The sequence below is a fragment of the Manis pentadactyla genome, unplaced genomic scaffold, assembly GCF_030020395.1.
Source record: "Manis pentadactyla isolate mManPen7 unplaced genomic scaffold, mManPen7.hap1 scaffold_333, whole genome shotgun sequence".
Lineage (NCBI taxonomy): Eukaryota > Metazoa > Chordata > Mammalia > Pholidota > Manidae > Manis > Manis pentadactyla.
Genome location: NW_026644719.1, coordinates 6,004 through 150,182, shown reverse-complemented (window position 1 = coordinate 150,182; position 144,179 = coordinate 6,004). Strand labels below are relative to the sequence as shown.

General features: G+C 50.9%; 1 long non-coding RNA gene across 1 annotated transcript; it reads right to left on the bottom strand.

Annotated features, from left to right (window-relative positions):
* Nucleotides 1-45,757: 45,757 nt before the first annotated feature.
* LOC130682366 (uncharacterized) lies at nucleotides 45,758-139,586 on the bottom strand. The gene is made up of 11 exons (XR_008995588.1): nucleotides 139,511-139,586; nucleotides 138,377-138,495; nucleotides 120,754-120,828; nucleotides 119,620-119,738; nucleotides 102,010-102,084; nucleotides 100,876-100,994; nucleotides 83,251-83,325; nucleotides 82,129-82,247; nucleotides 64,515-64,589; nucleotides 63,381-63,499; nucleotides 45,758-45,825 (listed from the first exon to the last, which is right to left on the bottom strand). It is a non-coding gene; the product is annotated as an uncharacterized LOC130682366 (long non-coding RNA).
* Between the last annotated feature and the right edge of the window lie 4,593 nt (nucleotides 139,587-144,179).

The following is a 144,179-nucleotide window of genomic DNA, read 5'->3' as shown; positions in this document are numbered from 1 at the left end:
GGATGTGGAAGTAGCCGCGTTTTATGACTGTGCGTGCTCACCGCGAGGTCTGCGTGCTGAGCGTTTAATGGATGACAACCCAGGGGGAGGCAAGTCCAGAGGAAGGAGACCGGGCTGGCTTATGTGGCCCCTTCCCTCTCCTCTCCCACTGCTCTGAGCTCACTGGGGGCTAGGGAATCCCTGCTGTGACACAGGCAACCTCTCTCATCATTTTGGTTTTTAAACATGTTTAATTCTGTATGTGTGTGCCTTGTGTAACTTAAGACTTTGGCCGATCATCCTCACACACTCCCACTTCCCCACGAGAGAACGGATTTGGCATCCAGGTCCTCGAGGCTGGAGGAACGACAGAAGGAAGTGCTTCTGCCTGCTGTGTGATTATTGAAAATGTAAGCTTACTTAGAATTTACCAAGTAGCTTAGTAATATCAGAAAAGGTCCTCTTTAATGACCGCCTGGCCTGACTCTAACCTAAACTGCTAACATGTCAAGCCACGTTGAGTTACAACTGTGCCCACTTCTCGCTGACCCTAGAGTCTGCAGGGTCTCCACCAGACTCAATACACGCAGAATTCCTAACCTGTGGAGACCACGTTCTAGTTGGAGGGGAGGAAAGAGACAATGAACATCTGTAAGTTTTCCGGTAGCTTAGCCGGTAACAAACACTATGAAGAACGAAAAGCAGGATATGGAGGACTGAGATTGTAGGCAGAGAGAAGCAGGGCTTTCAAAATAAACAGTGGACAGGGTAAGCCTCACCAGGGAGGTGGGACTTGAACAGTCTAGAAGGAGGTGACAGAACCAGGTATCTGAGGGAAAAGCATTCCATACAATGGGATAAATTACTGAAAAAGCCAAGAGGAGGGATGCTTGTGGTCTTCAGGGAGCAGTCAGTCAACAAATGCGGCTAGAATACCGTCAGCAAGGAGGGCAAAGAGGACCGGGGACAGAGATATGGGTTGAAGTCCCCGCACCACCATCGACTAGTTTTGTAGTCACACGCTGTTGACTCGATGTGCAAATGTCTCGGTGAACCCAGTGCTGTCTGTCTCTAGGGCCTAGTTACCTTGCAGGCTTTTGGAAACATAAGTAGGGAAGTGACATATAAGCCATCTTGTGAACTGTTCTGTACATAAAGACAGATGGGTAGACAAAAACATGATGATAGATAGATAGGACAGATAGACAGATAGATAGATGATAGATTAGATAGGATAGATGACAGGTATAGATAGATTGAATATATGATTGATAGATAGATAGACAGACAGACAGACAGACAGACAGACAGACAGACAGATAGATAGATAGATAGACAGCCATGTTAGATAGCCGTGTTGTTAACTGTTTGTAAGGCTGGGGGCACTGATGGGAGGAGCGAGCACGTCGGACACTGATGATGTGCCAATGTCTCCGGCTGCTGCCCCCTCCCACGTGGGACACTGATGATGGGCCGAAGTTCTTGGCTGTTGCCCCCTCCCAACCTGAAAAATATGCCTTGGGCTAGCCAATCCTCGTGCTGCTGTAAATCTAAGCTCTGCCTCCCCCTACCTTCTTGAAAATCTCGCTGCCTGCCTGTCTACTTAAGTGTGAATTCCCCAGCCTCCATTTCTATAGACCGGGGAAATCTCGCCCGGGTATTTGCGTTCAAATAAACTACCGGGCCCTTTGTTGCCTCCCTTCACCTGCTTATTTCAGCTAGAATTTATCTTACACTGTTCTGTACATAAGGATAGATGGGTAGACAAAAAGATGACAACAGGTAGGTGACAGATAGGTGACAGATGATAGATTAGAAATAGATACATTAGATAGATGATAGATATTCATAGGTTAGACGAATAGATTGACAGAGATGACAGATAGATAAGACATATATAGATGACGGATGATAGACTAGATAGGATAGATGATATAGGTAGGTTACGTTAGAAAGACAGATGATAAGATATTGATAGATTAGATAGAGAATAGATAGATGATAGATAGATACAGAGTTATGAACTGAATTTTTGGGCCCTCACCTCACCATCTTCTGCTCCTCCTAACCCCCCGCCGCCGCCACCACACACACACACACACACACACACACACACACACACACACAAGTTCATATTTGAATTGAGTCAGGGTTGAAGCCCTAACCCCCACTGTCATGGTATTGGGAGGTGGGGCCTTTGGAGGTAATTTGGTTCGGAAGCTATCATGAGGGTGTGGGTGGAGCTGCCATTATGCAATCAGTGCTATTAAGAGGAACAGAGGACAGAGCTTTCTCCCTCGACCCTGTGAGGACACAGCAGGGATGCGGCCGTATGCAAGCCAGAAGAAGGGACCTCACCAGGAACTGAACCTGCCTTGGTCTTGGACTTCTGCTTCCAGAATGGTGAGAAATCAGTGTCTATGGATGAAGCCCCCACTCAATGACACTCTGGTTATCAGCTTGAGTAGACTAACATAGATATGTAGGTAAACAGAGACGCACTTAAGACGATGGATGGAGAGAGCCTACGCATAGATATCTGTGCTTAGGTGTCTGCATAGGTATCTGTGTCCAACCACCTCTGCACTTTGAAGTCCGCTCCCTATGGGGGGCACGCCAGGAGCACAACTTATGCGCGTTTCTTTTTTAAAGTGCGGGCTGCAGTTTCCTATAACTGGGGTCTCCGTTAACTCTCAGCCGCGTGTGTGTGTGTGTGTGTGTGTGTGTGTGTGTGTGTGTGTGTCTGTGTGCGTGCGTGTGCGCGCGCCTGTGCGTGCGTGTGTGCGTGTGCGTGTGCGCGTGCGTGTGTGTGTGTGTACGCCACTGCCCCATCGGTCTACAATCACAGGAGATGCAAAAGTAACAAAGGAACGCAGGATAGGGCAAACATCTTGCAAACTATGACCAGAAAGAGTAAAGTTCTCCACTAGCCTCTGGGGATATCTTTGCCAAGTGATTCTATGCAATTTTAGAAAGATCTTGCCGGAAATGTTGCTGGGACCACTCTGAACCATCGAGTTAGTTAAGGTAATAAGCCAGGACAGGAGGGCAGCAAAGAGCACCCACGGTGTGTCTCCTATGTATCAGGCCAAGGTGTACAGGCTTTAATTCTACTACACCACTTCATCTCACCATGGCTGACGTGGGATGACCTTATGCACCACCTTCATCCGTGAGTAAAAAGTTACTTCAGAATCACCTCCCTTAACAGAAAATAAATAAGTGCGGGGACATAAACATTCCTAGAATTCCTGCCACCATCACCCAACTCTTTATGCTCAGCACCCTTTTCATACGAACGGAAACATAGCTCTCAACGCTACTATTCCATTTCAGAGAGACCTCACTCACATCTAAATGCCTAAATGCACTGAAACTCCACCTCCACCTTGACAGCAGAGGGGAGCAGTTTCCCCACAAGCTAGCTGGCCTGCCACCTCAGCAAGCCCACGGGCCACCGGCCCACAAGAGCCCTGCGTGTCACCAAAAGGCAGTTCCCTTAACCAGTGACTACACGCATGCTCTCTGGAGATGGGCCAGCAAGCAGGGCCGCCGAGGTGACATCGGTGCACAGGCAAAAAGACCTACTACTGGGCATGCACCTGCCTCGGACCCCGCAGGCCAGCCAGGGTGCTCCCTGCGTGGGGCCTCGGATATGCCCCGCAGCTCACGCAGCCGCCACAGCGGGAACGGCCCAGGGGCAGAGCAGCCGGAGGGCCCTGGCCCGCACAGGTTCAAGAGCCCAGCCCGCCAACCACACCGTCCACACCCAGCAGACTCGTGCCACCTACGCAGGAGAAGTTCCCACCCAAGGCCACTCCTCTCAAGACCCAAACACACAGCTAACTCACATAAACAGACACAAGGAATTGAGACTTCTCTGAGAAGGACACAGAGGAATCAAACTGCACCTAGTGACAGAACGTTGACAAAAGTGAGACAACAGATACATAGACAGACAGATGATTGATACATAGATTGGGTTGATATACATACATATAGGTGATAGATTAATTAGATAGATACACAGATGAGAGTAGATAGATGATAGATCATAGATAGATAGATAGGTAGATAGATAAAGGGATAGGTAGGTAGGTAGATAGGAGAGCATCATACTAAACAAAGCTATCTCTCGCTCAAGACCATCTACGTGCTCCCTTACAGGAGACTCACTTGAGATCCAAGGACACAGACAGACTAGAAGCCGAAGGGGCGGGGACAGGTACCCTACACAGGTGAAACTGAGAAACAAACAAACAAACAAACAAACAAACAAACAAACAAACAAACAAACGGATTCTGTCTGAGTCCCCAGAGACAGTCACTAGAAAATAGCCCTATCTGGCCACCGTGAATTCTTTTTGTTTGGTTTCAGCAGGGCCCAGCCATAGATTTAGTGGTGCAGCAACGCCCTTCTCATCTTCTCTCACCTCAACAACTGAATTGCGGTAATAATATGCGTCTGGGCCTTTGAAATCAGTGGCTTTTATGATGTTCACGAATGTAAAGAGGCAATAACCAGATACCGAGGGAAGTTTGGATGCTTAACCGAACACGTCACTCCACAGCACACTCTTTGCTCCCAACTGCTCCTGTCTAGAAACTGGTGTTCCTTTTTATTTGTCCCTCCCTCCTATCAGCGGCGATCACGCCGATGTCCCTCAAACATGGTGGTGAGCAAAGCACCAAGTTTACTTTTCTGTCGACAACAGGCCCAGAGGAAGGATACTTGTGGTCTTCAGGGAGCACTTAGTCAGTGAATGTGGCTAAATACAGTCAGCAAGCGAGAAGGAGGTAAAAGAGGACAGAGGACAGAGATACGGGTTCAAGTCCCTGCACCACCATTTCCTGGTTTTGTAGGTGCACACGGCTGACTCGACCTGCAAGTGTCTCGGTGAAAACCCAGTGCTCTCCCTACGGCCTAGTTACCTTGCAAGATTTTTGGAGGCATAATGTAGGGAAGTGACATAGCCTATGTTGTTGACTGTTCTTGTACATAAGGACAGAAGGGCAGACAAAAAGATGATTGATTCATAGATAGATAGATAGATAGATAGATAGATAGATAGACAGACAGATAGATAGAGAGATAGATAGAGAGACAGAGAGATAGAGAGAGAGATATAGGTACATATCAATTAATAAAAGCTATTGCTCATAAACCAGGAGAGTAATGGTGAAAGCACATAGCGAAACTACAAACAAAAAAGAAGAATGAAAAATCCAGTTTAAAAAGTGCAGCAAGCAGCCATAAGAAGAAAACAAATCCTCCCATTTGCAATGATGTGGACGGAGCTAGACGGTATTATGCTCAGTGAAATAAGCCAGGCGGAGAAAGACAAGTACCAAATGATTTCACTCGTGTGTGGAGTATCACAACAAAGAAAAACTGAAGGAGAAAAACAGCAGCAGACTCACAGAACCCGAGAGTGGACTAACAGTTACCAAAGGGAAAGGGACTGGGGAGGGAGGGATAGGGGCGGGGAGAAAGAAAGGGGGCATCAGGATTAGCATGTAGAACGTGTGGGGCGGGGGGAGCATGGGGAGGGCTGTACAACCCAGAGAAGACAAGTAGTGATTCTACAGCATCTTACTACACGCTGATGGACAGCGACTGTAACGGGGTGTGTCGGGGGGACATGGTGAAGGGGTCTACAGCATCCAAACTACACTGATGGACAGTGACTGTAAGAGGTTTTCGCGGGGGACTTGGTGAAGGGGGGAGCCTGGTAAACGTAATGTTCTTCACGTGACTGTAGATGAATGATGACAAAAAGAATTTAAGAAGTGCAATAAGGGCACAGCTCTGAATCATCAGAATAAAAGGACAGGCTTTGAGTGCTCCAAACAAAAGACACAGGGTTAAAAGAAGGGATGAAAGCTCAAGACCACCTACGTGCTCCCTTACAGGGTGGGGACAGGTACCCTACACAAGTGAAACTGAAAAAAACAAACAATCAAACAAATGGATTCTGTCTGAGTCCCCAGAGACAGCCACTAGAAAATAGCCCTATCTGGCCACCGTGAATTCTTTTTGTTTGGTTTCAGCAGTGCCCAGCCATAGATTTAGTGGTGCAGCAACGTCCTTCTCATCTTCTCTCACCTCAGTATGCGTCTGGGCCTTTGAAATCAGTGGCTTTTATGATGTTCACGAATGTAAAGAAGTAATAGCCACATAAAGAGGGAAGTTTGGACACTCAAATAAACACGTCAGTCCACAACACACTCTTTGCTCCCAGCTGCTCCTGTCTAGAAATTGGGTGTTCCTTTCTGTTTGTCCCTCCCTCCGATCAGCGGCGATCACGCCGTCTTTATACTCGTGTGTGGAGTATCACAACAAAGAAAAACTGAAGGAAAAAAACAGCAGCAGACTCACAGAACCCGAGAGTGGACTCACAGTTACCAAAGGGAAAGGGGCTGGGCAGGGTGGGTGGGAAGGGAGGGATAAGGGCGGGGAGAAAGAAAGGGGGCATCAGGATTCGCATGTAGAACGTGTGGGGCGGGGGGAGCATGGGGAGGGCTGTACAACCCAGAGAAGACAAGTAGTGATTCTACAGCATCTTACTACACGCTGATGGTCAGCGACTGTAACGGGGTTTCTGGGGGGGACTTGGTGATCATCATGTTCTTCACGTGACTGTAGATGAATGATAACAAAAAAAATTTTTTAAGTGCAATAAGGACACAGCTCTCAATTGTCAGAATAAAAGGACAGGCTCTGAGGGCTCCAATCAAAAGACACAGGGTTAAAAGAAGGGATGAAAACTCAAGACCACCTACGTGCTCCCTTACAGGAGACTCACTTGAGATCCAAGGACGAAGACAAACCAGAAGTTGAGGGGGTGGGGACAGGTACCCTAGACAAGTGAAACTGAAAAGAAAAAAAAAAAAGAAGAAGAAGAAAAAAGATGTGCTGCTGGGATTAAAGACGGCGGCTCACGTGAGAGGGGAGGCGGAAACCTCCTCCCAAAACCAAAACCACATACATACGTACTATATGGAAATAGAACAACTACACCAAATCCTGGAAGAGCAGCAGGGAAGAACGCTGCTGCGGCAGGCTGTCACCTCGAGGAGAAGTGTGACGTACAGCCCCGGAGATGTGCTCTGGGAGCACGAACCTACCGTACACGTGCTGCGCTCTGGAGGATCGGTGGGCTTGGAAAGCAGAGACAGGCGGAAGACTTCGAGAGACTTGAGATTCCAGCCACTTGTGGGACAACACAGGGATCCACATCCGGCCGCTGTGGGACAAAAGAAAGGCGGACAGTCTGAGAGACTTCCTGACAGCGAGAGAACTGCTAAAGGGGCAAGGCTTCCGCAGGGCTTGCCGCTCAGGAGAAAGGACAGGTGCGCCAAACTGCCCGGGTGCACTCTGCCCGGCAGGCGGGGGAGCTTTCAGGAGCTCCGGGCGCTCCATCCCCCTGGCTGGCCTCGCAGCTCCGAGGCCCCTTACCGTGCTGTGACTGGCACACGGCCTGCCTCCCCGCCGGCACCGGCCTGCAAAACGGCCGCCCCCACCTACGGCAGCTTCTCCCTGCGTGCTCCGCAAACTGGCCCCGGCAGTGGAGACGGGCACTGCGGTCGGGAAGCAGGAAAGACCTCTTTCCTCCCGGCGGGGGTGGGCACCGGCACCTCTCCCCTGGGACCCCTGCCACCCCACCCCCCACCCACCCCAAGGGCTGAGCATCTCCAGAGAGTAAAGCTTCTGGGAGCTAGAGGGCGCCACCTACAAATATGAACCTTCAAAGGAACCTGGTAACTGGACTCAAATCAATCTTCCTGAGAAAGAGATCTCAAAATAAACACCAGGAGCATGCTCAGGGAGCTACAGAAAATATAACTGCCCCTGTCTCTCGAGCGCAATTCTCTCTCTCTCTGTCTCTCTCTGTCTCTGTCTCTGTCTCTGTCTCTCTCTCTCTCTCCCGGGAGCGCTGCTGAGGCCCTGTTCCGAGAGGGGTGCTGCGACAGCCCAGCAGGAACGGCATAGCTCTCGGGTCCACCCCGGCCGGTGCCAGGACAGTCCCACACGGGCTCTGACTGAACTGCAAACGGGGGACGCCGCTCGTCTTAACTCCGCAGGAAAGACAACAGTGCCGCATGCTAGCCTCCCCGTCAATGGCTAGAGGCTACGTGGCTCCACCGATACCAGGTGACGTCAACACCCCGGGCTTCATCTCCTTGGCGATCTTTTTTCCCTATGACCCTTGAAAGCAGCACATGGAAAGATACAACCTACCAGTCTCCACACCGCCTCACCTCTCAGTTTTACGCCAGATGTTCCCGCATCACAGCTTCTCCTCTTCGTTCCCGTTTTCTCGGCTGGTTGGTGTTCTGGGGGAAAAAAAAAAAAAAAAAAAATTAGTCAGATTTGGAATGAAGTGGTAGGGGGTTTCGTAAGATTCTGTTTGACCACCATCAGTAGAACCAAAAGACATCCTTCAGTATGGGAGAATATACTCACTGATGACATATCTGATAAGGCGTTGCCATCCAAAACATGTATCAAGAGCTCACGAACCTCAACACACAAAAAGCAAATGAATCCAGTTACAAAATGGGCAGAGGCTCTCAACAGACACTTCTCCACAGAAGCAATTTCAGGTGGCCGGCAGGCACATGGAAAAGACGCTCCACATCGCTAACCATCAGAGAAATGCACACTAAAACCACAACGGGGTATCACCTCACACCAGTTAGGATGGCCACCACCCAAAAGACAGACAACAACAGATGTCGGCAAGGGTGTGGAGAAAGGGGAACCCTCCTACACTGCCGGTGGGAATGTCAGTCAGCTCAACCATTGTGGAAAGCGGTATGGAGGTTCCCCCAAAAACCAAAGAACAGAAATGCCATTTGACCCAGGAATTCCTCTCCTAGGAATTTACCCTAAGAGTGCAGGAGCCCAGTTTGAAAGAGACAGATGCACCCCTATGTTGATCACAGCACTACTTACAATACCCAAGAAAGGGAAGCAACCTAAGTGTCCATCGGGAGATGAAGGGATAAAGAAGAGGTGGTACATACACACTACGGAATATCACTCAGCCATAGGAAGAAAACAAATCCTACCACCATTTGCAACAACACGGACGGAGCTAGAGGGTGTTATGCTCAGTGAAATAAGCCAGGTGGAGAAAGACAAGTATCCGAGGATTTCACTCCTCTGGTGAGGTATGAGAACAAAGCAAAAACGGGAAGGAACAGAACAGCAGCAGACTCACAGAACCCAAGAATGGACTAACAGTTACCAAAGGGAAAGGGACCTGGGAGGACGGGTGGGGAGGGAGCGATAAGGGGGTAAAGGGGGCATTACGATCCGCACACATAATGTAGGGGGTGGGGGGCCACAGGGATTGCAGTGTAACACACAGAAGACAGGTAGTGATTCCATAGCATCTTACTACATTGATGGACAGCGACTGTAATGGGGTGCGGGGAGCGGACTTGATAATGGGGGGGAGTCTAGTAACCACAATGTTGCTCATGTAATTGTACTCTAATGGTAACAACAAAAAAATCACAATGAGCTATCACCTCACAGCATTCAGAATGGCTAGTTCCCCAAAAAACAAGAAATAACAAGTTATTTATGAGGATGTGGACAAAAGGGAACCGTCATGCACTGTTTGTGACCATGTAAATTGGTGCAGCTACTATGGAAAACAGTGTGGTGGTTCCTACCTATATTAATAGCGGTTTCATATGACCCAGCGTTCTTTTTCATACACAGCAGTGTAACTCCTTTCAGGATACTGGACCTGTTTCCAATGCATACACCACCAAGCAATTCTTGAACACCAGCAGGGTGTCTGAGAACTCAATGCTGAGGCTATCTGCCCAGAGACAACACCAGATTCTACAGGGTAAGGTTTCTATCCTCAAGACTGCCCTCCTCCCCAGCTCCAGAGCCTGGTTGCAAGCCCCACGCAATTAGCTTGTGCTTCCCACCTGCAGGCTAAGATTGCGGGTTCCAACAACTTCCCCTTTAGGTCTGCCCAAGTTGCTAAGGTGCCTCAGAATCTCAGAAGAACACTCACGTTTAACAAAGAGTACCATAAAGGACACAACAGCCGGATGAACACACACATATGGCAAGGTCCCAAATAAAAGAGCTTCTATCCTCCTGGGGTGCTTGGGGCCTGGCCTGGTGGCATGTGCAGGCCACCTGGTTCCCCAGGCATGGAAGCTCTGACAGAGAAACAGGAGATGAGAGAGATGTGCTCTTCTCTTAGGGTTTTGTGAGGGCTTCACTGCAGAGTCATGACTGACTAAATCACTGGCCATTGCTGATTCAGCCTCCAGCCCTCATCCCTTTCCTCTTCCCTGGGGGCTGAGGGCTAATAATTTCAATCCTCTAATCACAAGCTTGGTGCCCCTGGCAACCAGCCTCTAACCTAGGATAGGGCCCCAAAGCCTCTGCATTAACCTAACAAGACACCCATTGGACAGTTATGGCTCAGAAGGATCTTCAGGAATTGTGCACGAGGAGCAAAAATACCTAGGAAATGTATTTTGGTCATCTCAATTACCAAATATTTACTTATCATCAGTCATATCACAACAGGTGTCCCCACATACCCATAATGCCTGCAGGGACCTCCCTCTCCCCAAGACGAGGCACAGAGCTTCCCACTTCCACCATAATTTCCTTCACAGTCATGACATTGATCTGCACCAAGGACGATCCCTTTCAGGAGGATAAAGTGAAGGCTTCCGGCATAATGCCAAGGCCAAGGAGGCCCTCCTCCCCAGGGACATGGGGCAGAGAGATGGGAGAAATGGCTTCAGGAGTCTGTTTTCCTGTCAGCCGCTCTCCACTCCCCCAGCCTCAGCTGTCACCTCACCACCCAGCCTGACACACAGGGGCTTGCGAAGAAAAAAATCCTGGAGTCAGAGCAGCTGAACAGCTGCCGTGTGTGCTCAGCTTTGCAATGCGAGGGGTTCCACTCCTCTCGGGGTTCAGACTGGAAAAACCCGACAGGGAAGATGAGGTGGTCCAGCGACTCCCTGTTGCCACGTCGAATGGGGCAGTGCAAGCTCCACTTCCGCTGGAGATGCTTCCTGGCTGTCTCTGAGCACTTGCAAGGCAGCACGATAGGGTGTAGTTAGGGGGAAAATTCCCAAATCTAGAATTTTAATTTCCTGAGTATGATGACTAGACTTTCTGCTGCTCTGACTACACTGGAGAACAAAGAATGTCTAAGCAGCAGGTTCCACTTCTGAGAGACAGCACCCACGTTACCCGTTCGCTGCTGCCTCTGGTGACCAAGATGAGGACTAGCTGGATGTTACTAGGAAGTTTTGACTGTCAAAACAAAAGTGCAAATTTTGGAGACACCTTCTCAATCCACTCTCTGCATTTGCAGTGAGACAAAGCACAGAAATGGGATGAGGGTCATGACACTGTGAAATATACTCAGCCTAGAAAAAGCCCACTTTATACTTTAACTTCATCTACATGCTGTTCTGCTTCTTCCAGCCCCTCTATCAATTAAGGAACCTTGTAACCAGGATGGGAGGTAGACCTCCAAAGTGTAAGTGAACCTAGGGGGATAAAAAATGCTGAGATCTGCACTCCCCAACTTCAAGCTCTACTATAAAGCCATAGTAATCAAGACAGTTTGGTACTGGCACAAGAGCAGAGCCACAGACCAATGGAACAGACTAGAGAATCCAGACATTAACCCAGACATATATGGTCAATTAATATTTGATAAAGGAGCCATGGACATACAGTGGCAAAATGACAGTCTCTTCAACAGGTGGTGCTGGCAAAACTGGACAGCTACATGTAGGAGAATGAAACTGGACCATTGTCTAACCCCACATACAAAAGTAAACTCAAAATGGATCAAAGACCTGAATGTAAGTCACGAAACCATTAAACTCTTGGAAGAAAACATAGGCAAAAACCTCTTAAGACATAAACATGAGTGACCTCTTCTTGAACATATCTCCCCGGGCAAGGAAAACAACAGCAAAAATGAGTAAGTGGGACTATATTAAGCTGAAAAGCTTCTGTACAGCAAAAGACACCATCAATAGAACAGAAAGGAACCCTACAGTATGGGAGAATATATTTGAAAATGACAGATCCGATAAAGGCTTGACATCCAGAATATATAAAGAGCTCACACGCCTCAACAAACAAAAAACAAATAACCCAATTTAAAAAATGGGCGGAGGAACTGAACAGACAGTTCTCCAAAAAAGAAATACAGATGGCCAACAGACACATGAAAAGATGCTCCACATCGCTAATTATCAGAGAAATGCAAATTAAAACTACAATGAGGTATCACCTCACACCAGTAAGGATGGCTGCCATCCAAAAGACAAACAACAACAAATGTTGGCGAGGCTGTGGAGAAAGGGGAACCCTCCTACACTGCTGCTGGGAATGTAAGTTAGTTCAACCATTGTGGAAAGCAGTATGGAGGTACATCAAAATGCTCAAAACAGACTTACCATTTGACCCAGGAATTTCACTCCTAGGAATTTACCCTAAGAATGCAGCAATCAAGTATGAGAAAGATCAGTGCACCCCTATGTTTATCACAGCACTATTTACAGTAGCCAAGAATTGGAAGCAACCTGAATGTCCATCGATAGATGAGTGGATAAAGAAGATGTGGTACATATACACAATGGAATACTACTCAGCCATAAGAAAAGGGAAAATCCAACCATTTGCAGCAACATGGATGGAGCTGGAGGGTATTATGCTCAGTGAAACAAGCCAAGTGGAGAAAGAGAAATACCAAATGATTTCACTTATCTGTGGAATATAAGAACAAAGGAAAAACTGAAGGAACAAAACAGCAGCAGAATCACAGAACTCAAGAATGGACTAACAGGTACCAAAGGGAAAGGGACTGGGGAGGAGGGGTGGGTAGGGAGGGATAAGGGGGGGGTGGGGGGAGTAGGGGGGTATTAAGATTAGCATGCATGGGGGGGGGTAGGAGAAAAGGGAGGGCTGTACAGCACAGAGAAGGCAAGTAGTGATTCTACAACATTTTGCTCTGCTGATGGACAGTGACTGTAAAGGGGTTTATAGGGGAGACCTGGTATAGGGGAGAGCCTAGTAAACATAATATTCGTCATGTAAGTGTAGATTAGTGATACCAAAAACAAAACAAAAAAACAAAAAAAAAAGGGCAGTTCCTGTGTGGTAACCGCCAATGAGTTCTACACAAGGGTATAAAGGGCATATAAAAGTGTAGGCAAAGGGTCTGTTTGTGTTTATACAGAGGATCAAAGCCTAATTGGGCTACCCCGAAAATGAACTAAGATACGATATGAAAAAGAACTTCCAACATCAGCACTCTCTGGAAGACTCATGCCAAAAGATGATCATCAAAAAACCCCAACAAAGATCCACGCACTGCTACAGCTGTAGATGCACTCATCCCACCAGTTCCTGGACTTGCCATGGGAATGAAGGAGACATCTAAGCTGGCCTGTGCATACGGTAAAACAACAAATTTGACTGGATCTATACTGTTGGAACTCAACCAAGAATTAGGAGAAGTGCAAATTGTAGCGCTCCAAAATCTTACAACTACAGACTATTTACTGTTAAAAGAACATAAGGGATGTGAACATTCCCCAGGAATGGATTGTTTTAATTTGTCTGATTTCTCTCAGACTGTTCAAGTTCAGTTGGACAATATCCACCACATCATAGATAAGTTTTCACAAATGCCTAAGGTGCCTAACTGGTTTTCTCGGTTTCACTGGAGATGGCTGGTAATTACAGGTATGCTTTGGTTATGTAACTATACTCCTATTATGTTAACGTGTGTGCGCAATTTAAGTAGTAGCTTAAAACCTATACATGCTGAAGTTACTCTACAAGAAGATATGTCAAAGAAATAATCAATCTTCCCATGTTTTCTTCCGCCTGCTACTTCTATAGCTTTTCTTCTTCCTTCCTAATTACAACCCTTAAATAGAATTCGTGCCTCATATCAAATTTACCGAGTATCATAATTCTTCCAAGTGGTAAAGATACCTCAAGACAGATGCTGGGCATAGAGGCTACAGGGCATAACCATGCAAAGAAGTAGAAAGCTAACCATTTCAAACAATAAGGCTTCTCTCTCACTTACCAACTCTACATTTCCCTGTATGGCCCCGGAAGATGACTGGTTAGCCAGAGACGGGTAAGATTCCTCAAGGGAGGAACAACCTAAGACAGGCACAGTCGCAGGGGGGTCATCAGGTGAGAAATTGGGGATCAACAGAGGTGAGGCTTAGAACCTCACCCCACCGTTCTGAGAGAAATCTTCTGCATACGTGGATGTTTTATTGCCCTGGTCTAGCTTGGATTAACACATAGTCTACAGGCACACACCTGATCATCTACATTTGCCCTCTTACAACACTAAACTATGTTTTCTACCTTTATTTTGTATCTACCTTCCACTTCAGCATTTTACTAAAAATAATAATAATAAAGAGAGAAATGTGGTATCCACATATAAATCAAGTATAAAAACCAAATGAGTATTCATATTTGAACTGACTGTTTATAGTTCATAATGCATGAGCAAAACCGAAAGTTTCTGTGATGACTGCCCTTGTACTGTTCACTATGTAACTTATTCACTATGTAAGAATTTGTTCTCCATGTAAGAACTTGTTTGTTATGCCTCAGAAGATTGGAGACTGACGAAAATTAGGCTTGGGGTGGATTAATGATTGTGCATTGAGCATTGACTCCCCTATACAGAATTTTATTGTCCTTAACAACCATTTGATCAATAAATATGAGAGATGCCCTCACAGAAAAAAAAAAAAAAAAAAAAAAAAGGACAAGACTTCCAATGGTAAAATAAATAAGTAACCGGGATGTAATGGATAGCGTAAGGAATATAGTCAAGATATTGTAACAGCTTGGTAGGGCGATAGCTGGAACCTAGAATTATGTATATAAATGTTTTATCACTGTGTTGTACACTTGAAACTAACGTAATGTAATACTGTGCGTCAACTACCCTTCAATAAAAAATAATAAACTAAAAAAATAAATAAAATAAAAATAAAAATAAAAAGTAGAGTTTAAAAAAAAAAAAAAAAAAACAAAACGTAAAGGATGAACAGTCGGGATCGGGAATGGACAGGCTGACTGCTGAGAGGAGGCGAGGTCGCCCCGCAAGCTTCCAGCTTGGCTGACGGGCAGGAACGGCGACGCCATCGAGACCGAGAGTCTAAAGGAGAAGCATTTTAAAAATAAAAAGTGTTTCCCAGTGTATACTCTGCTGTGTTATTCACGTACGAGACACAGGCCCCCAAAACTAGATCAGAGAGAAAATCTGGGCAGCCAGGCCCAGTCAGAATGCGGGATGTGGCTATGCTGAGACCCGGTGGTCCCCGACCTACGCTTTCTGTGAGAAGCAAAGAAAGAACCTGCCCGCTAGCTAGGACGGCAAGTCATGGGGTCTGCGCCCTCCTCAGAAGTCAGCCGCCTGGCTGGCCATGGCCGAGAAGGCATGCCTGGCTCCCGGTGTCCCAGAGAAGCTGGGAACGCCCGGGAAAGGGCGGGCCGTGCCCCGGGCAGCCTCTGGGTGGCTCCGCGCCGGGCCGTGAGCAGGCCCTGGCCTCCGGGAGCGCGGGCGGGGGGGTGGGGGTGGGGGGCAAGGCACTTGCCGCCCAGCCGCACCCCGGGTGCCGAGAACATGCAGAGCCGGCACCCGGGCGGGCTGAGCTCCGACAGACGCGGGCACTGCAGCCCTCGACGGTCCGCACGGTGGCCTCGTCGGCCCGAACACCCGCACGGCCCTCAGCGGGCAGTCCCGGGGGCTAGGGATTCTACTGGGGTTGGCCTTGGGGCCGCGCCGTGGCCTTGGCCCAGGGTCTCCTCTGGGCGGGGCCGGTGTGCTTAAGGCAGTGGGGGGGGGGGGGGGGCTTGGTGATGCGGCCCCTGGGTGACGTCACAGCGGCCCAGGCCGCTTTGTGATGCGTCCCCTGGCTGACATACATACCAGGCTCGCCCTAGCTGGGCAGCTCAGTGCGTGCTTGGCCTGAGAAGGAGTTAGTGGCAAAGGAGACCCTCTCCCTAGCTTCAGACCCTTTCCTCGGATCGTTTGGCGCACACCACAACCCATTTTCCCGTGTGGACAGTTTCCTCCTTCCTAAGGTTCGTGCCCCACCCCGCCCGCCGCCTCCCCAGCCCCACCTTCTTCGCCCGCCGGTCCTTCCCGTCCCCGGGACGCTGGCCCCTACCCCTCCTGCCAGGGAGCACCCTGCACCTGCCCGCTGCCCTGGTCACAGGCTGTTCCACCGGGATCCTGTGCCTTTAGCGGCTGGCTTTTCCCACTTTTCCCAACAGAGTTCCCACTTCCACGGGGAGCAGTCCTGGGCCTCTGGACCATCCTAGGCTCCCAGCAGACGGCTGGAGAGAGACCACCCAGACGAGCTCCTCCTCTGCAGGGCACACGGGCACCACTACCAGCCCGCCTCGAGGTGTCCTGCCTCTGTGAAACCGCCATCCAGAGTCAGCCAACAGACAAGGCCATGGGCAGCGCCACCGCCGGCCTCCTGCGCGCCTCAGACAACCACCGCGCGGGCGGTCGTCGTCTGGTCTCCCCTGGCCCCATACGATGCCGTGGGAGGCACAGACGACGGCCTCGGCCCTACCCGCAAGGCGGACGACGACCCGATGGGCACGCCACCGCCTTCGGGAAAGGCACCCACAACTGCCCCCTGGCCACGGACAAGTCCGTGGGCTGCACAGGCGCCAGCCTGAAGGCTGATGCTCAGGACGACGAGCCCATGGACACGACACCACCCTCCATGGCCGTCATCTTCCGGGCGCCCCCGGCCGCACACGGGGCCGTGGGCAGCTCCACCTTCGGCCCGAGGGGCGGCGATGACGACCGGGACGAGCCCATGGACACGACGCCACCCTCCATGGCCGTCATCTTCCGGTCGCCCCCGGCCGCACACGGGGCCGTGGGCAGCTCCACCTTCGGCCCGAAGGGCGGCGATGACGACCGGGACGAGCCCATGGACACGACGCCACCCTCCATGGCCGTCATCTTCCGGTCGCCCCCGGCCCCGCACGGGGCCGTGGGCAGCACCACCTTCGGCCCGAGGGCCGGCGATGACGCCCGGGACGAGCCCATGGACACGACGCCACCCTCCATGGCCGTCATCTTCCGGTCGCCCCCGGCCGCACACGGGGCCGTGGGCAGCTCCACCTTCGGCCCGAGGGCCGGCGATGACGCCGGGGACGAGCCCATGGACACGACGCCACCCTCCATGGCCGTCATCTTCCGGTCGCCCCCGGCCCCGCACGGGGCCGTGGGCAGCACCACCGCCGGCCTCCTGTGTGCCTCCGACAACCACCGCGCGGGCGGTCGTCGTCTGGTCTCCCCTGGCCCCATACGATGCCGTGGGAGGCACAGACGGCGGCCTCGGCCCTACCCGTAAGTCAGCCTCGGACCCGACGGGCACGCCGCCGCCCTCGGGAAAGGCACCTACAACTGCCCCCCCGGCCCCAGGCAAGGCCCAGGGCAGCACAAGCGCCCGCCCGAAGGCTGACGCTGACGCTCAAGACGAGCCGATGGGACACGACACCCCCCTCGATGGCCGTCATCTTCCGGCCCCCCCCCCCCCCCCAGCCCCACACGAGGCCGTGGGCAGCGGCACCGCCGGCCTCCCCTGGCCCCACACGATGCCGTGGGAGGCACAGACGACGGCCTCGGACCGGTACCCGCAAGTCGGACTAGGACCCGATGGGCACGCCACCGCCATCGGGAAAGGCACCTACTCGTCCCCCCGGGCCCCAGACGACGCAGTGGGCAGCACAGGCGCCGGCCCGAAGGCTCACTCTGACTCTCAAGGCGAGCCAATGGACACGACGCCACCGTCGCTCGCCGTCATCTTCCGGTCCCCACCGGGCCCCACACCAGGCCGTGGGCATCACCACCGCCGGCCTCCTGCGCACCTCAGACACCCACCGCGCGGGCGGTCATCGTCCGGTCTCCCCTGGACCCACACGATGCCGTGGGAGGCACAGACGACGGCCTCGGCCCTACCCCCAAGTCGGACGATGACCCGATGGGCCCGCCACCACCCTCGGGAAAGGCACCTACAACTGATCCCCGGCCCCAGACAAGGCCATGGGCAGGACAAGCGCCGGCCTTAAGGCCGACGCTGACGCTCAAGACGAACCAGTGGACACGACGCCACCCTGGCTGGCCGTGATCTTGCGGTCTCCCCCGGCGCCACACGAGGCCGTGGGCAGCACCACCGCCGGCCCGAAGGCCGACGATGACGCTCGGGTCGAGCCGATGGACACGACGCCACCCTCGGTGGCCGTCATCTTCCGGTCCCCACCGGCCTCGCACGAGGCCGTGGGCGGCGCCACCGCCGGCCTCCTGCGCACCTCAGACACCCACCGCGCGGGCGGTCATCCTCCGGTCAGCCCTGGACCCACACGATGCCGCGGGAGGCACAGCCGACGGCCTCGGCCCTACCCCTAACTCGGCCTCCGACCCGGTGGACACGCCACAGCCCTTGCCAACGGCACCTACAGGCCTCCCCCGGCTCCAGACAAGGCCTATGTCCTCCTATCCATTTAACAAAATCTTTCCCACAGTATGTGCGTATATTATATATTCACACTAAACCCTGCTCTTGCTAGTATGCCTCTGCTCTGTTTACTCTTTGACTCGGCGACAGAGGAAGAACACACATACATGAGTGATAGTGTTCTGAGCCACACTTAACTACGCAACGTGTTCCGTGCCCCAGCGACTGGGATGTGGAAGTAGCCGCGTTTTATGACTGTGCGTGCTCACCGCGAGGTCTGCGTGCTGAGCGTTTAATGGATGACAACCCAGGGGGAGGCAAGTCCAGAGGAAGGAGACCGGGCTGGCTTATGTGGCCCCTTCCCTCTCCTCTCCCACTGCTCTGAGCTCACTGGGGGCTAGGGAATCCCTGCTGTGACACAGGCAACCTCTCTCATCATTTTGGTTTTTAAACATGTTTAATTCTGTATGTGTGTGCCTTGTGTAACTTAAGACTTTGGCCGATCATCCTCACACACTCCCACTTCCCCACGAGAGAACGGATTTGGCATCCAGGTCCTCGAGGCTGGAGGAACGACAGAAGGAAGTGCTTCTGCCTGCTGTGTGATTATTGAAAATGTAAGCTTACTTAGAATTTACCAAGTAGCTTAGTAATATCAGAAAAGGTCCTCTTTAATGACCGCCTGGCCTGACTCTAACCTAAACTGCTAACATGTCAAGCCACGTTGAGTTACAACTGTGCCCACTTCTCGCTGACCCTAGAGTCTGCAGGGTCTCCACCAGACTCAATACACGCAGAATTCCTAACCTGTGGAGACCACGTTCTAGTTGGAGGGGAGGAAAGAGACAATGAACATCTGTAAGTTTTCCGGTAGCTTAGCCGGTAACAAACACTATGAAGAATGAAAAGCAGGATATGGAGGACTGAGATTGTAGGCAGAGAGAAGCAGGGCTTTCAAAATAAACAGTGGACAGGGTAAGCCTCACCAGGGAGGTGGGACTTGAACAGTCTAGAAGGAGGTGACAGAACCAGGTATCTGAGGGAAAAGCATTCCATACAATGGGATAAATTACTGAAAAAGCCAAGAGGAGGGATGCTTGTGGTCTTCAGGGAGCAGTCAGTCAACAAATGCGGCTAGAATACCGTCAGCAAGGAGGGCAAAGAGGACCGGGGACAGAGATATGGGTTGAAGTCCCCGCACCACCATCGACTAGTTTTGTAGTCACACGCTGTTGACTCGATGTGCAAATGTCTCGGTGAACCCAGTGCTGTCTGTCTCTAGGGCCTAGTTACCTTGCAGGCTTTTGGAAACATAAGTAGGGAAGTGACATATAAGCCATCTTGTGAACTGTTCTGTACATAAAGACAGATGGGTAGACAAAAACATGATGATAGATAGATAGGACAGATAGACAGATAGATAGATGATAGATTAGATAGGATAGATGACAGGTATAGATAGATTGAATATATGATTGATAGATAGATCGACAGATAGACAGACAGACAGACAGACAGACAGACAGACAGACAGACAGACAGACAGATAGATAGATAGACAGCCATGTTAGATAGCCGTGTTGTTAACTGTTTGTAAGGCTGGGGGCACTGATGGGAGGAGCGAGCACGTCGGACACTGATGATGTGCCAATGTCTCCGGCTGCTGCCCCCTCCCACGTGGGACACTGATGATGGGCCGAAGTTCTTGGCTGTTGCCCCCTCCCAACCTGAAAAATATGCCTTGGGCTAGCCAATCCTCGTGCTGCTGTAAATCTAAGCTCTGCCTCCCCCTACCTTCTTGAAAATCTCGCTGCCTGCCTGTCTACTTAAGTGTGAATTCCCCAGCCTCCATTTCTATAGACCGGGGAAATCTCGCCCGGGTATTTGCGTTCAAATAAACTACCGGGCCCTTTGTTGCCTCCCTTCACCTGCTTATTTCAGCTAGAATTTATCTTACACTGTTCTGTACATAAGGATAGATGGGTAGACAAAAAGATGACAACAGGTAGGTGACAGATAGGTGACAGATGATAGATTAGAAATAGATACATTAGATAGATGATAGATATTCATAGGTTAGACGAATAGATTGACAGAGATGACAGATAGATAAGACATATATAGATGACGGATGATAGACTAGATAGGATAGATGATATAGGTAGGTTACGTTAGAAAGACAGATGATAAGATATTGATAGATTAGATAGAGAATAGATAGATGATAGATAGATACAGAGTTATGAACTGAATTTTTGGGCCCTCACCTCACCATCTTCTGCTCCTCCTAACCCCCCGCCGCCGCCACCACACACACACACACACACACACACACACACACACACACACAAGTTCATATTTGAATTGAGTCAGGGTTGAAGCCCTAACCCCCACTGTCATGGTATTGGGAGGTGGGGCCTTTGGAGGTAATTTGGTTCGGAAGCTATCATGAGGGTGTGGGTGGAGCTGCCATTATGCAATCAGTGCTATTAAGAGGAACAGAGGACAGAGCTTTCTCCCTCGACCCTGTGAGGACACAGCAGGGATGCGGCCGTATGCAAGCCAGAAGAAGGGACCTCACCAGGAACTGAACCTGCCTTGGTCTTGGACTTCTGCTTCCAGAATGGTGAGAAATCAGTGTCTATGGATGAAGCCCCCACTCAATGACACTCTGGTTATCAGCTTGAGTAGACTAACATAGATATGTAGGTAAACAGAGACGCACTTAAGACGATGGATGGAGAGAGCCTACGCATAGATATCTGTGCTTAGGTGTCTGCATAGGTATCTGTGTCCAACCACCTCTGCACTTTGAAGTCCGCTCCCTATGGGGGGCACGCCAGGAGCACAACTTATGCGCGTTTCTTTTTTAAAGTGCGGGCTGCAGTTTCCTATAACTGGGGTCTCCGTTAACTCTCAGCCGTGTGTGTGTGTGTGTGTGTGTGTGTCTGTGTGCGTGCGTGTGCGCGCGCCTGTGCGTGCGTGTGTGCGCGCGCGTGTGCGCGTGCGTGTGTGTGTGTGTACGCCACTGCCCCATCGGTCTACAATCACAGGAGATGCAAAAGTAACAAAGGAACGCAGGATAGGGCAAACATCTTGCAAACTATGACCAGAAAGAGTAAAGTTCTCCACTAGCCTCTGGGGATATCTTTGCCAAGTGATTCTATGCAATTTTAGAAAGATCTTGCCGGAAATGTTGCTGGGACCACTCTGAACCATCGAGTTAGTTAAGGTAATAAGCCAGGACAGGAGGGCAGCAAAGAGCACCCACGGTGTGTCTCCTATGTATCAGGCCAAGGTGTACAGGCTTTAATTCTACTACACCACTTCATCTCACCATGGCTGACGTGGGATGACCTTATGCACCACCTTCATCCGTGAGTAAAAAGTTACTTCAGAATCACCTCCCTTAACAGAAAATAAATAAGTGCGGGGACATAAACATTCCTAGAATTCCTGCCACCATCACCCAACTCTTTATGCTCAGCACCCTTTTCATACGAACGGAAACATAGCTCTCAACGCTACTATTCCATTTCAGAGAGACCTCACTCACATCTAAATGCCTAAATGCACTGAAACTCCACCTCCACCTTGACAGCAGAGGGGAGCAGTTTCCCCACAAGCTAGCTGGCCTGCCACCTCAGCAAGCCCACGGGCCACCGGCCCACAAGAGCCCTGCGTGTCACCAAAAGGCAGTTCCCTTAACCAGTGACTACACGCATGCTCTCTGGAGATGGGCCAGCAAGCAGGGCCGCCGAGGTGACATCGGTGCACAGGCAAAAAGACCTACTACTGGGCATGCACCTGCCTCGGACCCCGCAGGCCAGCCAGGGTGCTCCCTGCGTGGGGCCTCGGATATGCCCCGCAGCTCACGCAGCCGCCACAGCGGGAACGGCCCAGGGGCAGAGCAGCCGGAGGGCCCTGGCCCGCACAGGTTCAAGAGCCCAGCCCGCCAACCACACCGTCCACACCCAGCAGACTCGTGCCACCTACGCAGGAGAAGTTCCCACCCAAGGCCACTCCTCTCAAGACCCAAACACACAGCTAACTCACATAAACAGACACAAGGAATTGAGACTTCTCTGAGAAGGACACAGAGGAATCAAACTGCACCTAGTGACAGAACGTTGACAAAAGTGAGACAACAGATACATAGACAGACAGATGATTGATACATAGATTGGGTTGATATACATACATATAGGTGATAGATTAATTAGATAGATACACAGATGAGAGTAGATAGATGATAGATCATAGATAGATAGATAGGTAGATAGATAAAGGGATAGGTAGGTAGGTAGATAGGAGAGCATCATACTAAACAAAGCTATCTCTCGCTCAAGACCATCTACGTGCTCCCTTACAGGAGACTCACTTGAGATCCAAGGACACAGACAGACTAGAAGCCGAAGGGGCGGGGACAGGTACCCTACACAGGTGAAACTGAGAAACAAACAAACAAACAAACAAACAAACAAACAAACAAACAAACAAACGGATTCTGTCTGAGTCCCCAGAGACAGTCACTAGAAAATAGCCCTATCTGGCCACCGTGAATTCTTTTTGTTTGGTTTCAGCAGGGCCCAGCCATAGATTTAGTGGTGCAGCAACGCCCTTCTCATCTTCTCTCACCTCAACAACTGAATTGCGGTAATAATATGCGTCTGGGCCTTTGAAATCAGTGGCTTTTATGATGTTCACGAATGTAAAGAGGCAATAACCAGATACCGAGGGAAGTTTGGATGCTTAACCGAACACGTCACTCCACAGCACACTCTTTGCTCCCAACTGCTCCTGTCTAGAAACTGGTGTTCCTTTTTATTTGTCCCTCCCTCCTATCAGCGGCGATCACGCCGATGTCCCTCAAACATGGTGGTGAGCAAAGCACCAAGTTTACTTTTCTGTCGACAACAGGCCCAGAGGAAGGATACTTGTGGTCTTCAGGGAGCACTTAGTCAGTGAATGTGGCTAAATACAGTCAGCAAGCGAGAAGGAGGTAAAAGAGGACAGAGGACAGAGATACGGGTTCAAGTCCCTGCACCACCATTTCCTGGTTTTGTAGGTGCACGCGGCTGACTCGACCTGCAAGTGTCTCGGTGAAAACCCAGTGCTCTCCCTACGGCCTAGTTACCTTGCAAGATTTTTGGAGGCATAATGTAGGGAAGTGACATAGCCTATGTTGTTGACTGTTCTTGTACATAAGGACAGAAGGGCAGACAAAAAGATGATTGATTCATAGATAGATAGATAGATAGATAGATAGATAGATAGACAGACAGATAGATAGAGAGATAGATAGAGAGACAGAGAGATAGAGAGAGAGATATAGGTACATATCAATTAATAAAAGCTATTGCTCATAAACCAGGAGAGTAATGGTGAAAGCACATAGCGAAACTACAAACAAAAAAGAAGAATGAAAAATCCAGTTTAAAAAGTGCAGCAAGCAGCCATAAGAAGAAAACAAATCCTCCCATTTGCAATGATGTGGACGGAGCTAGACGGTATTATGCTCAGTGAAATAAGCCAGGCGGAGAAAGACAAGTACCAAATGATTTCACTCGTGTGTGGAGTATCACAACAAAGAAAAACTGAAGGAGAAAAACAGCAGCAGACTCACAGAACCCGAGAGTGGACTAACAGTTACCAAAGGGAAAGGGACTGGGGAGGGAGGGATAGGGGCGGGGAGAAAGAAAGGGGGCATCAGGATTAGCATGTAGAACGTGTGGGGCGGGGGGAGCATGGGGAGGGCTGTACAACCCAGAGAAGACAAGTAGTGATTCTACAGCATCTTACTACACGCTGATGGACAGCGACTGTAACGGGGTGTGTCGGGGGGACATGGTGAAGGGGTCTACAGCATCCAAACTACACTGATGGACAGTGACTGTAAGAGGTTTTCGCGGGGGACTTGGTGAAGGGGGGAGCCTGGTAAACGTAATGTTCTTCACGTGACTGTAGATGAATGATGACAAAAAGAATTTAAGAAGTGCAATAAGGGCACAGCTCTGAATCATCAGAATAAAAGGACAGGCTTTGAGTGCTCCAAACAAAAGACACAGGGTTAAAAGAAGGGATGAAAGCTCAAGACCACCTACGTGCTCCCTTACAGGGTGGGGACAGGTACCCTACACAAGTGAAACTGAAAAAAACAAACAATCAAACAAATGGATTCTGTCTGAGTCCCCAGAGACAGCCACTAGAAAATAGCCCTATCTGGCCACCGTGAATTCTTTTTGTTTGGTTTCAGCAGTGCCCAGCCATAGATTTAGTGGTGCAGCAACGTCCTTCTCATCTTCTCTCACCTCAGTATGCGTCTGGGCCTTTGAAATCAGTGGCTTTTATGATGTTCACGAATGTAAAGAAGTAATAGCCACATAAAGAGGGAAGTTTGGACACTCAAATAAACACGTCAGTCCACAACACACTCTTTGCTCCCAGCTGCTCCTGTCTAGAAATTGGGTGTTCCTTTCTGTTTGTCCCTCCCTCCGATCAGCGGCGATCACGCCGTCTTTATACTCGTGTGTGGAGTATCACAACAAAGAAAAACTGAAGGAAAAAAACAGCAGCAGACTCACAGAACCCGAGAGTGGACTCACAGTTACCAAAGGGAAAGGGGCTGGGCAGGGTGGGTGGGAAGGGAGGGATAAGGGCGGGGAGAAAGAAAGGGGGCATCAGGATTCGCATGTAGAACGTGTGGGGCGGGGGGAGCATGGGGAGGGCTGTACAACCCAGAGAAGACAAGTAGTGATTCTACAGCATCTTACTACACGCTGATGGTCAGCGACTGTAACGGGGTTTCTGGGGGGGACTTGGTGATCATCATGTTCTTCACGTGACTGTAGATGAATGATAACAAAAAAAATTTTTTAAGTGCAATAAGGACACAGCTCTCAATTGTCAGAATAAAAGGACAGGCTCTGAGGGCTCCAATCAAAAGACACAGGGTTAAAAGAAGGGATGAAAACTCAAGACCACCTACGTGCTCCCTTACAGGAGACTCACTTGAGATCCAAGGACGAAGACAAACCAGAAGTTGAGGGGGTGGGGACAGGTACCCTAGACAAGTGAAACTGAAAAGAAAAAAAAAAAAGAAGAAGAAGAAAAAAGATGTGCTGCTGGGATTAAAGACGGCGGCTCACGTGAGAGGGGAGGCGGAAACCTCCTCCCAAAACCAAAACCACATACATACGTACTATATGGAAATAGAACAACTACACCAAATCCTGGAAGAGCAGCAGGGAAGAACGCTGCTGCGGCAGGCTGTCACCTCGAGGAGAAGTGTGACGTACAGCCCCGGAGATGTGCTCTGGGAGCACGAACCTACCGTACACGTGCTGCGCTCTGGAGGATCGGTGGGCTTGGAAAGCAGAGACAGGCGGAAGACTTCGAGAGACTTGAGATTCCAGCCACTTGTGGGACAACACAGGGATCCACATCCGGCCGCTGTGGGACAAAAGAAAGGCGGACAGTCTGAGAGACTTCCTGACAGCGAGAGAACTGCTAAAGGGGCAAGGCTTCCGCAGGGCTTGCCGCTCAGGAGAAAGGACAGGTGCGCCAAACTGCCCGGGTGCACTCTGCCCGGCAGGCGGGGGAGCTTTCAGGAGCTCCGGGCGCTCCATCCCCCTGGCTGGCCTCGCAGCTCCGAGGCCCCTTACCGTGCTGTGACTGGCACACGGCCTGCCTCCCCGCCGGCACCGGCCTGCAAAACGGCCGCCCCCACCTACGGCAGCTTCTCCCTGCGTGCTCCGCAAACTGGCCCCGGCAGTGGAGACGGGCACTGCGGTCGGGAAGCAGGAAAGACCTCTTTCCTCCCGGCGGGGGTGGGCACCGGCACCTCTCCCCTGGGACCCCTGCCACCCCACCCCCCACCCACCCCAAGGGCTGAGCATCTCCAGAGAGTAAAGCTTCTGGGAGCTAGAGGGCGCCACCTACAAATATGAACCTTCAAAGGAACCTGGTAACTGGACTCAAATCAATCTTCCTGAGAAAGAGATCTCAAAATAAACACCAGGAGCATGCTCAGGGAGCTACAGAAAATATAACTGCCCCTGTCTCTCGAGCGCAATTCTCTCTCTCTCTGTCTCTCTCTGTCTCTGTCTCTGTCTCTGTCTCTCTCTCTCTCTCCCGGGAGCGCTGCTGAGGCCCTGTTCCGAGAGGGGTGCTGCGACAGCCCAGCAGGAACGGCACAGCTCTCGGGTCCACCCCGGCCGGTGCCAGGACAGTCCCACACGGGCTCTGACTGAACTGCAAACGGGGGACGCCGCTCGTCTTAACTCCGCAGGAAAGACAACAGTGCCGCATGCTAGCCTCCCCGTCAATGGCTAGAGGCTACGTGGCTCCACCGATACCAGGTGACGTCAACACCCCGGGCTTCATCTCCTTGGCGATCTTTTTTCCCTATGACCCTTGAAAGCAGCACATGGAAAGATACAACCTACCAGTCTCCACACCGCCTCACCTCTCAGTTTTACGCCAGATGTTCCCGCATCACAGCTTCTCCTCTTCGTTCCCGTTTTCTCGGCTGGTTGGTGTTCTGGGGGAAAAAAAAAAAAAAAAAAATTAGTCAGATTTGGAATGAAGTGGTAGGGGGTTTCGTAAGATTCTGTTTGACCACCATCAGTAGAACCAAAAGACATCCTTCAGTATGGGAGAATATACTCACTGATGACATATCTGATAAGGCGTTGCCATCCAAAACATGTATCAAGAGCTCACGAACCTCAACACACAAAAAGCAAATGAATCCAGTTACAAAATGGGCAGAGGCTCTCAACAGACACTTCTCCACAGAAGCAATTTCAGGTGGCCGGCAGGCACATGGAAAAGACGCTCCACATCGCTAACCATCAGAGAAATGCACACTAAAACCACAACGGGGTATCACCTCACACCAGTTAGGATGGCCACCACCCAAAAGACAGACAACAACAGATGTCGGCAAGGGTGTGGAGAAAGGGGAACCCTCCTACACTGCCGGTGGGAATGTCAGTCAGCTCAACCATTGTGGAAAGCGGTATGGAGGTTCCCCCAAAAACCAAAGAACAGAAATGCCATTTGACCCAGGAATTCCTCTCCTAGGAATTTACCCTAAGAGTGCAGGAGCCCAGTTTGAAAGAGACAGATGCACCCCTATGTTGATCACAGCACTACTTACAATACCCAAGAAAGGGAAGCAACCTAAGTGTCCATCGGGAGATGAAGGGATAAAGAAGAGGTGGTACATACACACTACGGAATATCACTCAGCCATAGGAAGAAAACAAATCCTACCACCATTTGCAACAACACGGACGGAGCTAGAGGGTGTTATGCTCAGTGAAATAAGCCAGGTGGAGAAAGACAAGTATCCGAGGATTTCACTCCTCTGGTGAGGTATGAGAACAAAGCAAAAACGGGAAGGAACAGAACAGCAGCAGACTCACAGAACCCAAGAATGGACTAACAGTTACCAAAGGGAAAGGGACCTGGGAGGACGGGTGGGGAGGGAGCGATAAGGGGGTAAAGGGGGCATTACGATCCGCACACATAATGTAGGGGGTGGGGGGCCACAGGGATTGCAGTGTAACACACAGAAGACAGGTAGTGATTCCATAGCATCTTACTACATTGATGGACAGCGACTGTAATGGGGTGCGGGGAGCGGACTTGATAATGGGGGGGAGTCTAGTAACCACAATGTTGCTCATGTAATTGTACTCTAATGGTAACAACAAAAAAATCACAATGAGCTATCACCTCACAGCATTCAGAATGGCTAGTTCCCCAAAAAACAAGAAATAACAAGTTATTTATGAGGATGTGGACAAAAGGGAACCGTCATGCACTGTTTGTGACCATGTAAATTGGTGCAGCTACTATGGAAAACAGTGTGGTGGTTCCTACCTATATTAATAGCGGTTTCATATGACCCAGCGTTCTTTTTCATACACAGCAGTGTAACTCCTTTCAGGATACTGGACCTGTTTCCAATGCATACACCACCAAGCAATTCTTGAACACCAGCAGGGTGTCTGAGAACTCAATGCTGAGGCTATCTGCCCAGAGACAACACCAGATTCTACAGGGTAAGGTTTCTATCCTCAAGACTGCCCTCCTCCCCAGCTCCAGAGCCTGGTTGCAAGCCCCACGCAATTAGCTTGTGCTTCCCACCTGCAGGCTAAGATTGCGGGTTCCAACAACTTCCCCTTTAGGTCTGCCCAAGTTGCTAAGGTGCCTCAGAATCTCAGAAGAACACTCACGTTTAACAAAGAGTACCATAAAGGACACAACAGCCGGATGAACACACACATATGGCAAGGTCCCAAATAAAAGAGCTTCTATCCTCCTGGGGTGCTTGGGGCCTGGCCTGGTGGCATGTGCAGGCCACCTGGTTCCCCAGGCATGGAAGCTCTGACAGAGAAACAGGAGATGAGAGAGATGTGCTCTTCTCTTAGGGTTTTGTGAGGGCTTCACTGCAGAGTCATGACTGACTAAATCACTGGCCATTGCTGATTCAGCCTCCAGCCCTCATCCCTTTCCTCTTCCCTGGGGGCTGAGGGCTAATAATTTCAATCCTCTAATCACAAGCTTGGTGCCCCTGGCAACCAGCCTCTAACCTAGGATAGGGCCCCAAAGCCTCTGCATTAACCTAACAAGACACCCATTGGACAGTTATGGCTCAGAAGGATCTTCAGGAATTGTGCACGAGGAGCAAAAATACCTAGGAAATGTATTTTGGTCATCTCAATTACCAAATATTTACTTATCATCAGTCATATCACAACAGGTGTCCCCACATACCCATAATGCCTGCAGGGACCTCCCTCTCCCCAAGACGAGGCACAGAGCTTCCCACTTCCACCATAATTTCCTTCACAGTCATGACATTGATCTGCACCAAGGACGATCCCTTTCAGGAGGATAAAGTGAAGGCTTCCGGCATAATGCCAAGGCCAAGGAGGCCCTCCTCCCCAGGGACATGGGGCAGAGAGATGGGAGAAATGGCTTCAGGAGTCTGTTTTCCTGTCAGCCGCTCTCCACTCCCCCAGCCTCAGCTGTCACCTCACCACCCAGCCTGACACACAGGGGCTTGCGAAGAAAAAAATCCTGGAGTCAGAGCAGCTGAACAGCTGCCGTGTGTGCTCAGCTTTGCAATGCGAGGGGTTCCACTCCTCTCGGGGTTCAGACTGGAAAAACCCGACAGGGAAGATGAGGTGGTCCAGCGACTCCCTGTTGCCACGTCGAATGGGGCAGTGCAAGCTCCACTTCCGCTGGAGATGCTTCCTGGCTGTCTCTGAGCACTTGCAAGGCAGCACGATAGGGTGTAGTTAGGGGGAAAATTCCCAAATCTAGAATTTTAATTTCCTGAGTATGATGACTAGACTTTCTGCTGCTCTGACTACACTGGAGAACAAAGAATGTCTAAGCAGCAGGTTCCACTTCTGAGAGACAGCACCCACGTTACCCGTTCGCTGCTGCCTCTGGTGACCAAGATGAGGACTAGCTGGATGTTACTAGGAAGTTTTGACTGTCAAAACAAAAGTGCAAATTTTGGAGACACCTTCTCAATCCACTCTCTGCATTTGCAGTGAGACAAAGCACAGAAATGGGATGAGGGTCATGACACTGTGAAATATACTCAGCCTAGAAAAAGCCCACTTTATACTTTAACTTCATCTACATGCTGTTCTGCTTCTTCCAGCCCCTCTATCAATTAAGGAACCTTGTAACCAGGATGGGAGGTAGACCTCCAAAGTGTAAGTGAACCTAGGGGGATAAAAAATGCTGAGATCTGCACTCCCCAACTTCAAGCTCTACTATAAAGCCATAGTAATCAAGACAGTTTGGTACTGGCACAAGAGCAGAGCCACAGACCAATGGAACAGACTAGAGAATCCAGACATTAACCCAGACATATATGGTCAATTAATATTTGATAAAGGAGCCATGGACATACAGTGGCAAAATGACAGTCTCTTCAACAGGTGGTGCTGGCAAAACTGGACAGCTACATGTAGGAGAATGAAACTGGACCATTGTCTAACCCCACATACAAAAGTAAACTCAAAATGGATCAAAGACCTGAATGTAAGTCACGAAACCATTAAACTCTTGGAAGAAAACATAGGCAAAAACCTCTTAAGACATAAACATGAGTGACCTCTTCTTGAACATATCTCCCCGGGCAAGGAAAACAACAGCAAAAATGAGTAAGTGGGACTATATTAAGCTGAAAAGCTTCTGTACAGCAAAAGACACCATCAATAGAACAGAAAGGAACCCTACAGTATGGGAGAATATATTTGAAAATGACAGATCCGATAAAGGCTTGACATCCAGAATATATAAAGAGCTCACACGCCTCAACAAACAAAAAACAAATAACCCAATTTAAAAAATGGGCGGAGGAACTGAACAGACAGTTCTCCAAAAAAGAAATACAGATGGCCAACAGACACATGAAAAGATGCTCCACATCGCTAATTATCAGAGAAATGCAAATTAAAACTACAATGAGGTATCACCTCACACCAGTAAGGATGGCTGCCATCCAAAAGACAAACAACAACAAATGTTGGCGAGGCTGTGGAGAAAGGGGAACCCTCCTACACTGCTGGTGGGAATGTAAGTTAGTTCAACCATTGTGGAAAGCAGTATGGAGGTACATCAAAATGCTCAAAACAGACTTACCATTTGACCCAGGAATTTCACTCCTAGGAATTTACCCTAAGAATGCAGCAATCAAGTATGAGAAAGATCAGTGCACCCCTATGTTTATCACAGCACTATTTACAGTAGCCAAGAATTGGAAGCAACCTGAATGTCCATCGATAGATGAGTGGATAAAGAAGATGTGGTACATATACACAATGGAATACTACTCAGCCATAAGAAAAGGGAAAATCCAACCATTTGCAGCAACATGGATGGAGCTGGAGGGTATTATGCTCAGTGAAACAAGCCAAGTGGAGAAAGAGAAATACCAAATGATTTCACTTATCTGTGGAATATAAGAACAAAGGAAAAACTGAAGGAACAAAACAGCAGCAGAATCACAGAACTCAAGAATGGACTAACAGGTACCAAAGGGAAAGGGACTGGGGAGGAGGGGTGGGTAGGGAGGGATAAGGGGGGGGTGGGGGGAGTAGGGGGGTATTAAGATTAGCATGCATGGGGGGGGGGTAGGAGAAAAGGGAGGGCTGTACAGCACAGAGAAGGCAAGTAGTGATTCTACAACATTTTGCTCTGCTGATGGACAGTGACTGTAAAGGGGTTTATAGGGGAGACCTGGTATAGGGGAGAGCCTAGTAAACATAATATTCGTCATGTAAGTGTAGATTAGTGATACCAAAAACAAAACAAAAAAACAAAAAAAAAAGGGCAGTTCCTGTGTGGTAACCGCCAATGAGTTCTACACAAGGGTATAAAGGGCATATAAAAGTGTAGGCAAAGGGTCTGTTTGTGTTTATACAGAGGATCAAAGCCTAATTGGGCTACCCCGAAAATGAACTAAGATACGATATGAAAAAGAACTTCCAACATCAGCACTCTCTGGAAGACTCATGCCAAAAGATGATCATCAAAAAACCCCAACAAAGATCCACGCACTGCTACAGCTGTAGATGCACTCATCCCACCAGTTCCTGGACTTGCCATGGGAATGAAGGAGACATCTAAGCTGGCCTGTGCATACGGTAAAACAACAAATTTGACTGGATCTATACTGTTGGAACTCAACCAAGAATTAGGAGAAGTGCAAATTGTAGCGCTCCAAAATCTTACAACTACAGACTATTTACTGTTAAAAGAACATAAGGGATGTGAACATTCCCCAGGAATGGATTGTTTTAATTTGTCTGATTTCTCTCAGACTGTTCAAGTTCAGTTGGACAATATCCACCACATCATAGATAAGTTTTCACAAATGCCTAAGGTGCCTAACTGGTTTTCTCGGTTTCACTGGAGATGGCTGGTAATTACAGGTATGCTTTGGTTATGTAACTATACTCCTATTATGTTAACGTGTGTGCGCAATTTAAGTAGTAGCTTAAAACCTATACATGCTGAAGTTACTCTACAAGAAGATATGTCAAAGAAATAATCAATCTTCCCATGTTTTCTTCCGCCTGCTACTTCTATAGCTTTTCTTCTTCCTTCCTAATTACAACCCTTAAATAGAATTCGTGCCTCATATCAAATTTACCGAGTATCATAATTCTTCCAAGTGGTAAAGATACCTCAAGACAGATGCTGGGCATAGAAGCTACAGGGCATAACCATGCAAAGAAATAGAAAGCTAACCATTTCAAACAATAAGGCTTCTCTCTCACTTACCAACTCTACATTTCCCTGTATGGCCCCGGAAGATGACTGGTTAGCCAGAGACGGGTAAGATTCCTCAAGGGAGGAACAACCTAAGACAGGCACAGTCGCAGGGGGGTCATCAGGTGAGAAATTGGGGATCAACAGAGGTGAGGCTTAGAACCTCACCCCACCGTTCTGAGAGAAATCTTCTGCATACGTGGATGTTTTATTGCCCTGGTCTAGCTTGGATTAACACATAGTCTACAGGCACACACCTGATCATCTACATTTGCCCTCTTACAACACTAAACTATGTTTTCTACCTTTATTTTGTATCTACCTTCCACTTCAGCATTTTACTAAAAATAATAATAATAAAGAGAGAAATGTGGTATCCACATATAAATCAAGTATAAAAACCAAATGAGTATTCATATTTGAACTGACTGTTTATAGTTCATAATGCATGAGCAAAACCGAAAGTTTCTGTGATGACTGCCCTTGTACTGTTCACTATGTAACTTATTCACTATGTAAGAATTTGTTCTCCATGTAAGAACTTGTTTGTTATGCCTCAGAAGATTGGAGACTGACGAAAATTAGGCTTGGGGTGGATTAATGATTGTGCATTGAGCATTGACTCCCCTATACAGAATTTTATTGTCCTTAACAACCATTTGATCAATAAATATGAGAGATGCCCTCACAGAAAAAAAAAAAAAAAAAAAAAAAAGGACAAGACTTCCAATGGTAAAATAAATAAGTAACCGGGATGTAATGGATAGCGTAAGGAATATAGTCAAGATATTGTAACAGCTTGGTAGGGCGATAGCTGGAACCTAGAATTATGTATATAAATGTTTTATCACTGTGTTGTACACTTGAAACTAACGTAATGTAATACTGTGCGTCAACTACCCTTCAATAAAAAATAATAAACTAAAAAAATAAATAAAATAAAAATAAAAATAAAAAGTAGAGTTTAAAAAAAAAAAAACAAAACAAAACGTAAAGGATGAACAGTCGGGATCGGGAATGGACAGGCTGACTGCTGAGAGGAGGCGAGGTCGCCCCGCAAGCTTCCAGCTTGGCTGACGGGCAGGAACGGCGACGCCATCGAGACCGAGAGTCTAAAGGAGAAGCATTTTAAAAATAAAAAGTGTTTCCCAGTGTATACTCTGCTGTGTTATTCACGTACGAGACACAGGCCCCCAAAACTAGATCAGAGAGAAAATCTGGGCAGCCAGGCCCAGTCAGAATGCGGGATGTGGCTATGCTGAGACCCGGTGGTCCCCGACCTACGCTTTCTGTGAGAAGCAAAGAAAGAACCTGCCCGCTAGCTAGGACGGCAAGTCATGGGGTCTGCGCCCTCCTCAGAAGTCAGCCGCCTGGCTGGCCATGGCCGAGAAGGCATGCCTGGCTCCCGGTGTCCCAGAGAAGCTGGGAACGCCCGGGAAAGGGCGGGCCGTGCCCCGGGCAGCCTCTGGGTGGCTCCGCGCCGGGCCGTGAGCAGGCCCTGGCCTCCGGGAGCGCGGGCGGGGGGGGTGGGGGTGGGGGGCAAGGCACTTGCCGCCCAGCCGCACCCCGGGTGCCGAGAACATGCAGAGCCGGCACCCGGGCGGGCTGAGCTCCGACAGACGCGGGCACTGCAGCCCTCGACGGTCCGCACGGTGGCCTCGTCGGCCCGAACACCCGCACGGCCCTCAGCGGGCAGTCCCGGGGGCTAGGGATTCTACTGGGGTTGGCCTTGGGGCCGCGCCGTGGCCTTGGCCCAGGGTCTCCTCTGGGCGGGGCCGGTGTGCTTAAGGCAGTGGGGGGGGGGGGGGGGGCTTGGTGATGCGGCCCCTGGGTGACGTCACAGCGGCCCAGGCCGCTTTGTGATGCGTCCCCTGGCTGACATACATACCAGGCTCGCCCTAGCTGGGCAGCTCAGTGCGTGCTTGGCCTGAGAAGGAGTTAGTGGCAAAGGAGACCCTCTCCCTAGCTTCAGACCCTTTCCTCGGATCGTTTGGCGCACACCACAACCCATTTTCCCGTGTGGACAGTTTCCTCCTTCCTAAGGTTCGTGCCCCACCCCGCCCGCCGCCTCCCCAGCCCCACCTTCTTCGCCCGCCGGTCCTTCCCGTCCCCGGGACGCTGGCCCCTACCCCTCCTGCCAGGGAGCACCCTGCACCTGCCCGCTGCCCTGGTCACAGGCTGTTCCACCGGGATCCTGTGCCTTTAGCGGCTGGCTTTTCCCACTTTTCCCAACAGAGTTCCCACTTCCACGGGGAGCAGTCCTGGGCCTCTGGACCATCCTAGGCTCCCAGCAGACGGCTGGAGAGAGACCACCCAGACGAGCTCCTCCTCTGCAGGGCACACGGGCACCACTACCAGCCCGCCTCGAGGTGTCCTGCCTCTGTGAAACCGCCATCCAGAGTCAGCCAACAGACAAGGCCATGGGCAGCGCCACCGCCGGCCTCCTGCGCGCCTCAGACAACCACCGCGCGGGCGGTCGTCGTCTGGTCTCCCCTGGCCCCATACGATGCCGTGGGAGGCACAGACGACGGCCTCGGCCCTACCCGCAAGGCGGACGACGACCCGATGGGCACGCCACCGCCTTCGGGAAAGGCACCCACAACTGCCCCCTGGCCACGGACAAGTCCGTGGGCTGCACAGGCGCCAGCCTGAAGGCTGATGCTCAGGACGACGAGCCCATGGACACGACACCACCCTCCATGGCCGTCATCTTCCGGTCGCCCCCGGCCGCACACGGGGCCGTGGGCAGCTCCACCTTCGGCCCGAGGGGCGGCGATGACGACCGGGACGAGCCCATGGACACGACGCCACCCTCCATGGCCGTCATCTTCCGGTCGCCCCCGGCCGCACACGGGGCCGTGGGCAGCTCCACCTTCGGCCCGAAGGGCGGCGATGACGACCGGGACGAGCCCATGGACACGACGCCACCCTCCATGGCCGTCATCTTCCGGTCGCCCCCGGCCCCGCACGGGGCCGTGGGCAGCACCACCTTCGGCCCGAGGGCCGGCGATGACGCCCGGGACGAGCCCATGGACACGACGCCACCCTCCATGGCCGTCATCTTCCGGTCGCCCCCGGCCGCGCACGGGGCCGTGGGCAGCTCCACCTTCGGCCCGAGGGCCGGCGATGACGCCGGGGACGAGCCCATGGACACGACGCCACCCTCCATGGCCGTCATCTTCCGGTCGCCCCCGGCCCCGCACGGGGCCGTGGGCAGCACCACCGCCGGCCTCCTGTGTGCCTCCGACAACCACCGCGCGGGCGGTCGTCGTCTGGTCTCCCCTGGCCCCATACGATGCCGTGGGAGGCACAGACGGCGGCCTCGGCCCTACCCGTAAGTCAGCCTCGGACCCGACGGGCACGCCGCCGCCCTCGGGAAAGGCACCTACAACTGCCCCCCCGGCCCCAGGCAAGGCCCAGGGCAGCACAAGCGCCCGCCCGAAGGCTGACGCTGACGCTCAAGACGAGCCGATGGGACACGACACCCCCCTCGATGGCCGTCATCTTCCGGCCCCCCCCCCCCCCCCCCAGCCCCACACGAGGCCGTGGGCAGCGGCACCGCCGGCCTCCCCTGGCCCCACACGATGCCGTGGGAGGCACAGACGACGGCCTCGGACCGGTACCCGCAAGTCGGACTAGGACCCGATGGGCACGCCACCGCCATCGGGAAAGGCACCTACTCGTCCCCCCGGGCCCCAGACGACGCAGTGGGCAGCACAGGCGCCGGCCCGAAGGCTCACTCTGACTCTCAAGGCGAGCCAATGGACACGACGCCACCGTCGCTCGCCGTCATCTTCCGGTCCCCACCGGGCCCCACACCAGGCCGTGGGCATCACCACCGCCGGCCTCCTGCGCACCTCAGACACCCACCGCGCGGGCGGTCATCGTCCGGTCTCCCCTGGACCCACACGATGCCGTGGGAGGCACAGACGACGGCCTCGGCCCTACCCCCAAGTCGGACGATGACCCGATGGGCCCGCCACCACCCTCGGGAAAGGCACCTACAACTGATCCCCGGCCCCAGACAAGGCCATGGGCAGGACAAGCGCCGGCCTTAAGGCCGACGCTGACGCTCAAGACGAACCAGTGGACACGACGCCACCCTGGCTGGCCGTGATCTTGCGGTCTCCCCCGGCGCCACACGAGGCCGTGGGCAGCACCACCGCCGGCCCGAAGGCCGACGATGACGCTCGGGTCGAGCCGATGGACACGACGCCACCCTCGGTGGCCGTCATCTTCCGGTCCCCACCGGCCTCGCACGAGGCCGTGGGCGGCGCCACCGCCGGCCTCCTGCGCACCTCAGACACCCACCGCGCGGGCGGTCATCCTCCGGTCAGCCCTGGACCCACACGATGCCGCGGGAGGCACAGCCGACGGCCTCGGCCCTACCCCTAACTCGGCCTCCGACCCGGTGGACACGCCACAGCCCTTGCCAACGGCACCTACAGGCCTCCCCCGGCTCCAGACAAGGCCTATGTCCTCCTATCCATTTAACAAAATCTTTCCCACAGTATGTGCGTATATTATATATTCACACTAAACCCTGCTCTTGCTAGTATGCCTCTGCTCTGTTTACTCTTTGACTCGGCGACAGAGGAAGAACACACATACATGAGTGATAGTGTTCTGAGCCACACTTAACTACGCAACGTGTTCCGTGCCCCAGCGACTGGGATGTGGAAGTAGCCGCGTTTTATGACTGTGCGTGCTCACCGCGAGGTCTGCGTGCTGAGCGTTTAATGGATGACAACCCAGGGGGAGGCAAGTCCAGAGGAAGGAGACCGGGCTGGCTTATGTGGCCCCTTCCCTCTCCTCTCCCACTGCTCTGAGCTCACTGGGGGCTAGGGAATCCCTGCTGTGACACAGGCAACCTCTCTCATCATTTTGGTTTTTAAACATGTTTAATTCTGTATGTGTGTGCCTTGTGTAACTTAAGACTTTGGCCGATCATCCTCACACACTCCCACTTCCCCACGAGAGAACGGATTTGGCATCCAGGTCCTCGAGGCTGGAGGAACGACAGAAGGAAGTGCTTCTGCCTGCTGTGTGATTATTGAAAATGTAAGCTTACTTAGAATTTACCAAGTAGCTTAGTAATATCAGAAAAGGTCCTCTTTAATGACCGCCTGGCCTGACTCTAACCTAAACTGCTAACATGTCAAGCCACGTTGAGTTACAACTGTGCCCACTTCTCGCTGACCCTAGAGTCTGCAGGGTCTCCACCAGACTCAATACACGCAGAATTCCTAACCTGTGGAGACCACGTTCTAGTTGGAGGGGAGGAAAGAGACAATGAACATCTGTAAGTTTTCCGGTAGCTTAGCCGGTAACAAACACTATGAAGAATGAAAAGCAGGATATGGAGGACTGAGATTGTAGGCAGAGAGAAGCAGGGCTTTCAAAATAAACAGTGGACAGGGTAAGCCTCACCAGGGAGGTGGGACTTGAACAGTCTAGAAGGAGGTGACAGAACCAGGTATCTGAGGGAAAAGCATTCCATACAATGGGATAAATTACTGAAAAAGCCAAGAGGAGGGATGCTTGTGGTCTTCAGGGAGCAGTCAGTCAACAAATGCGGCTAGAATACCGTCAGCAAGGAGGGCAAAGAGGACCGGGGACAGAGATATGGGTTGAAGTCCCCGCACCACCATCGACTAGTTTTGTAGTCACACGCTGTTGACTCGATGTGCAAATGTCTCGGTGAACCCAGTGCTGTCTGTCTCTAGGGCCTAGTTACCTTGCAGGCTTTTGGAAACATAAGTAGGGAAGTGACATATAAGCCATCTTGTGAACTGTTCTGTACATAAAGACAGATGGGTAGACAAAAACATGATGATAGATAGATAGGACAGATAGACAGATAGATAGATGATAGATTAGATAGGATAGATGACAGGTATAGATAGATTGAATATATGATTGATAGATAGATCGACAGATAGACAGACAGACAGACAGACAGACAGACAGACAGACAGATAGATAGATAGACAGCCATGTTAGATAGCCGTGTTGTTAACTGTTTGTAAGGCTGGGGGCACTGATGGGAGGAGCGAGCACGTCGGACACTGATGATGTGCCAATGTCTCCGGCTGCTGCCCCCTCCCACGTGGGACACTGATGATGGGCCGAAGTTCTTGGCTGTTGCCCCCTCCCAACCTGAAAAATATGCCTTGGGCTAGCCAATCCTCGTGCTGCTGTAAATCTAAGCTCTGCCTCCCCCTACCTTCTTGAAAATCTCGCTGCCTGCCTGTCTACTTAAGTGTGAATTCCCCAGCCTCCATTTCTATAGACCGGGGAAATCTCGCCCGGGTATTTGCGTTCAAATAAACTACCGGGCCCTTTGTTGCCTCCCTTCACCTGCTTATTTCAGCTAGAATTTATCTTACACTGTTCTGTACATAAGGATAGATGGGTAGACAAAAAGATGACAACAGGTAGGTGACAGATAGGTGACAGATGATAGATTAGAAATAGATACATTAGATAGATGATAGATATTCATAGGTTAGACGAATAGATTGACAGAGATGACAGATAGATAAGACATATATAGATGACGGATGATAGACTAGATAGGATAGATGATATAGGTAGGTTACGTTAGAAAGACAGATGATAAGATATTGATAGATTAGATAGAGAATAGATAGATGATAGATAGATACAGAGTTATGAACTGAATTTTTGGGCCCTCACCTCACCATCTTCTGCTCCTCCTAACCCCCCGCCGCCGCCACCACACACACACACACACACACACACACACACACACACACACACAAGTTCATATTTGAATTGAGTCAGGGTTGAAGCCCTAACCCCCACTGTCATGGTATTGGGAGGTGGGGCCTTTGGAGGTAATTTGGTTCGGAAGCTATCATGAGGGTGTGGGTGGAGCTGCCATTATGCAATCAGTGCTATTAAGAGGAACAGAGGACAGAGCTTTCTCCCTCGACCCTGTGAGGACACAGCAGGGATGCGGCCGTATGCAAGCCAGAAGAAGGGACCTCACCAGGAACTGAACCTGCCTTGGTCTTGGACTTCTGCTTCCAGAATGGTGAGAAATCAGTGTCTATGGATGAAGCCCCCACTCAATGACACTCTGGTTATCAGCTTGAGTAGACTAACATAGATATGTAGGTAAACAGAGACGCACTTAAGACGATGGATGGAGAGAGCCTACGCATAGATATCTGTGCTTAGGTGTCTGCATAGGTATCTGTGTCCAACCACCTCTGCACTTTGAAGTCCGCTCCCTATGGGGGGCACGCCAGGAGCACAACTTATGCGCGTTTCTTTTTTAAAGTGCGGGCTGCAGTTTCCTATAACTGGGGTCTCCGTTAACTCTCAGCCGCGTGTGTGTGTGTGTGTGTGTGTGTGTGTGTGTGTGTGTGTGTCTGTGTGCGTGCGTGTGCGCGCGCCTGTGCGTGCGTGTGTGCGTGTGCGTGTGCGCGTGCGTGTGTGTGTGTGTACGCCACTGCCCCATCGGTCTACAATCACAGGAGATGCAAAAGTAACAAAGGAACGCAGGATAGGGCAAACATCTTGCAAACTATGACCAGAAAGAGTAAAGTTCTCCACTAGCCTCTGGGGATATCTTTGCCAAGTGATTCTATGCAATTTTAGAAAGATCTTGCCGGAAATGTTGCTGGGACCACTCTGAACCATCGAGTTAGTTAAGGTAATAAGCCAGGACAGGAGGGCAGCAAAGAGCACCCACGGTGTGTCTCCTATGTATCAGGCCAAGGTGTACAGGCTTTAATTCTACTACACCACTTCATCTCACCATGGCTGACGTGGGATGACCTTATGCACCACCTTCATCCGTGAGTAAAAAGTTACTTCAGAATCACCTCCCTTAACAGAAAATAAATAAGTGCGGGGACATAAACATTCCTAGAATTCCTGCCACCATCACCCAACTCTTTATGCTCAGCACCCTTTTCATACGAACGGAAACATAGCTCTCAACGCTACTATTCCATTTCAGAGAGACCTCACTCACATCTAAATGCCTAAATGCACTGAAACTCCACCTCCACCTTGACAGCAGAGGGGAGCAGTTTCCCCACAAGCTAGCTGGCCTGCCACCTCAGCAAGCCCACGGGCCACCGGCCCACAAGAGCCCTGCGTGTCACCAAAAGGCAGTTCCCTTAACCAGTGACTACACGCATGCTCTCTGGAGATGGGCCAGCAAGCAGGGCCGCCGAGGTGACATCGGTGCACAGGCAAAAAGACCTACTACTGGGCATGCACCTGCCTCGGACCCCGCAGGCCAGCCAGGGTGCTCCCTGCGTGGGGCCTCGGATATGCCCCGCAGCTCACGCAGCCGCCACAGCGGGAACGGCCCAGGGGCAGAGCAGCCGGAGGGCCCTGGCCCGCACAGGTTCAAGAGCCCAGCCCGCCAACCACACCGTCCACACCCAGCAGACTCGTGCCACCTACGCAGGAGAAGTTCCCACCCAAGGCCACTCCTCTCAAGACCCAAACACACAGCTAACTCACATAAACAGACACAAGGAATTGAGACTTCTCTGAGAAGGACACAGAGGAATCAAACTGCACCTAGTGACAGAACGTTGACAAAAGTGAGACAACAGATACATAGACAGACAGATGATTGATACATAGATTGGGTTGATATACATACATATAGGTGATAGATTAATTAGATAGATACACAGATGAGAGTAGATAGATGATAGATCATAGATAGATAGATAGGTAGATAGATAAAGGGATAGGTAGGTAGGTAGATAGGAGAGCATCATACTAAACAAAGCTATCTCTCGCTCAAGACCATCTACGTGCTCCCTTACAGGAGACTCACTTGAGATCCAAGGACACAGACAGACTAGAAGCCGAAGGGGCGGGGACAGGTACCCTACACAGGTGAAACTGAGAAACAAACAAACAAACAAACAAACAAACAAACAAACAAACAAACGGATTCTGTCTGAGTCCCCAGAGACAGTCACTAGAAAATAGCCCTATCTGGCCACCGTGAATTCTTTTTGTTTGGTTTCAGCAGGGCCCAGCCATAGATTTAGTGGTGCAGCAACGCCCTTCTCATCTTCTCTCACCTCAACAACTGAATTGCGGTAATAATATGCGTCTGGGCCTTTGAAATCAGTGGCTTTTATGATGTTCACGAATGTAAAGAGGCAATAACCAGATACCGAGGGAAGTTTGGATGCTTAACCGAACACGTCACTCCACAGCACACTCTTTGCTCCCAACTGCTCCTGTCTAGAAACTGGTGTTCCTTTTTATTTGTCCCTCCCTCCTATCAGCGGCGATCACGCCGATGTCCCTCAAACATGGTGGTGAGCAAAGCACCAAGTTTACTTTTCTGTCGACAACAGGCCCAGAGGAAGGATACTTGTGGTCTTCAGGGAGCACTTAGTCAGTGAATGTGGCTAAATACAGTCAGCAAGCGAGAAGGAGGTAAAAGAGGACAGAGGACAGAGATACGGGTTCAAGTCCCTGCACCACCATTTCCTGGTTTTGTAGGTGCACGCGGCTGACTCGACCTGCAAGTGTCTCGGTGAAAACCCAGTGCTCTCCCTACGGCCTAGTTACCTTGCAAGATTTTTGGAGGCATAATGTAGGGAAGTGACATAGCCTATGTTGTTGACTGTTCTTGTACATAAGGACAGAAGGGCAGACAAAAAGATGATTGATTCATAGATAGATAGATAGATAGATAGATAGATAGATAGACAGACAGATAGATAGAGAGATAGATAGAGAGACAGAGAGATAGAGAGAGAGATATAGGTACATATCAATTAATAAAAGCTATTGCTCATAAACCAGGAGAGTAATGGTGAAAGCACATAGCGAAACTACAAACAAAAAAGAAGAATGAAAAATCCAGTTTAAAAAGTGCAGCAAGCAGCCATAAGAAGAAAACAAATCCTCCCATTTGCAATGATGTGGACGGAGCTAGACGGTATTATGCTCAGTGAAATAAGCCAGGCGGAGAAAGACAAGTACCAAATGATTTCACTCGTGTGTGGAGTATCACAACAAAGAAAAACTGAAGGAGAAAAACAGCAGCAGACTCACAGAACCCGAGAGTGGACTAACAGTTACCAAAGGGAAAGGGACTGGGGAGGGAGGGATAGGGGCGGGGAGAAAGAAAGGGGGCATCAGGATTAGCATGTAGAACGTGTGGGGCGGGGGGAGCATGGGGAGGGCTGTACAACCCAGAGAAGACAAGTAGTGATTCTACAGCATCTTACTACACGCTGATGGACAGCGACTGTAACGGGGTGTGTCGGGGGGACATGGTGAAGGGGTCTACAGCATCCAAACTACACTGATGGACAGTGACTGTAAGAGGTTTTCGCGGGGGACTTGGTGAAGGGGGGAGCCTGGTAAACGTAATGTTCTTCACGTGACTGTAGATGAATGATGACAAAAAGAATTTAAGAAGTGCAATAAGGGCACAGCTCTGAATCATCAGAATAAAAGGACAGGCTTTGAGTGCTCCAAACAAAAGACACAGGGTTAAAAGAAGGGATGAAAGCTCAAGACCACCTACGTGCTCCCTTACAGGGTGGGGACAGGTACCCTACACAAGTGAAACTGAAAAAAACAAACAATCAAACAAATGGATTCTGTCTGAGTCCCCAGAGACAGCCACTAGAAAATAGCCCTATCTGGCCACCGTGAATTCTTTTTGTTTGGTTTCAGCAGTGCCCAGCCATAGATTTAGTGGTGCAGCAACGTCCTTCTCATCTTCTCTCACCTCAGTATGCGTCTGGGCCTTTGAAATCAGTGGCTTTTATGATGTTCACGAATGTAAAGAAGTAATAGCCACATAAAGAGGGAAGTTTGGACACTCAAATAAACACGTCAGTCCACAACACACTCTTTGCTCCCAGCTGCTCCTGTCTAGAAATTGGGTGTTCCTTTCTGTTTGTCCCTCCCTCCGATCAGCGGCGATCACGCCGTCTTTATACTCGTGTGTGGAGTATCACAACAAAGAAAAACTGAAGGAAAAAAACAGCAGCAGACTCACAGAACCCGAGAGTGGACTCACAGTTACCAAAGGGAAAGGGGCTGGGCAGGGTGGGTGGGAAGGGAGGGATAAGGGCGGGGAGAAAGAAAGGGGGCATCAGGATTCGCATGTAGAACGTGTGGGGCGGGGGGAGCATGGGGAGGGCTGTACAACCCAGAGAAGACAAGTAGTGATTCTACAGCATCTTACTACACGCTGATGGTCAGCGACTGTAACGGGGTTTCTGGGGGGGACTTGGTGATCATCATGTTCTTCACGTGACTGTAGATGAATGATAACAAAAAAAATTTTTTAAGTGCAATAAGGACACAGCTCTCAATTGTCAGAATAAAAGGACAGGCTCTGAGGGCTCCAATCAAAAGACACAGGGTTAAAAGAAGGGATGAAAACTCAAGACCACCTACGTGCTCCCTTACAGGAGACTCACTTGAGATCCAAGGACGAAGACAAACCAGAAGTTGAGGGGGTGGGGACAGGTACCCTAGACAAGTGAAACTGAAAAGAAAAAAAAAAAAGAAGAAGAAGAAAAAAGATGTGCTGCTGGGATTAAAGACGGCGGCTCACGTGAGAGGGGAGGCGGAAACCTCCTCCCAAAACCAAAACGACATACATACGTACTATATGGAAATAGAACAACTACACCAAATCCTGGAAGAGCAGCAGGGAAGAACGCTGCTGCGGCAGGCTGTCACCTCGAGGAGAAGTGTGACGTACAGCCCCGGAGATGTGCTCTGGGAGCACGAACCTACCGTACACGTGCTGCGCTCTGGAGGATCGGTGGGCTTGGAAAGCAGAGACAGGCGGAAGACTTCGAGAGACTTGAGATTCCAGCCACTTGTGGGACAACACAGGGATCCACATCCGGCCGCTGTGGGACAAAAGAAAGGCGGACAGTCTGAGAGACTTCCTGACAGCGAGAGAACTGCTAAAGGGGCAAGGCTTCCGCAGGGCTTGCCGCTCAGGAGAAAGGACAGGTGCGCCAAACTGCCCGGGTGCACTCTGCCCGGCAGGCGGGGGAGCTTTCAGGAGCTCCGGGCGCTCCATCCCCCTGGCTGGCCTCGCAGCTCCGAGGCCCCTTACCGTGCTGTGACTGGCACACGGCCTGCCTCCCCGCCGGCACCGGCCTGCAAAACGGCCGCCCCCACCTACGGCAGCTTCTCCCTGCGTGCTCCGCAAACTGGCCCCGGCAGTGGAGACGGGCACTGCGGTCGGGAAGCAGGAAAGACCTCTTTCCTCCCGGCGGGGGTGGGCACCGGCACCTCTCCCCTGGGACCCCTGCCACCCCACCCCCCACCCACCCCAAGGGCTGAGCATCTCCAGAGAGTAAAGCTTCTGGGAGCTAGAGGGCGCCACCTACAAATATGAACCTTCAAAGGAACCTGGTAACTGGACTCAAATCAATCTTCCTGAGAAAGAGATCTCAAAATAAACACCAGGAGCATGCTCAGGGAGCTACAGAAAATATAACTGCCCCTGTCTCTCGAGCGCAATTCTCTCTCTCTCTGTCTCTCTCTGTCTCTGTCTCTGTCTCTGTCTCTCTCTCTCTCTCCCGGGAGCGCTGCTGAGGCCCTGTTCCGAGAGGGGTGCTGCGACAGCCCAGCAGGAACGGCATAGCTCTCGGGTCCACCCCGGCCGGTGCCAGGACAGTCCCACACGGGCTCTGACTGAACTGCAAACGGGGGACGCCGCTCGTCTTAACTCCGCAGGAAAGACAACAGTGCCGCATGCTAGCCTCCCCGTCAATGGCTAGAGGCTACGTGGCTCCACCGATACCAGGTGACGTCAACACCCCGGGCTTCATCTCCTTGGCGATCTTTTTTCCCTATGACCCTTGAAAGCAGCACATGGAAAGATACAACCTACCAGTCTCCACACCGCCTCACCTCTCAGTTTTACGCCAGATGTTCCCGCATCACAGCTTCTCCTCTTCGTTCCCGTTTTCTCGGCTGGTTGGTGTTCTGGGGGAAAAAAAAAAAAAAAAAAATTAGTCAGATTTGGAATGAAGTGGTAGGGGGTTTCGTAAGATTCTGTTTGACCACCATCAGTAGAACCAAAAGACATCCTTCAGTATGGGAGAATATACTCACTGATGACATATCTGATAAGGCGTTGCCATCCAAAACATGTATCAAGAGCTCACGAACCTCAACACACAAAAAGCAAATGAATCCAGTTACAAAATGGGCAGAGGCTCTCAACAGACACTTCTCCACAGAAGCAATTTCAGGTGGCCGGCAGGCACATGGAAAAGACGCTCCACATCGCTAACCATCAGAGAAATGCACACTAAAACCACAACGGGGTATCACCTCACACCAGTTAGGATGGCCACCACCCAAAAGACAGACAACAACAGATGTCGGCAAGGGTGTGGAGAAAGGGGAACCCTCCTACACTGCCGGTGGGAATGTCAGTCAGCTCAACCATTGTGGAAAGCGGTATGGAGGTTCCCCCAAAAACCAAAGAACAGAAATGCCATTTGACCCAGGAATTCCTCTCCTAGGAATTTACCCTAAGAGTGCAGGAGCCCAGTTTGAAAGAGACAGATGCACCCCTATGTTGATCACAGCACTACTTACAATACCCAAGAAAGGGAAGCAACCTAAGTGTCCATCGGGAGATGAAGGGATAAAGAAGAGGTGGTACATACACACTACGGAATATCACTCAGCCATAGGAAGAAAACAAATCCTACCACCATTTGCAACAACACGGACGGAGCTAGAGGGTGTTATGCTCAGTGAAATAAGCCAGGTGGAGAAAGACAAGTATCCAAGGATTTCACTCCTCTGGTGAGGTATGAGAACAAAGCAAAAACGGGAAGGAACAGAACAGCAGCAGACTCACAGAACCCAAGAATGGACTAACAGTTACCAAAGGGAAAGGGACCTGGGAGGACGGGTGGGGAGGGAGCGATAAGGGGGTAAAGGGGGCATTACGATCCGCACACATAATGTAGGGGGTGGGGGGCCACAGGGATTGCAGTGTAACACACAGAAGACAGGTAGTGATTCCATAGCATCTTACTACATTGATGGACAGCGACTGTAATGGGGTGCGGGGAGCGGACTTGATAATGGGGGGGAGTCTAGTAACCACAATGTTGCTCATGTAATTGTACTCTAATGGTAACAACAAAAAAATCACAATGAGCTATCACCTCACAGCATTCAGAATGGCTAGTTCCCCAAAAAACAAGAAATAACAAGTTATTTATGAGGATGTGGACAAAAGGGAACCGTCATGCACTGTTTGTGACCATGTAAATTGGTGCAGCTACTATGGAAAACAGTGTGGTGGTTCCTACCTATATTAATAGCGGTTTCATATGACCCAGCGTTCTTTTTCATACACAGCAGTGTAACTCCTTTCAGGATACTGGACCTGTTTCCAATGCATACACCACCAAGCAATTCTTGAACACCAGCAGGGTGTCTGAGAACTCAATGCTGAGGCTATCTGCCCAGAGACAACACCAGATTCTACAGGGTAAGGTTTCTATCCTCAAGACTGCCCTCCTCCCCAGCTCCAGAGCCTGGTTGCAAGCCCCACGCAATTAGCTTGTGCTTCCCACCTGCAGGCTAAGATTGCGGGTTCCAACAACTTCCCCTTTAGGTCTGCCCAAGTTGCTAAGGTGCCTCAGAATCTCAGAAGAACACTCACGTTTAACAAAGAGTACCATAAAGGACACAACAGCCGGATGAACACACACATATGGCAAGGTCCCAAATAAAAGAGCTTCTATCCTCCTGGGGTGCTTGGGGCCTGGCCTGGTGGCATGTGCAGGCCACCTGGTTCCCCAGGCATGGAAGCTCTGACAGAGAAACAGGAGATGAGAGAGATGTGCTCTTCTCTTAGGGTTTTGTGAGGGCTTCACTGCAGAGTCATGACTGACTAAATCACTGGCCATTGCTGATTCAGCCTCCAGCCCTCATCCCTTTCCTCTTCCCTGGGGGCTGAGGGCTAATAATTTCAATCCTCTAATCACAAGCTTGGTGCCCCTGGCAACCAGCCTCTAACCTAGGATAGGGCCCCAAAGCCTCTGCATTAACCTAACAAGACACCCATTGGACAGTTATGGCTCAGAAGGATCTTCAGGAATTGTGCACGAGGAGCAAAAATACCTAGGAAATGTATTTTGGTCATCTCAATTACCAAATATTTACTTATCATCAGTCATATCACAACAGGTGTCCCCACATACCCATAATGCCTGCAGGGACCTCCCTCTCCCCAAGACGAGGCACAGAGCTTCCCACTTCCACCATAATTTCCTTCACAGTCATGACATTGATCTGCACCAAGGACGATCCCTTTCAGGAGGATAAAGTGAAGGCTTCCGGCATAATGCCAAGGCCAAGGAGGCCCTCCTCCCCAGGGACATGGGGCAGAGAGATGGGAGAAATGGCTTCAGGAGTCTGTTTTCCTGTCAGCCGCTCTCCACTCCCCCAGCCTCAGCTGTCACCTCACCACCCAGCCTGACACACAGGGGCTTGCGAAGAAAAAAATCCTGGAGTCAGAGCAGCTGAACAGCTGCCGTGTGTGCTCAGCTTTGCAATGCGAGGGGTTCCACTCCTCTCGGGGTTCAGACTGGAAAAACCCGACAGGGAAGATGAGGTGGTCCAGCGACTCCCTGTTGCCACGTCGAATGGGGCAGTGCAAGCTCCACTTCCGCTGGAGATGCTTCCTGGCTGTCTCTGAGCACTTGCAAGGCAGCACGATAGGGTGTAGTTAGGGGGAAAATTCCCAAATCTAGAATTTTAATTTCCTGAGTATGATGACTAGACTTTCTGCTGCTCTGACTACACTGGAGAACAAAGAATGTCTAAGCAGCAGGTTCCACTTCTGAGAGACAGCACCCACGTTACCCGTTCGCTGCTGCCTCTGGTGACCAAGATGAGGACTAGCTGGATGTTACTAGGAAGTTTTGACTGTCAAAACAAAAGTGCAAATTTTGGAGACACCTTCTCAATCCACTCTCTGCATTTGCAGTGAGACAAAGCACAGAAATGGGATGAGGGTCATGACACTGTGAAATATACTCAGCCTAGAAAAAGCCCACTTTATACTTTAACTTCATCTACATGCTGTTCTGCTTCTTCCAGCCCCTCTATCAATTAAGGAACCTTGTAACCAGGATGGGAGGTAGACCTCCAAAGTGTAAGTGAACCTAGGGGGATAAAAAATGCTGAGATCTGCACTCCCCAACTTCAAGCTCTACTATAAAGCCATAGTAATCAAGACAGTTTGGTACTGGCACAAGAGCAGAGCCACAGACCAATGGAACAGACTAGAGAATCCAGACATTAACCCAGACATATATGGTCAATTAATATTTGATAAAGGAGCCATGGACATACAGTGGCAAAATGACAGTCTCTTCAACAGGTGGTGCTGGCAAAACTGGACAGCTACATGTAGGAGAATGAAACTGGACCATTGTCTAACCCCACATACAAAAGTAAACTCAAAATGGATCAAAGACCTGAATGTAAGTCACGAAACCATTAAACTCTTGGAAGAAAACATAGGCAAAAACCTCTTAAGACATAAACATGAGTGACCTCTTCTTGAACATATCTCCCCGGGCAAGGAAAACAACAGCAAAAATGAGTAAGTGGGACTATATTAAGCTGAAAAGCTTCTGTACAGCAAAAGACACCATCAATAGAACAGAAAGGAACCCTACAGTATGGGAGAATATATTTGAAAATGACAGATCCGATAAAGGCTTGACATCCAGAATATATAAAGAGCTCACACGCCTCAACAAACAAAAAACAAATAACCCAATTTAAAAAATGGGCGGAGGAACTGAACAGACAGTTCTCCAAAAAAGAAATACAGATGGCCAACAGACACATGAAAAGATGCTCCACATCGCTAATTATCAGAGAAATGCAAATTAAAACTACAATGAGGTATCACCTCACACCAGTAAGGATGGCTGCCATCCAAAAGACAAACAACAACAAATGTTGGCGAGGCTGTGGAGAAAGGGGAACCCTCCTACACTGCTGGTGGGAATGTAAGTTAGTTCAACCATTGTGGAAAGCAGTATGGAGGTACATCAAAATGCTCAAAACAGACTTACCATTTGACCCAGGAATTTCACTCCTAGGAATTTACCCTAAGAATGCAGCAATCAAGTATGAGAAAGATCAGTGCACCCCTATGTTTATCACAGCACTATTTACAGTAGCCAAGAATTGGAAGCAACCTGAATGTCCATCGATAGATGAGTGGATAAAGAAGATGTGGTACATATACACAATGGAATACTACTCAGCCATAAGAAAAGGGAAAATCCAACCATTTGCAGCAACATGGATGGAGCTGGAGGGTATTATGCTCAGTGAAACAAGCCAAGTGGAGAAAGAGAAATACCAAATGATTTCACTTATCTGTGGAATATAAGAACAAAGGAAAAACTGAAGGAACAAAACAGCAGCAGAATCACAGAACTCAAGAATGGACTAACAGGTACCAAAGGGAAAGGGACTGGGGAGGAGGGGTGGGTAGGGAGGGATAAGGGGGGGGGTGGGGGGAGTAGGGGGGTATTAAGATTAGCATGCATGGGGGGGGGGTAGGAGAAAAGGGAGGGCTGTACAGCACAGAGAAGGCAAGTAGTGATTCTACAACATTTTGCTCTGCTGATGGACAGTGACTGTAAAGGGGTTTATAGGGGAGACCTGGTATAGGGGAGAGCCTAGTAAACATAATATTCGTCATGTAAGTGTAGATTAGTGATACCAAAAACAAAACAAAAAAACAAAAAAAAAAGGGCAGTTCCTGTGTGGTAACCGCCAATGAGTTCTACACAAGGGTATAAAGGGCATATAAAAGTGTAGGCAAAGGGTCTGTTTGTGTTTATACAGAGGATCAAAGCCTAATTGGGCTACCCCGAAAATGAACTAAGATACGATATGAAAAAGAACTTCCAACATCAGCACTCTCTGGAAGACTCATGCCAAAAGATGATCATCAAAAAACCCCAACAAAGATCCACGCACTGCTACAGCTGTAGATGCACTCATCCCACCAGTTCCTGGACTTGCCATGGGAATGAAGGAGACATCTAAGCTGGCCTGTGCATACGGTAAAACAACAAATTTGACTGGATCTATACTGTTGGAACTCAACCAAGAATTAGGAGAAGTGCAAATTGTAGCGCTCCAAAATCTTACAACTACAGACTATTTACTGTTAAAAGAACATAAGGGATGTGAACATTCCCCAGGAATGGATTGTTTTAATTTGTCTGATTTCTCTCAGACTGTTCAAGTTCAGTTGGACAATATCCACCACATCATAGATAAGTTTTCACAAATGCCTAAGGTGCCTAACTGGTTTTCTCGGTTTCACTGGAGATGGCTGGTAATTACAGGTATGCTTTGGTTATGTAACTATACTCCTATTATGTTAACGTGTGTGCGCAATTTAAGTAGTAGCTTAAAACCTATACATGCTGAAGTTACTCTACAAGAAGATATGTCAAAGAAATAATCAATCTTCCCATGTTTTCTTCCGCCTGCTACTTCTATAGCTTTTCTTCTTCCTTCCTAATTACAACCCTTAAATAGAATTCGTGCCTCATATCAAATTTACCGAGTATCATAATTCTTCCAAGTGGTAAAGATACCTCAAGACAGATGCTGGGCATAGAGGCTACAGGGCATAACCATGCAAAGAAATAGAAAGCTAACCATTTCAAACAATAAGGCTTCTCTCTCACTTACCAACTCTACATTTCCCTGTATGGCCCCGGAAGATGACTGGTTAGCCAGAGACGGGTAAGATTCCTCAAGGGAGGAACAACCTAAGACAGGCACAGTCGCAGGGGGGTCATCAGGTGAGAAATTGGGGATCAACAGAGGTGAGGCTTAGAACCTCACCCCACCGTTCTGAGAGAAATCTTCTGCATACGTGGATGTTTTATTGCCCTGGTCTAGCTTGGATTAACACATAGTCTACAGGCACACACCTGATCATCTACATTTGCCCTCTTACAACACTAAACTATGTTTTCTACCTTTATTTTGTATCTACCTTCCACTTCAGCATTTTACTAAAAATAATAATAATAAAGAGAGAAATGTGGTATCCACATATAAATCAAGTATAAAAACCAAATGAGTATTCATATTTGAACTGACTGTTTATAGTTCATAATGCATGAGCAAAACCGAAAGTTTCTGTGATGACTGCCCTTGTACTGTTCACTATGTAACTTATTCACTATGTAAGAATTTGTTCTCCATGTAAGAACTTGTTTGTTATGCCTCAGAAGATTGGAGACTGACGAAAATTAGGCTTGGGGTGGATTAATGATTGTGCATTGAGCATTGACTCCCCTATACAGAATTTTATTGTCCTTAACAACCATTTGATCAATAAATATGAGAGATGCCCTCACAGAAAAAAAAAAAAAAAAAAAAAAAAGGACAAGACTTCCAATGGTAAAATAAATAAGTAACCGGGATGTAATGGATAGCGTAAGGAATATAGTCAAGATATTGTAACAGCTTGGTAGGGCGATAGCTGGAACCTAGAATTATGTATATAAATGTTTTATCACTGTGTTGTACACTTGAAACTAACGTAATGTAATACTGTGCGTCAACTACCCTTCAATAAAAAATAATAAACTAAAAAAATAAATAAAATAAAAATAAAAATAAAAAGTAGAGTTTAAAAAAAAAAAAAAAAAAACAAAACGTAAAGGATGAACAGTCGGGATCGGGAATGGACAGGCTGACTGCTGAGAGGAGGCGAGGTCGCCCCGCAAGCTTCCAGCTTGGCTGACGGGCAGGAACGGCGACGCCATCGAGACCGAGAGTCTAAAGGAGAAGCATTTTAAAAATAAAAAGTGTTTCCCAGTGTATACTCTGCTGTGTTATTCACGTACGAGACACAGGCCCCCAAAACTAGATCAGAGAGAAAATCTGGGCAGCCAGGCCCAGTCAGAATGCGGGATGTGGCTATGCTGAGACCCGGTGGTCCCCGACCTACGCTTTCTGTGAGAAGCAAAGAAAGAACCTGCCCGCTAGCTAGGACGGCAAGTCATGGGGTCTGCGCCCTCCTCAGAAGTCAGCCGCCTGGCTGGCCATGGCCGAGAAGGCATGCCTGGCTCCCGGTGTCCCAGAGAAGCTGGGAACGCCCGGGAAAGGGCGGGCCGTGCCCCGGGCAGCCTCTGGGTGGCTCCGCGCCGGGCCGTGAGCAGGCCCTGGCCTCCGGGAGCGCGGGCGGGGGGGTGGGGGTGGGGGGCAAGGCACTTGCCGCCCAGCCGCACCCCGGGTGCCGAGAACATGCAGAGCCGGCACCCGGGCGGGCTGAGCTCCGACAGACGCGGGCACTGCAGCCCTCGACGGTCCGCACGGTGGCCTCGTCGGCCCGAACACCCGCACGGCCCTCAGCGGGCAGTCCCGGGGGCTAGGGATTCTACTGGGGTTGGCCTTGGGGCCGCGCCGTGGCCTTGGCCCAGGGTCTCCTCTGGGCGGGGCCGGTGTGCTTAAGGCAGTGGGGGGGGGGGGGGGGCTTGGTGATGCGGCCCCTGGGTGACGTCACAGCGGCCCAGGCCGCTTTGTGATGCGTCCCCTGGCTGACATACATACCAGGCTCGCCCTAGCTGGGCAGCTCAGTGCGTGCTTGGCCTGAGAAGGAGTTAGTGGCAAAGGAGACCCTCTCCCTAGCTTCAGACCCTTTCCTCGGATCGTTTGGCGCACACCACAACCCATTTTCCCGTGTGGACAGTTTCCTCCTTCCTAAGGTTCGTGCCCCACCCCGCCCGCCGCCTCCCCAGCCCCACCTTCTTCGCCCGCCGGTCCTTCCCGTCCCCGGGACGCTGGCCCCTACCCCTCCTGCCAGGGAGCACCCTGCACCTGCCCGCTGCCCTGGTCACAGGCTGTTCCACCGGGATCCTGTGCCTTTAGCGGCTGGCTTTTCCCACTTTTCCCAACAGAGTTCCCACTTCCACGGGGAGCAGTCCTGGGCCTCTGGACCATCCTAGGCTCCCAGCAGACGGCTGGAGAGAGACCACCCAGACGAGCTCCTCCTCTGCAGGGCACACGGGCACCACTACCAGCCCGCCTCGAGGTGTCCTGCCTCTGTGAAACCGCCATCCAGAGTCAGCCAACAGACAAGGCCATGGGCAGCGCCACCGCCGGCCTCCTGCGCGCCTCAGACAACCACCGCGCGGGCGGTCGTCGTCTGGTCTCCCCTGGCCCCATACGATGCCGTGGGAGGCACAGACGACGGCCTCGGCCCTACCCGCAAGGCGGACGACGACCCGATGGGCACGCCACCGCCTTCGGGAAAGGCACCCACAACTGCCCCCTGGCCACGGACAAGTCCGTGGGCTGCACAGGCGCCAGCCTGAAGGCTGATGCTCAGGACGACGAGCCCATGGACACGACACCACCCTCCATGGCCGTCATCTTCCGGGCGCCCCCGGCCGCACACGGGGCCGTGGGCAGCTCCACCTTCGGCCCGAGGGGCGGCGATGACGACCGGGACGAGCCCATGGACACGACGCCACCCTCCATGGCCGTCATCTTCCGGTCGCCCCCGGCCGCACACGGGGCCGTGGGCAGCTCCACCTTCGGCCCGAAGGGCGGCGATGACGACCGGGACGAGCCCATGGACACGACGCCACCCTCCATGGCCGTCATCTTCCGGTCGCCCCCGGCCCCGCACGGGGCCGTGGGCAGCACCACCTTCGGCCCGAGGGCCGGCGATGACGCCCGGGACGAGCCCATGGACACGACGCCACCCTCCATGGCCGTCATCTTCCGGTCGCCCCCGGCCGCACACGGGGCCGTGGGCAGCTCCACCTTCGGCCCGAGGGCCGGCGATGACGCCGGGGACGAGCCCATGGACACGACGCCACCCTCCATGGCCGTCATCTTCCGGTCGCCCCCGGCCCCGCACGGGGCCGTGGGCAGCACCACCGCCGGCCTCCTGTGTGCCTCCGACAACCACCGCGCGGGCGGTCGTCGTCTGGTCTCCCCTGGCCCCATACGATGCCGTGGGAGGCACAGACGGCGGCCTCGGCCCTACCCGTAAGTCAGCCTCGGACCCGACGGGCACGCCGCCGCCCTCGGGAAAGGCACCTACAACTGCCCCCCCGGCCCCAGGCAAGGCCCAGGGCAGCACAAGCGCCCGCCCGAAGGCTGACGCTGACGCTCAAGACGAGCCGATGGGACACGACACCCCCCTCGATGGCCGTCATCTTCCGGCCCCCCCCCCCCCCCCCCAGCCCCACACGAGGCCGTGGGCAGCGGCACCGCCGGCCTCCCCTGGCCCCACACGATGCCGTGGGAGGCACAGACGACGGCCTCGGACCGGTACCCGCAAGTCGGACTAGGACCCGATGGGCACGCCACCGCCATCGGGAAAGGCACCTACTCGTCCCCCCGGGCCCCAGACGACGCAGTGGGCAGCACAGGCGCCGGCCCGAAGGCTCACTCTGACTCTCAAGGCGAGCCAATGGACACGACGCCACCGTCGCTCGCCGTCATCTTCCGGTCCCCACCGGGCCCCACACCAGGCCGTGGGCATCACCACCGCCGGCCTCCTGCGCACCTCAGACACCCACCGCGCGGGCGGTCATCGTCCGGTCTCCCCTGGACCCACACGATGCCGTGGGAGGCACAGACGACGGCCTCGGCCCTACCCCCAAGTCGGACGATGACCCGATGGGCCCGCCACCACCCTCGGGAAAGGCACCTACAACTGATCCCCGGCCCCAGACAAGGCCATGGGCAGGACAAGCGCCGGCCTTAAGGCCGACGCTGACGCTCAAGACGAACCAGTGGACACGACGCCACCCTGGCTGGCCGTGATCTTGCGGTCTCCCCCGGCGCCACACGAGGCCGTGGGCAGCACCACCGCCGGCCCGAAGGCCGACGATGACGCTCGGGTCGAGCCGATGGACACGACGCCACCCTCGGTGGCCGTCATCTTCCGGTCCCCACCGGCCTCGCACGAGGCCGTGGGCGGCGCCACCGCCGGCCTCCTGCGCACCTCAGACACCCACCGCGCGGGCGGTCATCCTCCGGTCAGCCCTGGACCCACACGATGCCGCGGGAGGCACAGCCGACGGCCTCGGCCCTACCCCTAACTCGGCCTCCGACCCGGTGGACACGCCACAGCCCTTGCCAACGGCACCTACAGGCCTCCCCCGGCTCCAGACAAGGCCTATGTCCTCCTATCCATTTAACAAAATCTTTCCCACAGTATGTGCGTATATTATATATTCACACTAAACCCTGCTCTTGCTAGTATGCCTCTGCTCTGTTTACTCTTTGACTCGGCGACAGAGGAAGAACACACATACATGAGTGATAGTGTTCTGAGCCACACTTAACTACGCAACGTGTTCCGTGCCCCAGCGACTGGGATGTGGAAGTAGCCGCGTTTTATGACTGTGCGTGCTCACCGCGAGGTCTGCGTGCTGAGCGTTTAATGGATGACAACCCAGGGGGAGGCAAGTCCAGAGGAAGGAGACCGGGCTGGCTTATGTGGCCCCTTCCCTCTCCTCTCCCACTGCTCTGAGCTCACTGGGGGCTAGGGAATCCCTGCTGTGACACAGGCAACCTCTCTCATCATTTTGGTTTTTAAACATGTTTAATTCTGTATGTGTGTGCCTTGTGTAACTTAAGACTTTGGCCGATCATCCTCACACACTCCCACTTCCCCACGAGAGAACGGATTTGGCATCCAGGTCCTCGAGGCTGGAGGAACGACAGAAGGAAGTGCTTCTGCCTGCTGTGTGATTATTGAAAATGTAAGCTTACTTAGAATTTACCAAGTAGCTTAGTAATATCAGAAAAGGTCCTCTTTAATGACCGCCTGGCCTGACTCTAACCTAAACTGCTAACATGTCAAGCCACGTTGAGTTACAACTGTGCCCACTTCTCGCTGACCCTAGAGTCTGCAGGGTCTCCACCAGACTCAATACACGCAGAATTCCTAACCTGTGGAGACCACGTTCTAGTTGGAGGGGAGGAAAGAGACAATGAACATCTGTAAGTTTTCCGGTAGCTTAGCCGGTAACAAACACTATGAAGAATGAAAAGCAGGATATGGAGGACTGAGATTGTAGGCAGAGAGAAGCAGGGCTTTCAAAATAAACAGTGGACAGGGTAAGCCTCACCAGGGAGGTGGGACTTGAACAGTCTAGAAGGAGGTGACAGAACCAGGTATCTGAGGGAAAAGCATTCCATACAATGGGATAAATTACTGAAAAAGCCAAGAGGAGGGATGCTTGTGGTCTTCAGGGAGCAGTCAGTCAACAAATGCGGCTAGAATACCGTCAGCAAGGAGGGCAAAGAGGACCGGGGACAGAGATATGGGTTGAAGTCCCCGCACCACCATCGACTAGTTTTGTAGTCACACGCTGTTGACTCGATGTGCAAATGTCTCGGTGAACCCAGTGCTGTCTGTCTCTAGGGCCTAGTTACCTTGCAGGCTTTTGGAAACATAAGTAGGGAAGTGACATATAAGCCATCTTGTGAACTGTTCTGTACATAAAGACAGATGGGTAGACAAAAACATGATGATAGATAGATAGGACAGATAGACAGATAGATAGATGATAGATTAGATAGGATAGATGACAGGTATAGATAGATTGAATATATGATTGATAGATAGATCGACAGATAGACAGACAGACAGACAGACAGACAGACAGACAGACAGACAGACAGACAGATAGATAGATAGACAGCCATGTTAGATAGCCGTGTTGTTAACTGTTTGTAAGGCTGGGGGCACTGATGGGAGGAGCGAGCACGTCGGACACTGATGATGTGCCAATGTCTCCGGCTGCTGCCCCCTCCCACGTGGGACACTGATGATGGGCCGAAGTTCTTGGCTGTTGCCCCCTCCCAACCTGAAAAATATGCCTTGGGCTAGCCAATCCTCGTGCTGCTGTAAATCTAAGCTCTGCCTCCCCCTACCTTCTTGAAAATCTCGCTGCCTGCCTGTCTACTTAAGTGTGAATTCCCCAGCCTCCATTTCTATAGACCGGGGAAATCTCGCCCGGGTATTTGCGTTCAAATAAACTACCGGGCCCTTTGTTGCCTCCCTTCACCTGCTTATTTCAGCTAGAATTTATCTTACACTGTTCTGTACATAAGGATAGATGGGTAGACAAAAAGATGACAACAGGTAGGTGACAGATAGGTGACAGATGATAGATTAGAAATAGATACATTAGATAGATGATAGATATTCATAGGTTAGACGAATAGATTGACAGAGATGACAGATAGATAAGACATATATAGATGACGGATGATAGACTAGATAGGATAGATGATATAGGTAGGTTACGTTAGAAAGACAGATGATAAGATATTGATAGATTAGATAGAGAATAGATAGATGATAGATAGATACAGAGTTATGAACTGAATTTTTGGGCCCTCACCTCACCATCTTCTGCTCCTCCTAACCCCCCGCCGCCGCCACCACACACACACACACACACACACACACACACACACACACACAAGTTCATATTTGAATTGAGTCAGGGTTGAAGCCCTAACCCCCACTGTCATGGTATTGGGAGGTGGGGCCTTTGGAGGTAATTTGGTTCGGAAGCTATCATGAGGGTGTGGGTGGAGCTGCCATTATGCAATCAGTGCTATTAAGAGGAACAGAGGACAGAGCTTTCTCCCTCGACCCTGTGAGGACACAGCAGGGATGCGGCCGTATGCAAGCCAGAAGAAGGGACCTCACCAGGAACTGAACCTGCCTTGGTCTTGGACTTCTGCTTCCAGAATGGTGAGAAATCAGTGTCTATGGATGAAGCCCCCACTCAATGACACTCTGGTTATCAGCTTGAGTAGACTAACATAGATATGTAGGTAAACAGAGACGCACTTAAGACGATGGATGGAGAGAGCCTACGCATAGATATCTGTGCTTAGGTGTCTGCATAGGTATCTGTGTCCAACCACCTCTGCACTTTGAAGTCCGCTCCCTATGGGGGGCACGCCAGGAGCACAACTTATGCGCGTTTCTTTTTTAAAGTGCGGGCTGCAGTTTCCTATAACTGGGGTCTCCGTTAACTCTCAGCCGCGTGTGTGTGTGTGTGTGTGTGTGTGTGTGTGTGTGTGTCTGTGTGCGTGCGTGTGCGCGCGCCTGTGCGTGCGTGTGTGCGTGTGCGTGTGCGCGTGCGTGTGTGTGTGTGTACGCCACTGCCCCATCGGTCTACAATCACAGGAGATGCAAAAGTAACAAAGGAACGCAGGATAGGGCAAACATCTTGCAAACTATGACCAGAAAGAGTAAAGTTCTCCACTAGCCTCTGGGGATATCTTTGCCAAGTGATTCTATGCAATTTTAGAAAGATCTTGCCGGAAATGTTGCTGGGACCACTCTGAACCATCGAGTTAGTTAAGGTAATAAGCCAGGACAGGAGGGCAGCAAAGAGCACCCACGGTGTGTCTCCTATGTATCAGGCCAAGGTGTACAGGCTTTAATTCTACTACACCACTTCATCTCACCATGGCTGACGTGGGATGACCTTATGCACCACCTTCATCCGTGAGTAAAAAGTTACTTCAGAATCACCTCCCTTAACAGAAAATAAATAAGTGCGGGGACATAAACATTCCTAGAATTCCTGCCACCATCACCCAACTCTTTATGCTCAGCACCCTTTTCATACGAACGGAAACATAGCTCTCAACGCTACTATTCCATTTCAGAGAGACCTCACTCACATCTAAATGCCTAAATGCACTGAAACTCCACCTCCACCTTGACAGCAGAGGGGAGCAGTTTCCCCACAAGCTAGCTGGCCTGCCACCTCAGCAAGCCCACGGGCCACCGGCCCACAAGAGCCCTGCGTGTCACCAAAAGGCAGTTCCCTTAACCAGTGACTACACGCATGCTCTCTGGAGATGGGCCAGCAAGCAGGGCCGCCGAGGTGACATCGGTGCACAGGCAAAAAGACCTACTACTGGGCATGCACCTGCCTCGGACCCCGCAGGCCAGCCAGGGTGCTCCCTGCGTGGGGCCTCGGATATGCCCCGCAGCTCACGCAGCCGCCACAGCGGGAACGGCCCAGGGGCAGAGCAGCCGGAGGGCCCTGGCCCGCACAGGTTCAAGAGCCCAGCCCGCCAACCACACCGTCCACACCCAGCAGACTCGTGCCACCTACGCAGGAGAAGTTCCCACCCAAGGCCACTCCTCTCAAGACCCAAACACACAGCTAACTCACATAAACAGACACAAGGAATTGAGACTTCTCTGAGAAGGACACAGAGGAATCAAACTGCACCTAGTGACAGAACGTTGACAAAAGTGAGACAACAGATACATAGACAGACAGATGATTGATACATAGATTGGGTTGATATACATACATATAGGTGATAGATTAATTAGATAGATACACAGATGAGAGTAGATAGATGATAGATCATAGATAGATAGATAGGTAGATAGATAAAGGGATAGGTAGGTAGGTAGATAGGAGAGCATCATACTAAACAAAGCTATCTCTCGCTCAAGACCATCTACGTGCTCCCTTACAGGAGACTCACTTGAGATCCAAGGACACAGACAGACTAGAAGCCGAAGGGGCGGGGACAGGTACCCTACACAGGTGAAACTGAGAAACAAACAAACAAACAAACAAACAAACAAACAAACAAACAAACGGATTCTGTCTGAGTCCCCAGAGACAGTCACTAGAAAATAGCCCTATCTGGCCACCGTGAATTCTTTTTGTTTGGTTTCAGCAGGGCCCAGCCATAGATTTAGTGGTGCAGCAACGCCCTTCTCATCTTCTCTCACCTCAACAACTGAATTGCGGTAATAATATGCGTCTGGGCCTTTGAAATCAGTGGCTTTTATGATGTTCACGAATGTAAAGAGGCAATAACCAGATACCGAGGGAAGTTTGGATGCTTAACCGAACACGTCACTCCACAGCACACTCTTTGCTCCCAACTGCTCCTGTCTAGAAACTGGTGTTCCTTTTTATTTGTCCCTCCCTCCTATCAGCGGCGATCACGCCGATGTCCCTCAAACATGGTGGTGAGCAAAGCACCAAGTTTACTTTTCTGTCGACAACAGGCCCAGAGGAAGGATACTTGTGGTCTTCAGGGAGCACTTAGTCAGTGAATGTGGCTAAATACAGTCAGCAAGCGAGAAGGAGGTAAAAGAGGACAGAGGACAGAGATACGGGTTCAAGTCCCTGCACCACCATTTCCTGGTTTTGTAGGTGCACGCGGCTGACTCGACCTGCAAGTGTCTCGGTGAAAACCCAGTGCTCTCCCTACGGCCTAGTTACCTTGCAAGATTTTTGGAGGCATAATGTAGGGAAGTGACATAGCCTATGTTGTTGACTGTTCTTGTACATAAGGACAGAAGGGCAGACAAAAAGATGATTGATTCATAGATAGATAGATAGATAGATAGATAGATAGATAGACAGACAGATAGATAGAGAGATAGATAGAGAGACAGAGAGATAGAGAGAGAGATATAGGTACATATCAATTAATAAAAGCTATTGCTCATAAACCAGGAGAGTAATGGTGAAAGCACATAGCGAAACTACAAACAAAAAAGAAGAATGAAAAATCCAGTTTAAAAAGTGCAGCAAGCAGCCATAAGAAGAAAACAAATCCTCCCATTTGCAATGATGTGGACGGAGCTAGACGGTATTATGCTCAGTGAAATAAGCCAGGCGGAGAAAGACAAGTACCAAATGATTTCACTCGTGTGTGGAGTATCACAACAAAGAAAAACTGAAGGAGAAAAACAGCAGCAGACTCACAGAACCCGAGAGTGGACTAACAGTTACCAAAGGGAAAGGGACTGGGGAGGGAGGGATAGGGGCGGGGAGAAAGAAAGGGGGCATCAGGATTAGCATGTAGAACGTGTGGGGCGGGGGGAGCATGGGGAGGGCTGTACAACCCAGAGAAGACAAGTAGTGATTCTACAGCATCTTACTACACGCTGATGGACAGCGACTGTAACGGGGTGTGTCGGGGGGACATGGTGAAGGGGTCTACAGCATCCAAACTACACTGATGGACAGTGACTGTAAGAGGTTTTCGCGGGGGACTTGGTGAAGGGGGGAGCCTGGTAAACGTAATGTTCTTCACGTGACTGTAGATGAATGATGACAAAAAGAATTTAAGAAGTGCAATAAGGGCACAGCTCTGAATCATCAGAATAAAAGGACAGGCTTTGAGTGCTCCAAACAAAAGACACAGGGTTAAAAGAAGGGATGAAAGCTCAAGACCACCTACGTGCTCCCTTACAGGGTGGGGACAGGTACCCTACACAAGTGAAACTGAAAAAAACAAACAATCAAACAAATGGATTCTGTCTGAGTCCCCAGAGACAGCCACTAGAAAATAGCCCTATCTGGCCACCGTGAATTCTTTTTGTTTGGTTTCAGCAGTGCCCAGCCATAGATTTAGTGGTGCAGCAACGTCCTTCTCATCTTCTCTCACCTCAGTATGCGTCTGGGCCTTTGAAATCAGTGGCTTTTATGATGTTCACGAATGTAAAGAAGTAATAGCCACATAAAGAGGGAAGTTTGGACACTCAAATAAACACGTCAGTCCACAACACACTCTTTGCTCCCAGCTGCTCCTGTCTAGAAATTGGGTGTTCCTTTCTGTTTGTCCCTCCCTCCGATCAGCGGCGATCACGCCGTCTTTATACTCGTGTGTGGAGTATCACAACAAAGAAAAACTGAAGGAAAAAAACAGCAGCAGACTCACAGAACCCGAGAGTGGACTCACAGTTACCAAAGGGAAAGGGGCTGGGCAGGGTGGGTGGGAAGGGAGGGATAAGGGCGGGGAGAAAGAAAGGGGGCATCAGGATTCGCATGTAGAACGTGTGGGGCGGGGGGAGCATGGGGAGGGCTGTACAACCCAGAGAAGACAAGTAGTGATTCTACAGCATCTTACTACACGCTGATGGTCAGCGACTGTAACGGGGTTTCTGGGGGGGACTTGGTGATCATCATGTTCTTCACGTGACTGTAGATGAATGATAACAAAAAAAATTTTTTAAGTGCAATAAGGACACAGCTCTCAATTGTCAGAATAAAAGGACAGGCTCTGAGGGCTCCAATCAAAAGACACAGGGTTAAAAGAAGGGATGAAAACTCAAGACCACCTACGTGCTCCCTTACAGGAGACTCACTTGAGATCCAAGGACGAAGACAAACCAGAAGTTGAGGGGGTGGGGACAGGTACCCTAGACAAGTGAAACTGAAAAGAAAAAAAAAAAAGAAGAAGAAGAAAAAAGATGTGCTGCTGGGATTAAAGACGGCGGCTCACGTGAGAGGGGAGGCGGAAACCTCCTCCCAAAACCAAAACCACATACATACGTACTATATGGAAATAGAACAACTACACCAAATCCTGGAAGAGCAGCAGGGAAGAACGCTGCTGCGGCAGGCTGTCACCTCGAGGAGAAGTGTGACGTACAGCCCCGGAGATGTGCTCTGGGAGCACGAACCTACCGTACACGTGCTGCGCTCTGGAGGATCGGTGGGCTTGGAAAGCAGAGACAGGCGGAAGACTCCGAGAGACTTGAGATTCCAGCCACTTGTGGGACAACACAGGGATCCACATCCGGCCGCTGTGGGACAAAAGAAAGGCGGACAGTCTGAGAGACTTCCTGACAGCGAGAGAACTGCTAAAGGGGCAAGGCTTCCGCAGGGCTTGCCGCTCAGGAGAAAGGACAGGTGCGCCAAACTGCCCGGGTGCACTCTGCCCGGCAGGCGGGGGAGCTTTCAGGAGCTCCGGGCGCTCCATCCCCCTGGCTGGCCTCGCAGCTCCGAGGCCCCTTACCGTGCTGTGACTGGCACACGGCCTGCCTCCCCGCCGGCACCGGCCTGCAAAACGGCCGCCCCCACCTACGGCAGCTTCTCCCTGCGTGCTCCGCAAACTGGCCCCGGCAGTGGAGACGGGCACTGCGGTCGGGAAGCAGGAAAGACCTCTTTCCTCCCGGCGGGGGTGGGCACCGGCACCTCTCCCCTGGGACCCCTGCCACCCCACCCCCCACCCACCCCAAGGGCTGAGCATCTCCAGAGAGTAAAGCTTCTGGGAGCTAGAGGGCGCCACCTACAAATATGAACCTTCAAAGGAACCTGGTAACTGGACTCAAATCAATCTTCCTGAGAAAGAGATCTCAAAATAAACACCAGGAGCATGCTCAGGGAGCTACAGAAAATATAACTGCCCCTGTCTCTCGAGCGCAATTCTCTCTCTCTCTGTCTCTCTCTGTCTCTGTCTCTGTCTCTGTCTCTCTCTCTCTCTCCCGGGAGCGCTGCTGAGGCCCTGTTCCGAGAGGGGTGCTGCGACAGCCCAGCAGGAACGGCACAGCTCTCGGGTCCACCCCGGCCGGTGCCAGGACAGTCCCACACGGGCTCTGACTGAACTGCAAACGGGGGACGCCGCTCGTCTTAACTCCGCAGGAAAGACAACAGTGCCGCATGCTAGCCTCCCCGTCAATGGCTAGAGGCTACGTGGCTCCACCGATACCAGGTGACGTCAACACCCCGGGCTTCATCTCCTTGGCGATCTTTTTTCCCTATGACCCTTGAAAGCAGCACATGGAAAGATACAACCTACCAGTCTCCACACCGCCTCACCTCTCAGTTTTACGCCAGATGTTCCCGCATCACAGCTTCTCCTCTTCGTTCCCGTTTTCTCGGCTGGTTGGTGTTCTGGGGAAAAAAAAAAAAAAAAAAAATTAGTCAGATTTGGAATGAAGTGGTAGGGGGTTTCGTAAGATTCTGTTTGACCACCATCAGTAGAACCAAAAGACATCCTTCAGTATGGGAGAATATACTCACTGATGACATATCTGATAAGGCGTTGCCATCCAAAACATGTATCAAGAGCTCACGAACCTCAACACACAAAAAGCAAATGAATCCAGTTACAAAATGGGCAGAGGCTCTCAACAGACACTTCTCCACAGAAGCAATTTCAGGTGGCCGGCAGGCACATGGAAAAGACGCTCCACATCGCTAACCATCAGAGAAATGCACACTAAAACCACAACGGGGTATCACCTCACACCAGTTAGGATGGCCACCACCCAAAAGACAGACAACAACAGATGTCGGCAAGGGTGTGGAGAAAGGGGAACCCTCCTACACTGCCGGTGGGAATGTCAGTCAGCTCAACCATTGTGGAAAGCGGTATGGAGGTTCCCCCAAAAACCAAAGAACAGAAATGCCATTTGACCCAGGAATTCCTCTCCTAGGAATTTACCCTAAGAGTGCAGGAGCCCAGTTTGAAAGAGACAGATGCACCCCTATGTTGATCACAGCACTACTTACAATACCCAAGAAAGGGAAGCAACCTAAGTGTCCATCGGGAGATGAAGGGATAAAGAAGAGGTGGTACATACACACTACGGAATATCACTCAGCCATAGGAAGAAAACAAATCCTACCACCATTTGCAACAACACGGACGGAGCTAGAGGGTGTTATGCTCAGTGAAATAAGCCAGGTGGAGAAAGACAAGTATCCGAGGATTTCACTCCTCTGGTGAGGTATGAGAACAAAGCAAAAACGGGAAGGAACAGAACAGCAGCAGACTCACAGAACCCAAGAATGGACTAACAGTTACCAAAGGGAAAGGGACCTGGGAGGACGGGTGGGGAGGGAGCGATAAGGGGGTAAAGGGGGCATTACGATCCGCACACATAATGTAGGGGGTGGGGGGCCACAGGGATTGCAGTGTAACACACAGAAGACAGGTAGTGATTCCATAGCATCTTACTACATTGATGGACAGCGACTGTAATGGGGTGCGGGGAGCGGACTTGATAATGGGGGGGAGTCTAGTAACCACAATGTTGCTCATGTAATTGTACTCTAATGGTAACAACAAAAAAATCACAATGAGCTATCACCTCACAGCATTCAGAATGGCTAGTTCCCCAAAAAACAAGAAATAACAAGTTATTTATGAGGATGTGGACAAAAGGGAACCGTCATGCACTGTTTGTGACCATGTAAATTGGTGCAGCTACTATGGAAAACAGTGTGGTGGTTCCTACCTATATTAATAGCGGTTTCATATGACCCAGCGTTCTTTTTCATACACAGCAGTGTAACTCCTTTCAGGATACTGGACCTGTTTCCAATGCATACACCACCAAGCAATTCTTGAACACCAGCAGGGTGTCTGAGAACTCAATGCTGAGGCTATCTGCCCAGAGACAACACCAGATTCTACAGGGTAAGGTTTCTATCCTCAAGACTGCCCTCCTCCCCAGCTCCAGAGCCTGGTTGCAAGCCCCACGCAATTAGCTTGTGCTTCCCACCTGCAGGCTAAGATTGCGGGTTCCAACAACTTCCCCTTTAGGTCTGCCCAAGTTGCTAAGGTGCCTCAGAATCTCAGAAGAACACTCACGTTTAACAAAGAGTACCATAAAGGACACAACAGCCGGATGAACACACACATATGGCAAGGTCCCAAATAAAAGAGCTTCTATCCTCCTGGGGTGCTTGGGGCCTGGCCTGGTGGCATGTGCAGGCCACCTGGTTCCCCAGGCATGGAAGCTCTGACAGAGAAACAGGAGATGAGAGAGATGTGCTCTTCTCTTAGGGTTTTGTGAGGGCTTCACTGCAGAGTCATGACTGACTAAATCACTGGCCATTGCTGATTCAGCCTCCAGCCCTCATCCCTTTCCTCTTCCCTGGGGGCTGAGGGCTAATAATTTCAATCCTCTAATCACAAGCTTGGTGCCCCTGGCAACCAGCCTCTAACCTAGGATAGGGCCCCAAAGCCTCTGCATTAACCTAACAAGACACCCATTGGACAGTTATGGCTCAGAAGGATCTTCAGGAATTGTGCACGAGGAGCAAAAATACCTAGGAAATGTATTTTGGTCATCTCAATTACCAAATATTTACTTATCATCAGTCATATCACAACAGGTGTCCCCACATACCCATAATGCCTGCAGGGACCTCCCTCTCCCCAAGACGAGGCACAGAGCTTCCCACTTCCACCATAATTTCCTTCACAGTCATGACATTGATCTGCACCAAGGACGATCCCTTTCAGGAGGATAAAGTGAAGGCTTCCGGCATAATGCCAAGGCCAAGGAGGCCCTCCTCCCCAGGGACATGGGGCAGAGAGATGGGAGAAATGGCTTCAGGAGTCTGTTTTCCTGTCAGCCGCTCTCCACTCCCCCAGCCTCAGCTGTCACCTCACCACCCAGCCTGACACACAGGGGCTTGCGAAGAAAAAAATCCTGGAGTCAGAGCAGCTGAACAGCTGCCGTGTGTGCTCAGCTTTGCAATGCGAGGGGTTCCACTCCTCTCGGGGTTCAGACTGGAAAAACCCGACAGGGAAGATGAGGTGGTCCAGCGACTCCCTGTTGCCACGTCGAATGGGGCAGTGCAAGCTCCACTTCCGCTGGAGATGCTTCCTGGCTGTCTCTGAGCACTTGCAAGGCAGCACGATAGGGTGTAGTTAGGGGGAAAATTCCCAAATCTAGAATTTTAATTTCCTGAGTATGATGACTAGACTTTCTGCTGCTCTGACTACACTGGAGAACAAAGAATGTCTAAGCAGCAGGTTCCACTTCTGAGAGACAGCACCCACGTTACCCGTTCGCTGCTGCCTCTGGTGACCAAGATGAGGACTAGCTGGATGTTACCAGGAAGTTTTGACTGTCAAAACAAAAGTGCAAACTTTGGAGACACCTTCTCAATCCACTCTCTGCATTTGCAGTGAGACAAAGCACAGAAATGGGATGAGGGTCATGACACTGTGAAATATACTCAGCCTAGAAAAAGCCCACTTTATACTTTAACTTCATCTACATGCTGTTCTGCTTCTTCCAGCCCCTCTATCAATTAAGGAACCTTGTAACCAGGATGGGAGGTAGACCTCCAAAGTGTAAGTGAACCTAGGGGGATAAAAAATGCTGAGATCTGCACTCCCCAACTTCAAGCTCTACTATAAAGCCATAGTAATCAAGACAGTTTGGTACTGGCACAAGAGCAGAGCCACAGACCAATGGAACAGACTAGAGAATCCAGACATTAACCCAGACATATATGGTCAATTAATATTTGATAAAGGAGCCATGGACATACAGTGGCAAAATGACAGTCTCTTCAACAGGTGGTGCTGGCAAAACTGGACAGCTACATGTAGGAGAATGAAACTGGACCATTGTCTAACCCCACATACAAAAGTAAACTCAAAATGGATCAAAGACCTGAATGTAAGTCACGAAACCATTAAACTCTTGGAAGAAAACATAGGCAAAAACCTCTTAAGACATAAACATGAGTGACCTCTTCTTGAACATATCTCCCCGGGCAAGGAAAACAACAGCAAAAATGAGTAAGTGGGACTATATTAAGCTGAAAAGCTTCTGTACAGCAAAAGACACCATCAATAGAACAGAAAGGAACCCTACAGTATGGGAGAATATATTTGAAAATGACAGATCCGATAAAGGCTTGACATCCAGAATATATAAAGAGCTCACACGCCTCAACAAACAAAAAACAAATAACCCAATTTAAAAAATGGGCGGAGGAACTGAACAGACAGTTCTCCAAAAAAGAAATACAGATGGCCAACAGACACATGAAAAGATGCTCCACATCGCTAATTATCAGAGAAATGCAAATTAAAACTACAATGAGGTATCACCTCACACCAGTAAGGATGGCTGCCATCCAAAAGACAAACAACAACAAATGTTGGCGAGGCTGTGGAGAAAGGGGAACCCTCCTACACTGCTGGTGGGAATGTAAGTTAGTTCAACCATTGTGGAAAGCAGTATGGAGGTACATCAAAATGCTCAAAACAGACTTACCATTTGACCCAGGAATTTCACTCCTAGGAATTTACCCTAAGAATGCAGCAATCAAGTATGAGAAAGATCAGTGCACCCCTATGTTTATCACAGCACTATTTACAGTAGCCAAGAATTGGAAGCAACCTGAATGTCCATCGATAGATGAGTGGATAAAGAAGATGTGGTACATATACACAATGGAATACTACTCAGCCATAAGAAAAGGGAAAATCCAACCATTTGCAGCAACATGGATGGAGCTGGAGGGTATTATGCTCAGTGAAACAAGCCAAGTGGAGAAAGAGAAATACCAAATGATTTCACTTATCTGTGGAATATAAGAACAAAGGAAAAACTGAAGGAACAAAACAGCAGCAGAATCACAGAACTCAAGAATGGACTAACAGGTACCAAAGGGAAAGGGACTGGGGAGGAGGGGTGGGTAGGGAGGGATAAGGGGGGGGTGGGGGGAGTAGGGGGGTATTAAGATTAGCATGCATGGGGGGGGGGGTAGGAGAAAAGGGAGGGCTGTACAGCACAGAGAAGGCAAGTAGTGATTCTACAACATTTTGCTCTGCTGATGGACAGTGACTGTAAAGGGGTTTATAGGGGAGACCTGGTATAGGGGAGAGCCTAGTAAACATAATATTCGTCATGTAAGTGTAGATTAGTGATACCAAAAACAAAACAAAAAAACAAAAAAAAAAAGGGCAGTTCCTGTGTGGTAACCGCCAATGAGTTCTACACAAGGGTATAAAGGGCATATAAAAGTGTAGGCAAAGGGTCTGTTTGTGTTTATACAGAGGATCAAAGCCTAATTGGGCTACCCCGAAAATGAACTAAGATACGATATGAAAAAGAACTTCCAACATCAGCACTCTCTGGAAGACTCATGCCAAAAGATGATCATCAAAAAACCCCAACAAAGATCCACGCACTGCTACAGCTGTAGATGCACTCATCCCACCAGTTCCTGGACTTGCCATGGGAATGAAGGAGACATCTAAGCTGGCCTGTGCATACGGTAAAACAACAAATTTGACTGGATCTATACTGTTGGAACTCAACCAAGAATTAGGAGAAGTGCAAATTGTAGCGCTCCAAAATCTTACAACTACAGACTATTTACTGTTAAAAGAACATAAGGGATGTGAACATTCCCCAGGAATGGATTGTTTTAATTTGTCTGATTTCTCTCAGACTGTTCAAGTTCAGTTGGACAATATCCACCACATCATAGATAAGTTTTCACAAATGCCTAAGGTGCCTAACTGGTTTTCTCGGTTTCACTGGAGATGGCTGGTAATTACAGGTATGCTTTGGTTATGTAACTATACTCCTATTATGTTAACGTGTGTGCGCAATTTAAGTAGTAGCTTAAAACCTATCCATGCTGAAGTTACTCTACAAGAAGATATGTCAAAGAAATAATCAATCTTCCCATGTTTTCTTCCGCCTGCTACTTCTATAGCTTTTCTTCTTCCTTCCTAATTACAACCCTTAAATAGAATTCGTGCCTCATATCAAATTTACCGAGTATCATAGTTCTTCCAAGTGGTAAAGATACCTCAAGACAGATGCTGGGCATAGAGGCTACAGGGCATAACCATGCAAAGAAATAGAAAGCTAACCATTTCAAACAATAAGGCTTCTCTCTCACTTACCAACTCTACATTTCCCTGTATGGCCCCGGAAGATGACTGGTTAGCCAGAGACGGGTAAGATTCCTCAAGGGAGGAACAACCTAAGACAGGCACAGTCGCAGGGGGGTCATCAGGTGAGAAATTGGGGATCAACAGAGGTGAGGCTTAGAACCTCACCCCACCGTTCTGAGAGAAATCTTCTGCATACGTGGATGTTTTATTGCCCTGGTCTAGCTTGGATTAACACATAGTCTACAGGCACACACCTGATCATCTACATTTGCCCTCTTACAACACTAAACTATGTTTTCTACCTTTATTTTGTATCTACCTTCCACTTCAGCATTTTACTAAAAATAATAATAATAAAGAGAGAAATGTGGTATCCACATATAAATCAAGTATAAAAACCAAATGAGTATTCATATTTGAACTGACTGTTTATAGTTCATAATGCATGAGCAAAACCGAAAGTTTCTGTGATGACTGCCCTTGTACTGTTCACTATGTAACTTATTCACTATGTAAGAATTTGTTCTCCATGTAAGAACTTGTTTGTTATGCCTCAGAAGATTGGAGACTGACGAAAATTAGGCTTGGGGTGGATTAATGATTGTGCATTGAGCATTGACTCCCCTATACAGAATTTTATTGTCCTTAACAACCATTTGATCAATAAATATGAGAGATGCCCTCACAGAAAAAAAAAAAAAAAAAAAAAAAAGGACAAGACTTCCAATGGTAAAATAAATAAGTAACCGGGATGTAATGGATAGCGTAAGGAATATAGTCAAGATATTGTAACAGCTTGGTAGGGCGATAGCTGGAACCTAGAATTATGTATATAAATGTTTTATCACTGTGTTGTACACTTGAAACTAACGTAATGTAATACTGTGCGTCAACTACCCTTCAATAAAAAATAATAAACTAAAAAAATAAATAAAATAAAAATAAAAATAAAAAGTAGAGTTTAAAAAAAAAAAAAAAAAACAAAACGTAAAGGATGAACAGTCGGGATCGGGAATGGACAGGCTGACTGCTGAGAGGAGGCGAGGTCGCCCCGCAAGCTTCCAGCTTGGCTGACGGGCAGGAACGGCGACGCCATCGAGACCGAGAGTCTAAAGGAGAAGCATTTTAAAAATAAAAAGTGTTTCCCAGTGTATACTCTGCTGTGTTATTCACGTACGAGACACAGGCCCCCAAAACTAGATCAGAGAGAAAATCTGGGCAGCCAGGCCCAGTCAGAATGCGGGATGTGGCTATGCTGAGACCCGGTGGTCCCCGACCTACGCTTTCTGTGAGAAGCAAAGAAAGAACCTGCCCGCTAGCTAGGACGGCAAGTCATGGGGTCTGCGCCCTCCTCAGAAGTCAGCCGCCTGGCTGGCCATGGCCGAGAAGGCATGCCTGGCTCCCGGTGTCCCAGAGAAGCTGGGAACGCCCGGGAAAGGGCGGGCCGTGCCCCGGGCAGCCTCTGGGTGGCTCCGCGCCGGGCCGTGAGCAGGCCCTGGCCTCCGGGAGCGCGGGCGGGGGGGTGGGGGTGGGGGGCAAGGCACTTGCCGCCCAGCCGCACCCCGGGTGCCGAGAACATGCAGAGCCGGCACCCGGGCGGGCTGAGCTCCGACAGACGCGGGCACTGCAGCCCTCGACGGTCCGCACGGTGGCCTCGTCGGCCCGAACACCCGCACGGCCCTCAGCGGGCAGTCCCGGGGGCTAGGGATTCTACTGGGGTTGGCCTTGGGGCCGCGCCGTGGCCTTGGCCCAGGGTCTCCTCTGGGCGGGGCCGGTGTGCTTAAGGCAGTGGGGGGGGGGGGGGGCTTGGTGATGCGGCCCCTGGGTGACGTCACAGCGGCCCAGGCCGCTTTGTGATGCGTCCCCTGGCTGACATACATACCAGGCTCGCCCTAGCTGGGCAGCTCAGTGCGTGCTTGGCCTGAGAAGGAGTTAGTGGCAAAGGAGACCCTCTCCCTAGCTTCAGACCCTTTCCTCGGATCGTTTGGCGCACACCACAACCCATTTTCCCGTGTGGACAGTTTCCTCCTTCCTAAGGTTCGTGCCCCACCCCGCCCGCCGCCTCCCCAGCCCCACCTTCTTCGCCCGCCGGTCCTTCCCGTCCCCGGGACGCTGGCCCCTACCCCTCCTGCCAGGGAGCACCCTGCACCTGCCCGCTGCCCTGGTCACAGGCTGTTCCACCGGGATCCTGTGCCTTTAGCGGCTGGCTTTTCCCACTTTTCCCAACAGAGTTCCCACTTCCACGGGGAGCAGTCCTGGGCCTCTGGACCATCCTAGGCTCCCAGCAGACGGCTGGAGAGAGACCACCCAGACGAGCTCCTCCTCTGCAGGGCACACGGGCACCACTACCAGCCCGCCTCGAGGTGTCCTGCCTCTGTGAAACCGCCATCCAGAGTCAGCCAACAGACAAGGCCATGGGCAGCGCCACCGCCGGCCTCCTGCGCGCCTCAGACAACCACCGCGCGGGCGGTCGTCGTCTGGTCTCCCCTGGCCCCATACGATGCCGTGGGAGGCACAGACGACGGCCTCGGCCCTACCCGCAAGGCGGACGACGACCCGATGGGCACGCCACCGCCTTCGGGAAAGGCACCCACAACTGCCCCCTGGCCACGGACAAGTCCGTGGGCTGCACAGGCGCCAGCCTGAAGGCTGATGCTCAGGACGACGAGCCCATGGACACGACACCACCCTCCATGGCCGTCATCTTCCGGGCGCCCCCGGCCGCACACGGGGCCGTGGGCAGCTCCACCTTCGGCCCGAGGGGCGGCGATGACGACCGGGACGAGCCCATGGACACGACGCCACCCTCCATGGCCGTCATCTTCCGGTCGCCCCCGGCCGCACACGGGGCCGTGGGCAGCTCCACCTTCGGCCCGAAGGGCGGCGATGACGACCGGGACGAGCCCATGGACACGACGCCACCCTCCATGGCCGTCATCTTCCGGTCGCCCCCGGCCCCGCACGGGGCCGTGGGCAGCACCACCTTCGGCCCGAGGGCCGGCGATGACGCCCGGGACGAGCCCATGGACACGACGCCACCCTCCATGGCCGTCATCTTCCGGTCGCCCCCGGCCGCGCACGGGGCCGTGGGCAGCTCCACCTTCGGCCCGAGGGCCGGCGATGACGCCGGGGACGAGCCCATGGACACGACGCCACCCTCCATGGCCGTCATCTTCCGGTCGCCCCCGGCCCCGCACGGGGCCGTGGGCAGCACCACCGCCGGCCTCCTGTGTGCCTCCGACAACCACCGCGCGGGCGGTCGTCGTCTGGTCTCCCCTGGCCCCATACGATGCCGTGGGAGGCACAGACGGCGGCCTCGGCCCTACCCGTAAGTCAGCCTCGGACCCGACGGGCACGCCGCCGCCCTCGGGAAAGGCACCTACAACTGCCCCCCCGGCCCCAGGCAAGGCCCAGGGCAGCACAAGCGCCCGCCCGAAGGCTGACGCTGACGCTCAAGACGAGCCGATGGGACACGACACCCCCCTCGATGGCCGTCATCTTCCGGCCCCCCCCCCCCCCCCCCCAGCCCCACACGAGGCCGTGGGCAGCGGCACCGCCGGCCTCCCCTGGCCCCACACGATGCCGTGGGAGGCACAGACGACGGCCTCGGACCGGTACCCGCAAGTCGGACTAGGACCCGATGGGCACGCCACCGCCATCGGGAAAGGCACCTACTCGTCCCCCCGGGCCCCAGACGACGCAGTGGGCAGCACAGGCGCCGGCCCGAAGGCTCACTCTGACTCTCAAGGCGAGCCAATGGACACGACGCCACCGTCGCTCGCCGTCATCTTCCGGTCCCCACCGGGCCCCACACCAGGCCGTGGGCATCACCACCGCCGGCCTCCTGCGCACCTCAGACACCCACCGCGCGGGCGGTCATCGTCCGGTCTCCCCTGGACCCACACGATGCCGTGGGAGGCACAGACGACGGCCTCGGCCCTACCCCCAAGTCGGACGATGACCCGATGGGCCCGCCACCACCCTCGGGAAAGGCACCTACAACTGATCCCCGGCCCCAGACAAGGCCATGGGCAGGACAAGCGCCGGCCTTAAGGCCGACGCTGACGCTCAAGACGAACCAGTGGACACGACGCCACCCTGGCTGGCCGTGATCTTGCGGTCTCCCCCGGCGCCACACGAGGCCGTGGGCAGCACCACCGCCGGCCCGAAGGCCGACGATGACGCTCGGGTCGAGCCGATGGACACGACGCCACCCTCGGTGGCCGTCATCTTCCGGTCCCCACCGGCCTCGCACGAGGCCGTGGGCGGCGCCACCGCCGGCCTCCTGCGCACCTCAGACACCCACCGCGCGGGCGGTCATCCTCCGGTCAGCCCTGGACCCACACGATGCCGCGGGAGGCACAGCCGACGGCCTCGGCCCTACCCCTAACTCGGCCTCCGACCCGGTGGACACGCCACAGCCCTTGCCAACGGCACCTACAGGCCTCCCCCGGCTCCAGACAAGGCCTATGTCCTCCTATCCATTTAACAAAATCTTTCCCACAGTATGTGCGTATATTATATATTCACACTAAACCCTGCTCTTGCTAGTATGCCTCTGCTCTGTTTACTCTTTGACTCGGCGACAGAGGAAGAACACACATACATGAGTGATAGTGTTCTGAGCCACACTTAACTACGCAACGTGTTCCGTGCCCCAGCGACTGGGATGTGGAAGTAGCCGCGTTTTATGACTGTGCGTGCTCACCGCGAGGTCTGCGTGCTGAGCGTTTAATGGATGACAACCCAGGGGGAGGCAAGTCCAGAGGAAGGAGACCGGGCTGGCTTATGTGGCCCCTTCCCTCTCCTCTCCCACTGCTCTGAGCTCACTGGGGGCTAGGGAATCCCTGCTGTGACACAGGCAACCTCTCTCATCATTTTGGTTTTTAAACATGTTTAATTCTGTATGTGTGTGCCTTGTGTAACTTAAGACTTTGGCCGATCATCCTCACACACTCCCACTTCCCCACGAGAGAACGGATTTGGCATCCAGGTCCTCGAGGCTGGAGGAACGACAGAAGGAAGTGCTTCTGCCTGCTGTGTGATTATTGAAAATGTAAGCTTACTTAGAATTTACCAAGTAGCTTAGTAATATCAGAAAAGGTCCTCTTTAATGACCGCCTGGCCTGACTCTAACCTAAACTGCTAACATGTCAAGCCACGTTGAGTTACAACTGTGCCCACTTCTCGCTGACCCTAGAGTCTGCAGGGTCTCCACCAGACTCAATACACGCAGAATTCCTAACCTGTGGAGACCACGTTCTAGTTGGAGGGGAGGAAAGAGACAATGAACATCTGTAAGTTTTCCGGTAGCTTAGCCGGTAACAAACACTATGAAGAATGAAAAGCAGGATATGGAGGACTGAGATTGTAGGCAGAGAGAAGCAGGGCTTTCAAAATAAACAGTGGACAGGGTAAGCCTCACCAGGGAGGTGGGACTTGAACAGTCTAGAAGGAGGTGACAGAACCAGGTATCTGAGGGAAAAGCATTCCATACAATGGGATAAATTACTGAAAAAGCCAAGAGGAGGGATGCTTGTGGTCTTCAGGGAGCAGTCAGTCAACAAATGCGGCTAGAATACCGTCAGCAAGGAGGGCAAAGAGGACCGGGGACAGAGATATGGGTTGAAGTCCCCGCACCACCATCGACTAGTTTTGTAGTCACACGCTGTTGACTCGATGTGCAAATGTCTCGGTGAACCCAGTGCTGTCTGTCTCTAGGGCCTAGTTACCTTGCAGGCTTTTGGAAACATAAGTAGGGAAGTGACATATAAGCCATCTTGTGAACTGTTCTGTACATAAAGACAGATGGGTAGACAAAAACATGATGATAGATAGATAGGACAGATAGACAGATAGATAGATGATAGATTAGATAGGATAGATGACAGGTATAGATAGATTGAATATATGATTGATAGATAGATCGACAGATAGACAGACAGACAGACAGACAGACAGACAGACAGACAGACAGACAGATAGATAGATAGACAGCCATGTTAGATAGCCGTGTTGTTAACTGTTTGTAAGGCTGGGGGCACTGATGGGAGGAGCGAGCACGTCGGACACTGATGATGTGCCAATGTCTCCGGCTGCTGCCCCCTCCCACGTGGGACACTGATGATGGGCCGAAGTTCTTGGCTGTTGCCCCCTCCCAACCTGAAAAATATGCCTTGGGCTAGCCAATCCTCGTGCTGCTGTAAATCTAAGCTCTGCCTCCCCCTACCTTCTTGAAAATCTCGCTGCCTGCCTGTCTACTTAAGTGTGAATTCCCCAGCCTCCATTTCTATAGACCGGGGAAATCTCGCCCGGGTATTTGCGTTCAAATAAACTACCGGGCCCTTTGTTGCCTCCCTTCACCTGCTTATTTCAGCTAGAATTTATCTTACACTGTTCTGTACATAAGGATAGATGGGTAGACAAAAAGATGACAACAGGTAGGTGACAGATAGGTGACAGATGATAGATTAGAAATAGATACATTAGATAGATGATAGATATTCATAGGTTAGACGAATAGATTGACAGAGATGACAGATAGATAAGACATATATAGATGACGGATGATAGACTAGATAGGATAGATGATATAGGTAGGTTACGTTAGAAAGACAGATGATAAGATATTGATAGATTAGATAGAGAATAGATAGATGATAGATAGATACAGAGTTATGAACTGAATTTTTGGGCCCTCACCTCACCATCTTCTGCTCCTCCTAACCCCCCGCCGCCGCCACCACACACACACACACACACACACACACACACACACACACACAAGTTCATATTTGAATTGAGTCAGGGTTGAAGCCCTAACCCCCACTGTCATGGTATTGGGAGGTGGGGCCTTTGGAGGTAATTTGGTTCGGAAGCTATCATGAGGGTGTGGGTGGAGCTGCCATTATGCAATCAGTGCTATTAAGAGGAACAGAGGACAGAGCTTTCTCCCTCGACCCTGTGAGGACACAGCAGGGATGCGGCCGTATGCAAGCCAGAAGAAGGGACCTCACCAGGAACTGAACCTGCCTTGGTCTTGGACTTCTGCTTCCAGAATGGTGAGAAATCAGTGTCTATGGATGAAGCCCCCACTCAATGACACTCTGGTTATCAGCTTGAGTAGACTAACATAGATATGTAGGTAAACAGAGACGCACTTAAGACGATGGATGGAGAGAGCCTACGCATAGATATCTGTGCTTAGGTGTCTGCATAGGTATCTGTGTCCAACCACCTCTGCACTTTGAAGTCCGCTCCCTATGGGGGGCACGCCAGGAGCACAACTTATGCGCGTTTCTTTTTTAAAGTGCGGGCTGCAGTTTCCTATAACTGGGGTCTCCGTTAACTCTCAGCCGTGTGTGTGTGTGTGTGTGTGTGTGTCTGTGTGCGTGCGTGTGCGCGCGCCTGTGCGTGCGTGTGTGCGTGTGCGTGTGCGCGTGCGTGTGTGTGTGTGTACGCCACTGCCCCATCGGTCTACAATCACAGGAGATGCAAAAGTAACAAAGGAACGCAGGATAGGGCAAACATCTTGCAAACTATGACCAGAAAGAGTAAAGTTCTCCACTAGCCTCTGGGGATATCTTTGCCAAGTGATTCTATGCAATTTTAGAAAGATCTTGCCGGAAATGTTGCTGGGACCACTCTGAACCATCGAGTTAGTTAAGGTAATAAGCCAGGACAGGAGGGCAGCAAAGAGCACCCACGGTGTGTCTCCTATGTATCAGGCCAAGGTGTACAGGCTTTAATTCTACTACACCACTTCATCTCACCATGGCTGACGTGGGATGACCTTATGCACCACCTTCATCCGTGAGTAAAAAGTTACTTCAGAATCACCTCCCTTAACAGAAAATAAATAAGTGCGGGGACATAAACATTCCTAGAATTCCTGCCACCATCACCCAACTCTTTATGCTCAGCACCCTTTTCATACGAACGGAAACATAGCTCTCAACGCTACTATTCCATTTCAGAGAGACCTCACTCACATCTAAATGCCTAAATGCACTGAAACTCCACCTCCACCTTGACAGCAGAGGGGAGCAGTTTCCCCACAAGCTAGCTGGCCTGCCACCTCAGCAAGCCCACGGGCCACCGGCCCACAAGAGCCCTGCGTGTCACCAAAAGGCAGTTCCCTTAACCAGTGACTACACGCATGCTCTCTGGAGATGGGCCAGCAAGCAGGGCCGCCGAGGTGACATCGGTGCACAGGCAAAAAGACCTACTACTGGGCATGCACCTGCCTCGGACCCCGCAGGCCAGCCAGGGTGCTCCCTGCGTGGGGCCTCGGATATGCCCCGCAGCTCACGCAGCCGCCACAGCGGGAACGGCCCAGGGGCAGAGCAGCCGGAGGGCCCTGGCCCGCACAGGTTCAAGAGCCCAGCCCGCCAACCACACCGTCCACACCCAGCAGACTCGTGCCACCTACGCAGGAGAAGTTCCCACCCAAGGCCACTCCTCTCAAGACCCAAACACACAGCTAACTCACATAAACAGACACAAGGAATTGAGACTTCTCTGAGAAGGACACAGAGGAATCAAACTGCACCTAGTGACAGAACGTTGACAAAAGTGAGACAACAGATACATAGACAGACAGATGATTGATACATAGATTGGGTTGATATACATACATATAGGTGATAGATTAATTAGATAGATACACAGATGAGAGTAGATAGATGATAGATCATAGATAGATAGATAGGTAGATAGATAAAGGGATAGGTAGGTAGGTAGATAGGAGAGCATCATACTAAACAAAGCTATCTCTCGCTCAAGACCATCTACGTGCTCCCTTACAGGAGACTCACTTGAGATCCAAGGACACAGACAGACTAGAAGCCGAAGGGGCGGGGACAGGTACCCTACACAGGTGAAACTGAGAAACAAACAAACAAACAAACAAACAAACGGATTCTGTCTGAGTCCCCAGAGACAGTCACTAGAAAATAGCCCTATCTGGCCACCGTGAATTCTTTTTGTTTGGTTTCAGCAGGGCCCAGCCATAGATTTAGTGGTGCAGCAACGCCCTTCTCATCTTCTCTCACCTCAACAACTGAATTGCGGTAATAATATGCGTCTGGGCCTTTGAAATCAGTGGCTTTTATGATGTTCACGAATGTAAAGAGGCAATAACCAGATACCGAGGGAAGTTTGGATGCTTAACCGAACACGTCACTCCACAGCACACTCTTTGCTCCCAACTGCTCCTGTCTAGAAACTGGTGTTCCTTTTTATTTGTCCCTCCCTCCTATCAGCGGCGATCACGCCGATGTCCCTCAAACATGGTGGTGAGCAAAGCACCAAGTTTACTTTTCTGTCGACAACAGGCCCAGAGGAAGGATACTTGTGGTCTTCAGGGAGCACTTAGTCAGTGAATGTGGCTAAATACAGTCAGCAAGCGAGAAGGAGGTAAAAGAGGACAGAGGACAGAGATACGGGTTCAAGTCCCTGCACCACCATTTCCTGGTTTTGTAGGTGCACGCGGCTGACTCGACCTGCAAGTGTCTCGGTGAAAACCCAGTGCTCTCCCTACGGCCTAGTTACCTTGCAAGATTTTTGGAGGCATAATGTAGGGAAGTGACATAGCCTATGTTGTTGACTGTTCTTGTACATAAGGACAGAAGGGCAGACAAAAAGATGATTGATTCATAGATAGATAGATAGATAGATAGATAGATAGATAGATAGATAGACAGACAGACAGACAGATAGATAGAGAGATAGATAGAGAGACAGAGAGATAGAGAGAGAGATATAGGTACATATCAATTAATAAAAGCTATTGCTCATAAACCAGGAGAGTAATGGTGAAAGCACATAGCGAAACTACAAACAAAAAAGAAGAATGAAAAATCCAGTTTAAAAAGTGCAGCAAGCAGCCATAAGAAGAAAACAAATCCTACCATTTGCAATGATGTGGACGGAGCTAGACGGTATTATGCTCAGTGAAATAAGCCAGGCGGAGAAAGACAAGTACCAAATGATTTCACTCGTGTGTGGAGTATCACAACAAAGAAAAACTGAAGGAGAAAAACAGCAGCAGACTCACAGAACCCGAGAGTGGACTCACAGTTACCAAAGGGAAAGGGACTGGGGAGGGAGGGATAGGGGCGGGGAGAAAGAAAGGGGGCATCAGGATTAGCATGTAGAACGTGTGGGGCGGGGGGAGCATGGGGAGGGCTGTACAACCCAGAGAAGACAAGTAGTGATTCTACAGCATCTTACTACACGCTGATGGACAGCGACTGTAACGGGGTGTGTCGGGGGGACATGGTGAAGGGGTCTACAGCATCCAAACTACACTGATGGACAGTGACTGTAAGAGGTTTTCGCGGGGGACTTGGTGAAGGGGGGAGCCTGGTAAACGTAATGTTCTTCACGTGACTGTAGATGAATGATGACAAAAAGAATTTAAGAAGTGCAATAAGGGCACAGCTCTGAATCATCAGAATAAAAGGACAGGCTTTGAGTGCTCCAAACAAAAGACACAGGGTTAAAAGAAGGGATGAAAGCTCAAGACCACCTACGTGCTCCCTTACAGGGTGGGGACAGGTACCCTACACAAGTGAAACTGAAAAAAACAAACAATCAAACAAATGGATTCTGTCTGAGTCCCCAGAGACAGCCACTAGAAAATAGCCCTATCTGGCCACCGTGAATTCTTTTTGTTTGGTTTCAGCAGTGCCCAGCCATAGATTTAGTGGTGCAGCAACGTCCTTCTCATCTTCTCTCACCTCAGTATGCGTCTGGGCCTTTGAAATCAGTGGCTTTTATGATGTTCACGAATGTAAAGAAGTAATAGCCACATAAAGAGGGAAGTTTGGACACTCAAATAAACACGTCAGTCCACAACACACTCTTTGCTCCCAGCTGCTCCTGTCTAGAAATTGGGTGTTCCTTTCTGTTTGTCCCTCCCTCCGATCAGCGGCGATCACGCCGTCTTTATACTCATGTGTGGAGTATCACAACAAAGAAAAACTGAAGGAAAAAAACAGCAGCAGACTCACAGAACCCGAGAGTGGACTCACAGTTACCAAAGGGAAAGGGGCTGGGCAGGGTGGGTGGGAAGGGAGGGATAAGGGCGGGGAGAAAGAAAGGGGGCATCAGGATTCGCATGTAGAACGTGTGGGGCGGGGGGAGCATGGGGAGGGCTGTACAACCCAGAGAAGACAAGTAGTGATTCTACAGCATCTTACTACACGCTGATGGTCAGCGACTGTAACGGGGTTTTTGGGGGGGACTTGGTGATCATCATGTTCTTCACGTGACTGTAGATGAATGATAACAAAAAAAATTTTTTAAGTGCAATAAGGACACAGCTCTCAATTGTCAGAATAAAAGGACAGGCTCTGAGGGCTCCAATCAAAAGACACAGGGTTAAAAGAAGGGATGAAAACTCAAGACCACCTACGTGCTCCCTTACAGGAGACTCACTTGAGATCCAAGGACGAAGACAAACCAGAAGTTGAGGGGGTGGGGACAGGTACCCTAGACAAGTGAAACTGAAAAGAAAAAAAAAAAAAAGAAGAAGAAGAAAAAAGATGTGCTGCTGGGATTAAAGACGGCGGCTCACGTGAGAGGGGAGGCGGAAACCTCCTCCCAAAACCAAAACCACATACATACGTACTATATGGAAATAGAACAACTACACCAAATCCTGGAAGAGCAGCAGGGAAGAACGCTGCTGCGGCAGGCTGTCACCTCGAGGAGAAGTGTGACGTACAGCCCCGGAGATGTGCTCTGGGAGCACGAACCTACCGTACACGTGCTGCGCTCTGGAGGATCGGTGGGCTTGGAAAGCAGAGACAGGCGGAAGACTTCGAGAGACTTGAGATTCCAGCCACTTGTGGGACAACACAGGGATCCACATCCGGCCGCTGTGGGACAAAAGAAAGGCGGACAGTCTGAGAGACTTCCTGACAGCGAGAGAACTGCTAAAGGGGCAAGGCTTCCGCAGGGCTTGCCGCTCAGGAGAAAGGACAGGTGCGCCAAACTGCCCGGGTGCACTCTGCCCGGCAGGCGGGGGAGCTTTCAGGAGCTCCGGGCGCTCCATCCCCCTGGCTGGCCTCGCAGCTCCGAGGCCCCTTACCGTGCTGTGACTGGCACACGGCCTGCCTCCCCGCCGGCACCGGCCTGCAAAACGGCCGCCCCCACCTACGGCAGCTTCTCCCTGCGTGCTCCGCAAACTGGCCCCGGCAGTGGAGACGGGCACTGCGGTCGGGAAGCAGGAAAGACCTCTTTCCTCCCGGCGGGGGTGGGCACCGGCACCTCTCCCCTGGGACCCCTGCCACCCCACCCCCCACCCACCCCAAGGGCTGAGCATCTCCAGAGAGTAAAGCTTCTGGGAGCTAGAGGGCGCCACCTACAAATATGAACCTTCAAAGGAACCTGGTAACTGGACTCAAATCAATCTTCCTGAGAAAGAGATCTCAAAATAAACACCAGGAGCATGCTCAGGGAGCTACAGAAAATATAACTGCCCCTGTCTCTCGAGCGCAATTCTCTCTCTCTCTGTCTCTCTCTGTCTCTGTCTCTCTCTCTCTCTCCCGGGAGCGCTGCTGAGGCCCTGTTCCGAGAGGGGTGCTGCGACAGCCCAGCAGGAACGGCACAGCTCTCGGGTCCACCCCGGCCGGTGCCAGGACAGTCCCACACGGGCTCTGACTGAACTGCAAACGGGGGACGCCGCTCGTCTTAACTCCGCAGGAAAGACAACAGTGCCGCATGCTAGCCTCCCCGTCAATGGCTAGAGGCTACGTGGCTCCACCGATACCAGGTGACGTCAACACCCCGGGCTTCATCTCCTTGGCGATCTTTTTTCCCTATGACCCTTGAAAGCAGCACATGGAAAGATACAACCTACCAGTCTCCACACCGCCTCACCTCTCAGTTTTACGCCAGATGTTCCCGCATCACAGCTTCTCCTCTTCGTTCCCGTTTTCTCGGCTGGTTGGTGTTCTGGGGAAAAAAAAAAAAAAAAATTAGTCAGATTTGGAATGAAGTGGTAGGGGGTTTCGTAAGATTCTGTTTGACCACCATCAGTAGAACCAAAAGACATCCTTCAGTATGGGAGAATATACTCACTGATGACATATCTGATAAGGCGTTGCCATCCAAAACATGTATCAAGAGCTCACGAACCTCAACACACAAAAAGCAAATGAATCCAGTTACAAAATGGGCAGAGGCTCTCAACAGACACTTCTCCACAGAAGCAATTTCAGGTGGCCGGCAGGCACATGGAAAAGACGCTCCACATCGCTAACCATCAGAGAAATGCACACTAAAACCACAACGGGGTATCACCTCACACCAGTTAGGATGGCCACCACCCAAAAGACAGACAACAACAGATGTCGGCGAGGGTGTGGAGAAAGGGGAACCCTCCTACACTGCCGGTGGGAATGTCAGTCAGCTCAACCATTGTGGAAAGCGGTATGGAGGTTCCCCCAAAAACCAAAGAACAGAAATGCCATTTGACCCAGGAATTCCTCTCCTAGGAATTTACCCTAAGAGTGCAGGAGCCCAGTTTGAAAGAGACAGATGCACCCCTATGTTGATCACAGCACTACTTACAATACCCAAGAAAGGGAAGCAACCTAAGTGTCCATCGGGAGATGAAGGGATAAAGAAGAGGTGGTACATACACACTACGGAATATCACTCAGCCATAGGAAGAAAACAAATCCTACCACCATTTGCAACAACACGGACGGAGCTAGAGGGTGTTATGCTCAGTGAAATAAGCCAGGTGGAGAAAGACAAGTATCCAAGGATTTCACTCCTCTGGTGAGGTATGAGAACAAAGCAAAAACGGGAAGGAACAAAACAGCAGCAGACTCACAGAACCCAAGAATGGACTAACAGTTACCAAAGGGAAAGGGACCTGGGAGGACGGGTGGGGAGGGAGCGATAAGGGGGTAAAGGGGGCATTACGATCCGCACACATAATGTAGGGGGTGGGGGGCCACAGGGATTGCAGTGTAACACACAGAAGACAGGTAGTGATTCCATAGCATCTTACTACATTGATGGACAGCGACTGTAATGGGGTGCGGGGAGCGGACTTGATAATGGGGGGGAGTCTAGTAACCACAATGTTGCTCATGTAATTGTACTCTAATGGTAACAACAAAAAAATCACAATGAGCTATCACCTCACAGCATTCAGAATGGCTAGTTCCCCAAAAAACAAGAAATAACAAGTTATTTATGAGGATGTGGACAAAAGGGAACCGTCATGCACTGTTTGTGACCATGTAAATTGGTGCAGCTACTATGGAAAACAGTGTGGTGGTTCCTACCTATATTAATAGCGGTTTCATATGACCCAGCGTTCTTTTTCATACACAGCAGTGTAACTCCTTTCAGGATACTGGACCTGTTTCCAATGCATACACCACCAAGCAATTCTTGAACACCAGCAGGGTGTCTGAGAACTCAATGCTGAGGCTATCTGCCCAGAGACAACACCAGATTCTACAGGGTAAGGTTTCTATCCTCAAGACTGCCCTCCTCCCCAGCTCCAGAGCCTGGTTGCAAGCCCCACGCAATTAGCTTGTGCTTCCCACCTGCAGGCTAAGATTGCGGGTTCCAACAACTTCCCCTTTAGGTCTGCCCAAGTTGCTAAGGTGCCTCAGAATCTCAGAAGAACACTCACGTTTAACAAAGAGTACCATAAAGGACACAACAGCCGGATGAACACACACATATGGCAAGGTCCCAAATAAAAGAGCTTCTATCCTCCTGGGGTGCTTGGGGCCTGGCCTGGTGGCATGTGCAGGCCACCTGGTTCCCCAGGCATGGAAGCTCTGACAGAGAAACAGGAGATGAGAGAGATGTGCTCTTCTCTTAGGGTTGTGTGAGGGCTTCACTGCAGAGTCATGACTGACTAAATCACTGGCCATTGCTGATTCAGCCTCCAGCCCTCATCCCTTTCCTCTTCCCTGGGGGCTGAGGGCTAATAATTTCAATCCTCTAATCACAAGCTTGGTGCCCCTGGCAACCAGCCTCTAACCTAGGATAGGGCCCCAAAGCCTCTGCATTAACCTAACAAGACACCCATTGGACAGTTATGGCTCAGAAGGATCTTCAGGAATTGTGCACGAGGAGCAAAAATACCTAGGAAATGTATTTTGGTCATCTCAATTACCAAATATTTACTTATCATCAGTCATATCACAACAGGTGTCCCCACATACCCATAATGCCTGCAGGGACCTCCCTCTCCCCAAGACGAGGCACAGAGCTTCCCACTTCCACCATAATTTCCTTCACAGTCATGACATTGATCTGCACCAAGGACGATCCCTTTCAGGAGGATAAAGTGAAGGCTTCCGGCATAATGCCAAGGCCAAGGAGGCCCTCCTCCCCAGGGACATGGGGCAGAGAGATGGGAGAAATGGCTTCAGGAGTCTGTTTTCCTGTCAGCCGCTCTCCACTCCCCCAGCCTCAGCTGTCACCTCACCACCCAGCCTGACACACAGGGGCTTGCGAAGAAAAAAATCCTGGAGTCAGAGCAGCTGAACAGCTGCCGTGTGTGCTCAGCTTTGCAATGCGAGGGGTTCCACTCCTCTCGGGGTTCAGACTGGAAAAACCCGACAGGGAAGATGAGGTGGTCCAGCGACTCCCTGTTGCCACGTCGAATGGGGCAGTGCAAGCTCCACTTCCGCTGGAGATGCTTCCTGGCTGTCTCTGAGCACTTGCAAGGCAGCACGATAGGGTGTAGTTAGGGGGAAAATTCCCAAATCTAGAATTTTAATTTCCTGAGTATGATGACTAGACTTTCTGCTGCTCTGACTACACTGGAGAACAAAGAATGTCTAAGCAGCAGGTTCCACTTCTGAGAGACAGCACCCACGTTACCCGTTCGCTGCTGCCTCTGGTGACCAAGATGAGGACTAGCTGGATGTTACTAGGAAGTTTTGACTGTCAAAACAAAAGTGCAAATTTTGGAGACACCTTCTCAATCCACTCTCTGCATTTGCAGTGAGACAAAGCACAGAAATGGGATGAGGGTCATGACACTGTGAAATATACTCAGCCTAGAAAAAGCCCACTTTATACTTTAACTTCATCTACATGCTGTTCTGCTTCTTCCAGCCCCTCTATCAATTAAGGAACCTTGTAACCAGGATGGGAGGTAGACCTCCAAAGTGTAAGTGAACCTAGGGGGATAAAAAATGCTGAGATCTGCACTCCCCAACTTCAAGCTCTACTATAAGCCATAGTAATCAAGACAGTTTGGTACTGGCACAAGAGCAGAGCCACAGACCAATGGAACAGACTAGAGAATCCAGACATTAACCCAGACATATATGGTCAATTAATATTTGATAAAGGAGCCATGGACATACAGTGGCAAAATGACAGTCTCTTCAACAGGTGGTGCTGGCAAAACTGGACAGCTACATGTAGGAGAATGAAACTGGACCATTGTCTAACCCCACATACAAAAGTAAACTCAAAATGGATCAAAGACCTGAATGTAAGTCACGAAACCATTAAACTCTTGGAAGAAAACATAGGCAAAAACCTCTTAAGACATAAACATGAGTGACCTCTTCTTGAACATATCTCCCCGGGCAAGGAAAACAACAGCAAAAATGAGTAAGTGGGACTATATTAAGCTGAAAAGCTTCTGTACAGCAAAAGACACCATCATAGAACAGAAAGGAACCCTACAGTATGGGAGAATATATTTGAAAATGACAGATCCGATAAAGGCTTGACATCCAGAATATATAAAGAGCTCACACGCCTCAACAAACAAAAAACAAATAACCCAATTTAAAAATGGGCGGAGGAACTGAACAGACAGTTCTCCAAAAAAGAAATACAGATGGCCAACAGACACATGAAAAGATGCTCCACATCGCTAATTATCAGAGAAATGCAAATTAAAACTACAATGAGGTATCACCTCACACCAGTAAGGATGGCTGCCATCCAAAAGACAAACAACAACAAATGTTGGCGAGGCTGTGGAGAAAGGGGAACCCTCCTACACTGCTGGTGGGAATGTAAGTTAGTTCAACCATTGTGGAAAGCAGTATGGAGGTACATCAAAATGCTCAAAACAGACTTACCATTTGACCCAGGAATTTCACTCCTAGGAATTTACCCTAAGAATGCAGCAATCAAGTATGAGAAAGATCAGTGCACCCCTATGTTTATCACAGCACTATTTACAGTAGCCAAGAATTGGAAGCAACCTGAATGTCCATCGATAGATGAGTGGATAAAGAAGATGTGGTATATATACACAATGGAATACTACTCAGCCATAAGAAAAGGGAAAATCCAACCATTTGCAGCAACAGGATGGAGCTGGAGGGTATTATGCTCAGTGAAACAAGCCAAGTGGAGAAAGAGAAATACCAAATGATTTCACTTATCTGTGGAATATAAGAACAAAGGAAAAACTGAAGGAACAAAACAGCAGCAGAATCACAGAACTCAAGAATGGACTAACAGGTACCAAAGGGAAAGGGACTGGGGAGGAGGGGTGGGTAGGGAGGGATAAGGGGGGGGTGGGGGGAGTAGTAGGGGTATTAAGATTAGCATGCATGGGGGGGGGGTAGGAGAAAAGGGAGGGCTGTACAGCACAGAGAAGGCAAGTAGTGATTCTACAACATTTTGCTCTGCTGATGGACAGTGACTGTAAAGGGGTTTATAGGGGAGACCTGGTATAGGGGAGAGCCTAGTAAACATAATATTCGTCATGTAAGTGTAGATTAGTGATACCAAAAACAAAACAAAAAAACAAAAAAAAAAGGGCAGTTCCTGTGTGGTAACCGCCAATGAGTTCTACACAAGGGTATAAAGGGCATATAAAAGTGTAGGCAAAGGGTCTGTTTGTGTTTATACAGAGGATCAAAGCCTAATTGGGCTACCCCGAAAATGAACTAAGATACGATATGAAAAAGAACTTCCAACATCAGCACTCTCTGGAAGACTCATGCCAAAAGATGATCATCAAAAAACCCCAACAAAGATCCACGCACTGCTACAGCTGTAGATGCACTCATCCCACCAGTTCCTGGACTTGCCATGGGAATGAAGGAGACATCTAAGCTGGCCTGTGCATACGGTAAAACAACAAATTTGACTGGATCTATACTGTTGGAACTCAACCAAGAATTAGGAGAAGTGCAAATTGTAGCGCTCCAAAATCTTACAACTACAGACTATTTACTGTTAAAAGAACATAAGGGATGTGAACATTCCCCAGGAATGGATTGTTTTAATTTGTCTGATTTCTCTCAGACTGTTCAAGTTCAGTTGGACAATATCCACCACATCATAGATAAGTTTTCACAAATGCCTAAGGTGCCTAACTGGTTTTCTCGGTTTCACTGGAGATGGCTGGTAATTACAGGTATGCTTTGGTTATGTAACTATACTCCTATTATGTTAACGTGTGTGCGCAATTTAAGTAGTAGCTTAAAACCTATACATGCTGAAGTTACTCTACAAGAAGATATGTCAAAGAAATAATCAATCTTCCCATGTTTTCTTCCGCCTGCTACTTCTATAGCTTTTCTTCTTCCTTCCTAATTACAACCCTTAAATAGAATTCGTGCCTCATATCAAATTTACCGAGTATCATAATTCTTCAAGTGGTAAAGATACCTCAAGACAGATGCTGGGCATAGAGGCTACAGGGCATAACCATGCAAAGAAATAGAAAGCTAACCATTTCAAACAATAAGGCTTCTCTCTCACTTACCAACTCTACATTTCCCTGTATGGCCCCGGAAGATGACTGGTTAGCCAGAGACGGGTAAGATTCCTCAAGGGAGGAACAACCTAAGACAGGCACAGTCGCAGGGGGTCATCAGGTGAGAAATTGGGGATCAACAGAGGTGAGGCTTAGAACCTCACCCCACCGTTCTGAGAGAAATCTTCTGCATACGTGGATGTTTTATTGCCCTGGTCTAGCTTGGATTAACACATAGTCTACAGGCACACACCTGATCATCTACATTTGCCCTCTTACAACACTAAACTATGTTTTCTACCTTTATTTTGTATCTACCTTCCACTTCAGCATTTTACTAAAAATAATAATAATAAAGAGAGAAATGTGGTATCCACATATAAATCAAGTATAAAAACCAAATGAGTATTCATATTTGAACTGACTGTTTATAGTTCATAATGCATGAGCAAAACCGAAAGTTTCTGTGATGACTGCCCTTGTACTGTTCACTATGTAACTTATTCACTATGTAAGAATTTGTTCTCCATGTAAGAACTTGTTTGTTATGCCTCAGAAGATTGGAGACTGACGAAAATTAGGCTTGGGGTGGATTAATGATTGTGCATTGAGCATTGACTCCCCTATACAGAATTTTATTGTCCTTAACAACCATTTGATCAATAAATATGAGAGATGCCCTCACAGAAAAAAAAAAAAAAAAAAAAAAAAGGACAAGACTTCCAATGGTAAAATAAATAAGTAACCGGGATGTAATGGATAGCGTAAGGAATATAGTCAAGATATTGTAACAGCTTGGTAGGGCGATAGCTGGAACCTAGAATTATGTATATAAATGTTTTATCACTGTGTTGTACACTTGAAACTAACGTAATGTAATACTGTGCGTCAACTACCCTTCAATAAAAAATAATAAACTAAAAAAATAAATAAAATAAAAATAAAAATAAAAAGTAGAGTTTAAAAAAAAAAAAAAAAAAACAAAACGTAAAGGATGAACAGTCGGGATCGGGAATGGACAGGCTGACTGCTGAGAGGAGGCGAGGTCGCCCCGCAAGCTTCCAGCTTGGCTGACGGGCAGGAACGGCGACGCCATCGAGACCGAGAGTCTAAAGGAGAAGCATTTTAAAAATAAAAAGTGTTTCCCAGTGTATACTCTGCTGTGTTATTCACGTACGAGACACAGGCCCCCAAAACTAGATCAGAGAGAAAATCTGGGCAGCCAGGCCCAGTCAGAATGCGGGATGTGGCTATGCTGAGACCCGGTGGTCCCCGACCTACGCTTTCTGTGAGAAGCAAAGAAAGAACCTGCCCGCTAGCTAGGACGGCAAGTCATGGGGTCTGCGCCCTCCTCAGAAGTCAGCCGCCTGGCTGGCCATGGCCGAGAAGGCATGCCTGGCTCCCGGTGTCCCAGAGAAGCTGGGAACGCCCGGGAAAGGGCGGGCCGTGCCCCGGGCAGCCTCTGGGTGGCTCCGCGCCGGGCCGTGAGCAGGCCCTGGCCTCCGGGAGCGCGGGCGGGGGGGTGGGGGTGGGGGGCAAGGCACTTGCCGCCCAGCCGCACCCCGGGTGCCGAGAACATGCAGAGCCGGCACCCGGGCGGGCTGAGCTCCGACAGACGCGGGCACTGCAGCCCTCGACGGTCCGCACGGTGGCCTCGTCGGCCCGAACACCCGCACGGCCCTCAGCGGGCAGTCCCGGGGGCTAGGGATTCTACTGGGGTTGGCCTTGGGGCCGCGCCGTGGCCTTGGCCCAGGGTCTCCTCTGGGCGGGGCCGGTGTGCTTAAGGCAGTGGGGGGGGGGGGGGCTTGGTGATGCGGCCCCTGGGTGACGTCACAGCGGCCCAGGCCGCTTTGTGATGCGTCCCCTGGCTGACATACATACCAGGCTCGCCCTAGCTGGGCAGCTCAGTGCGTGCTTGGCCTGAGAAGGAGTTAGTGGCAAAGGAGACCCTCTCCCTAGCTTCAGACCCTTTCCTCGGATCGTTTGGCGCACACCACAACCCATTTTCCCGTGTGGACAGTTTCCTCCTTCCTAAGGTTCGTGCCCCACCCCGCCCGCCGCCTCCCCAGCCCCACCTTCTTCGCCCGCCGGTCCTTCCCGTCCCCGGGACGCTGGCCCCTACCCCTCCTGCCAGGGAGCACCCTGCACCTGCCCGCTGCCCTGGTCACAGGCTGTTCCACCGGGATCCTGTGCCTTTAGCGGCTGGCTTTTCCCACTTTTCCCAACAGAGTTCCCACTTCCACGGGGAGCAGTCCTGGGCCTCTGGACCATCCTAGGCTCCCAGCAGACGGCTGGAGAGAGACCACCCAGACGAGCTCCTCCTCTGCAGGGCACACGGGCACCACTACCAGCCCGCCTCGAGGTGTCCTGCCTCTGTGAAACCGCCATCCAGAGTCAGCCAACAGACAAGGCCATGGGCAGCGCCACCGCCGGCCTCCTGCACGCCTCAGACAACCACCGCGCGGGCGGTCGTCGTCTGGTCTCCCCTGGCCCCATACGATGCCGTGGGAGGCACAGACGACGGCCTCGGCCCTACCCGCAAGGCGGACGACGACCCGATGGGCACGCCACCGCCTTCGGGAAAGGCACCCACAACTGCCCCCTGGCCACGGACAAGTCCGTGGGCTGCACAGGCGCCAGCCTGAAGGCTGATGCTCAGGACGACGAGCCCATGGACACGACACCACCCTCCATGGCCGTCATCTTCCGGTCGCCCCCGGCCGCACACGGGGCCGTGGGCAGCTCCACCTTCGGCCCGAGGGGCGGCGATGACGACCGGGACGAGCCCATGGACACGACGCCACCCTCCATGGCCGTCATCTTCCGGTCGCCCCCGGCCGCACACGGGGCCGTGGGCAGCTCCACCTTCGGCCCGAAGGGCGGCGATGACGACCGGGACGAGCCCATGGACACGACGCCACCCTCCATGGCCGTCATCTTCCGGTCGCCCCCGGCCCCGCACGGGGCCGTGGGCAGCACCACCTTCGGCCCGAGGGCCGGCGATGACGCCCGGGACGAGCCCATGGACACGACGCCACCCTCCATGGCCGTCATCTTCCGGTCGCCCCCGGCCGCGCACGGGGCCGTGGGCAGCTCCACCTTCGGCCCGAGGGCCGGCGATGACGCCGGGGACGAGCCCATGGACACGACGCCACCCTCCATGGCCGTCATCTTCCGGTCGCCCCCGGCCCCGCACGGGGCCGTGGGCAGCACCACCGCCGGCCTCCTGTGTGCCTCCGACAACCACCGCGCGGGCGGTCGTCGTCTGGTCTCCCCTGGCCCCATACGATGCCGTGGGAGGCACAGACGGCGGCCTCGGCCCTACCCGTAAGTCAGCCTCGGACCCGACGGGCACGCCGCCGCCCTCGGGAAAGGCACCTACAACTGCCCCCCCGGCCCCAGGCAAGGCCCAGGGCAGCACAAGCGCCCGCCCGAAGGCTGACGCTGACGCTCAAGACGAGCCGATGGGACACGACACCCCCCTCGATGGCCGTCATCTTCCGGCCCCCCCCCCCCCCCCAGCCCCACACGAGGCCGTGGGCAGCGGCACCGCCGGCCTCCCCTGGCCCCACACGATGCCGTGGGAGGCACAGACGACGGCCTCGGACCGGTACCCGCAAGTCGGACTAGGACCCGATGGGCACGCCACCGCCATCGGGAAAGGCACCTACTCGTCCCCCCGGGCCCCAGACGACGCAGTGGGCAGCACAGGCGCCGGCCCGAAGGCTCACTCTGACTCTCAAGGCGAGCCAATGGACACGACGCCACCGTCGCTCGCCGTCATCTTCCGGTCCCCACCGGGCCCCACACCAGGCCGTGGGCATCACCACCGCCGGCCTCCTGCGCACCTCAGACACCCACCGCGCGGGCGGTCATCGTCCGGTCTCCCCTGGACCCACACGATGCCGTGGGAGGCACAGACGACGGCCTCGGCCCTACCCCCAAGTCGGACGATGACCCGATGGGCCCGCCACCACCCTCGGGAAAGGCACCTACAACTGATCCCCGGCCCCAGACAAGGCCATGGGCAGGACAAGCGCCGGCCTTAAGGCCGACGCTGACGCTCAAGACGAACCAGTGGACACGACGCCACCCTGGCTGGCCGTGATCTTGCGGTCTCCCCCGGCGCCACACGAGGCCGTGGGCAGCACCACCGCCGGCCCGAAGGCCGACGATGACGCTCGGGTCGAGCCGATGGACACGACGCCACCCTCGGTGGCCGTCATCTTCCGGTCCCCACCGGCCTCGCACGAGGCCGTGGGCGGCGCCACCGCCGGCCTCCTGCGCACCTCAGACACCCACCGCGCGGGCGGTCATCCTCCGGTCAGCCCTGGACCCACACGATGCCGCGGGAGGCACAGCCGACGGCCTCGGCCCTACCCCTAACTCGGCCTCCGACCCGGTGGACACGCCACAGCCCTTGCCAACGGCACCTACAGGCCTCCCCCGGCTCCAGACAAGGCCTATGTCCTCCTATCCATTTAACAAAATCTTTCCCACAGTATGTGCGTATATTATATATTCACACTAAACCCTGCTCTTGCTAGTATGCCTCTGCTCTGTTTACTCTTTGACTCGGCGACAGAGGAAGAACACACATACATGAGTGATAGTGTTCTGAGCCACACTTAACTACGCAACGTGTTCCGTGCCCCAGCGACTGGGATGTGGAAGTAGCCGCGTTTTATGACTGTGCGTGCTCACCGCGAGGTCTGCGTGCTGAGCGTTTAATGGATGACAACCCAGGGGGAGGCAAGTCCAGAGGAAGGAGACCGGGCTGGCTTATGTGGCCCCTTCCCTCTCCTCTCCCACTGCTCTGAGCTCACTGGGGGCTAGGGAATCCCTGCTGTGACACAGGCAACCTCTCTCATCATTTTGGTTTTTAAACATGTTTAATTCTGTATGTGTGTGCCTTGTGTAACTTAAGACTTTGGCCGATCATCCTCACACACTCCCACTTCCCCACGAGAGAACGGATTTGGCATCCAGGTCCTCGAGGCTGGAGGAACGACAGAAGGAAGTGCTTCTGCCTGCTGTGTGATTATTGAAAATGTAAGCTTACTTAGAATTTACCAAGTAGCTTAGTAATATCAGAAAAGGTCCTCTTTAATGACCGCCTGGCCTGACTCTAACCTAAACTGCTAACATGTCAAGCCACGTTGAGTTACAACTGTGCCCACTTCTCGCTGACCCTAGAGTCTGCAGGGTCTCCACCAGACTCAATACACGCAGAATTCCTAACCTGTGGAGACCACGTTCTAGTTGGAGGGGAGGAAAGAGACAATGAACATCTGTAAGTTTTCCGGTAGCTTAGCCGGTAACAAACACTATGAAGAATGAAAAGCAGGATATGGAGGACTGAGATTGTAGGCAGAGAGAAGCAGGGCTTTCAAAATAAACAGTGGACAGGGTAAGCCTCACCAGGGAGGTGGGACTTGAACAGTCTAGAAGGAGGTGACAGAACCAGGTATCTGAGGGAAAAGCATTCCATACAATGGGATAAATTACTGAAAAAGCCAAGAGGAGGGATGCTTGTGGTCTTCAGGGAGCAGTCAGTCAACAAATGCGGCTAGAATACCGTCAGCAAGGAGGGCAAAGAGGACCGGGGACAGAGATATGGGTTGAAGTCCCCGCACCACCATCGACTAGTTTTGTAGTCACACGCTGTTGACTCGATGTGCAAATGTCTCGGTGAACCCAGTGCTGTCTGTCTCTAGGGCCTAGTTACCTTGCAGGCTTTTGGAAACATAAGTAGGGAAGTGACATATAAGCCATCTTGTGAACTGTTCTGTACATAAAGACAGATGGGTAGACAAAAACATGATGATAGATAGATAGGACAGATAGACAGATAGATAGATGATAGATTAGATAGGATAGATGACAGGTATAGATAGATTGAATATATGATTGATAGATAGATCGACAGATAGACAGACAGACAGACAGACAGACAGACAGACAGACAGACAGACAGACAGATAGATAGATAGACAGCCATGTTAGATAGCCGTGTTGTTAACTGTTTGTAAGGCTGGGGGCACTGATGGGAGGAGCGAGCACGTCGGACACTGATGATGTGCCAATGTCTCCGGCTGCTGCCCCCTCCCACGTGGGACACTGATGATGGGCCGAAGTTCTTGGCTGTTGCCCCCTCCCAACCTGAAAAATATGCCTTGGGCTAGCCAATCCTCGTGCTGCTGTAAATCTAAGCTCTGCCTCCCCCTACCTTCTTGAAAATCTCGCTGCCTGCCTGTCTACTTAAGTGTGAATTCCCCAGCCTCCATTTCTATAGACCGGGGAAATCTCGCCCGGGTATTTGCGTTCAAATAAACTACCGGGCCCTTTGTTGCCTCCCTTCACCTGCTTATTTCAGCTAGAATTTATCTTACACTGTTCTGTACATAAGGATAGATGGGTAGACAAAAAGATGACAACAGGTAGGTGACAGATAGGTGACAGATGATAGATTAGAAATAGATACATTAGATAGATGATAGATATTCATAGGTTAGACGAATAGATTGACAGAGATGACAGATAGATAAGACATATATAGATGACGGATGATAGACTAGATAGGATAGATGATATAGGTAGGTTACGTTAGAAAGACAGATGATAAGATATTGATAGATTAGATAGAGAATAGATAGATGATAGATAGATACAGAGTTATGAACTGAATTTTTGGGCCCTCACCTCACCATCTTCTGCTCCTCCTAACCCCCCGCCGCCGCCACCACACACACACACACACACACACACACACACACACACACACACAAGTTCATATTTGAATTGAGTCAGGGTTGAAGCCCTAACCCCCACTGTCATGGTATTGGGAGGTGGGGCCTTTGGAGGTAATTTGGTTCGGAAGCTATCATGAGGGTGTGGGTGGAGCTGCCATTATGCAATCAGTGCTATTAAGAGGAACAGAGGACAGAGCTTTCTCCCTCGACCCTGTGAGGACACAGCAGGGATGCGGCCGTATGCAAGCCAGAAGAAGGGACCTCACCAGGAACTGAACCTGCCTTGGTCTTGGACTTCTGCTTCCAGAATGGTGAGAAATCAGTGTCTATGGATGAAGCCCCCACTCAATGACACTCTGGTTATCAGCTTGAGTAGACTAACATAGATATGTAGGTAAACAGAGACGCACTTAAGACGATGGATGGAGAGAGCCTACGCATAGATATCTGTGCTTAGGTGTCTGCATAGGTATCTGTGTCCAACCACCTCTGCACTTTGAAGTCCGCTCCCTATGGGGGGCACGCCAGGAGCACAACTTATGCGCGTTTCTTTTTTAAAGTGCGGGCTGCAGTTTCCTATAACTGGGGTCTCCGTTAACTCTCAGCCGCGTGTGTGTGTGTGTGTGTGTGTGTGTGTGTGTGTGTGTGTCTGTGTGCGTGCGTGTGCGCGCGCCTGTGCGTGCGTGTGTGCGTGTGCGTGTGCGCGTGCGTGTGTGTGTGTGTACGCCACTGCCCCATCGGTCTACAATCACAGGAGATGCAAAAGTAACAAAGGAACGCAGGATAGGGCAAACATCTTGCAAACTATGACCAGAAAGAGTAAAGTTCTCCACTAGCCTCTGGGGATATCTTTGCCAAGTGATTCTATGCAATTTTAGAAAGATCTTGCCGGAAATGTTGCTGGGACCACTCTGAACCATCGAGTTAGTTAAGGTAATAAGCCAGGACAGGAGGGCAGCAAAGAGCACCCACGGTGTGTCTCCTATGTATCAGGCCAAGGTGTACAGGCTTTAATTCTACTACACCACTTCATCTCACCATGGCTGACGTGGGATGACCTTATGCACCACCTTCATCCGTGAGTAAAAAGTTACTTCAGAATCACCTCCCTTAACAGAAAATAAATAAGTGCGGGGACATAAACATTCCTAGAATTCCTGCCACCATCACCCAACTCTTTATGCTCAGCACCCTTTTCATACGAACGGAAACATAGCTCTCAACGCTACTATTCCATTTCAGAGAGACCTCACTCACATCTAAATGCCTAAATGCACTGAAACTCCACCTCCACCTTGACAGCAGAGGGGAGCAGTTTCCCCACAAGCTAGCTGGCCTGCCACCTCAGCAAGCCCACGGGCCACCGGCCCACAAGAGCCCTGCGTGTCACCAAAAGGCAGTTCCCTTAACCAGTGACTACACGCATGCTCTCTGGAGATGGGCCAGCAAGCAGGGCCGCCGAGGTGACATCGGTGCACAGGCAAAAAGACCTACTACTGGGCATGCACCTGCCTCGGACCCCGCAGGCCAGCCAGGGTGCTCCCTGCGTGGGGCCTCGGATATGCCCCGCAGCTCACGCAGCCGCCACAGCGGGAACGGCCCAGGGGCAGAGCAGCCGGAGGGCCCTGGCCCGCACAGGTTCAAGAGCCCAGCCCGCCAACCACACCGTCCACACCCAGCAGACTCGTGCCACCTACGCAGGAGAAGTTCCCACCCAAGGCCACTCCTCTCAAGACCCAAACACACAGCTAACTCACATAAACAGACACAAGGAATTGAGACTTCTCTGAGAAGGACACAGAGGAATCAAACTGCACCTAGTGACAGAACGTTGACAAAAGTGAGACAACAGATACATAGACAGACAGATGATTGATACATAGATTGGGTTGATATACATACATATAGGTGATAGATTAATTAGATAGATACACAGATGAGAGTAGATAGATGATAGATCATAGATAGATAGATAGGTAGATAGATAAAGGGATAGGTAGGTAGGTAGATAGGAGAGCATCATACTAAACAAAGCTATCTCTCGCTCAAGACCATCTACGTGCTCCCTTACAGGAGACTCACTTGAGATCCAAGGACACAGACAGACTAGAAGCCGAAGGGGCGGGGACAGGTACCCTACACAGGTGAAACTGAGAAACAAACAAACAAACAAACAAACAAACAAACAAACAAACAAACAAACGGATTCTGTCTGAGTCCCCAGAGACAGTCACTAGAAAATAGCCCTATCTGGCCACCGTGAATTCTTTTTGTTTGGTTTCAGCAGGGCCCAGCCATAGATTTAGTGGTGCAGCAACGCCCTTCTCATCTTCTCTCACCTCAACAACTGAATTGCGGTAATAATATGCGTCTGGGCCTTTGAAATCAGTGGCTTTTATGATGTTCACGAATGTAAAGAGGCAATAACCAGATACCGAGGGAAGTTTGGATGCTTAACCGAACACGTCACTCCACAGCACACTCTTTGCTCCCAACTGCTCCTGTCTAGAAACTGGTGTTCCTTTTTATTTGTCCCTCCCTCCTATCAGCGGCGATCACGCCGATGTCCCTCAAACATGGTGGTGAGCAAAGCACCAAGTTTACTTTTCTGTCGACAACAGGCCCAGAGGAAGGATACTTGTGGTCTTCAGGGAGCACTTAGTCAGTGAATGTGGCTAAATACAGTCAGCAAGCGAGAAGGAGGTAAAAGAGGACAGAGGACAGAGATACGGGTTCAAGTCCCTGCACCACCATTTCCTGGTTTTGTAGGTGCACGCGGCTGACTCGACCTGCAAGTGTCTCGGTGAAAACCCAGTGCTCTCCCTACGGCCTAGTTACCTTGCAAGATTTTTGGAGGCATAATGTAGGGAAGTGACATAGCCTATGTTGTTGACTGTTCTTGTACATAAGGACAGAAGGGCAGACAAAAAGATGATTGATTCATAGATAGATAGATAGATAGATAGATAGATAGATAGACAGACAGATAGATAGAGAGATAGATAGAGAGACAGAGAGATAGAGAGAGAGATATAGGTACATATCAATTAATAAAAGCTATTGCTCATAAACCAGGAGAGTAATGGTGAAAGCACATAGCGAAACTACAAACAAAAAAGAAGAATGAAAAATCCAGTTTAAAAAGTGCAGCAAGCAGCCATAAGAAGAAAACAAATCCTCCCATTTGCAATGATGTGGACGGAGCTAGACGGTATTATGCTCAGTGAAATAAGCCAGGCGGAGAAAGACAAGTACCAAATGATTTCACTCGTGTGTGGAGTATCACAACAAAGAAAAACTGAAGGAGAAAAACAGCAGCAGACTCACAGAACCCGAGAGTGGACTAACAGTTACCAAAGGGAAAGGGACTGGGGAGGGAGGGATAGGGGCGGGGAGAAAGAAAGGGGGCATCAGGATTAGCATGTAGAACGTGTGGGGCGGGGGGAGCATGGGGAGGGCTGTACAACCCAGAGAAGACAAGTAGTGATTCTACAGCATCTTACTACACGCTGATGGACAGCGACTGTAACGGGGTGTGTCGGGGGGACATGGTGAAGGGGTCTACAGCATCCAAACTACACTGATGGACAGTGACTGTAAGAGGTTTTCGCGGGGGACTTGGTGAAGGGGGGAGCCTGGTAAACGTAATGTTCTTCACGTGACTGTAGATGAATGATGACAAAAAGAATTTAAGAAGTGCAATAAGGGCACAGCTCTGAATCATCAGAATAAAAGGACAGGCTTTGAGTGCTCCAAACAAAAGACACAGGGTTAAAAGAAGGGATGAAAGCTCAAGACCACCTACGTGCTCCCTTACAGGGTGGGGACAGGTACCCTACACAAGTGAAACTGAAAAAAACAAACAATCAAACAAATGGATTCTGTCTGAGTCCCCAGAGACAGCCACTAGAAAATAGCCCTATCTGGCCACCGTGAATTCTTTTTGTTTGGTTTCAGCAGTGCCCAGCCATAGATTTAGTGGTGCAGCAACGTCCTTCTCATCTTCTCTCACCTCAGTATGCGTCTGGGCCTTTGAAATCAGTGGCTTTTATGATGTTCACGAATGTAAAGAAGTAATAGCCACATAAAGAGGGAAGTTTGGACACTCAAATAAACACGTCAGTCCACAACACACTCTTTGCTCCCAGCTGCTCCTGTCTAGAAATTGGGTGTTCCTTTCTGTTTGTCCCTCCCTCCGATCAGCGGCGATCACGCCGTCTTTATACTCGTGTGTGGAGTATCACAACAAAGAAAAACTGAAGGAAAAAAACAGCAGCAGACTCACAGAACCCGAGAGTGGACTCACAGTTACCAAAGGGAAAGGGGCTGGGCAGGGTGGGTGGGAAGGGAGGGATAAGGGCGGGGAGAAAGAAAGGGGGCATCAGGATTCGCATGTAGAACGTGTGGGGCGGGGGGAGCATGGGGAGGGCTGTACAACCCAGAGAAGACAAGTAGTGATTCTACAGCATCTTACTACACGCTGATGGTCAGCGACTGTAACGGGGTTTCTGGGGGGGACTTGGTGATCATCATGTTCTTCACGTGACTGTAGATGAATGATAACAAAAAAAATTTTTTAAGTGCAATAAGGACACAGCTCTCAATTGTCAGAATAAAAGGACAGGCTCTGAGGGCTCCAATCAAAAGACACAGGGTTAAAAGAAGGGATGAAAACTCAAGACCACCTACGTGCTCCCTTACAGGAGACTCACTTGAGATCCAAGGACGAAGACAAACCAGAAGTTGAGGGGGTGGGGACAGGTACCCTAGACAAGTGAAACTGAAAAGAAAAAAAAAAAAGAAGAAGAAGAAAAAAGATGTGCTGCTGGGATTAAAGACGGCGGCTCACGTGAGAGGGGAGGCGGAAACCTCCTCCCAAAACCAAAACCACATACATACGTACTATATGGAAATAGAACAACTACACCAAATCCTGGAAGAGCAGCAGGGAAGAACGCTGCTGCGGCAGGCTGTCACCTCGAGGAGAAGTGTGACGTACAGCCCCGGAGATGTGCTCTGGGAGCACGAACCTACCGTACACGTGCTGCGCTCTGGAGGATCGGTGGGCTTGGAAAGCAGAGACAGGCGGAAGACTCCGAGAGACTTGAGATTCCAGCCACTTGTGGGACAACACAGGGATCCACATCCGGCCGCTGTGGGACAAAAGAAAGGCGGACAGTCTGAGAGACTTCCTGACAGCGAGAGAACTGCTAAAGGGGCAAGGCTTCCGCAGGGCTTGCCGCTCAGGAGAAAGGACAGGTGCGCCAAACTGCCCGGGTGCACTCTGCCCGGCAGGCGGGGGAGCTTTCAGGAGCTCCGGGCGCTCCATCCCCCTGGCTGGCCTCGCAGCTCCGAGGCCCCTTACCGTGCTGTGACTGGCACACGGCCTGCCTCCCCGCCGGCACCGGCCTGCAAAACGGCCGCCCCCACCTACGGCAGCTTCTCCCTGCGTGCTCCGCAAACTGGCCCCGGCAGTGGAGACGGGCACTGCGGTCGGGAAGCAGGAAAGACCTCTTTCCTCCCGGCGGGGGTGGGCACCGGCACCTCTCCCCTGGGACCCCTGCCACCCCACCCCCCACCCACCCCAAGGGCTGAGCATCTCCAGAGAGTAAAGCTTCTGGGAGCTAGAGGGCGCCACCTACAAATATGAACCTTCAAAGGAACCTGGTAACTGGACTCAAATCAATCTTCCTGAGAAAGAGATCTCAAAATAAACACCAGGAGCATGCTCAGGGAGCTACAGAAAATATAACTGCCCCTGTCTCTCGAGCGCAATTCTCTCTCTCTCTGTCTCTCTCTGTCTCTGTCTCTGTCTCTGTCTCTCTCTCTCTCTCCCGGGAGCGCTGCTGAGGCCCTGTTCCGAGAGGGGTGCTGCGACAGCCCAGCAGGAACGGCACAGCTCTCGGGTCCACCCCGGCCGGTGCCAGGACAGTCCCACACGGGCTCTGACTGAACTGCAAACGGGGGACGCCGCTCGTCTTAACTCCGCAGGAAAGACAACAGTGCCGCATGCTAGCCTCCCCGTCAATGGCTAGAGGCTACGTGGCTCCACCGATACCAGGTGACGTCAACACCCCGGGCTTCATCTCCTTGGCGATCTTTTTTCCCTATGACCCTTGAAAGCAGCACATGGAAAGATACAACCTACCAGTCTCCACACCGCCTCACCTCTCAGTTTTACGCCAGATGTTCCCGCATCACAGCTTCTCCTCTTCGTTCCCGTTTTCTCGGCTGGTTGGTGTTCTGGGGAAAAAAAAAAAAAAAAAAAATTAGTCAGATTTGGAATGAAGTGGTAGGGGGTTTCGTAAGATTCTGTTTGACCACCATCAGTAGAACCAAAAGACATCCTTCAGTATGGGAGAATATACTCACTGATGACATATCTGATAAGGCGTTGCCATCCAAAACATGTATCAAGAGCTCACGAACCTCAACACACAAAAAGCAAATGAATCCAGTTACAAAATGGGCAGAGGCTCTCAACAGACACTTCTCCACAGAAGCAATTTCAGGTGGCCGGCAGGCACATGGAAAAGACGCTCCACATCGCTAACCATCAGAGAAATGCACACTAAAACCACAACGGGGTATCACCTCACACCAGTTAGGATGGCCACCACCCAAAAGACAGACAACAACAGATGTCGGCAAGGGTGTGGAGAAAGGGGAACCCTCCTACACTGCCGGTGGGAATGTCAGTCAGCTCAACCATTGTGGAAAGCGGTATGGAGGTTCCCCCAAAAACCAAAGAACAGAAATGCCATTTGACCCAGGAATTCCTCTCCTAGGAATTTACCCTAAGAGTGCAGGAGCCCAGTTTGAAAGAGACAGATGCACCCCTATGTTGATCACAGCACTACTTACAATACCCAAGAAAGGGAAGCAACCTAAGTGTCCATCGGGAGATGAAGGGATAAAGAAGAGGTGGTACATACACACTACGGAATATCACTCAGCCATAGGAAGAAAACAAATCCTACCACCATTTGCAACAACACGGACGGAGCTAGAGGGTGTTATGCTCAGTGAAATAAGCCAGGTGGAGAAAGACAAGTATCCGAGGATTTCACTCCTCTGGTGAGGTATGAGAACAAAGCAAAAACGGGAAGGAACAGAACAGCAGCAGACTCACAGAACCCAAGAATGGACTAACAGTTACCAAAGGGAAAGGGACCTGGGAGGACGGGTGGGGAGGGAGCGATAAGGGGGTAAAGGGGGCATTACGATCCGCACACATAATGTAGGGGGTGGGGGGCCACAGGGATTGCAGTGTAACACACAGAAGACAGGTAGTGATTCCATAGCATCTTACTACATTGATGGACAGCGACTGTAATGGGGTGCGGGGAGCGGACTTGATAATGGGGGGGAGTCTAGTAACCACAATGTTGCTCATGTAATTGTACTCTAATGGTAACAACAAAAAAATCACAATGAGCTATCACCTCACAGCATTCAGAATGGCTAGTTCCCCAAAAAACAAGAAATAACAAGTTATTTATGAGGATGTGGACAAAAGGGAACCGTCATGCACTGTTTGTGACCATGTAAATTGGTGCAGCTACTATGGAAAACAGTGTGGTGGTTCCTACCTATATTAATAGCGGTTTCATATGACCCAGCGTTCTTTTTCATACACAGCAGTGTAACTCCTTTCAGGATACTGGACCTGTTTCCAATGCATACACCACCAAGCAATTCTTGAACACCAGCAGGGTGTCTGAGAACTCAATGCTGAGGCTATCTGCCCAGAGACAACACCAGATTCTACAGGGTAAGGTTTCTATCCTCAAGACTGCCCTCCTCCCCAGCTCCAGAGCCTGGTTGCAAGCCCCACGCAATTAGCTTGTGCTTCCCACCTGCAGGCTAAGATTGCGGGTTCCAACAACTTCCCCTTTAGGTCTGCCCAAGTTGCTAAGGTGCCTCAGAATCTCAGAAGAACACTCACGTTTAACAAAGAGTACCATAAAGGACACAACAGCCGGATGAACACACACATATGGCAAGGTCCCAAATAAAAGAGCTTCTATCCTCCTGGGGTGCTTGGGGCCTGGCCTGGTGGCATGTGCAGGCCACCTGGTTCCCCAGGCATGGAAGCTCTGACAGAGAAACAGGAGATGAGAGAGATGTGCTCTTCTCTTAGGGTTGTGTGAGGGCTTCACTGCAGAGTCATGACTGACTAAATCACTGGCCATTGCTGATTCAGCCTCCAGCCCTCATCCCTTTCCTCTTCCCTGGGGGCTGAGGGCTAATAATTTCAATCCTCTAATCACAAGCTTGGTGCCCCTGGCAACCAGCCTCTAACCTAGGATAGGGCCCCAAAGCCTCTGCATTAACCTAACAAGACACCCATTGGACAGTTATGGCTCAGAAGGATCTTCAGGAATTGTGCACGAGGAGCAAAAATACCTAGGAAATGTATTTTGGTCATCTCAATTACCAAATATTTACTTATCATCAGTCATATCACAACAGGTGTCCCCACATACCCATAATGCCTGCAGGGACCTCCCTCTCCCCAAGACGAGGCACAGAGCTTCCCACTTCCACCATAATTTCCTTCACAGTCATGACATTGATCTGCACCAAGGACGATCCCTTTCAGGAGGATAAAGTGAAGGCTTCCGGCATAATGCCAAGGCCAAGGAGGCCCTCCTCCCCAGGGACATGGGGCAGAGAGATGGGAGAAATGGCTTCAGGAGTCTGTTTTCCTGTCAGCCGCTCTCCACTCCCCCAGCCTCAGCTGTCACCTCACCACCCAGCCTGACACACAGGGGCTTGCGAAGAAAAAAATCCTGGAGTCAGAGCAGCTGAACAGCTGCCGTGTGTGCTCAGCTTTGCAATGCGAGGGGTTCCACTCCTCTCGGGGTTCAGACTGGAAAAACCCGACAGGGAAGATGAGGTGGTCCAGCGACTCCCTGTTGCCACGTCGAATGGGGCAGTGCAAGCTCCACTTCCGCTGGAGATGCTTCCTGGCTGTCTCTGAGCACTTGCAAGGCAGCACGATAGGGTGTAGTTAGGGGGAAAATTCCCAAATCTAGAATTTTAATTTCCTGAGTATGATGACTAGACTTTCTGCTGCTCTGACTACACTGGAGAACAAAGAATGTCTAAGCAGCAGGTTCCACTTCTGAGAGACAGCACCCACGTTACCCGTTCGCTGCTGCCTCTGGTGACCAAGATGAGGACTAGCTGGATGTTACTAGGAAGTTTTGACTGTCAAAACAAAAGTGCAAATTTTGGAGACACCTTCTCAATCCACTCTCTGCATTTGCAGTGAGACAAAGCACAGAAATGGGATGAGGGTCATGACACTGTGAAATATACTCAGCCTAGAAAAAGCCCACTTTATACTTTAACTTCATCTACATGCTGTTCTGCTTCTTCCAGCCCCTCTATCAATTAAGGAACCTTGTAACCAGGATGGGAGGTAGACCTCCAAAGTGTAAGTGAACCTAGGGGGATAAAAAATGCTGAGATCTGCACTCCCCAACTTCAAGCTCTACTATAAAGCCATAGTAATCAAGACAGTTTGGTACTGGCACAAGAGCAGAGCCACAGACCAATGGAACAGACTAGAGAATCCAGACATTAACCCAGACATATATGGTCAATTAATATTTGATAAAGGAGCCATGGACATACAGTGGCAAAATGACAGTCTCTTCAACAGGTGGTGCTGGCAAAACTGGACAGCTACATGTAGGAGAATGAAACTGGACCATTGTCTAACCCCACATACAAAAGTAAACTCAAAATGGATCAAAGACCTGAATGTAAGTCACGAAACCATTAAACTCTTGGAAGAAAACATAGGCAAAAACCTCTTAAGACATAAACATGAGTGACCTCTTCTTGAACATATCTCCCCGGGCAAGGAAAACAACAGCAAAAATGAGTAAGTGGGACTATATTAAGCTGAAAAGCTTCTGTACAGCAAAAGACACCATCAATAGAACAGAAAGGAACCCTACAGTATGGGAGAATATATTTGAAAATGACAGATCCGATAAAGGCTTGACATCCAGAATATATAAAGAGCTCACACGCCTCAACAAACAAAAAACAAATAACCCAATTTAAAAAATGGGCGGAGGAACTGAACAGACAGTTCTCCAAAAAAGAAATACAGATGGCCAACAGACACATGAAAAGATGCTCCACATCGCTAATTATCAGAGAAATGCAAATTAAAACTACAATGAGGTATCACCTCACACCAGTAAGGATGGCTGCCATCCAAAAGACAAACAACAACAAATGTTGGCGAGGCTGTGGAGAAAGGGGAACCCTCCTACACTGCTGGTGGGAATGTAAGTTAGTTCAACCATTGTGGAAAGCAGTATGGAGGTACATCAAAATGCTCAAAACAGACTTACCATTTGACCCAGGAATTTCACTCCTAGGAATTTACCCTAAGAATGCAGCAATCAAGTATGAGAAAGATCAGTGCACCCCTATGTTTATCACAGCACTATTTACAGTAGCCAAGAATTGGAAGCAACCTGAATGTCCATCGATAGATGAGTGGATAAAGAAGATGTGGTATATATACACAATGGAATACTACTCAGCCATAAGAAAAGGGAAAATCCAACCATTTGCAGCAACATGGATGGAGCTGGAGGGTATTATGCTCAGTGAAACAAGCCAAGTGGAGAAAGAGAAATACCAAATGATTTCACTTATCTGTGGAATATAAGAACAAAGGAAAAACTGAAGGAACAAAACAGCAGCAGAATCACAGAACTCAAGAATGGACTAACAGGTACCAAAGGGAAAGGGACTGGGGAGGAGGGGTGGGTAGGGAGGGATAAGGGGGGGGTGGGGGGAGTAGGGGGGTATTAAGATTAGCATGCATGGGGGGGGGGTAGGAGAAAAGGGAGGGCTGTACAGCACAGAGAAGGCAAGTAGTGATTCTACAACATTTTGCTCTGCTGATGGACAGTGACTGTAAAGGGGTTTATAGGGGAGACCTGGTATAGGGGAGAGCCTAGTAAACATAATATTCGTCATGTAAGTGTAGATTAGTGATACCAAAAACAAAACAAAAAAACAAAAAAAAAAAGGGCAGTTCCTGTGTGGTAACCGCCAATGAGTTCTACACAAGGGTATAAAGGGCATATAAAAGTGTAGGCAAAGGGTCTGTTTGTGTTTATACAGAGGATCAAAGCCTAATTGGGCTACCCCGAAAATGAACTAAGATACGATATGAAAAAGAACTTCCAACATCAGCACTCTCTGGAAGACTCATGCCAAAAGATGATCATCAAAAAACCCCAACAAAGATCCACGCACTGCTACAGCTGTAGATGCACTCATCCCACCAGTTCCTGGACTTGCCATGGGAATGAAGGAGACATCTAAGCTGGCCTGTGCATACGGTAAAACAACAAATTTGACTGGATCTATACTGTTGGAACTCAACCAAGAATTAGGAGAAGTGCAAATTGTAGCGCTCCAAAATCTTACAACTACAGACTATTTACTGTTAAAAGAACATAAGGGATGTGAACATTCCCCAGGAATGGATTGTTTTAATTTGTCTGATTTCTCTCAGACTGTTCAAGTTCAGTTGGACAATATCCACCACATCATAGATAAGTTTTCACAAATGCCTAAGGTGCCTAACTGGTTTTCTCGGTTTCACTGGAGATGGCTGGTAATTACAGGTATGCTTTGGTTATGTAACTATACTCCTATTATGTTAACGTGTGTGCGCAATTTAAGTAGTAGCTTAAAACCTATACATGCTGAAGTTACTCTACAAGAAGATATGTCAAAGAAATAATCAATCTTCCCATGTTTTCTTCCGCCTGCTACTTCTATAGCTTTTCTTCTTCCTTCCTAATTACAACCCTTAAATAGAATTCGTGCCTCATATCAAATTTACCGAGTATCATAATTCTTCCAAGTGGTAAAGATACCTCAAGACAGATGCTGGGCATAGAGGCTACAGGGCATAACCATGCAAAGAAATAGAAAGCTAACCATTTCAAACAATAAGGCTTCTCTCTCACTTACCAACTCTACATTTCCCTGTATGGCCCCGGAAGATGACTGGTTAGCCAGAGACGGGTAAGATTCCTCAAGGGAGGAACAACCTAAGACAGGCACAGTCGCAGGGGGGTCATCAGGTGAGAAATTGGGGATCAACAGAGGTGAGGCTTAGAACCTCACCCCACCGTTCTGAGAGAAATCTTCTGCATACGTGGATGTTTTATTGCCCTGGTCTAGCTTGGATTAACACATAGTCTACAGGCACACACCTGATCATCTACATTTGCCCTCTTACAACACTAAACTATGTTTTCTACCTTTATTTTGTATCTACCTTCCACTTCAGCATTTTACTAAAAATAATAATAATAAAGAGAGAAATGTGGTATCCACATATAAATCAAGTATAAAAACCAAATGAGTATTCATATTTGAACTGACTGTTTATAGTTCATAATGCATGAGCAAAACCGAAAGTTTCTGTGATGACTGCCCTTGTACTGTTCACTATGTAACTTATTCACTATGTAAGAATTTGTTCTCCATGTAAGAACTTGTTTGTTATGCCTCAGAAGATTGGAGACTGACGAAAATTAGGCTTGGGGTGGATTAATGATTGTGCATTGAGCATTGACTCCCCTATACAGAATTTTATTGTCCTTAACAACCATTTGATCAATAAATATGAGAGATGCCCTCACAGAAAAAAAAAAAAAAAAAAAAAAAAGGACAAGACTTCCAATGGTAAAATAAATAAGTAACCGGGATGTAATGGATAGCGTAAGGAATATAGTCAAGATATTGTAACAGCTTGGTAGGGCGATAGCTGGAACCTAGAATTATGTATATAAATGTTTTATCACTGTGTTGTACACTTGAAACTAACGTAATGTAATACTGTGCGTCAACTACCCTTCAATAAAAAATAATAAACTAAAAAAATAAATAAAATAAAAATAAAAATAAAAAGTAGAGTTTAAAAAAAAAAAAAAAAAAACAAAACGTAAAGGATGAACAGTCGGGATCGGGAATGGACAGGCTGACTGCTGAGAGGAGGCGAGGTCGCCCCGCAAGCTTCCAGCTTGGCTGACGGGCAGGAACGGCGACGCCATCGAGACCGAGAGTCTAAAGGAGAAGCATTTTAAAAATAAAAAGTGTTTCCCAGTGTATACTCTGCTGTGTTATTCACGTACGAGACACAGGCCCCCAAAACTAGATCAGAGAGAAAATCTGGGCAGCCAGGCCCAGTCAGAATGCGGGATGTGGCTATGCTGAGACCCGGTGGTCCCCGACCTACGCTTTCTGTGAGAAGCAAAGAAAGAACCTGCCCGCTAGCTAGGACGGCAAGTCATGGGGTCTGCGCCCTCCTCAGAAGTCAGCCGCCTGGCTGGCCATGGCCGAGAAGGCATGCCTGGCTCCCGGTGTCCCAGAGAAGCTGGGAACGCCCGGGAAAGGGCGGGCCGTGCCCCGGGCAGCCTCTGGGTGGCTCCGCGCCGGGCCGTGAGCAGGCCCTGGCCTCCGGGAGCGCGGGCGGGGGGGTGGGGGTGGGGGGCAAGGCACTTGCCGCCCAGCCGCACCCCGGGTGCCGAGAACATGCAGAGCCGGCACCCGGGCGGGCTGAGCTCCGACAGACGCAGGCACTGCAGCCCTCGACGGTCCGCACGGTGGCCTCGTCGGCCCGAACACCCGCACGGCCCTCAGCGGGCAGTCCCGGGGGCTAGGGATTCTACTGGGGTTGGCCTTGGGGCCGCGCCGTGGCCTTGGCCCAGGGTCTCCTCTGGGCGGGGCCGGTGTGCTTAAGGCAGTGGGGGGGGGGGGGGGGCTTGGTGATGCGGCCCCTGGGTGACGTCACAGCGGCCCAGGCCGCTTTGTGATGCGTCCCCTGGCTGACATACATACCAGGCTCGCCCTAGCTGGGCAGCTCAGTGCGTGCTTGGCCTGAGAAGGAGTTAGTGGCAAAGGAGACCCTCTCCCTAGCTTCAGACCCTTTCCTCGGATCGTTTGGCGCACACCACAACCCATTTTCCCGTGTGGACAGTTTCCTCCTTCCTAAGGTTCGTGCCCCACCCCGCCCGCCGCCTCCCCAGCCCCACCTTCTTCGCCCGCCGGTCCTTCCCGTCCCCGGGACGCTGGCCCCTACCCCTCCTGCCAGGGAGCACCCTGCACCTGCCCGCTGCCCTGGTCACAGGCTGTTCCACCGGGATCCTGTGCCTTTAGCGGCTGGCTTTTCCCACTTTTCCCAACAGAGTTCCCACTTCCACGGGGAGCAGTCCTGGGCCTCTGGACCATCCTAGGCTCCCAGCAGACGGCTGGAGAGAGACCACCCAGACGAGCTCCTCCTCTGCAGGGCACACGGGCACCACTACCAGCCCGCCTCGAGGTGTCCTGCCTCTGTGAAACCGCCATCCAGAGTCAGCCAACAGACAAGGCCATGGGCAGCGCCACCGCCGGCCTCCTGCGCGCCTCAGACAACCACCGCGCGGGCGGTCGTCGTCTGGTCTCCCCTGGCCCCATACGATGCCGTGGGAGGCACAGACGACGGCCTCGGCCCTACCCGCAAGGCGGACGACGACCCGATGGGCACGCCACCGCCTTCGGGAAAGGCACCCACAACTGCCCCCTGGCCACGGACAAGTCCGTGGGCTGCACAGGCGCCAGCCTGAAGGCTGATGCTCAGGACGACGAGCCCATGGACACGACACCACCCTCCATGGCCGTCATCTTCCGGGCGCCCCCGGCCGCACACGGGGCCGTGGGCAGCTCCACCTTCGGCCCGAGGGGCGGCGATGACGACCGGGACGAGCCCATGGACACGACGCCACCCTCCATGGCCGTCATCTTCCGGTCGCCCCCGGCCGCACACGGGGCCGTGGGCAGCTCCACCTTCGGCCCGAAGGGCGGCGATGACGACCGGGACGAGCCCATGGACACGACGCCACCCTCCATGGCCGTCATCTTCCGGTCGCCCCCGGCCCCGCACGGGGCCGTGGGCAGCACCACCTTCGGCCCGAGGGCCGGCGATGACGCCCGGGACGAGCCCATGGACACGACGCCACCCTCCATGGCCGTCATCTTCCGGTCGCCCCCGGCCGCGCACGGGGCCGTGGGCAGCTCCACCTTCGGCCCGAGGGCCGGCGATGACGCCGGGGACGAGCCCATGGACACGACGCCACCCTCCATGGCCGTCATCTTCCGGTCGCCCCCGGCCCCGCACGGGGCCGTGGGCAGCACCACCGCCGGCCTCCTGTGTGCCTCCGACAACCACCGCGCGGGCGGTCGTCGTCTGGTCTCCCCTGGCCCCATACGATGCCGTGGGAGGCACAGACGGCGGCCTCGGCCCTACCCGTAAGTCAGCCTCGGACCCGACGGGCACGCCGCCGCCCTCGGGAAAGGCACCTACAACTGCCCCCCCGGCCCCAGGCAAGGCCCAGGGCAGCACAAGCGCCCGCCCGAAGGCTGACGCTGACGCTCAAGACGAGCCGATGGGACACGACACCCCCCTCGATGGCCGTCATCTTCCGGCCCCCCCCCCCCCCAGCCCCACACGAGGTCGTGGGCAGCGGCACCGCCGGCCTCCCCTGGCCCCACACGATGCCGTGGGAGGCACAGACGACGGCCTCGGACCGGTACCCGCAAGTCGGACTAGGACCCGATGGGCACGCCACCGCCATCGGGAAAGGCACCTACTCGTCCCCCCGGGCCCCAGACGACGCAGTGGGCAGCACAGGCGCCGGCCCGAAGGCTCACTCTGACTCTCAAGGCGAGCCAATGGACACGACGCCACCGTCGCTCGCCGTCATCTTCCGGTCCCCACCGGGCCCCACACCAGGCCGTGGGCATCACCACCGCCGGCCTCCTGCGCACCTCAGACACCCACCGCGCGGGCGGTCATCGTCCGGTCTCCCCTGGACCCACACGATGCCGTGGGAGGCACAGACGACGGCCTCGGCCCTACCCCCAAGTCGGACGATGACCCGATGGGCCCGCCACCACCCTCGGGAAAGGCACCTACAACTGATCCCCGGCCCCAGACAAGGCCATGGGCAGGACAAGCGCCGGCCTTAAGGCCGACGCTGACGCTCAAGACGAACCAGTGGACACGACGCCACCCTGGCTGGCCGTGATCTTGCGGTCTCCCCCGGCGCCACACGAGGCCGTGGGCAGCACCACCGCCGGCCCGAAGGCCGACGATGACGCTCGGGTCGAGCCGATGGACACGACGCCACCCTCGGTGGCCGTCATCTTCCGGTCCCCACCGGCCTCGCACGAGGCCGTGGGCGGCGCCACCGCCGGCCTCCTGCGCACCTCAGACACCCACCGCGCGGGCGGTCATCCTCCGGTCAGCCCTGGACCCACACGATGCCGCGGGAGGCACAGCCGACGGCCTCGGCCCTACCCCTAACTCGGCCTCCGACCCGGTGGACACGCCACAGCCCTTGCCAACGGCACCTACAGGCCTCCCCCGGCTCCAGACAAGGCCTATGTCCTCCTATCCATTTAACAAAATCTTTCCCACAGTATGTGCGTATATTATATATTCACACTAAACCCTGCTCTTGCTAGTATGCCTCTGCTCTGTTTACTCTTTGACTCGGCGACAGAGGAAGAACACACATACATGAGTGATAGTGTTCTGAGCCACACTTAACTACGCAACGTGTTCCGTGCCCCAGCGACTGGGATGTGGAAGTAGCCGCGTTTTATGACTGTGCGTGCTCACCGCGAGGTCTGCGTGCTGAGCGTTTAATGGATGACAACCCAGGGGGAGGCAAGTCCAGAGGAAGGAGACCGGGCTGGCTTATGTGGCCCCTTCCCTCTCCTCTCCCACTGCTCTGAGCTCACTGGGGGCTAGGGAATCCCTGCTGTGACACAGGCAACCTCTCTCATCATTTTGGTTTTTAAACATGTTTAATTCTGTATGTGTGTGCCTTGTGTAACTTAAGACTTTGGCCGATCATCCTCACACACTCCCACTTCCCCACGAGAGAACGGATTTGGCATCCAGGTCCTCGAGGCTGGAGGAACGACAGAAGGAAGTGCTTCTGCCTGCTGTGTGATTATTGAAAATGTAAGCTTACTTAGAATTTACCAAGTAGCTTAGTAATATCAGAAAAGGTCCTCTTTAATGACCGCCTGGCCTGACTCTAACCTAAACTGCTAACATGTCAAGCCACGTTGAGTTACAACTGTGCCCACTTCTCGCTGACCCTAGAGTCTGCAGGGTCTCCACCAGACTCAATACACGCAGAATTCCTAACCTGTGGAGACCACGTTCTAGTTGGAGGGGAGGAAAGAGACAATGAACATCTGTAAGTTTTCCGGTAGCTTAGCCGGTAACAAACACTATGAAGAATGAAAAGCAGGATATGGAGGACTGAGATTGTAGGCAGAGAGAAGCAGGGCTTTCAAAATAAACAGTGGACAGGGTAAGCCTCACCAGGGAGGTGGGACTTGAACAGTCTAGAAGGAGGTGACAGAACCAGGTATCTGAGGGAAAAGCATTCCATACAATGGGATAAATTACTGAAAAAGCCAAGAGGAGGGATGCTTGTGGTCTTCAGGGAGCAGTCAGTCAACAAATGCGGCTAGAATACCGTCAGCAAGGAGGGCAAAGAGGACCGGGGACAGAGATATGGGTTGAAGTCCCCGCACCACCATCGACTAGTTTTGTAGTCACACGCTGTTGACTCGATGTGCAAATGTCTCGGTGAACCCAGTGCTGTCTGTCTCTAGGGCCTAGTTACCTTGCAGGCTTTTGGAAACATAAGTAGGGAAGTGACATATAAGCCATCTTGTGAACTGTTCTGTACATAAAGACAGATGGGTAGACAAAAACATGATGATAGATAGATAGGACAGATAGACAGATAGATAGATGATAGATTAGATAGGATAGATGACAGGTATAGATAGATTGAATATATGATTGATAGATAGATCGACAGATAGACAGACAGACAGACAGACAGACAGACAGATAGATAGATAGACAGCCATGTTAGATAGCCGTGTTGTTAACTGTTTGTAAGGCTGGGGGCACTGATGGGAGGAGCGAGCACGTCGGACACTGATGATGTGCCAATGTCTCCGGCTGCTGCCCCCTCCCACGTGGGACACTGATGATGGGCCGAAGTTCTTGGCTGTTGCCCCCTCCCAACCTGAAAAATATGCCTTGGGCTAGCCAATCCTCGTGCTGCTGTAAATCTAAGCTCTGCCTCCCCCTACCTTCTTGAAAATCTCGCTGCCTGCCTGTCTACTTAAGTGTGAATTCCCCAGCCTCCATTTCTATAGACCGGGGAAATCTCGCCCGGGTATTTGCGTTCAAATAAACTACCGGGCCCTTTGTTGCCTCCCTTCACCTGCTTATTTCAGCTAGAATTTATCTTACACTGTTCTGTACATAAGGATAGATGGGTAGACAAAAAGATGACAACAGGTAGGTGACAGATAGGTGACAGATGATAGATTAGAAATAGATACATTAGATAGATGATAGATATTCATAGGTTAGACGAATAGATTGACAGAGATGACAGATAGATAAGACATATATAGATGACGGATGATAGACTAGATAGGATAGATGATATAGGTAGGTTACGTTAGAAAGACAGATGATAAGATATTGATAGATTAGATAGAGAATAGATAGATGATAGATAGATACAGAGTTATGAACTGAATTTTTGGGCCCTCACCTCACCATCTTCTGCTCCTCCTAACCCCCCGCCGCCGCCACCACACACACACACACACACACACACACACACACACACACACAAGTTCATATTTGAATTGAGTCAGGGTTGAAGCCCTAACCCCCACTGTCATGGTATTGGGAGGTGGGGCCTTTGGAGGTAATTTGGTTCGGAAGCTATCATGAGGGTGTGGGTGGAGCTGCCATTATGCAATCAGTGCTATTAAGAGGAACAGAGGACAGAGCTTTCTCCCTCGACCCTGTGAGGACACAGCAGGGATGCGGCCGTATGCAAGCCAGAAGAAGGGACCTCACCAGGAACTGAACCTGCCTTGGTCTTGGACTTCTGCTTCCAGAATGGTGAGAAATCAGTGTCTATGGATGAAGCCCCCACTCAATGACACTCTGGTTATCAGCTTGAGTAGACTAACATAGATATGTAGGTAAACAGAGACGCACTTAAGACGATGGATGGAGAGAGCCTACGCATAGATATCTGTGCTTAGGTGTCTGCATAGGTATCTGTGTCCAACCACCTCTGCACTTTGAAGTCCGCTCCCTATGGGGGGCACGCCAGGAGCACAACTTATGCGCGTTTCTTTTTTAAAGTGCGGGCTGCAGTTTCCTATAACTGGGGTCTCCGTTAACTCTCAGCCGCGTGTGTGTGTGTGTGTGTGTGTGTGTGCGTGTGTGTGTCTGTGTGCGTGCGTGTGCGCGCGCCTGTGCGTGCGTGTGTGCGTGTGCGTGTGCGCGTGCGTGTGTGTGTGTGTACGCCACTGCCCCATCGGTCTACAATCACAGGAGATGCAAAAGTAACAAAGGAACGCAGGATAGGGCAAACATCTTGCAAACTATGACCAGAAAGAGTAAAGTTCTCCACTAGCCTCTGGGGATATCTTTGCCAAGTGATTCTATGCAATTTTAGAAAGATCTTGCCGGAAATGTTGCTGGGACCACTCTGAACCATCGAGTTAGTTAAGGTAATAAGCCAGGACAGGAGGGCAGCAAAGAGCACCCACGGTGTGTCTCCTATGTATCAGGCCAAGGTGTACAGGCTTTAATTCTACTACACCACTTCATCTCACCATGGCTGACGTGGGATGACCTTATGCACCACCTTCATCCGTGAGTAAAAAGTTACTTCAGAATCACCTCCCTTAACAGAAAATAAATAAGTGCGGGGACATAAACATTCCTAGAATTCCTGCCACCATCACCCAACTCTTTATGCTCAGCACCCTTTTCATACGAACGGAAACATAGCTCTCAACGCTACTATTCCATTTCAGAGAGACCTCACTCACATCTAAATGCCTAAATGCACTGAAACTCCACCTCCACCTTGACAGCAGAGGGGAGCAGTTTCCCCACAAGCTAGCTGGCCTGCCACCTCAGCAAGCCCACGGGCCACCGGCCCACAAGAGCCCTGCGTGTCACCAAAAGGCAGTTCCCTTAACCAGTGACTACACGCATGCTCTCTGGAGATGGGCCAGCAAGCAGGGCCGCCGAGGTGACATCGGTGCACAGGCAAAAAGACCTACTACTGGGCATGCACCTGCCTCGGACCCCGCAGGCCAGCCAGGGTGCTCCCTGCGTGGGGCCTCGGATATGCCCCGCAGCTCACGCAGCCGCCACAGCGGGAACGGCCCAGGGGCAGAGCAGCCGGAGGGCCCTGGCCCGCACAGGTTCAAGAGCCCAGCCCGCCAACCACACCGTCCACACCCAGCAGACTCGTGCCACCTACGCAGGAGAAGTTCCCACCCAAGGCCACTCCTCTCAAGACCCAAACACACAGCTAACTCACATAAACAGACACAAGGAATTGAGACTTCTCTGAGAAGGACACAGAGGAATCAAACTGCACCTAGTGACAGAACGTTGACAAAAGTGAGACAACAGATACATAGACAGACAGATGATTGATACATAGATTGGGTTGATATACATACATATAGGTGATAGATTAATTAGATAGATACACAGATGAGAGTAGATAGATGATAGATCATAGATAGATAGATAGGTAGATAGATAAAGGGATAGGTAGGTAGGTAGATAGGAGAGCATCATACTAAACAAAGCTATCTCTCGCTCAAGACCATCTACGTGCTCCCTTACAGGAGACTCACTTGAGATCCAAGGACACAGACAGACTAGAAGCCGAAGGGGCGGGGACAGGTACCCTACACAGGTGAAACTGAGAAACAAACAAACAAACAAACAAACAAACAAACAAACAAACAAACAAACGGATTCTGTCTGAGTCCCCAGAGACAGTCACTAGAAAATAGCCCTATCTGGCCACCGTGAATTCTTTTTGTTTGGTTTCAGCAGGGCCCAGCCATAGATTTAGTGGTGCAGCAACGCCCTTCTCATCTTCTCTCACCTCAACAACTGAATTGCGGTAATAATATGCGTCTGGGCCTTTGAAATCAGTGGCTTTTATGATGTTCACGAATGTAAAGAGGCAATAACCAGATACCGAGGGAAGTTTGGATGCTTAACCGAACACGTCACTCCACAGCACACTCTTTGCTCCCAACTGCTCCTGTCTAGAAACTGGTGTTCCTTTTTATTTGTCCCTCCCTCCTATCAGCGGCGATCACGCCGATGTCCCTCAAACATGGTGGTGAGCAAAGCACCAAGTTTACTTTTCTGTCGACAACAGGCCCAGAGGAAGGATACTTGTGGTCTTCAGGGAGCACTTAGTCAGTGAATGTGGCTAAATACAGTCAGCAAGCGAGAAGGAGGTAAAAGAGGACAGAGGACAGAGATACGGGTTCAAGTCCCTGCACCACCATTTCCTGGTTTTGTAGGTGCACGCGGCTGACTCGACCTGCAAGTGTCTCGGTGAAAACCCAGTGCTCTCCCTACGGCCTAGTTACCTTGCAAGATTTTTGGAGGCATAATGTAGGGAAGTGACATAGCCTATGTTGTTGACTGTTCTTGTACATAAGGACAGAAGGGCAGACAAAAAGATGATTGATTCATAGATAGATAGATAGATAGATAGATAGATAGATAGATAGACAGACAGATAGATAGAGAGATAGATAGACAGAGAGATAGAGAGAGAGATATAGGTACATATCAATTAATAAAAGCTATTGCTCATAAACCAGGAGAGTAATGGTGAAAGCACATAGCGAAACTACAAACAAAAAAGAAGAATGAAAAATCCAGTTTAAAAAGTGCAGCAAGCAGCCATAAGAAGAAAACAAATCCTCCCATTTGCAATGATGTGGACGGAGCTAGACGGTATTATGCTCAGTGAAATAAGCCAGGCGGAGAAAGACAAGTACCAAATGATTTCACTCGTGTGTGGAGTATCACAACAAAGAAAAACTGAAGGAGAAAAACAGCAGCAGACTCACAGAACCCGAGAGTGGACTAACAGTTACCAAAGGGAAAGGGACTGGGGAGGGAGGGATAGGGGCGGGGAGAAAGAAAGGGGGCATCAGGATTAGCATGTAGAACGTGTGGGGCGGGGGGAGCATGGGGAGGGCTGTACAACCCAGAGAAGACAAGTAGTGATTCTACAGCATCTTACTACACGCTGATGGACAGCGACTGTAACGGGGTGTGTCGGGGGGACATGGTGAAGGGGTCTACAGCATCCAAACTACACTGATGGACAGTGACTGTAAGAGGTTTTCGCGGGGGACTTGGTGAAGGGGGGAGCCTGGTAAACGTAATGTTCTTCACGTGACTGTAGATGAATGATGACAAAAAGAATTTAAGAAGTGCAATAAGGGCACAGCTCTGAATCATCAGAATAAAAGGACAGGCTTTGAGTGCTCCAAACAAAAGACACAGGGTTAAAAGAAGGGATGAAAGCTCAAGACCACCTACGTGCTCCCTTACAGGGTGGGGACAGGTACCCTACACAAGTGAAACTGAAAAAAACAAACAATCAAACAAATGGATTCTGTCTGAGTCCCCAGAGACAGCCACTAGAAAATAGCCCTATCTGGCCACCGTGAATTCTTTTTGTTTGGTTTCAGCAGTGCCCAGCCATAGATTTAGTGGTGCAGCAACGTCCTTCTCATCTTCTCTCACCTCAGTATGCGTCTGGGCCTTTGAAATCAGTGGCTTTTATGATGTTCACGAATGTAAAGAAGTAATAGCCACATAAAGAGGGAAGTTTGGACACTCAAATAAACACGTCAGTCCACAACACACTCTTTGCTCCCAGCTGCTCCTGTCTAGAAATTGGGTGTTCCTTTCTGTTTGTCCCTCCCTCCGATCAGCGGCGATCACGCCGTCTTTATACTCGTGTGTGGAGTATCACAACAAAGAAAAACTGAAGGAAAAAAACAGCAGCAGACTCACAGAACCCGAGAGTGGACTCACAGTTACCAAAGGGAAAGGGGCTGGGCAGGGTGGGTGGGAAGGGAGGGATAAGGGCGGGGAGAAAGAAAGGGGGCATCAGGATTCGCATGTAGAACGTGTGGGGCGGGGGGAGCATGGGGAGGGCTGTACAACCCAGAGAAGACAAGTAGTGATTCTACAGCATCTTACTACACGCTGATGGTCAGCGACTGTAACGGGGTTTCTGGGGGGGACTTGGTGATCATCATGTTCTTCACGTGACTGTAGATGAATGATAACAAAAAAAATTTTTTAAGTGCAATAAGGACACAGCTCTCAATTGTCAGAATAAAAGGACAGGCTCTGAGGGCTCCAATCAAAAGACACAGGGTTAAAAGAAGGGATGAAAACTCAAGACCACCTACGTGCTCCCTTACAGGAGACTCACTTGAGATCCAAGGACGAAGACAAACCAGAAGTTGAGGGGGTGGGGACAGGTACCCTAGACAAGTGAAACTGAAAAGAAAAAAAAAAAAGAAGAAGAAGAAAAAAGATGTGCTGCTGGGATTAAAGACGGCGGCTCACGTGAGAGGGGAGGCGGAAACCTCCTCCCAAAACCAAAACCACATACATACGTACTATATGGAAATAGAACAACTACACCAAATCCTGGAAGAGCAGCAGGGAAGAACGCTGCTGCGGCAGGCTGTCACCTCGAGGAGAAGTGTGACGTACAGCCCCGGAGATGTGCTCTGGGAGCACGAACCTACCGTACACGTGCTGCGCTCTGGAGGATCGGTGGGCTTGGAAAGCAGAGACAGGCGGAAGACTTCGAGAGACTTGAGATTCCAGCCACTTGTGGGACAACACAGGGATCCACATCCGGCCGCTGTGGGACAAAAGAAAGGCGGACAGTCTGAGAGACTTCCTGACAGCGAGAGAACTGCTAAAGGGGCAAGGCTTCCGCAGGGCTTGCCGCTCAGGAGAAAGGACAGGTGCGCCAAACTGCCCGGGTGCACTCTGCCCGGCAGGCGGGGGAGCTTTCAGGAGCTCCGGGCGCTCCATCCCCCTGGCTGGCCTCGCAGCTCCGAGGCCCCTTACCGTGCTGTGACTGGCACACGGCCTGCCTCCCCGCCGGCACCGGCCTGCAAAACGGCCGCCCCCACCTACGGCAGCTTCTCCCTGCGTGCTCCGCAAACTGGCCCCGGCAGTGGAGACGGGCACTGCGGTCGGGAAGCAGGAAAGACCTCTTTCCTCCCGGCGGGGGTGGGCACCGGCACCTCTCCCCTGGGACCCCTGCCACCCCACCCCCCACCCACCCCAAGGGCTGAGCATCTCCAGAGAGTAAAGCTTCTGGGAGCTAGAGGGCGCCACCTACAAATATGAACCTTCAAAGGAACCTGGTAACTGGACTCAAATCAATCTTCCTGAGAAAGAGATCTCAAAATAAACACCAGGAGCATGCTCAGGGAGCTACAGAAAATATAACTGCCCCTGTCTCTCGAGCGCAATTCTCTCTCTCTCTGTCTCTCTCTGTCTCTGTCTCTGTCTCTGTCTCTCTCTCTCTCTCCCGGGAGCGCTGCTGAGGCCCTGTTCCGAGAGGGGTGCTGCGACAGCCCAGCAGGAACGGCACAGCTCTCGGGTCCACCCCGGCCGGTGCCAGGACAGTCCCACACGGGCTCTGACTGAACTGCAAACGGGGGACGCCGCTCGTCTTAACTCCGCAGGAAAGACAACAGTGCCGCATGCTAGCCTCCCCGTCAATGGCTAGAGGCTACGTGGCTCCACCGATACCAGGTGACGTCAACACCCCGGGCTTCATCTCCTTGGCGATCTTTTTTCCCTATGACCCTTGAAAGCAGCACATGGAAAGATACAACCTACCAGTCTCCACACCGCCTCACCTCTCAGTTTTACGCCAGATGTTCCCGCATCACAGCTTCTCCTCTTCGTTCCCGTTTTCTCGGCTGGTTGGTGTTCTGGGGGAAAAAAAAAAAAAAAAAAAATTAGTCAGATTTGGAATGAAGTGGTAGGGGGTTTCGTAAGATTCTGTTTGACCACCATCAGTAGAACCAAAAGACATCCTTCAGTATGGGAGAATATACTCACTGATGACATATCTGATAAGGCGTTGCCATCCAAAACATGTATCAAGAGCTCACGAACCTCAACACACAAAAAGCAAATGAATCCAGTTACAAAATGGGCAGAGGCTCTCAACAGACACTTCTCCACAGAAGCAATTTCAGGTGGCCGGCAGGCACATGGAAAAGACGCTCCACATCGCTAACCATCAGAGAAATGCACACTAAAACCACAACGGGGTATCACCTCACACCAGTTAGGATGGCCACCACCCAAAAGACAGACAACAACAGATGTCGGCAAGGGTGTGGAGAAAGGGGAACCCTCCTACACTGCCGGTGGGAATGTCAGTCAGCTCAACCATTGTGGAAAGCGGTATGGAGGTTCCCCCAAAAACCAAAGAACAGAAATGCCATTTGACCCAGGAATTCCTCTCCTAGGAATTTACCCTAAGAGTGCAGGAGCCCAGTTTGAAAGAGACAGATGCACCCCTATGTTGATCACAGCACTACTTACAATACCCAAGAAAGGGAAGCAACCTAAGTGTCCATCGGGAGATGAAGGGATAAAGAAGAGGTGGTACATACACACTACGGAATATCACTCAGCCATAGGAAGAAAACAAATCCTACCACCATTTGCAACAACACGGACGGAGCTAGAGGGTGTTATGCTCAGTGAAATAAGCCAGGTGGAGAAAGACAAGTATCCAAGGATTTCACTCCTCTGGTGAGGTATGAGAACAAAGCAAAAACGGGAAGGAACAGAACAGCAGCAGACTCACAGAACCCAAGAATGGACTAACAGTTACCAAAGGGAAAGGGACCTGGGAGGACGGGTGGGGAGGGAGCGATAAGGGGGTAAAGGGGGCATTACGATCCGCACACATAATGTAGGGGGTGGGGGGCCACAGGGATTGCAGTGTAACACACAGAAGACAGGTAGTGATTCCATAGCATCTTACTACATTGATGGACAGCGACTGTAATGGGGTGCGGGGAGCGGACTTGATAATGGGGGGGAGTCTAGTAACCACAATGTTGCTCATGTAATTGTACTCTAATGGTAACAACAAAAAAATCACAATGAGCTATCACCTCACAGCATTCAGAATGGCTAGTTCCCCAAAAAACAAGAAATAACAAGTTATTTATGAGGATGTGGACAAAAGGGAACCGTCATGCACTGTTTGTGACCATGTAAATTGGTGCAGCTACTATGGAAAACAGTGTGGTGGTTCCTACCTATATTAATAGCGGTTTCATATGACCCAGCGTTCTTTTTCATACACAGCAGTGTAACTCCTTTCAGGATACTGGACCTGTTTCCAATGCATACACCACCAAGCAATTCTTGAACACCAGCAGGGTGTCTGAGAACTCAATGCTGAGGCTATCTGCCCAGAGACAACACCAGATTCTACAGGGTAAGGTTTCTATCCTCAAGACTGCCCTCCTCCCCAGCTCCAGAGCCTGGTTGCAAGCCCCACGCAATTAGCTTGTGCTTCCCACCTGCAGGCTAAGATTGCGGGTTCCAACAACTTCCCCTTTAGGTCTGCCCAAGTTGCTAAGGTGCCTCAGAATCTCAGAAGAACACTCACGTTTAACAAAGAGTACCATAAAGGACACAACAGCCGGATGAACACACACATATGGCAAGGTCCCAAATAAAAGAGCTTCTATCCTCCTGGGGTGCTTGGGGCCTGGCCTGGTGGCATGTGCAGGCCACCTGGTTCCCCAGGCATGGAAGCTCTGACAGAGAAACAGGAGATGAGAGAGATGTGCTCTTCTCTTAGGGTTTTGTGAGGGCTTCACTGCAGAGTCATGACTGACTAAATCACTGGCCATTGCTGATTCAGCCTCCAGCCCTCATCCCTTTCCTCTTCCCTGGGGGCTGAGGGCTAATAATTTCAATCCTCTAATCACAAGCTTGGTGCCCCTGGCAACCAGCCTCTAACCTAGGATAGGGCCCCAAAGCCTCTGCATTAACCTAACAAGACACCCATTGGACAGTTATGGCTCAGAAGGATCTTCAGGAATTGTGCACGAGGAGCAAAAATACCTAGGAAATGTATTTTGGTCATCTCAATTACCAAATATTTACTTATCATCAGTCATATCACAACAGGTGTCCCCACATACCCATAATGCCTGCAGGGACCTCCCTCTCCCCAAGACGAGGCACAGAGCTTCCCACTTCCACCATAATTTCCTTCACAGTCATGACATTGATCTGCACCAAGGACGATCCCTTTCAGGAGGATAAAGTGAAGGCTTCCGGCATAATGCCAAGGCCAAGGAGGCCCTCCTCCCCAGGGACATGGGGCAGAGAGATGGGAGAAATGGCTTCAGGAGTCTGTTTTCCTGTCAGCCGCTCTCCACTCCCCCAGCCTCAGCTGTCACCTCACCACCCAGCCTGACACACAGGGGCTTGCGAAGAAAAAAATCCTGGAGTCAGAGCAGCTGAACAGCTGCCGTGTGTGCTCAGCTTTGCAATGCGAGGGGTTCCACTCCTCTCGGGGTTCAGACTGGAAAAACCCGACAGGGAAGATGAGGTGGTCCAGCGACTCCCTGTTGCCACGTCGAATGGGGCAGTGCAAGCTCCACTTCCGCTGGAGATGCTTCCTGGCTGTCTCTGAGCACTTGCAAGGCAGCACGATAGGGTGTAGTTAGGGGGAAAATTCCCAAATCTAGAATTTTAATTTCCTGAGTATGATGACTAGACTTTCTGCTGCTCTGACTACACTGGAGAACAAAGAATGTCTAAGCAGCAGGTTCCACTTCTGAGAGACAGCACCCACGTTACCCGTTCGCTGCTGCCTCTGGTGACCAAGATGAGGACTAGCTGGATGTTACTAGGAAGTTTTGACTGTCAAAACAAAAGTGCAAATTTTGGAGACACCTTCTCAATCCACTCTCTGCATTTGCAGTGAGACAAAGCACAGAAATGGGATGAGGGTCATGACACTGTGAAATATACTCAGCCTAGAAAAAGCCCACTTTATACTTTAACTTCATCTACATGCTGTTCTGCTTCTTCCAGCCCCTCTATCAATTAAGGAACCTTGTAACCAGGATGGGAGGTAGACCTCCAAAGTGTAAGTGAACCTAGGGGGATAAAAAATGCTGAGATCTGCACTCCCCAACTTCAAGCTCTACTATAAAGCCATAGTAATCAAGACAGTTTGGTACTGGCACAAGAGCAGAGCCACAGACCAATGGAACAGACTAGAGAATCCAGACATTAACCCAGACATATATGGTCAATTAATATTTGATAAAGGAGCCATGGACATACAGTGGCAAAATGACAGTCTCTTCAACAGGTGGTGCTGGCAAAACTGGACAGCTACATGTAGGAGAATGAAACTGGACCATTGTCTAACCCCACATACAAAAGTAAACTCAAAATGGATCAAAGACCTGAATGTAAGTCACGAAACCATTAAACTCTTGGAAGAAAACATAGGCAAAAACCTCTTAAGACATAAACATGAGTGACCTCTTCTTGAACATATCTCCCCGGGCAAGGAAAACAACAGCAAAAATGAGTAAGTGGGACTATATTAAGCTGAAAAGCTTCTGTACAGCAAAAGACACCATCAATAGAACAGAAAGGAACCCTACAGTATGGGAGAATATATTTGAAAATGACAGATCCGATAAAGGCTTGACATCCAGAATATATAAAGAGCTCACACGCCTCAACAAACAAAAAACAAATAACCCAATTTAAAAAATGGGCGGAGGAACTGAACAGACAGTTCTCCAAAAAAGAAATACAGATGGCCAACAGACACATGAAAAGATGCTCCACATCGCTAATTATCAGAGAAATGCAAATTAAAACTACAATGAGGTATCACCTCACACCAGTAAGGATGGCTGCCATCCAAAAGACAAACAACAACAAATGTTGGCGAGGCTGTGGAGAAAGGGGAACCCTCCTACACTGCTGGTGGGAATGTAAGTTAGTTCAACCATTGTGGAAAGCAGTATGGAGGTACATCAAAATGCTCAAAACAGACTTACCATTTGACCCAGGAATTTCACTCCTAGGAATTTACCCTAAGAATGCAGCAATCAAGTATGAGAAAGATCAGTGCACCCCTATGTTTATCACAGCACTATTTACAGTAGCCAAGAATTGGAAGCAACCTGAATGTCCATCGATAGATGAGTGGATAAAGAAGATGTGGTACATATACACAATGGAATACTACTCAGCCATAAGAAAAGGGAAAATCCAACCATTTGCAGCAACATGGATGGAGCTGGAGGGTATTATGCTCAGTGAAACAAGCCAAGTGGAGAAAGAGAAATACCAAATGATTTCACTTATCTGTGGAATATAAGAACAAAGGAAAAACTGAAGGAACAAAACAGCAGCAGAATCACAGAACTCAAGAATGGACTAACAGGTACCAAAGGGAAAGGGACTGGGGAGGAGGGGTGGGTAGGGAGGGATAAGGGGGGGGTGGGGGGAGTAGGGGGGTATTAAGATTAGCATGCATGGGGGGGGGTAGGAGAAAAGGGAGGGCTGTACAGCACAGAGAAGGCAAGTAGTGATTCTACAACATTTTGCTCTGCTGATGGACAGTGACTGTAAAGGGGTTTATAGGGGAGACCTGGTATAGGGGAGAGCCTAGTAAACATAATATTCGTCATGTAAGTGTAGATTAGTGATACCAAAAACAAAACAAAAAAACAAAAAAAAAAAGGGCAGTTCCTGTGTGGTAACCGCCAATGAGTTCTACACAAGGGTATAAAGGGCATATAAAAGTGTAGGCAAAGGGTCTGTTTGTGTTTATACAGAGGATCAAAGCCTAATTGGGCTACCCCGAAAATGAACTAAGATACGATATGAAAAAGAACTTCCAACATCAGCACTCTCTGGAAGACTCATGCCAAAAGATGATCATCAAAAAACCCCAACAAAGATCCACGCACTGCTACAGCTGTAGATGCACTCATCCCACCAGTTCCTGGACTTGCCATGGGAATGAAGGAGACATCTAAGCTGGCCTGTGCATACGGTAAAACAACAAATTTGACTGGATCTATACTGTTGGAACTCAACCAAGAATTAGGAGAAGTGCAAATTGTAGCGCTCCAAAATCTTACAACTACAGACTATTTACTGTTAAAAGAACATAAGGGATGTGAACATTCCCCAGGAATGGATTGTTTTAATTTGTCTGATTTCTCTCAGACTGTTCAAGTTCAGTTGGACAATATCCACCACATCATAGATAAGTTTTCACAAATGCCTAAGGTGCCTAACTGGTTTTCTCGGTTTCACTGGAGATGGCTGGTAATTACAGGTATGCTTTGGTTATGTAACTATACTCCTATTATGTTAACGTGTGTGCGCAATTTAAGTAGTAGCTTAAAACCTATCCATGCTGAAGTTACTCTACAAGAAGATATGTCAAAGAAATAATCAATCTTCCCATGTTTTCTTCCGCCTGCTACTTCTATAGCTTTTCTTCTTCCTTCCTAATTACAACCCTTAAATAGAATTCGTGCCTCATATCAAATTTACCGAGTATCATAGTTCTTCCAAGTGGTAAAGATACCTCAAGACAGATGCTGGGCATAGAGGCTACAGGGCATAACCATGCAAAGAAATAGAAAGCTAACCATTTCAAACAATAAGGCTTCTCTCTCACTTACCAACTCTACATTTCCCTGTATGGCCCCGGAAGATGACTGGTTAGCCAGAGACGGGTAAGATTCCTCAAGGGAGGAACAACCTAAGACAGGCACAGTCGCAGGGGGGTCATCAGGTGAGAAATTGGGGATCAACAGAGGTGAGGCTTAGAACCTCACCCCACCGTTCTGAGAGAAATCTTCTGCATACGTGGATGTTTTATTGCCCTGGTCTAGCTTGGATTAACACATAGTCTACAGGCACACACCTGATCATCTACATTTGCCCTCTTACAACACTAAACTATGTTTTCTACCTTTATTTTGTATCTACCTTCCACTTCAGCATTTTACTAAAAATAATAATAATAAAGAGAGAAATGTGGTATCCACATATAAATCAAGTATAAAAACCAAATGAGTATTCATATTTGAACTGACTGTTTATAGTTCATAATGCATGAGCAAAACCGAAAGTTTCTGTGATGACTGCCCTTGTACTGTTCACTATGTAACTTATTCACTATGTAAGAATTTGTTCTCCATGTAAGAACTTGTTTGTTATGCCTCAGAAGATTGGAGACTGACGAAAATTAGGCTTGGGGTGGATTAATGATTGTGCATTGAGCATTGACTCCCCTATACAGAATTTTATTGTCCTTAACAACCATTTGATCAATAAATATGAGAGATGCCCTCACAGAAAAAAAAAAAAAAAAAAAAAAAAGGACAAGACTTCCAATGGTAAAATAAATAAGTAACCGGGATGTAATGGATAGCGTAAGGAATATAGTCAAGATATTGTAACAGCTTGGTAGGGCGATAGCTGGAACCTAGAATTATGTATATAAATGTTTTATCACTGTGTTGTACACTTGAAACTAACGTAATGTAATACTGTGCGTCAACTACCCTTCAATAAAAAATAATAAACTAAAAAAATAAATAAAATAAAAATAAAAATAAAAAGTAGAGTTTAAAAAAAAAAAAAAAAAAACAAAACGTAAAGGATGAACAGTCGGGATCGGGAATGGACAGGCTGACTGCTGAGAGGAGGCGAGGTCGCCCCGCAAGCTTCCAGCTTGGCTGACGGGCAGGAACGGCGACGCCATTGAGACCGAGAGTCTAAAGGAGAAGCATTTTAAAAATAAAAAGTGTTTCCCAGTGTATACTCTGCTGTGTTATTCACGTACGAGACACAGGCCCCCAAAACTAGATCAGAGAGAAAATCTGGGCAGCCAGGCCCAGTCAGAATGCGGGATGTGGCTATGCTGAGACCCGGTGGTCCCCGACCTACGCTTTCTGTGAGAAGCAAAGAAAGAACCTGCCCGCTAGCTAGGACGGCAAGTCATGGGGTCTGCGCCCTCCTCAGAAGTCAGCCGCCTGGCTGGCCATGGCCGAGAAGGCATGCCTGGCTCCCGGTGTCCCAGAGAAGCTGTGAACGCCCGGGAAAGGGCGGGCCGTGCCCCGGGCAGCCTCTGGGTGGCTCCGCGCCGGGCCGTGAGCAGGCCCTGGCCTCCGGGAGCGCGGGCGGGGGGGTGGGGGTGGGGGGCAAGGCACTTGCCGCCCAGCCGCACCCCGGGTGCCGAGAACATGCAGAGCCGGCACCCGGGCGGGCTGAGCTCCGACAGACGCGGGCACTGCAGCCCTCGACGGTCCGCACGGTGGCCTCGTCGGCCCGAACACCCGCACGGCCCTCAGCGGGCAGTCCCGGGGGCTAAGGATTCTACTGGGGTTGGCCTTGGGGCCGCGCCGTGGCCTTGGCCCAGGGTCTCCTCTGGGCGGGGCCGGTGTGCTTAAGGCAGTGGGGGGGGGGGGGGGCTTGGTGATGCGGCCCCTGGGTGACGTCACAGTGGCCCAGGCCGCTTTGTGATGCGTCCCCTGGCTGACATACATACCAGGCTCGCCCTAGCTGGGCAGCTCAGTGCGTGCTTGGCCTGAGAAGGAGTTAGTGGCAAAGGAGACCCTCTCCCTAGCTTCAGACCCTTTCCTCGGATCGTTTGGCGCACACCACAACCCATTTTCCCGTGTGGACAGTTTCCTCCTTCCTAAGGTTCGTGCCCCACCCCGCCCGCCGCCTCCCCAGCCCCACCTTCTTCGCCCGCCGGTCCTTCCCGTCCCCGGGACGCTGGCCCCTACCCCTCCTGCCAGGGAGCACCCTGCACCTGCCCGCTGCCCTGGTCACAGGCTGTTCCACCGGGATCCTGTGCCTTTAGCGGCTGGCTTTTCCCACTTTTCCCAACAGAGTTCCCACTTCCACGGGGAGCAGTCCTGGGCCTCTGGACCATCCTAGGCTCCCAGCAGACGGCTGGAGAGAGACCACCCAGACGAGCTCCTCCTCTGCAGGGCACACGGGCACCACTACCAGCCCGCCTCGAGGTGTCCTGCCTCTGTGAAACCGCCATCCAGAGTCAGCCAACAGACAAGGCCATGGGCAGCGCCACCGCCGGCCTCCTGCGCGCCTCAGACAACCACCGCGCGGGCGGTCGTCGTCTGGTCTCCCCTGGCCCCATACGATGCCGTGGGAGGCACAGACGACGGCCTCGGCCCTACCCGCAAGGCGGACGACGACCCGATGGGCACGCCACCGCCTTCGGGAAAGGCACCCACAACTGCCCCCTGGCCACGGACAAGTCCGTGGGCTGCACAGGCGCCAGCCTGAAGGCTGATGCTCAGGACGACGAGCCCATGGACACGACACCACCCTCCATGGCCGTCATCTTCCGGGCGCCCCCGGCCGCACACGGGGCCGTGGGCAGCTCCACCTTCGGCCCGAGGGGCGGCGATGACGACCGGGACGAGCCCATGGACACGACGCCACCCTCCATGGCCGTCATCTTCCGGTCGCCCCCGGCCGCACACGGGGCCGTGGGCAGCTCCACCTTCGGCCCGAAGGGCGGCGATGACGACCGGGACGAGCCCATGGACACGACGCCACCCTCCATGGCCGTCATCTTCCGGTCGCCCCCGGCCCCGCACGGGGCCGTGGGCAGCACCACCTTCGGCCCGAGGGCCGGCGATGACGCCCGGGACGAGCCCATGGACACGACGCCACCCTCCATGGCCGTCATCTTCCGGTCGCCCCCGGCCGCGCACGGGGCCGTGGGCAGCTCCACCTTCGGCCCGAGGGCCGGCGATGACGCCGGGGACGAGCCCATGGACACGACGCCACCCTCCATGGCCGTCATCTTCCGGTCGCCCCCGGCCCCGCACGGGGCCGTGGGCAGCACCACCGCCGGCCTCCTGTGTGCCTCCGACAACCACCGCGCGGGCGGTCGTCGTCTGGTCTCCCCTGGCCCCATACGATGCCGTGGGAGGCACAGACGGCGGCCTCGGCCCTACCCGTAAGTCAGCCTCGGACCCGACGGGCACGCCGCCGCCCTCGGGAAAGGCACCTACAACTGCCCCCCCGGCCCCAGGCAAGGCCCAGGGCAGCACAAGCGCCCGCCCGAAGGCTGACGCTGACGCTCAAGACGAGCCGATGGGACACGACACCCCCCTCGATGGCCGTCATCTTCCGGCCCCCCCCCCCCCAGCCCCACACGAGGCCGTGGGCAGCGGCACCGCCGGCCTCCCCTGGCCCCACACGATGCCGTGGGAGGCACAGACGACGGCCTCGGACCGGTACCCGCAAGTCGGACTAGGACCCGATGGGCACGCCACCGCCATCGGGAAAGGCACCTACTCGTCCCCCCGGGCCCCAGACGACGCAGTGGGCAGCACAGGCGCCGGCCCGAAGGCTCACTCTGACTCTCAAGGCGAGCCAATGGACACGACGCCACCGTCGCTCGCCGTCATCTTCCGGTCCCCACCGGGCCCCACACCAGGCCGTGGGCATCACCACCGCCGGCCTCCTGCGCACCTCAGACACCCACCGCGCGGGCGGTCATCGTCCGGTCTCCCCTGGACCCACACGATGCCGTGGGAGGCACAGACGACGGCCTCGGCCCTACCCCCAAGTCGGACGATGACCCGATGGGCCCGCCACCACCCTCGGGAAAGGCACCTACAACTGATCCCCGGCCCCAGACAAGGCCATGGGCAGGACAAGCGCCGGCCTTAAGGCCGACGCTGACGCTCAAGACGAACCAGTGGACACGACGCCACCCTGGCTGGCCGTGATCTTGCGGTCTCCCCCGGCGCCACACGAGGCCGTGGGCAGCACCACCGCCGGCCCGAAGGCCGACGATGACGCTCGGGTCGAGCCGATGGACACGACGCCACCCTCGGTGGCCGTCATCTTCCGGTCCCCACCGGCCTCGCACGAGGCCGTGGGCGGCGCCACCGCCGGCCTCCTGCGCACCTCAGACACCCACCGCGCGGGCGGTCATCCTCCGGTCAGCCCTGGACCCACACGATGCCGCGGGAGGCACAGCCGACGGCCTCGGCCCTACCCCTAACTCGGCCTCCGACCCGGTGGACACGCCACAGCCCTTGCCAACGGCACCTACAGGCCTCCCCCGGCTCCAGACAAGGCCTATGTCCTCCTATCCATTTAACAAAATCTTTCCCACAGTATGTGCGTATATTATATATTCACACTAAACCCTGCTCTTGCTAGTATGCCTCTGCTCTGTTTACTCTTTGACTCGGCGACAGAGGAAGAACACACATACATGAGTGATAGTGTTCTGAGCCACACTTAACTACGCAACGTGTTCCGTGCCCCAGCGACTGGGATGTGGAAGTAGCCGCGTTTTATGACTGTGCGTGCTCACCGCGAGGTCTGCGTGCTGAGCGTTTAATGGATGACAACCCAGGGGGAGGCAAGTCCAGAGGAAGGAGACCGGGCTGGCTTATGTGGCCCCTTCCCTCTCCTCTCCCACTGCTCTGAGCTCACTGGGGGCTAGGGAATCCCTGCTGTGACACAGGCAACCTCTCTCATCATTTTGGTTTTTAAACATGTTTAATTCTGTATGTGTGTGCCTTGTGTAACTTAAGACTTTGGCCGATCATCCTCACACACTCCCACTTCCCCACGAGAGAACGGATTTGGCATCCAGGTCCTCGAGGCTGGAGGAACGACAGAAGGAAGTGCTTCTGCCTGCTGTGTGATTATTGAAAATGTAAGCTTACTTAGAATTTACCAAGTAGCTTAGTAATATCAGAAAAGGTCCTCTTTAATGACCGCCTGGCCTGACTCTAACCTAAACTGCTAACATGTCAAGCCACGTTGAGTTACAACTGTGCCCACTTCTCGCTGACCCTAGAGTCTGCAGGGTCTCCACCAGACTCAATACACGCAGAATTCCTAACCTGTGGAGACCACGTTCTAGTTGGAGGGGAGGAAAGAGACAATGAACATCTGTAAGTTTTCCGGTAGCTTAGCCGGTAACAAACACTATGAAGAATGAAAAGCAGGATATGGAGGACTGAGATTGTAGGCAGAGAGAAGCAGGGCTTTCAAAATAAACAGTGGACAGGGTAAGCCTCACCAGGGAGGTGGGACTTGAACAGTCTAGAAGGAGGTGACAGAACCAGGTATCTGAGGGAAAAGCATTCCATACAATGGGATAAATTACTGAAAAAGCCAAGAGGAGGGATGCTTGTGGTCTTCAGGGAGCAGTCAGTCAACAAATGCGGCTAGAATACCGTCAGCAAGGAGGGCAAAGAGGACCGGGGACAGAGATATGGGTTGAAGTCCCCGCACCACCATCGACTAGTTTTGTAGTCACACGCTGTTGACTCGATGTGCAAATGTCTCGGTGAACCCAGTGCTGTCTGTCTCTAGGGCCTAGTTACCTTGCAGGCTTTTGGAAACATAAGTAGGGAAGTGACATATAAGCCATCTTGTGAACTGTTCTGTACATAAAGACAGATGGGTAGACAAAAACATGATGATAGATAGATAGGACAGATAGACAGATAGATAGATGATAGATTAGATAGGATAGATGACAGGTATAGATAGATTGAATATATGATTGATAGATAGATCGACAGATAGACAGACAGACAGACAGACAGACAGACAGACAGACAGACAGACAGATAGATAGATAGACAGCCATGTTAGATAGCCGTGTTGTTAACTGTTTGTAAGGCTGGGGGCACTGATGGGAGGAGCGAGCACGTCGGACACTGATGATGTGCCAATGTCTCCGGCTGCTGCCCCCTCCCACGTGGGACACTGATGATGGGCCGAAGTTCTTGGCTGTTGCCCCCTCCCAACCTGAAAAATATGCCTTGGGCTAGCCAATCCTCGTGCTGCTGTAAATCTAAGCTCTGCCTCCCCCTACCTTCTTGAAAATCTCGCTGCCTGCCTGTCTACTTAAGTGTGAATTCCCCAGCCTCCATTTCTATAGACCGGGGAAATCTCGCCCGGGTATTTGCGTTCAAATAAACTACCGGGCCCTTTGTTGCCTCCCTTCACCTGCTTATTTCAGCTAGAATTTATCTTACACTGTTCTGTACATAAGGATAGATGGGTAGACAAAAAGATGACAACAGGTAGGTGACAGATAGGTGACAGATGATAGATTAGAAATAGATACATTAGATAGATGATAGATATTCATAGGTTAGACGAATAGATTGACAGAGATGACAGATAGATAAGACATATATAGATGACGGATGATAGACTAGATAGGATAGATGATATAGGTAGGTTACGTTAGAAAGACAGATGATAAGATATTGATAGATTAGATAGAGAATAGATAGATGATAGATAGATACAGAGTTATGAACTGAATTTTTGGGCCCTCACCTCACCATCTTCTGCTCCTCCTAACCCCCCGCCGCCGCCACACACACACACACACACACACACACACACACACACACACACAAGTTCATATTTGAATTGAGTCAGGGTTGAAGCCCTAACCCCCACTGTCATGGTATTGGGAGGTGGGGCCTTTGGAGGTAATTTGGTTCGGAAGCTATCATGAGGGTGTGGGTGGAGCTGCCATTATGCAATCAGTGCTATTAAGAGGAACAGAGGACAGAGCTTTCTCCCTCGACCCTGTGAGGACACAGCAGGGATGCGGCCGTATGCAAGCCAGAAGAAGGGACCTCACCAGGAACTGAACCTGCCTTGGTCTTGGACTTCTGCTTCCAGAATGGTGAGAAATCAGTGTCTATGGATGAAGCCCCCACTCAATGACACTCTGGTTATCAGCTTGAGTAGACTAACATAGATATGTAGGTAAACAGAGACGCACTTAAGACGATGGATGGAGAGAGCCTACGCATAGATATCTGTGCTTAGGTGTCTGCATAGGTATCTGTGTCCAACCACCTCTGCACTTTGAAGTCCGCTCCCTATGGGGGGCACGCCAGGAGCACAACTTATGCGCGTTTCTTTTTTAAAGTGCGGGCTGCAGTTTCCTATAACTGGGGTCTCCGTTAACTCTCAGCCGCGTGTGTGTGTGTGTGTGTGTGTGTGTGCGTGTGTGTGTCTGTGTGCGTGCGTGTGCGCGCGCCTGTGCGTGCGTGTGTGCGTGTGCGTGTGCGCGTGCGTGTGTGTGTGTGTACGCCACTGCCCCATCGGTCTACAATCACAGGAGATGCAAAAGTAACAAAGGAACGCAGGATAGGGCAAACATCTTGCAAACTATGACCAGAAAGAGTAAAGTTCTCCACTAGCCTCTGGGGATATCTTTGCCAAGTGATTCTATGCAATTTTAGAAAGATCTTGCCGGAAATGTTGCTGGGACCACTCTGAACCATCGAGTTAGTTAAGGTAATAAGCCAGGACAGGAGGGCAGCAAAGAGCACCCACGGTGTGTCTCCTATGTATCAGGCCAAGGTGTACAGGCTTTAATTCTACTACACCACTTCATCTCACCATGGCTGACGTGGGATGACCTTATGCACCACCTTCATCCGTGAGTAAAAAGTTACTTCAGAATCACCTCCCTTAACAGAAAATAAATAAGTGCGGGGACATAAACATTCCTAGAATTCCTGCCACCATCACCCAACTCTTTATGCTCAGCACCCTTTTCATACGAACGGAAACATAGCTCTCAACGCTACTATTCCATTTCAGAGAGACCTCACTCACATCTAAATGCCTAAATGCACTGAAACTCCACCTCCACCTTGACAGCAGAGGGGAGCAGTTTCCCCACAAGCTAGCTGGCCTGCCACCTCAGCAAGCCCACGGGCCACCGGCCCACAAGAGCCCTGCGTGTCACCAAAAGGCAGTTCCCTTAACCAGTGACTACACGCATGCTCTCTGGAGATGGGCCAGCAAGCAGGGCCGCCGAGGTGACATCGGTGCACAGGCAAAAAGACCTACTACTGGGCATGCACCTGCCTCGGACCCCGCAGGCCAGCCAGGGTGCTCCCTGCGTGGGGCCTCGGATATGCCCCGCAGCTCACGCAGCCGCCACAGCGGGAACGGCCCAGGGGCAGAGCAGCCGGAGGGCCCTGGCCCGCACAGGTTCAAGAGCCCAGCCCGCCAACCACACCGTCCACACCCAGCAGACTCGTGCCACCTACGCAGGAGAAGTTCCCACCCAAGGCCACTCCTCTCAAGACCCAAACACACAGCTAACTCACATAAACAGACACAAGGAATTGAGACTTCTCTGAGAAGGACACAGAGGAATCAAACTGCACCTAGTGACAGAACGTTGACAAAAGTGAGACAACAGATACATAGACAGACAGATGATTGATACATAGATTGGGTTGATATACATACATATAGGTGATAGATTAATTAGATAGATACACAGATGAGAGTAGATAGATGATAGATCATAGATAGATAGATAGGTAGATAGATAAAGGGATAGGTAGGTAGGTAGATAGGAGAGCATCATACTAAACAAAGCTATCTCTCGCTCAAGACCATCTACGTGCTCCCTTACAGGAGACTCACTTGAGATCCAAGGACACAGACAGACTAGAAGCCGAAGGGGCGGGGACAGGTACCCTACACAGGTGAAACTGAGAAACAAACAAACAAACAAACAAACAAACAAACAAACAAACAAACAAACGGATTCTGTCTGAGTCCCCAGAGACAGTCACTAGAAAATAGCCCTATCTGGCCACCGTGAATTCTTTTTGTTTGGTTTCAGCAGGGCCCAGCCATAGATTTAGTGGTGCAGCAACGCCCTTCTCATCTTCTCTCACCTCAACAACTGAATTGCGGTAATAATATGCGTCTGGGCCTTTGAAATCAGTGGCTTTTATGATGTTCACGAATGTAAAGAGGCAATAACCAGATACCGAGGGAAGTTTGGATGCTTAACCGAACACGTCACTCCACAGCACACTCTTTGCTCCCAACTGCTCCTGTCTAGAAACTGGTGTTCCTTTTTATTTGTCCCTCCCTCCTATCAGCGGCGATCACGCCGATGTCCCTCAAACATGGTGGTGAGCAAAGCACCAAGTTTACTTTTCTGTCGACAACAGGCCCAGAGGAAGGATACTTGTGGTCTTCAGGGAGCACTTAGTCAGTGAATGTGGCTAAATACAGTCAGCAAGCGAGAAGGAGGTAAAAGAGGACAGAGGACAGAGATACGGGTTCAAGTCCCTGCACCACCATTTCCTGGTTTTGTAGGTGCACGCGGCTGACTCGACCTGCAAGTGTCTCGGTGAAAACCCAGTGCTCTCCCTACGGCCTAGTTACCTTGCAAGATTTTTGGAGGCATAATGTAGGGAAGTGACATAGCCTATGTTGTTGACTGTTCTTGTACATAAGGACAGAAGGGCAGACAAAAAGATGATTGATTCATAGATAGATAGATAGATAGATAGATAGATAGATAGACAGACAGATAGATAGAGAGATAGATAGAGAGACAGAGAGATAGAGAGAGAGATATAGGTACATATCAATTAATAAAAGCTATTGCTCATAAACCAGGAGAGTAATGGTGAAAGCACATAGCGAAACTACAAACAAAAAAGAAGAATGAAAAATCCAGTTTAAAAAGTGCAGCAAGCAGCCATAAGAAGAAAACAAATCCTCCCATTTGCAATGATGTGGACGGAGCTAGACGGTATTATGCTCAGTGAAATAAGCCAGGCGGAGAAAGACAAGTACCAAATGATTTCACTCGTGTGTGGAGTATCACAACAAAGAAAAACTGAAGGAGAAAAACAGCAGCAGACTCACAGAACCCGAGAGTGGACTAACAGTTACCAAAGGGAAAGGGACTGGGGAGGGAGGGATAGGGGCGGGGAGAAAGAAAGGGGGCATCAGGATTAGCATGTAGAACGTGTGGGGCGGGGGGAGCATGGGGAGGGCTGTACAACCCAGAGAAGACAAGTAGTGATTCTACAGCATCTTACTACACGCTGATGGACAGCGACTGTAACGGGGTGTGTCGGGGGGACATGGTGAAGGGGTCTACAGCATCCAAACTACACTGATGGACAGTGACTGTAAGAGGTTTTCGCGGGGGACTTGGTGAAGGGGGGAGCCTGGTAAACGTAATGTTCTTCACGTGACTGTAGATGAATGATGACAAAAAGAATTTAAGAAGTGCAATAAGGGCACAGCTCTGAATCATCAGAATAAAAGGACAGGCTTTGAGTGCTCCAAACAAAAGACACAGGGTTAAAAGAAGGGATGAAAGCTCAAGACCACCTACGTGCTCCCTTACAGGGTGGGGACAGGTACCCTACACAAGTGAAACTGAAAAAAACAAACAATCAAACAAATGGATTCTGTCTGAGTCCCCAGAGACAGCCACTAGAAAATAGCCCTATCTGGCCACCGTGAATTCTTTTTGTTTGGTTTCAGCAGTGCCCAGCCATAGATTTAGTGGTGCAGCAACGTCCTTCTCATCTTCTCTCACCTCAGTATGCGTCTGGGCCTTTGAAATCAGTGGCTTTTATGATGTTCACGAATGTAAAGAAGTAATAGCCACATAAAGAGGGAAGTTTGGACACTCAAATAAACACGTCAGTCCACAACACACTCTTTGCTCCCAGCTGCTCCTGTCTAGAAATTGGGTGTTCCTTTCTGTTTGTCCCTCCCTCCGATCAGCGGCGATCACGCCGTCTTTATACTCGTGTGTGGAGTATCACAACAAAGAAAAACTGAAGGAAAAAAACAGCAGCAGACTCACAGAACCCGAGAGTGGACTCACAGTTACCAAAGGGAAAGGGGCTGGGCAGGGTGGGTGGGAAGGGAGGGATAAGGGCGGGGAGAAAGAAAGGGGGCATCAGGATTCGCATGTAGAACGTGTGGGGCGGGGGGAGCATGGGGAGGGCTGTACAACCCAGAGAAGACAAGTAGTGATTCTACAGCATCTTACTACACGCTGATGGTCAGCGACTGTAACGGGGTTTCTGGGGGGGACTTGGTGATCATCATGTTCTTCACGTGACTGTAGATGAATGATAACAAAAAAAATTTTTTAAGTGCAATAAGGACACAGCTCTCAATTGTCAGAATAAAAGGACAGGCTCTGAGGGCTCCAATCAAAAGACACAGGGTTAAAAGAAGGGATGAAAACTCAAGACCACCTACGTGCTCCCTTACAGGAGACTCACTTGAGATCCAAGGACGAAGACAAACCAGAAGTTGAGGGGGTGGGGACAGGTACCCTAGACAAGTGAAACTGAAAAGAAAAAAAAAAAAGAAGAAGAAGAAAAAAGATGTGCTGCTGGGATTAAAGACGGCGGCTCACGTGAGAGGGGAGGCGGAAACCTCCTCCCAAAACCAAAACCACATACATACGTACTATATGGAAATAGAACAACTACACCAAATCCTGGAAGAGCAGCAGGGAAGAACGCTGCTGCGGCAGGCTGTCACCTCGAGGAGAAGTGTGACGTACAGCCCCGGAGATGTGCTCTGGGAGCACGAACCTACCGTACACGTGCTGCGCTCTGGAGGATCGGTGGGCTTGGAAAGCAGAGACAGGCGGAAGACTCCGAGAGACTTGAGATTCCAGCCACTTGTGGGACAACACAGGGATCCACATCCGGCCGCTGTGGGACAAAAGAAAGGCGGACAGTCTGAGAGACTTCCTGACAGCGAGAGAACTGCTAAAGGGGCAAGGCTTCCGCAGGGCTTGCCGCTCAGGAGAAAGGACAGGTGCGCCAAACTGCCCGGGTGCACTCTGCCCGGCAGGCGGGGGAGCTTTCAGGAGCTCCGGGCGCTCCATCCCCCTGGCTGGCCTCGCAGCTCCGAGGCCCCTTACCGTGCTGTGACTGGCACACGGCCTGCCTCCCCGCCGGCACCGGCCTGCAAAACGGCCGCCCCCACCTACGGCAGCTTCTCCCTGCGTGCTCCGCAAACTGGCCCCGGCAGTGGAGACGGGCACTGCGGTCGGGAAGCAGGAAAGACCTCTTTCCTCCCGGCGGGGGTGGGCACCGGCACCTCTCCCCTGGGACCCCTGCCACCCCACCCCCCACCCACCCCAAGGGCTGAGCATCTCCAGAGAGTAAAGCTTCTGGGAGCTAGAGGGCGCCACCTACAAATATGAACCTTCAAAGGAACCTGGTAACTGGACTCAAATCAATCTTCCTGAGAAAGAGATCTCAAAATAAACACCAGGAGCATGCTCAGGGAGCTACAGAAAATATAACTGCCCCTGTCTCTCGAGCGCAATTCTCTCTCTCTCTGTCTCTCTCTGTCTCTGTCTCTGTCTCTGTCTCTCTCTCTCTCTCCCGGGAGCGCTGCTGAGGCCCTGTTCCGAGAGGGGTGCTGCGACAGCCCAGCAGGAACGGCACAGCTCTCGGGTCCACCCCGGCCGGTGCCAGGACAGTCCCACACGGGCTCTGACTGAACTGCAAACGGGGGACGCCGCTCGTCTTAACTCCGCAGGAAAGACAACAGTGCCGCATGCTAGCCTCCCCGTCAATGGCTAGAGGCTACGTGGCTCCACCGATACCAGGTGACGTCAACACCCCGGGCTTCATCTCCTTGGCGATCTTTTTTCCCTATGACCCTTGAAAGCAGCACATGGAAAGATACAACCTACCAGTCTCCACACCGCCTCACCTCTCAGTTTTACGCCAGATGTTCCCGCATCACAGCTTCTCCTCTTCGTTCCCGTTTTCTCGGCTGGTTGGTGTTCTGGGGAAAAAAAAAAAAAAAAAAAATTAGTCAGATTTGGAATGAAGTGGTAGGGGGTTTCGTAAGATTCTGTTTGACCACCATCAGTAGAACCAAAAGACATCCTTCAGTATGGGAGAATATACTCACTGATGACATATCTGATAAGGCGTTGCCATCCAAAACATGTATCAAGAGCTCACGAACCTCAACACACAAAAAGCAAATGAATCCAGTTACAAAATGGGCAGAGGCTCTCAACAGACACTTCTCCACAGAAGCAATTTCAGGTGGCCGGCAGGCACATGGAAAAGACGCTCCACATCGCTAACCATCAGAGAAATGCACACTAAAACCACAACGGGGTATCACCTCACACCAGTTAGGATGGCCACCACCCAAAAGACAGACAACAACAGATGTCGGCAAGGGTGTGGAGAAAGGGGAACCCTCCTACACTGCCGGTGGGAATGTCAGTCAGCTCAACCATTGTGGAAAGCGGTATGGAGGTTCCCCCAAAAACCAAAGAACAGAAATGCCATTTGACCCAGGAATTCCTCTCCTAGGAATTTACCCTAAGAGTGCAGGAGCCCAGTTTGAAAGAGACAGATGCACCCCTATGTTGATCACAGCACTACTTACAATACCCAAGAAAGGGAAGCAACCTAAGTGTCCATCGGGAGATGAAGGGATAAAGAAGAGGTGGTACATACACACTACGGAATATCACTCAGCCATAGGAAGAAAACAAATCCTACCACCATTTGCAACAACACGGACGGAGCTAGAGGGTGTTATGCTCAGTGAAATAAGCCAGGTGGAGAAAGACAAGTATCCGAGGATTTCACTCCTCTGGTGAGGTATGAGAACAAAGCAAAAACGGGAAGGAACAGAACAGCAGCAGACTCACAGAACCCAAGAATGGACTAACAGTTACCAAAGGGAAAGGGACCTGGGAGGACGGGTGGGGAGGGAGCGATAAGGGGGTAAAGGGGGCATTACGATCCGCACACATAATGTAGGGGGTGGGGGGCCACAGGGATTGCAGTGTAACACACAGAAGACAGGTAGTGATTCCATAGCATCTTACTACATTGATGGACAGCGACTGTAATGGGGTGCGGGGAGCGGACTTGATAATGGGGGGGAGTCTAGTAACCACAATGTTGCTCATGTAATTGTACTCTAATGGTAACAACAAAAAAATCACAATGAGCTATCACCTCACAGCATTCAGAATGGCTAGTTCCCCAAAAAACAAGAAATAACAAGTTATTTATGAGGATGTGGACAAAAGGGAACCGTCATGCACTGTTTGTGACCATGTAAATTGGTGCAGCTACTATGGAAAACAGTGTGGTGGTTCCTACCTATATTAATAGCGGTTTCATATGACCCAGCGTTCTTTTTCATACACAGCAGTGTAACTCCTTTCAGGATACTGGACCTGTTTCCAATGCATACACCACCAAGCAATTCTTGAACACCAGCAGGGTGTCTGAGAACTCAATGCTGAGGCTATCTGCCCAGAGACAACACCAGATTCTACAGGGTAAGGTTTCTATCCTCAAGACTGCCCTCCTCCCCAGCTCCAGAGCCTGGTTGCAAGCCCCACGCAATTAGCTTGTGCTTCCCACCTGCAGGCTAAGATTGCGGGTTCCAACAACTTCCCCTTTAGGTCTGCCCAAGTTGCTAAGGTGCCTCAGAATCTCAGAAGAACACTCACGTTTAACAAAGAGTACCATAAAGGACACAACAGCCGGATGAACACACACATATGGCAAGGTCCCAAATAAAAGAGCTTCTATCCTCCTGGGGTGCTTGGGGCCTGGCCTGGTGGCATGTGCAGGCCACCTGGTTCCCCAGGCATGGAAGCTCTGACAGAGAAACAGGAGATGAGAGAGATGTGCTCTTCTCTTAGGGTTTTGTGAGGGCTTCACTGCAGAGTCATGACTGACTAAATCACTGGCCATTGCTGATTCAGCCTCCAGCCCTCATCCCTTTCCTCTTCCCTGGGGGCTGAGGGCTAATAATTTCAATCCTCTAATCACAAGCTTGGTGCCCCTGGCAACCAGCCTCTAACCTAGGATAGGGCCCCAAAGCCTCTGCATTAACCTAACAAGACACCCATTGGACAGTTATGGCTCAGAAGGATCTTCAGGAATTGTGCACGAGGAGCAAAAATACCTAGGAAATGTATTTTGGTCATCTCAATTACCAAATATTTACTTATCATCAGTCATATCACAACAGGTGTCCCCACATACCCATAATGCCTGCAGGGACCTCCCTCTCCCCAAGACGAGGCACAGAGCTTCCCACTTCCACCATAATTTCCTTCACAGTCATGACATTGATCTGCACCAAGGACGATCCCTTTCAGGAGGATAAAGTGAAGGCTTCCGGCATAATGCCAAGGCCAAGGAGGCCCTCCTCCCCAGGGACATGGGGCAGAGAGATGGGAGAAATGGCTTCAGGAGTCTGTTTTCCTGTCAGCCGCTCTCCACTCCCCCAGCCTCAGCTGTCACCTCACCACCCAGCCTGACACACAGGGGCTTGCGAAGAAAAAAATCCTGGAGTCAGAGCAGCTGAACAGCTGCCGTGTGTGCTCAGCTTTGCAATGCGAGGGGTTCCACTCCTCTCGGGGTTCAGACTGGAAAAACCCGACAGGGAAGATGAGGTGGTCCAGCGACTCCCTGTTGCCACGTCGAATGGGGCAGTGCAAGCTCCACTTCCGCTGGAGATGCTTCCTGGCTGTCTCTGAGCACTTGCAAGGCAGCACGATAGGGTGTAGTTAGGGGGAAAATTCCCAAATCTAGAATTTTAATTTCCTGAGTATGATGACTAGACTTTCTGCTGCTCTGACTACACTGGAGAACAAAGAATGTCTAAGCAGCAGGTTCCACTTCTGAGAGACAGCACCCACGTTACCCGTTCGCTGCTGCCTCTGGTGACCAAGATGAGGACTAGCTGGATGTTACTAGGAAGTTTTGACTGTCAAAACAAAAGTGCAAATTTTGGAGACACCTTCTCAATCCACTCTCTGCATTTGCAGTGAGACAAAGCACAGAAATGGGATGAGGGTCATGACACTGTGAAATATACTCAGCCTAGAAAAAGCCCACTTTATACTTTAACTTCATCTACATGCTGTTCTGCTTCTTCCAGCCCCTCTATCAATTAAGGAACCTTGTAACCAGGATGGGAGGTAGACCTCCAAAGTGTAAGTGAACCTAGGGGGATAAAAAATGCTGAGATCTGCACTCCCCAACTTCAAGCTCTACTATAAAGCCATAGTAATCAAGACAGTTTGGTACTGGCACAAGAGCAGAGCCACAGACCAATGGAACAGACTAGAGAATCCAGACATTAACCCAGACATATATGGTCAATTAATATTTGATAAAGGAGCCATGGACATACAGTGGCAAAATGACAGTCTCTTCAACAGGTGGTGCTGGCAAAACTGGACAGCTACATGTAGGAGAATGAAACTGGACCATTGTCTAACCCCACATACAAAAGTAAACTCAAAATGGATCAAAGACCTGAATGTAAGTCACGAAACCATTAAACTCTTGGAAGAAAACATAGGCAAAAACCTCTTAAGACATAAACATGAGTGACCTCTTCTTGAACATATCTCCCCGGGCAAGGAAAACAACAGCAAAAATGAGTAAGTGGGACTATATTAAGCTGAAAAGCTTCTGTACAGCAAAAGACACCATCAATAGAACAGAAAGGAACCCTACAGTATGGGAGAATATATTTGAAAATGACAGATCCGATAAAGGCTTGACATCCAGAATATATAAAGAGCTCACACGCCTCAACAAACAAAAAACAAATAACCCAATTTAAAAAATGGGCGGAGGAACTGAACAGACAGTTCTCCAAAAAGAAATACAGATGGCCAACAGACACATGAAAAGATGCTCCACATCGCTAATTATCAGAGAAATGCAAATTAAAACTACAATGAGGTATCACCTCACACCAGTAAGGATGGCTGCCATCCAAAAGACAAACAACAACAAATGTTGGCGAGGCTGTGGAGAAAGGGGAACCCTCCTACACTGCTGGTGGGAATGTAAGTTAGTTCAACCATTGTGGAAAGCAGTATGGAGGTACATCAAAATGCTCAAAACAGACTTACCATTTGACCCAGGAATTTCACTCCTAGGAATTTACCCTAAGAATGCAGCAATCAAGTATGAGAAAGATCAGTGCACCCCTATGTTTATCACAGCACTATTTACAGTAGCCAAGAATTGGAAGCAACCTGAATGTCCATCGATAGATGAGTGGATAAAGAAGATGTGGTACATATACACAATGGAATACTACTCAGCCATAAGAAAAGGGAAAATCCAACCATTTGCAGCAACATGGATGGAGCTGGAGGGTATTATGCTCAGTGAAACAAGCCAAGTGGAGAAAGAGAAATACCAAATGATTTCACTTATCTGTGGAATATAAGAACAAAGGAAAAACTGAAGGAACAAAACAGCAGCAGAATCACAGAACTCAAGAATGGACTAACAGGTACCAAAGGGAAAGGGACTGGGGAGGAGGGGTGGGTAGGGAGGGATAAGGGGGGGGTGGGGGAGTAGGG